The sequence below is a fragment of the Bubalus kerabau genome, chromosome X (genome assembly GCF_029407905.1).
Source record: "Bubalus kerabau isolate K-KA32 ecotype Philippines breed swamp buffalo chromosome X, PCC_UOA_SB_1v2, whole genome shotgun sequence".
In the NCBI taxonomy this organism is placed as follows: Eukaryota; Metazoa; Chordata; class Mammalia; order Artiodactyla; family Bovidae; genus Bubalus; species Bubalus kerabau.
In genome coordinates this window covers 3,786,114-3,930,292 of record NC_073647.1, presented here as the reverse complement: position 1 = coordinate 3,930,292, position 144,179 = coordinate 3,786,114, and the positions used below count along the sequence as shown (strand labels likewise).

The 144,179-nt window shown below is 38.4% G+C and overlaps 1 protein-coding gene and 1 long non-coding RNA gene across 3 annotated transcripts; one reads left to right on the top strand and one right to left on the bottom strand.

The window, feature by feature from the left end:
* Positions 1-24,223: 24,223 nt before the first annotated feature.
* WDR44 (WD repeat domain 44) lies at positions 24,224-115,382 on the bottom strand. Its single transcript, XM_055565656.1, has 20 exons — positions 114,889-115,382; positions 86,417-86,450; positions 79,163-79,237; positions 69,922-70,558; positions 69,029-69,159; positions 67,133-67,228; positions 63,368-63,504; positions 61,703-61,786; positions 56,828-56,934; positions 55,709-55,860; positions 53,279-53,417; positions 51,669-51,733; positions 37,882-37,995; positions 33,894-34,016; positions 31,387-31,578; positions 31,077-31,178; positions 30,745-30,860; positions 29,519-29,646; positions 28,986-29,120; positions 24,224-25,263 (listed from the first exon to the last, which is right to left on the bottom strand). Exons 1-20 carry the CDS (start codon positions 114,963-114,965, stop codon positions 25,169-25,171), a joined length of 2,739 nt encoding a protein of 912 aa, XP_055421631.1. The 5' UTR covers positions 114,966-115,382; the 3' UTR covers positions 24,224-25,168.
* A 173-nt stretch (positions 115,383-115,555) lies between these two features.
* LOC129639389 (uncharacterized) lies at positions 115,556-121,253 on the top strand. 2 transcript variants are annotated; one of them, XR_008708376.1, is made up of 4 exons: positions 115,556-116,087; positions 117,203-117,341; positions 119,930-120,016; positions 120,528-121,253. It is a non-coding gene; the product is annotated as an uncharacterized LOC129639389 (long non-coding RNA). The 2 variants fall into 2 exon arrangements; XR_008708375.1 differs by lacking the exon at positions 120,528-121,253 and having other exon boundaries at positions 119,930-120,366.
* The last annotated feature ends 22,926 nt before the right edge of the window (positions 121,254-144,179 follow it).

Genomic DNA, 144,179 nt, shown 5'->3' with positions numbered 1-144,179 from the left:
CTTTTCTACTTCAAAAAAAAAAAAAGAAAGAAAGAAAGAAAAAATTTGCCAACTTGAGGTTGCTCTGGGTCATCCGCTTATTTTCCCCCCTACTTTTAAAATACTTTTCCATTTGTTACACAATGAATAAGAATTGCTTTTGTAACCATAAAAAGAAGTCTTTTCTCTAAACTTATTGGACAACCTATACCCCACCAGGCAGGCTCATGTCCATTGTGCAAACACACTGGATGATTTCTTTTGGGGCAAGGACTGTGCAGGCATAGGATTTTAGAGAGACATCTCAAGGCAGGGAGTGGGGGCAGAAATGCAAAAGTGCTCACTGCTTCTCTCAATACCATTCACTACAGAGCTTCTGGAAAAATACTCCAAGTGCCTTGCAGTAATAGCTCACTTTTGTTGATTCTAACTGTTTGGTTTTTACATGCTTAGGATTTGTTTCTGGTATCCCTTTTGGGGAACGCCTCCTGTATAAGGTGGCAAAGTCTAGCCAGGCAGATCTAGAGATTATAATTTGATGAACAGCTCCAGCATAAGGATGAAGAGGCCTGTTTCTCAGACACAGGTGAGCCTACGAAAGAGGGGGCCAGGGTGGAGAAGGGGTCGTATGCAAAGCAACAAAATGCGTCTTCTCAAGTACCCATTTGACTGTGTGTTGTGCCCTGTTCAGTCGCTCAGTCGTGTCCAACTCTTTGCGACCCCATGGACTGTAGCTCACCAGGCTCCTCTGTCCATGGGATTTCCCAGGCAAGAATACTGGAGTGTGTTGCCATGCCTTCCTCCAGGGTCCATTTGGCTAGCTCAGGAGTAATTTTAAATAGTATTTTTATATGACAACAAACTTAAATATATTATGGAGCTAAAAGCAAAAAATGCCTGGATTTTTAAAGTAAAACCCAAGACTTCAATGAAATCTTATGCTCACAGCATTTATATGCCCCTGCACAGAACATCTCTGTGCTTAAAGCCCTCAGGTGGGGTTTAACTGAGAATAAGGCCCATTTTATTTAACAACTCCAGATTTATTCAATGTGACTAAGTACATGCTTGGTAATCATTTCTTTTTTCCCCTCAAAGCTTGTGCAAGTTTTTCCTCCTTTGCTTACTTGGTTTATGTCTTGGAGTATTTGCACAAAACTGGCTAATGTGTTATTTCTGTTCAACTTCATCTGAATCCAGTGTCCTCAGAGGGACGTTCCTTATCAAAGCTTCCAGATATATTCCGTGATTGCAGAGTCAGCCCTGAAGTCCAGCTTGTAGGTTCCTCTTTTAGAATCTCTTAAACAAACCATTGTCCTTTTGTAATAGTTTCTTCCAAGTCTTAACAGAGATCTCTGTTTTCTCAAGTGATCGCAGGACATTTTTGACTGAACTGTGAAACACTCTGATATTCTAGAAAGAGAAATGGGTCATGTAAAACCTCTAATGGAACACACAGAGATCCATTTATTCATCTATTATTTCAATGACACTTATTAAGCATCTACTATGTACTAGGTACTGTTCTAGATGCTGGAGTTTCAACGATGAGCCAAATTTGACACCATCTTACCCAGAGCAAGAGAGAGACCTGAGTTAAATAAGCACAAATACATGGATACTTATCATAAGAATAAATAAACAGGCCTTCTCAGCCACCTCAACTCTGTTCTGGCGTGTGAACAAGGATGTCTAGAATACTGGCTCATTATTCTCATCTCTCCCACCTCCTTATTATAGAATTATACATCCGCACCCTTTGCCATGCAACTTTGCAGTGCATTCCACCCAGTAGAGTAGATGGAGTATATTTCTTCATTGTATCTACTTTGGGTTTGCGCATGTGACCTACTTTGATCAAGGGTTCTATTTGGCCCATATTTGTGGGCCAAAGTCATAGTGTATCAGTTCTGAGCAGAGATTTTACCATCTTACAGAAAAACTGGAATGAACATTTTGGCCAACCCAATACTTTTGCTTCTGTCTTGTACTCTTGCCAGCCACTAAAAGATGACTGTCTACAGGTAGCTGCTCCTCTTTGGCTTGGATCCTGAATGGACAAGCAGACCGCAGAGGCCAGGCTAGTCAGTCCCAGTAGACCAAAACCAGCCTACAGAACCATGAACAAGAGATAAAGATTTGTTGTTGTATCTGGAATTTGAAGGGTTGTTATTGTAGCAAAATCTGACAGGTCATCAGGTTATGGATAGTTATTTGAGTACCTATTATATGCGAGGCTCTGGGTTAGGGGTTGGCTTTAAGTGGTTAACAAACCCACACACTCTTCTCATGAAAATCACAGATTACCCCTTTTGTTTGGCTGCCATATTTTTTCTCATTATTTTTTATTTTCTCTTTAAAGTGGGTCCAGTAAAATATGCTAAAAATATGTCTGAAACCTCAATATTACTGATCTGGTCTTGAGTCTCTACCTTCCACTAACCCCTCAACTTAATTGGGCTCCTAGAATGGAGGTATTACCATCACATTTTCATTTCCAATGACATGGAAAATCTGTCTCCCTTGGGGAAAAAAGGTTTCCTTGCCAGTGTCTGGGAATTGAAAAAGATTGGAAACTACTCTTATTTTAAAATTCTGTCTTAAGTTATGAAAATCTTTCCAGTAATTTAGTGCCTTTAAAGTGTTTTGTAGATGTAAGCAGAGTATGCCTTATGGCCTGGCTGTTTTCTATCTAAAAGCACGCAAGGTAGAGGTCTCCTAAGCTTAGCTCTGTGAGGAGAGATTCATCAATCACAAAGCTTGGATAGAACTGATAGGGCCCCTGCTAAAAAATGACAAATTCATTTAAAATTTACAGCAAAGGGGGGATTCCTGGTGGTCCAGCTTTTAGGACTCCATGCTTCCACTGCAGAGGGCTCAGCTTTGACCCCCTGGTCGGGGAACTAAGATCCCACAAGCAAAGGATACCCAAAGTGTTATTTACATCATCTTATTTAACCTTCCTGACACTCATAGGGTTTAAGTCTTCATTGAAGGCATTACTGAGCACCTGCTATGTGCCAGATATTATTCCAGACCCTTCTGGGCATATCATTAAACAAAATAGATAACAATCCCTGATTTCAGGGGCAATGAGGGAAGACAGAAAAGAAACTATTATGATATTAAATAAATAAATAATATTCTTCAGTTTGGTTTCAGTTCAGTCACTCAGTCATGTCTGACTCTTTGCAACCCCATGAACTGCAACATGCCGGCCTCCCTGTCCATCACCAACTCCCGGAGTTCACCCAAACTCATGTCCATTGAGTCAGTGATGCCATCCAACCATCTCATCCTCTGTCGTCCCCTTCTGCTCCTGCCCCCAATCCCTCCTAGCCTTTTCCAATGAGTCACCTTTTCGCATGAGGTGGCCAAAGTATTGGAGTTTCAGCATCAACATCAGTCCTTCCAATGAACACCCAGGACTGATCTCCTTTACAATGGACTGGTTGGATCTCCTTGCAGTCCAAGGGACTCTCAAGAGTCTTCTCCAGCACCACAGTTCAAAAGCATCAATTCTTCTGCACTCAGCTTTCTTCACAGTCCAACTCTCACATCCATACCTGACTACTGGAAAAACCATAGCCTTGACTAGACAGATCTTTGTTGGAAAAGTAATGTCTCTGCTTTTTAATATGGTGTCTAGGTTGGTCATAACTTTCCTTCTAAGGAGTAAGCGTCTTTTAATTTCATGGCTGCAATCACCATCTGCAGTGATTTTGGAGCCCAGAAAAATAAAGTCAGCCACTGTTTCCACTGTTTCCCCATCTATTTGCCATGAAGTGATGGGACCAGAGGTGAGAGAAGGTAAGAGAAACCCAAGTAAGCGGTAGGTGTTGCGAGAGGCATCAGAGGGCAGACACACAAACCATAATTACAGAAAACTAGTCAATCTAATCACACTAGGACCACAGCCTTGTCTAACTCAATGAAACTAAGCCATGCCACGTGGGGCCACCCAAGACAGGCGGGTCATGGTGGAGAGGTCTGACAGAATGTGGTCCACTGGAGAAGGGAATGGCAAACCACTTCAGTATTCTTGCCTTGAGAACCCTAACAGTATGAAAAGGCAAAATTATAGGATACTGAAAGAGGAACTCCCCAGGTCGGTAGGTGCCCAATATGCTACTGGAGATCAGTGGAGAAATAACTCCAGAAAGAATGAAGGGATGGAGCCAAAGCAAAAACAATACCCAGTTGTGGATGTGACTGGTGATAGAAGCAAGGTCCAATGCTGTAAAGAGCAATATTGCATAGGAACCTGGAATGTCAGGTCCATGAATCAAGGCAAATTGGAAGTGGTCAAACAAGAGATGGCAAGAGTGGATGTCAACATTCTAGGAATCAGCAAACTAAAATGGACTGGAATGGGTGAATTTAACTCAGATAACCATTATATCTACTACTGTGGGCAGGAATCCCTTAGAAGAAATGGAGTAGCCATCATGGTCAACAAAAGAGTCTGAAATGCAGTACTCAAAAACTACAGAATGATCTCTGTTCGTTTCCAAGGCAAACCATTCAATATCACAGTAATCCAAGTCTGCCCCAACAAGTAACTCTGAAGAAGCTGAAGTTGAATGGTTCTATGAAGACTTCCAAGACATTTTAGAACTAACACCTAAAAAAGATGTCCTTTTCGTTATAGGGGACTGGAATGCAAAAGTAGGAAGTCAAGAAACACCTGGGGTAACAGGTAAATTTGACCTTGGAATATGGAATGAAGCAGGGCAAAGGCTAATAGAGTTTTGCCAAGAGAACGCACTGGTCATAGCAAACACCCTCTTCCAACAACACAAGAGAAGACTCTACACATGGACATCACCAGATGGTCAACACTGAAATCAGATTGATTATATGCTTTGCAGCCAAAGATGGAGAAGCTCTAAACAGTAAGCAAAAACAAGACTGGGAGCTGACTGTGGCTCAGATCATGAACTCCTTATTGTCAAATTCAGACTTAAATTGACGAAAGTAGGGAAAACCACTAGACCATTCAGGTATGACCTAAATCAAATCCCTTATGCTTATACAGTGGAAGTGAGAAGTAGATTTAAGGGACTAAATCTGATAGAGTGGTGATGAACTATGCAATGAGGTTCATGACATTGTAAAGGAGACAGGAATCAAGACCATCCCCATGGAAAAGAAATGCAAAAAATCAAAATGGCTATCTGGGGAAGCCTTACAAATAGCTGTGAAAAGAAGAAAAGTGAAAAGCAAAGGAGAAAAGGAAAGATATAAGCATCTGAATGCAGAATTCCAAAGAACAGCAAGGAGAGATAAGAAAGCCTTCCTCAGTGATCAATGCAAAGAAATAGAGGATAACAACAGAATGGGAAAGACTAGAGATCTCTTCAAGAAAATTAGAGATACCAAGGGAACATTTCATGCAAAGATGGGCTCGATAAAGGACAGAAATGGTAGGAACCTAACAGAAGCAGAAGATATTAAGAAGAGGTGGCAAGAATACACAGAAGAACTATACAAAAAAGATCTTCATGACCTAGATAATCACGATGGTATGATCACTCACCTAGAGCCAGACATCCTGGAATGTGAAGTCAAGTGGGCCTTAGAAAGCATCACTACGAACAAAGCTAGTGGAGGTGATGGAATTCCAGTTGAGCTATTTCAAATACTGAAAGATGATGCTGTGAAAGTGCTGCACTCAATATGCCAGCAAATTTGGAGAACTCAGTAGTGGCTACAGGACTGGAAAAGGTCAGTTTTCATTCTAATCCCAAAGAAAGGCAATGCCAAAGAATGCTCAAACTACCACACAATTGCACTCATCTCACACACTAGTAAAGTAATGCTCAAAAGTCTCCAAGCCAGGCTTCAGCAATACGTGAACCATGAATTTCCAGATGTTCAAGCTGGTTTTAGAAAAGGCAGAGGAACTAGAGATCAAATTGCCAAAATCCACTGGATCATGGAAAAAGGAAGAGAGTTCCAGAAAAACATCTATTTCTTCTTTATTGACTATGCCAAAGCCTTTGACTGTGTGGATCACAATAAACTGTGGAAAATTCTGAAAGAGATGGGAATACCAGACCACCTGACCTGCCTCTTGAGAAACCTGTATGCAGGTCAGGAAGCAACAGTTAGAACTGGACATGGAACAACAGACTGGTTCCAAATAGGAAAAGGAGTATGTCAAGGCTGTATATTGTCACCCTGCTTATTTAACTTAGATGCAGAATACATCATGAGAAACACTGGGCTGGAAGAAGCACAAGCTAGAATCAAGAATGCCGGGAGAAATATCAATAACCTCAGATATGCAGATGACACCACCCTTATGGCAGAAAGTGAAGAGGAACTAAAAAGCTTCTTGATGAAAGTAAAAGAGGAGAGTGAAAAAGTTGGCTTAAAGCTCAACATTCAGAAAACGAAGGTCATGGCATCTGGTCCCATCACTTCATGGGAAATAGATGGGGAAACAGTGGAAACAGTTTCAGGCTTTATTTTTGGGGGCTCCAAAGTCCCTGCAGATGGTGCTTGCAGCCATGAGATTAAAAGACACTTACTCCTTGGAAGGATTAGTTATGACCAACCTAGATAGCATATTCAAAAGCGGAGACATTACTTTGCCAACTAAGGTCCGTCTAGTCAAGGCTATGGTTTTTCCAGTGGTTTTTATGGATGAGAGTTGGACTGTGAAAAAAGCTGAGCACCGAAGAATTGATGCTTTTGAACTGTGGTGTTGGAGAAGACTCTTGAGTGTCCCTTGGACTGCAAGGAGATCCAGCCAGTCTATTCTAAAGGAGTTCAGTCCTGGGTGTTCTTTGGAAGGACTGATGCTAAAGCTGAAACTCCAGTACTTTGGCCACCTCATGCGAAGAGTTGACTCATTGGAAAAGACTGATGCTGGGAGGGATTGGGGGCAGGAGAAGAAGGGGACGACAGAGGATGAGATGGTTGGATGGTATCACCAACTCAATGGACATGAGTCTGAGTGAACTCCGGGAGTTGGTGATGGACAGGGAGGCCTGGTGTGCTGCAATTCATGGGGTCGCAAAGATTCGGACACGACTGAGCGACTGAACTGAACTGAACTGATGGTACCAGATGCCATGATCTTAGTTTTTTGAAAGTTGAGCTTTAAGCCAACTTTTTCACTCTCCTCTTTCACTTTCATCAAGAGGCTTTTTAGTTCTTCCTCACTTTCTGCCATAAGGGTGGTGTCATCTGCATATCTGAGGTTATTGATATTTCTCCCGGCATTCTTGATTCTAGCTTGTGCTTCTTCCAGCCCAGTGTTTCTCATGATGTATTCTGCATCTAAGTTAAATAAGCAGGGTGACAATATACAGCCTTGACATACTCCTTTTCCTATTTGGAACCAGTCTGTTGTTCCATGTCCAGTTCTAACTGTTGATTCCTGACCTGCATACAGGTTTCTCAAGAGGCAGGTCAGGTGGTCTGGTATTTCCATCTCTTTCAGAATTTTCCACAGTTTATTGTGATCCACACAGTCAAAGGCTTTGGCATAGTCAATAAAGAAGAAATAGATGTTTTTCTGGAACTCTCTTGCTTTTTGATGATCCAGTGGATTTTGGCAATTTGATCTCTGGTTTCTCTGCCTTTTCTAAAACCAGCTTGAACATCTGGAAGTTCACGATTCACATATTGCTGAAGCCTGGCTTGGAGACTTTTGAGCATTACTTTACTAGCGTGTGAGATGAGTACAATTGTGTGGTAGTTTGAGCATTCCTTGGCATTGCCTTTCTTTGGGATTGGAATGAAAACTGACCTTTTCCAGTTCTGTGGCCACTGCTGAGTTCTCCAAATTTGCTGGCATATTGAGTGCAGCACTTTCACAGCATCATCTTTCAGGATTTGAAATAGCTCAACTGGAATTCCATCACCTCCACTAGCTTTGTTCGTAGTGATGCTTTCTAAGGCCCACTTGACTTCACATTCTAGGATGTCTGGCTCTAGGTCAGTGATCACATCATCGTGATTATCTGGGTCATGAAGATCTTTTTTGTACAGTTCTTCTGCGTATTTGCCACCTCTTCTTGATATCTTCTGCTTCTGTTAGGTCCCTACCATTTCTGTCCTTTATTGAGCCCATCTTTGCAAGAAATGTTCCCTTGGTATCTCTAATTTTCTTGAAGAGATCTCTAGTCTTTCCCATTCTAGGATATCACAATTACCATGTAAAAGGAAAAATATGACTAAGTTACGATTATCTTCTTTGGGAATGAGTTGCTAGTATCAGACGTGGGTTCAAATCTCAGCCCTACCACTTAATAACTAGGTGATCTTGGGCAAGTTATTTAACTTCTTGGAGACTTAGTTTTCTCATCTATACAGGCAGGGTAAAACCTCTCCTGGAATACTGTTTTGAGGACTGAGATAACGCAGGTACAGTACTTCCCACTTTGACCCATGGTAAGCAACAAGGATTGGTAGCTGCCCCTGTTGAGAAGTCATGTATGTTGCCTGAGATCTGAAGGGCATGATCAGGATTTGCAACCGTAGTTTTTAAGCTTGTAAACTGAGAAATCTCAAAATTACAGAAAAGTTGCAAGAATGGTACAGAGAATACCTCTGATCACTGTTATAACACATGCTCTCTCTGTGTATACACATTCATTTTTTCTGAATTGAGAATGTCACATAATTTATAACCGATTGAAAGTGTCAGTTGCTCAGTCATGTCCAACTCTTTGCGACCCCCTGGATTGTAGCCCTCAGGCTCCTCTGACCATGGGACTCTCCCGGCAAGAATACTGTAGTGGGGTGCCATTCCCTTCTCCAGGGATATCTTCCGACCCACGGTCTGAACCCAGGTATGCCGCATTGCAAGCAGATTATTTACTTTCTGAGCCACCAGGGAGGTTTATGACCAATTACTTCTAAATATTTCAGCATCTATTTCATAAGAATAGGGATATTCTTTTATATGACCACAGTATAGTTATCAACTTCAGTAAATTTAATATTGATACAATTTTATGTGATCTGCCATCTTATTCCAATTTTGTCAATTGACCAATAATGTCCTTTATAGCATGATCCTCCCATACAGGGTCCAGTCTAAGATCATGTATATATTTAATGGTCATGTCTCTTTAATCTCTTTAATCTGGAGATATTTCCATAGACTTTGTCTTTTATGATATTGATATTCTCAAGGAGTACAGTCCTCGCTCTCCTCTTTATTTTTTCAATAGAATGTTCCTTATTTGAGGTTTGTTTGACATTCAGCTTTGACATTCTCAACTGAGATACTACAGAGGCAATGCTGGGTCCTTCTCAGGGTGTCACATCTGAAGACACCCTGGTGATGTTAATTTTATCACTTGGGCAAGATGTTATTCAATTTCCTCACTGTATAGTTGTTGTTTTTTTTTTACTATGCAATTAACAAGCAATTTGTGGGGTAATACTTTAAGACCATGCAACTATCCTACTGCTAATCAAAGTCATTGATGACTCTGACCAATACTTAACATAATGTTGATTTTCCAACTCAAGTACTTCTTTTGCCTTCACCATTGCATACTCTAAACAAGATCCCTTCACGTTCCTCCATTTATATGTGTATGTTGTGTTTCTATCTATTATTGGTATGGACTCATGGCTTTCTGTTTTTTCAGGGTTTCATATTTCATTACCGTATTTATTTTGCTTCTCAATTTGTCAGAGATTTGGCCTATGGCCCTTTCAAGCTGGTTCCTGTTCTTGTGACATACCCCCATCATTTATTTTGAGCATTTCCTTAATTTCTGGAATAACAGCATGTTCCAGGACCATCTTGTGCCTACCTTGTCTAGCCCTGAAATCAACCATCTAAGTTCTGTGTAATAAGATCTTTTGATTCTAGCCTGGGGCTCTTTCTGTCACACCACAGCTAGTTCAGCCCTGCAAAGACCATGGCTACATTTGGGGGATTTGCATGGAAAGGCACATCTCTGGGGTACAGGATAATTCCTGGGGAGTTATGGGAAACAAAGCTAATTACAAAGTTGTCCAGAGTGTAGAATTTTTGGTGGTAAGCAAATGGAAATCAATGAAGGTTTCTAATCAAAATTCTTGATTGGAAATCCCAGTAAAAAGAATGGGGAAGGAGTGAGCTTTAAGACTGATTTAGTAAAGACTGAATTTCTTAGCTGGGGATAGGCAGTATGAACAAGGCAAGTATATACTTGATTTCCTTATATTGAATAAAAAGAAAATTATGTAAATTACTTCTCAAAATTTCTTCGTGTAATATAGGAGCACAATCGCTAAGAGAAATGAAAGCAGCAGAAATTCCAGTTTCATTTTTGTCCATGTAACATGTTCCTTCTGCCAATTTTTTTTTTTTTTTTTAGCACCATCTCCTTTCTCTGGCTTCCCTCTAGTGGAAGTGAACTGAAATTACACAACGGCCTAAAACCACTTATATGTAGAGTACATCATGAGAAACTCTGGGCTGTAAGAAGCACAAGCTGGAATCAAGATTGCCGGGAGAAATATCAATAACCTCAGATATGCAGATGACACCACCCTTATGGCAGAAAGTGAAGAGGAACTAAAAAGCCTCTTGATGAAAGTGAAAGAGGAGAGTGAAAAAGTTGGCTTAAAGCTCAACATTCAGAAAACGAAGATCATGGCATCTGGTCCCATCACTTCATGGGTAATAGATGGGGAAACAGTGTCAGACTTTATAGTTGTGGGCTCCAAAATCCCTGCAGATGGTGCTTGCAGCCATGAAATTAAAAGACGCTTACTCCTTGGAAGGAAAGTTATGACCAACCTAGATAGCATATTCAAAAGCAGAGACAATACTTTGCCAACAAAAGTCTGTCTAGTCAAGGCTATGGTTTTTCCAGTAGCCATGTACGGATGTGAGAGTTGGACTGTGAACAAAGCTGAGCGCCGAAGAATTGATGCTTTTGAACTGTGGTGTTGGAGAAGACTCTTGAGAGTCCCTGGGACTGCAAGGAGATCCAACCAGTCTATTCTAAAGGAGATCAGTCCAGCGTGTTCTTTGGAAGGACTGATGCTAAAGCTGAAACTCCAGTACTTTGGCCACCTCATGTGAAGAGTTGACTCATTGGAAAAGACTCTGATGCTGGGAGGGATTGGGGGCAGGAGGAAAAGGGGAAGACAGAGGATGAGATGGCTGGATGGCATCACCGACTCGATGGATATGGGTTTGGGTGAACTCCCGGAGTTGGTGATGGACAGGGAGGCCTGGCGTGCTGCAATTCATGGGGTCACAAAGAGTCGGACACGACTGAGCGACTGTACTGAACTGAAAGGGAAAATACACTGATGTTTAAACCAACTAAGAGAAATAGGTGAGATCACCAGTTAGAGCAGGAAGGACTTGAAATATCTTTGTGTTCCGTCCTTTATTCTGCAGGTAGGGATAATGAAGCCCAGGGAGGGGGGAAGCTACTTGTCCAAAGTCAGAAAGCTAATGAAAAAGTCAGAATACAAGCTGTTCCTGGAACACACCATCATTTCAAAGAAATCCTTGACAACTTTCCTATTACAAAGAGCCCATTTGGATGTAGAAGAGTTTACTTAAATTTTGTAATACTTTGCCATCCAATATATATTTTTCAGAACTTCATTTTTAAGAACTATAGGGGAGAAATCAGTAGTTATTCCATTATACTAAACACCCCAACCCATTCTCAATTTTATGTTTTTTATTTTTAATGTTTATTTATTTGGCTGCCCCAGGTCTTAGCTGTGACATGTGGGATCTAGTTCCCTGATCAGGGATCGAACCTATGTCCCCTGCATTACAAGCTGGATTCTCAACCACTGGACCACCAGGGAAATCTCTCAATTTCCCATTTTTTAAATAGTAGCTTTTAAAAGATATATTTTATAAACCATAGGATTCATACCATAACTACTTGACAGCTACCATCATACTTTCAAATACATGTAGACAAGCTCTTCTTTAACAGTTGAAAATTATTTATTATTCCCTTTTCTCCTTGAATATATAGTTCTGTTCCTCTTCTCCAAGATTTTTATCCTAATATATTTTCATTCTTGGAAATGTTTATATTGATCATCCTTCCATACTTCTTTGCAGCAATATACAGATACATATGTTAAACATATTTTTCATTTCACGTGACCAAGATGCTCTAAATATTACTTTTCTTCTTAATTGAGTTAGCCTTACATTTATATTGCTGTAAGGCTCGATGAAAATAAATGCAACAATTTTAATCAGTTATTAAACACTAGTACATTTTGATTGGAAATAGAGCTCTAAATAAGGTGTATGAGGCGATTTTCTATTAGTTCATATTTCTGTGGCTGACTAGTTCTTACTGCTAAAACAACACAGGGTTCAGCTTCACTTTCTTCCTATTTTCCTTTCCATTTATATACCTAAGCACTGAAGAAGATTATTCACAAATTTAAGTAGATGAGAATTTTGTTATAATGTTGCCATTCAATTCTTTGAACCCTTTTCAAGTATATTAAAAAATACCGATCTATTATCAGTGATTTTTTAATGGTTAGCTGACAGGTATTCATACAATTTTGTTGGAAGCAAAGAGTTCGAAACCAACACTAACCCATTATTGTAGTCACTCGTGTCCTCAGCCCCAATAATAGTATTTTGAATTGTCCCTCTCTTTGTCTCTATGGCGGTTTTTACACCCTGGGGCCATTCCTTAGGGTAAGTTTTGAGATGGGTGAGAAGTATGGTTTTTTATTGATCTGCCAAGGGAGATACAGGTGATCATGAATGGGGGAGGCAGGAAAGGAGATTCTTCAGGTTGCTTCTTTCTCAGGCAGATGGATTTTAGGAAATCTGAGGACATATGAAAATGGAGGGTTTGGAAATTGATTCCTACAAAACTACCTTTGCCTACAAAACTATTTATGCCTTGGAAAGTCTTCATGTACCCTCAGGGTTATGTGTACTTATCTGTAACAGCTGCTCCAACCAAGGAGTTCTAAAATGTTAGTGCTTATCAGAATTGATGGTGAGTTTGTAAATATGCAAATTCTGGAGCCAGATTCCCTTTGATCCCGATTCAGGAAACCTGGGGAGGCCTGGACTCTGCATTCTAAGCACACATCCTTCCCTTTCCTCATCTAAGGCAAGTTGTGCCTGATAGAGTGTAAGGTGCAGAGGACAGTTTTTGCCCATGGGCTGCAGCATATACACATACCCTCATTTTCTTAGCTCAGGCTCTAGGGCAAGCCTCTGAATGAAGCTAAAGTAGCTGCCTCGTGGGTTCCGTTTGGTCACACAGGCCCCACAAGAGTGAATAAATCAATAGCAATTCATGGATGTTGGTTACTGACAAAATTAATCTCCATACAGCCTTGCTCCCTCCCTTCCCCCCACCTCCTACTTGCTCCTGCCTCACTGGGCAGATGGTAGGTTTTCTTAAGATTGGTCATGCGCCATGATTAATCCATAGGAAAAAGGAGGGTGGTGCATCTTTCAGGAATAGTTGCAGGCAGTGGTGTGCTGGTGCCAGCTTATAATACCTATGAGAGCTGATCATTAAATTTGCAAGCCATGTATTAGACAAAGGTCGGAATTGTCAAAGCTATGGTTTTTCCAGTAGTCATATATGGATGTGAGAGTTGAACCATAAAGAAAGCTGAGCACGAAGAATTGATGCTTTTGAATTGTGGTGTTGGAGAAGACTCTTGAGAGTCCCTTGGACTGCAAGGAGATCAAATCAGTCAATCCTAAAGGAAATCAGTCCTGAATATTCATTGGAAGGACTGATGCTGAAGCTGAAGCTCCAATACTTTGGCCACCTGATGTGAAGAGCTAACTCTTGTTAAAAGACCCTGATGCTGGGAAAGAGTGAAGGCTGGAGGAGAAGGGGACAACAGAGGATGAGATGGTTGGATAGCATCACTGACTTGATGGACATGAGTTCGAGCAAGCTCTGGGAGTTGGTGATGGACAGGGAGGCCTGGTGTGCTGCTGCAGTCCATGGGGTCCCAAACAGTCAGACACGACTGAGTGACTGAACTGAACTGATGTATTAGACAGTCATACTTAAAATTTAAATTACAAGATAAATTATAGTGAAGACAAAGGAAAGTACTCAAAAAGTCATCACTTCCTAATTATTTTCCTACCTTTTACTGTAAGTTTTTTTTTTTTTTTTTTGGTTGCCATGAGCCATGCAGGATCTTAGATCCCTGACCAGGGATTGAACCTGTGCCCCCTGCAATGAAAGTGAAGTCTTAATTGCTTGACCACCAGGGAAGTCCCCCTTTTACTATAATTTTTGATCTTAAGGTTATTTACATCTATTATAGCTGCATGGTAGGACTACTATATAAACGTGCACTGCTGCATATCCCTTCTCAAGTCCACACTAGGTGATGTCACACTGGTAGCTTGAAATCGACTATAGTGAGAGTATTGACATGGCAGAAATGGCAAATGCTACAAATGGAGGCTTTCTTTTAGAGAGCTGACTGTTGAAACATTTACCAGCATACCCACCACTGGTTGTTGGCCTTGGGAAAATCCATGGCCATACTTGACCGCCTCTTGACCTTGCCCAAGTGAGTTAGCTGCTTGAACATCTATTCCTAGCTCAGGGACTTTTAAAGTTGAGGGTGCAAAGCAGTCTCTTAGAAAGATGTGAAAAAAGATTCCTGCCTCTCGCCTACAAGAGGTGTGACCCAGGAGTGTGCATGGTTAACAAGCTCCCAGGTGCTTCTGAGGAAGGTGGACAAATCAGACATACTACAGTTTAAGTGCTGCCCAGTCAGACTGAAGGGAGAAGGCCTTGAAAAAGTAGAAACAAAATGTTCTGTTCTCGACATTAATGCTTGAGAGCAAAATGCTTTCATGTAATTGTTTACATTTATAAGATGAAAATAAATCCTTTCCCTAATAGAGATGCACAAAAGCTTGACTGACCAAATCCAGTCTCTAATGGATTATTCCTTTGATTTAGCAAATGCCCACATAAAAATACAGCCAGTGAAGTCACACATAATTTTCAATCTTTCTTCTACTACTGTAGCCTTTTTCACAGCGGGCAGCTCAAGTTGGATATTTGTTGAGCATCTCATACTTGTAAGGCCCTGTGATCAACTTTCAAATACATTCTAAGGGTCAGTTCATAATAATCGACCATGAAGTGGAATCATTCTCTTGTGTATCTGTTTCAACTTGGTTCCTGGAGGTTTTAAGGCTTTCTACCACACTCCACTCCCATTGCCATCGGGATCTGTTCTAGCCTTTGGTGTTTCTGCAGTCTGTCTGCACTCCCCCCACCTCATACTTAGGGATTTGCTCTTGCCACATACAGAACTTAATGAAGATCTTTGTTTTTTTACCTCATCCCAAACTTATCTTTTGGAAGGCACTCCTGATTATGGATTGTGAATTACCAAAAGCAAGATTCGATTTAAATTCTCTTTGATCATTATTATAATACTCAGGTTTTTTAGAAAGCAGGTTAGTTCTGGTTTGCTGTGCTTTAGCAAACACTTTGTTCTGTGGCTAACTTAGGTTAGTTTTGTGGTTCACTAAAATACATGTGAAATTTCTTTGGACATTCAGCAGATTGATATGGTTCCTTCTCGCTTTTTGGTTTCCTGTTTGGTCTGGTCCCAGGAGAGAAAAATTACTGCCATCTGCTCCAATATTCCTCCTCACTCTTCCTAGCTAGGGACAGTGAAAAATCTAAGGCCTTTTGTTTTCCTAGCAATTTTAAGTTATGCTTTTGGCCTTCTTATCCAGATAATGAATAATATGTACTGCAATATTTTATTTCTTAAAGTTTATTTAATTTTTTGGCTGTGGTGGGTCTTTGTTGCTGCATGCAGGCTTTCTCTAGTTGCAGTGAACAGGGGCTACTCTTCATTGCAACGCACGGCTTTCTCATTGCGGGGGCTTCTCTTGTTGTGGAGCACAGGCTCTAGGCACGTGGGCTTCCATAGTTGCAGCATGTTGGCTCAGTAGCTGCGGTGCTCAGGCTTTTAATTGCTCTGTGGTGTGTGGGATCTTCCTGGACCAGGGATGGAACCTGTGCCCTTGCATTGCAAGGCAGATTCATAACCACTGTACCACCAAGGAAGCCCCAGCACTGCAGTATTTTAAATGTTGAGTATCAGCTAGAGGAGACAATATTTACTGATTCAGCTGATGAATGTATTTGGAGGAAAAACATTAGGGGAAATGCTTCTCAATACACTGATTTAGGGCATGATCAGTTGTCATTAGAAATTCTAGGTGTAGAACTCAGTCAGACTGTGCCATTCTGGTGCCACAGGTCAGAAGTTCTAATGCCAACATGAACATAAAGACATTAACAACACAAAGCCACACCTATCCTGGCAGCTGGATGAGAGAGGTGATGGGCTTGGCTTTATTGAGGTTCCTAGTTGCCATATAATACAGCCAGCTCTTGGAGCAGTTGAATTTACTATAGTGAAGCTCTCAGGGATGCTCTGACTTGGAACCACTAGTGCCCCCTTCTGGTAGTTTTGGTTATTGTTAGTATTGGGCTGTGAGCCATCCATTTAGTCGTAAACGTGGTCCTACATTCCATATGGGGCTTCTCAGGTGGCGCTAGTGGTACAGAACCCACCTGCCAATGCAGGAGACCTAAGAGACATGGGTTTGATCCCTGGGTCAGGAAGATCCCTTGGAGGACGGCATGGCAATCCATTCCAGTGTTCTTGCCTGGAAAATCCCATGGACAGAGGAGCCTGGTGGGTTACAGTCCATAGGGTCACAGAGTTGGACATGACTGAATCGATTTAACACAACACTACATTCCATATTCCAGAAGTAAGTAACCTTGGTATGGCCTCTAACAGTGACGTAGCTTGGAATACCTTAGACAAAAACGTGAGGCCCATAGAGTTTGTTTTGGAGTCTTCTTATCTCCCATGTTTCCCTTTCTTCCTTCCTGGTACCTTCCAACATTTTCCAGAGCCCTATTTTTCTTTATTCACAACTATTAGTTAATGCCAAGTGATAAGGAAAATTAATTGGTATCACCTTAACTAATTATGGAGAAGGCAATGGCAACCCACTCCAGTACTCTTGCCTGGAGAATCCCATAGACGGAGGAGCCTGGTAGGCTGTAGTCCATGGGGTCGCTAGAGTCAGACACGACTGAGCGACTTCACTTTCACTTTTCACTTTCATGCATTGGAGAAGGAAATGGCAACCCACTCCAGTGTTCTTGCCTGGAGAATCCCAGGGATGGAGGAGCCTGGTAGGAGGCCGTCTATGGGGTCGCACAGAGTCGGACACAACTCTAAGCGACTTAGCAGCAGCAGCAGGGTAAAAAACCTTCAAGACCCAAACAAATGAAGCTATACTAAAGGAAGTAAACTAAAGGCAGAGGAGTTGATATACCTGGATGTGGTGACTGGCCTTGTAGACAGGTAGGGCAAGGTGAGCCAACTGTTACCCACCCTCCTTTCTCCTACTAGTCAATTCCATAACCAGGAATTCCACCTCCAGAAATGAGCTCCCTGAGTTGACTTCAACAGACTTTGCAGGTGACATAAACTGTGATTGCCTTGCATATCACGGGTTATCTAGCTATCTGCTGAGGAAACAAGAAAGTGAGAGAATTCTTAGCTATACTGCCTCTGAAGGAATGCTGACCAGGCACATGGACCACCAGAGTTAGAAGGAATCTTAATCTAAATATCCTCTTTTGTTAGGCTTTCAGAGAATTCCTTAGCTTTCCTGAAATCACAAGGCCACTAGAACCAAGGCTACAAACCCAGGCTCCCAATTCCTTTGCAGAAGATTTTTACAATCTATGATACTGCTTATCCTTAGAAGTTCATGCTTTATACTTCCATTTTAAGGATTTATCATCTTAAGTCAGTAATTAGAAATTCTGATAAAGATATTTGCCTCTATATCTTCTACTATTATTCATAGTAATAAAATACAGGTACACCCTCAGTATCCATACATTGCTTACATTGATAGAACATCTGATAGATATGATCAACATTTGATCCATATGATAGAACATTTATGCACCATGAAAAAATGTGGAAACTGCCCATGATGTGTAGTATGAATAGTATTCAAATTATCTTGTATAACTATATAAGCTCTTAAAAATATACATGCATAAAAATAAAGCTACATATTCTAAAATATTAATATCTGTTATCTCTGACTTACAGTATTATGGGTGATTATTTCTTAAACTTTTTGGTATAAGTCACGTTTTCTACAATGTGTAAGTATTAAAGTAAAATAAATATTTTAAATTACAAAGGATTTCTTATGAATTTGTGTCAGTTTATAGATAAGGTATGTAGCTACTAAAGCCTTTCTTCTACCTAAGCCTTGCTACTAGTCCCTGCCAGCAATCAACAAATATAACCCAACTCTGCCCCCACAAATGCTTCTTCAAGGATAGTATTTTACATGGAAATAATCCTTAAGTCATAGTTTCTCTATAACATTTTGTTAAATCCTCCTAAGATTTAGGTTTCCCACAAAATTCGAAGTTGAAAAATGTGTAACGGATCTGCCATTATTTATGCTCTACTGCTAATCTGAAGAGGCTTTATTAACAAATGGCTTCCCTGGTGGCTTAGTTGGTAAGGAATCCGCCTGCAATGCAGGAGACCCAGGTTCGATCCCTGGCTGTGGAAGATCTCCTGGAGAAGGAAATGACAACCCACCCCAGTATTCTTGCCTGGAAAAGCCCATGGACAGAGGAGCCCGGTGAGCTACAGTCTATGGGGTCGCAAACAGTTGGACATGACTTAGTGACTAAACCACCAATAGTGGAAAAAAGTTTCTATCATATTAATAAAGAGTGCTCTGATTGTGACCTTTGAAGGAAAAGGCCATACTTTATTATTTTTTATTCTTTACAGTACCTCAGAGTAGGAACTCAGAAAATATGCAATAAAATTACTGAAATCATAATTGTAACACCTTCATGAATTTCTGAGATCCAAAGCATATTAGACTCCCTCAAGGTCTTAACACAGATTAAGCACTGGATGTTTGCTGAATGAGTGCAACTCCAGTGGAGCAACAGGACAGACTGTAAAATTGCTTTAGGATAATGCTAAGCATCTGAAAGCAAGGCAGGGAGTTGTCTACAAAAGAATGCCATTGTTTATTTACTAAATAAGTATGGCTATCTATATCATCAAATCTTAATAGAGGAACAGATAGTATAGACGAATCTAATTTTAAAAGGTGATGTGAGTAGAGAAAAAAGGCACTGATCTAAGTAACTTTGAAAAATGGTGTTGTGACCAGATATTATGACATAAAAGACAAGGGACTTTATGTAAAAACTGTATTCTAGTTGGTAAAGGTGTTTCTCCTGGGGATATGGGTTAGCAGTTCTGAAACTGCTGAACATGTTATGTTGTGATTGAGTGAGTGAGTGAGTGAAGTTGCTCAGTTGTGTCCAACTCCTTGCGACCCCATAGACTATAGCCTACCAGGCTCCTCCGTCCATGGGATTTTCCAGGCAAGAGTACTGGAGTGGGGTGCCATTGCCTTCTCCATGTTGTGATTGAACAAATAAGTAAATGGATAGTGAATGGTGGGAACCAGGTGGCTCACTGTTGGAGAAAGAGGTTATTCATAAGCAAGAGGAGGAAACTAGAATAACCTATGCACTAATGGATCACTCAGAGACATCAGCAAGGATTCAAATCCAATTTAATATTGAGATACATAGAAAATTTTATAGATGTGGATATAAACAGAGATTTGTATGCATGCATATATTTCTTTGCTCTGTCAGCTGAGATGGCCTAAGAGAAACAACGCCCCAGTAGCAATGAGCACATCTATCACACAGATCTTCATTTTTAATACCAGTCTCTAATAAAAGGAACCTGGATAAGTGGTTGATTACAGAACTGGAAACGTATGAAATGAACCTGGAGCATGTTAGGAGTGACATAAAGAAAGGAAGTGCCCAAAAAAAAAAAAAAAAGTCAAAGGGACATAGAAACCAACTTGAAATAACAAGTTGAAAGACAAAATAATGCAGCGTTGGACTACAACTCAAAGTATAAAATAATTACCTGTAAGTCCAAGCTGATACAAACAAATGGTTGAATAAATAAATAAGGGAGAAGAGACCTATCTCCTGTACTAAACAATTCCAAGTTAAGTTATACAGATACTTGCTTCTCAAGGAGGTGGGCCTTAACTCTTCCCTACCCCATGAGTTTGGGCTGTCCTTAGTGATTCACTTCCAAAGAACAGATTTATGGAAAGTGAGAAAAAAGTAACTTTGTAGTAGAGAAACCTGACAAACACTCCTCAGCCAAGTGATAAGTCATTCTGGTACTATATATGCTTGATGTGATGTAATGAAAGAACAATCCACCTCCATGAGCTTCCTCCCTAGAGGCTACAGCCTACTGAATCATGAGAAAAATACCAGACAAACCCAACTGAGGAACATTGAACAAAATACTTAACGAGTACTCCTCAAAACTGCTGAAGTCGTCAAAAGCATGGGAAGCATGAGAGAATATCATGGCTAAGAAGAGCCAAAGGAGACCTGACAACCACATGTAATGTCACATCCTGGATGGGATTCCTGAACAGAAAAAGGACATTAGGTAAAAACTAGTGAAATCCAAATAAAGCGTGGAGTTAATAGTAATGTACCAGTGTTGGTTCCTTAATGTGAAAAATGTGCCACTGTAATGTCAGATGATAACCACAGGGGAAGTTGGTGCAGGGGATATGTGAACTATGCAAACTTTTCTGAAAAATATACAACTATTCTAAAATAAAGTTTATTTAAATTAAGGAAGCACAATATGTCTAAATGAAAGGTATTCTGGACTGGATCTTGGAATTGAAAAAGGACACTAGTGAAAAACTGGTGCAATATGAATAAAGCTTGGAGTTTACTTAATAGTATTGCAGCAGTGTGGATTTTAGTTTTGATGAATGTACCATGGTAATGTAAGATACTATCATTAAGGGAAACTGCGTAATAAGTACATGGGAACGCTGTATTTCCTTTGGAACTTTTCTGTAAATCTAGTTATTCCAAAATAAAATTTAAAAAATGTAGTGCCGAGTAGCTGGACATACAAGCCAGCTCAATCTGCTTGGGCCAGCCTAGATAACCTGTAATCTACATGATGACATTTGATTTGTTGGGGAATCCGCAGTGGATCCCTCCCCTCTTCTCCACACCACCCTTCGCACTGGCCCTGCTGTATCAACCTGAATGTATCTCATGTGCATGGATCTACACCAGTCATGTGGTTGTGGTTAACGGGGGGAACCTGGGCTCCCCAAGACTAGATGACTTACATCTAGCGAACAAAAGAAAATAGAATGGACCAAGCTTCAGAACTGAAAGGAACAGGACAGCAGTGGTGGGGAGGAGTCTGATAATCAGGAGTTAGTTTGAAACAGAAGACAGGTAAGATTTTGGGGGAAATAGACAACGATTTTAGGCTGGGAGGAGGGGGGCCAGAGACCAGTGAAAATGTTGCCTTGGTTAGGTACTGCATTTTTTTCTGCCTTACCTCTGGCTTACTCATAAGGTCTTTTTTTATTCATGTTATCTTTGCTACTTGTAATATTAGATGAACAAAGACTGGCCTGAAAGTCAAGTGGCTGTCATGAGTTACTAGGAAGCCAAAAAAAAAACAAAAAACAAAAAAAACAGAGATTGGAAATAGGATGAGAAGGGGCATTCCTAGGGCTACAGCCACAAGACAGTTCCAAGTCTCTTGCTTGTTTCTATGGCCACCTTCTTCATCAGACTGTGAGCTCTTCTGGCACACGGATGCTGTTTTATTCTTCTCTAGTCCCAGCAATGGTCTGTACATATATGTTCAATAAACATATGCTAATGCAGAAGTAAGGCATGAAGCTAGAAACTAGTGAAACTGGGCATGATTTTCTTTTGAAAACGAGACAGCAAAAGAGACACTGATGTATAGAACAGTCTTATGGACTCTGTTGGAGAGGGAGAGGGTGGAAAGATTTGGGAGAATGGCATTGAAACATGTGTAATATCATGTATGAAACGAGTTGCCAGTCCAGGTTCGATGCACGATACTGGATGCTTGGGGCTGGTGCACTGGGACGACCCAGAGGGATGGTGTGGGGAGGGAGGAGGGAGGAGGGTTCAGGATGGGGAGCGTATGTATACATGTGGTGGATTCGTTTTGATGTTTGGCAAAACTAATACAGTGTTTCAGGTTTAAAAATAAAATAAAATTAAAAAAAAAAGAAAAAGAAAACTTATGAGGAAATATTAAATCCCAAACATATTTTTATCCTGAATCCCCATAATAAAGACTTTAAAAATTCCGAAAATTTGATTTTTTCATATCAGTAAGGAGAGCCGGCTCTCAAAATCTGAAATTGGAATTTGGGGAATGGATATATTAATGTTATACATGTATTTCAAAGAATAAAAAGCAACTGTTTAGCTGTATCATGTGAAAGACCAGAGAAAATGGCATGCTAAATTATGTTGAGTCATTCATATTTTAATTCCAATTAATGTAAACAAGATGAAAGCAAGGGAAGGCTTGTTATGACTCTCCAAACAGTTTTTAATGAAATGTGGCTTTAAACTTATTTAGGCAGCCACACTAACTGTGATGAAATTTTCACCAGAGAAAGGGAAAATAAGAAAATATGGTTACTTTTTTCAAAAGCTAGGTTTATTCACTTTAATAGACTGTTTGTTGCCCTAAGATAAGATTGTGCTTGACTTTTTTTTAAGTATTAAAATGTTCTCTCTTTTATGATGGTGGCTCAGTGGTAAAGAATCCACCTGCCAAGCAGGAGATGCAGGTTCAATCCCTGGGTAGGGAAGATCCACTGGAGAAGGAAATGGCAACCCACTGAGTATTCCTGCCTGGAAAATTTCATGGACAGAAGAGCCTGGCAGGTTACATTCCACTGGGTCACAAGTCAGACATGACTTAGCAACTAAACAACAAATAGATGGAAGTTTTTTAAAGTGTTGAGTTGACAAAAAAGGGCTGGTGCCCTATGTCAATCCTTAAAATACTATTCATCCATGAAATATCAGTACCTGAAAAGTGCTTCTACATCCTCTCCTCCCTTTTTGTTTTTTTTTTGGTCTAGAAGTGTACTGAGGGATTCGGGAAATGCAGTGAGAAATGTATGTCTATTGAGTACTAACCAGGTACCAAGTTTTACATATACATGATTTTCACTAAATCCTTACAATTTCAGTGAGATATTCTCATATTACAGATAAGGACATGGAAATTAATATAAAACAACATGCCCAAGGAAGGTGCTAACAGAGGAAACCAAATCTAAGTTTATCTAATTCTAGAATCTGTGCTCCTTCCTATAATACCACAGCACTTAATATAGTGAGTTTCTAATACAGTTCATTTTAGGGGAAAATACTGTTCAATTTTTCTTTACATACATCTTGATGCTACCTTTTCAAACTCACTTTCTGACTTGTAACTTTGCAGTATATTTATATAATGATAAACCAACATTTTAAAAACTAAATTTAGAAGTATCAGTACTGTTCTCTTACGCTTGCATCCCAACTATTTTGCCTTTGCCTTTTTGTTCAAGAAACCACATAAAACCCATCAGGAAATATTCATATGGCAACACCCCGATTATATGCAGTTGAAACATCCAGCACCACAGCAAGACTACAAGGCATCAGGCAGAAGTCAGTGAAAGCCAAGCAGCCTCAGAGAGTTAAAGACACTGAGTTCTCTGAGACACTAGACCAATTCCACTGCCATCCAGACCTTGAGACTAAGAAAGAGCCTGGTTAGAAAGCCAATGGCATAACAACTTGATCTGTCAGACAGAATACAGGAAAGTGAGCAGAGAGGTGGGGGATAGTGAGGGAGGTGGGAGGAGAGGAAGGAGAAAGCATGTCGCTGGCAAGAGGAAGAAAGCAGCATAGAAATAAAACCAAGGTAAACAATACGGAATGAACTAGAAAATCCGGGACACTCAAGACTATGCTGATTAATACGGATATGATCATGTCTCCTCAGCTTCTCACTTACATACTGAAAACAACTGCAGTAAAGAACGTATAAGCATAGAGATGAACTGCTAGCAGTGTTCATTTTAGAACTAGAATTAAAAACTACTTTTCTTAAAGGTATGTAGCTAATACATTATAATTTAGGGGTCCAAAATGTGATCTCTGCTTGCTAAAAATCAAATTATAAAACAAGACTTTTATTTTCTTACATTTCTCAAGTTACTGAAGTCATTGGAAAATAAAGTCACATGTTTAACAACTTTTGGCCACCAACTTTTAATAATACATATTTAATTTTCAGAAACATATGCTAACCATCAACAACATTATCAGGGTTCCAACCCCAGATGTTATTTCATTGGTACATCATATCAGTATTTACAAAGGTTTCCAAATTTAACAGCACAAAACAAAACAGCTTAATTTTTAAAACTACAATGCTTTAAAAAAATGTAAACAGTTCATTTTTACATTATTGTAAAAAAGAAGACTCACTCCTTAATGCGGCTTAATTTTTTTTAAGTGAGCAAAGCCTGGTGCTCATGGATAAAGAATGAAAAGAATTCTTTACATAGAAACATTGTGCTCCAGTGTGGCAAAAAAAAAAATTATATATACACATACAAAGAAAAGAATCTTAAGTCCACAATTTAGACCACACACACAAAAAAATCATCCCCAAATTGAGAAATGTATAAAAACCATTTACACATGGTTGTTGACCTACTGAAAACAATAACTCAGTCAAAAGATACCACTTCTCTTAAAAATGAAATTTTGTGCAAAAGAAATTATTTAAGCTAGAAACAAGACACTCCTCCTCAATAAGAGGCCAAAAGAGCCACTGAAATAATTTAACTCTGTTAGATTTAGTGCATGTAACCAAAAGGCACACACATGTGATTAATATATTAATATATTTTCATGCAGAAATCTGTGCATGTTCACAATTATATAACAAAAACACAAACGTAAAAAAAGGTAAAGCCTAATGTTTGGCAATGTTATTCTAGCTACATTCCTTTTAGTCTATCAGTCCAGGGTTTACTAGATCATTAACATTGCCTCTCAAAAAATATATTATATTTGAACAACTTCCAATAAAAATAAAAAAAAAGGATGTTAACCTGAAACACTATGATTTTTTTTCAGTCCTGGTACATACAGAAACTTACTGATATGCTTATTTTAAATGTCATTTCAAATTAAGATAAATTTTTCCTTTTGTTAATAAACACTTTGATTGCTCCAGTGAAGTCAGCAGAGAGAAGAACTTCTGTGTTGTCTGTCTTCATAATACCTTAAAAGCATAAAAAAAAGTTTTTTATTGATTTAAAAGGAATATGAAGCCTGCTGCCACAAGCTTGTCACATGCCCATGACCCTCCACCTCTGGGGTGGGAAGAACCTCTCCCTGCCTTTTCAGTCTATTTCTTGGCTTGCTCCCATAATCCTTTCATCCTCCTGTATCTCTCCTCTCTGAGGCTCAATTCCACTTTACCTTGTCTTAGGTGCTCTTTTCCTGGCATAGGGAGATTATGGTCCCTTTGGGGCCTGGATGCCTGGATTTAGTCCCAGGCAGCCAAGGCCTCTAAATTGTCTAATTCTTCATTTCATGGCAAGAGTGTGTGTGTGTGTGTTAGTCACTTAGTCATGTCCGACTCTTTGCGACCTGATGGACTACAGCTCACCAGGCTCCTCTGTCCATGGGATTCTCCAGGCAAGAAGAATACTAGAATAGGTTGCTGTGCCTTCCTCCAGGGGAATCTTCCTGACCCAGGGTTTGAACCTGGGTCTCCTGCATTGCAGGCAGATTCTTTACTGTCTGGGCCATCAGAGAAGCCCTCACAGCAAGAGGCTAGTATATTATTCAGCCCCAGGACTGGAATGTTGGCAAGATGGGATCAGCTGGGCAAGTCTTTTGCTAACAGGGCTCACTAATGAGGTTGACAGTAAGGTTTACTGTACAGCAGACATACTAGAACTGCCATGAAATGAAGTATACATGATTGCTCTGTGAATGCTGACAACACCTTTTGCCTTTCCAGTCCATACTGAAGAACTATGTAGCTAAGCTGAATGGCAAAAATGCTTACCTCTTATGTTTGCTGGTAAAAACATTTAACAAACAAAATTCAGCGTTAACGATTATGCACAGGCAAAAATCGTAGACTTAAGAAGTGCTGATTTGTAAGGACGCAGATAATCCAAACTTTAAATGGCAAGTTGTGTACAGGATAAGTTAGACAAAATGGTTTCACTTAGATTTGCTAAAAACATATGCTAAGCCTTTGAATATTCCTAATACACTTTTCGTTTGTCTCAAAGTACCATCATGCAGCAGAAGCAGCAGCAAACTGACAGATATCAGAGAGGCTGGAGAATAAAAGAAGTCATCATATATATAAATATGAAAATGCTTTATAAGATACTGTATAATGAAGACGATAATATCTATTACACGCCAGGCGTTTTGCTAGATGCATGTCTTATCTTTAATTCTTATCACAACCTTGTTTCTTTTTTTGGTTTTCAGCTGTATCTTTTTAAAAATTGAAGTATAGTTGATTTACAATATTGTGTTAGTTTCAGCTGTACAGAAAAGTGATTGAGACATGCATATACTTGGAGGTACATAAATATTTACATGAGCTTCCCACATGGTGCTAGTGGTACAGGACCCGCTTGCCAGTGCAGGTAGATGTAAGAGACATGGGTTCGACCCCTGGGTTGGGAAGATCCCCTGTAAGAAGGTATGGCAACCTACACCAGTATTCTTGCCCAGAAAACCCCACGGACAGAGAAGCCTGGCGGGGTGCAGTCCATAGAGTCGTACAGAGTCTGACACAACTGAAATGACTGAGCATGCACGCACATATATGTACATATATATTTTTTCCATTATAGGTTGTTATAAGATATTGAATATAGTTCCCTGTGCTATATAGTAAATCCTTGTTATTTATCTATTTTATATATGGTAGTGTGCATCTGTTAGTCCCATACTCATAATTTCTCCCTCTCCTCTTCCTTTTTGGTAACTGTAAGTTTGTTTTCTATGTCTGTGAGTCTGTTTCTGTTTTGTAAGTTCATTGGTACTATTTTTTAGATTTCATATATAAATGACATCATACTTATCTTTGTCTGACTCACTTCACTTAATATAATCGTTAGGTCCATCCATGTTGCTGCAAGTGGCATTATTTCATTCTTTTTAATGGGTGAGTAATATTCCTGTGTGTGTGTGTGTGTACTGTACTTTTGATTTGCATTTCTCTAATAATTAGTGATGAGTCGACTGGGGTCGCAAAGAGTCAGACATGACTGAGCAACTGAACTGAACTGAACTGAATAATTAGTGATAGGGAACATCTTTTCATGTGCCTGTTGGTCATCTGTATTCTTCTTTGAAGAAATGTCATTTAGGTCTTCTGCCCATATCAAAACCTTATCAATGAGGTATTATCACCATTTTAAACATGAAGAAAATGGAAGCTTAAATAGTCAAATATGTCAGGAATAAAGAGGAGGGCAATCAGATATACTTTATGATCTCATACCCTGGGTTTGAGAGTATTCTTAGAATATACCTACACAGGTAGAAAACAGCAAACACAAATCTGAGTATGATTCAAAGTTGTGCCTCTTTAAAAAGGACCCAGCGAAGTAGTAACTGAACAATGTTAATACGGTGTGGTTTTGAGAAGTTTAAAAAAAGCACTTTCCATTTTTCCTCAAATAGTTTTAAAAGCTAGAACTTTCTGTGCAATGTGTGGGGGAAATGTACAGAGTGCAAAAAGGAATCACTGGACAAAAAAAAAGAAAAAGCCCAACCAAACAACTTAATTTAGAAGACAGAAACAGGATTTGACTGTGAGGGAAAAAAATGAAAAGAAATATTTCCAAACAGGCATTTAGTAAAGGTATAATAACTCTGAGTTGGTTTATTTTTAAATCATGTAAATGAAAGAAGTGCTAGACTGAAGCTTGTCTTTGGTATCAAAATTTTGCTTCACAGACAGAAGAAATAGTGTATTTAGTGCAGTGTAGAGTGCAAACAATACCACAAGGGAAACTGCTTGAGATTAAATAAACATGCTTGAGAACTTTTAAATATTCAAATAATTTTAGAAGCACTCTTGGTACACTGTATGCATTGCTGTGTCTTTATAACACTCTTCAAGACCTGGTGTAGTCTCTAAAGTGAGAAAACGCATTTACTAAAATATTCTGCAATCGATTATAACAATACAAACCGTTTTTGTTAACAATTGGTCCAAATTCACATGGCTCTACCTTGTTCTTAAGAATTAACAGGAAAATCATTTTTATATAATTGGCACTCACTACTACTTGATGGTTTCTTTTCACTTCTTAATCTCAGCATTTTATATAACTGAAAGTACTATTTGTTATTAAAGCCTTAGGACAGGCTTAAAGATATTGGGTTGGCCAAAAACTTCATTCAGGTTTTTCCATTGGCTGTTAGGGAAAAACTCAGACAAACTTTTTGGTCAACCCAAGAGCTATCTATGAGAAACTTTAAATTTGTGGCAAGAGAAAAGAATATTGCTTTCATTTTGGTTTAACTCACTTATTCAGTAATTCTTTATTAAGCATCTACCATATGCAGGCAAGCACTGGGCTAGGCACTGGCACTACAACAATAAATAAAACACATAAAATCTGTGTCCTCACAGAGATGATACTGTAGTAGAAGAGAAAGGTGATATATTGTGTATATATTTATGTCTTGTTTGCATTTCTCTAAAGAGAACAACTGTTCATAAAAAAATCACAACTTTTCAAAATTTTCGCTTTTAATTCCCAGGTGAATTTAAGAGAAGTAAAACCTCCAAGAATTATGTTACCAAAACTTTTAGAAATGAATATCTGTCAACCATTATGTTGTATACAAGAAATATTCTTCATATTCATGAAGACCTCATAATACTCTTAGATCAATGAAGCTACTAAAGGCTGATCAGAGAGCATGAAGGACAAATAAAACACAGGTACCTACCAGAGGGCATGGTTTCCAACACTTCGGCATCTTCACCTTTTTCATTTCCTTCTGATTTTTCAGATTGCACATCCAAAGACAACATCAAACTTGGGTTTGGAGCAAAGATAGCTGATGTAACAACTGCATTATGTGCTGTAAAAAAAAATCAACTTTAGGATAACTAATAAGCTTGATTCTAAACATCAAGAGAAAAAGTGTAATACGCAAAAAATATAATAGTGTATGTTATATACAAATATCTTTAGAAATGAACAGATAAGAAGTAACTCAGAACTATTTAAAACTCAAAAATATTTTCTTAAAAAAAAATACCCAAAACCACATACAAGTTCTGAGATTCCATGACTTCTCAAATTTTACACAAGTATAAGTTCTTCCTTGGTATAGAAAAGTCAAACAAAGCCAATACAAACTGAAAGCAGTTAAAACTGCCAAACTCTCTCTCTGAAATAATGCCTATACAAATTTACTTTTATCTTCATTTTAACTTTATTTATTTAAAAGACACACCAAACTGGACATTTACTTACCTTTAATACCTTCCCAAAAGTCATTACGATCTCTCCTGACTGAAGTAAACTTGCTTAAGTCATGGTAAGTACTCCAGATATAAACATACTTATCTTCTGAGCCACTAACAAGGTAATTAAAATCATGGCTAAATTTAGGGAAGAAAGAAAAAGAATCAAAGTTGTGGGGCTTTTTAGGGGTCTCTCTCTATCAGAGCTTCCTAGTTTGAAACACCTAAGAAAACATCCAAGAGAACTTGCTGAAATACAGACTCCTAGCCTCACTTCAGAGGCCCTGAACATGTAGGGTTGACATGGGTAGCCACTGGCATTCATACGTTCATCAAAGTTCTAGGTAACTGCTGCTGGGTTAACCCACATTGGGAGGAATGCCTGTTGTTGCTGCTTTGTCTCTAAGTCATGTACGACCCTTTGTGACACCAGGCCTGCCAGGCTCCTCTGTCCATGGGATTTCCCCAGGCAAGAATACTGGAGTGGGTTGCCATTTCCTTCCCCACGGGATCTTCCCCACCCAGGGATGGAACCTGTGTCTCCTGCATTGCAGGCAGATCCTATACCACTGAGCCACCAGGGAAGCCCTCAGGAGGAATGAATGTCCACTTAAGAGATAAAAGAGAGAAGCTGAATACTTTACTAATTAAATTACTGGGTAATTACTGGGTAGTTCAAGAAAAACGGAGAACTGGTAAGAAAAGGACTTAAATAGGAAATAAAGAGGGCTATAAAGAAAGAAGAGGTAAGTATTTCAGGAGAGCCTGTAGACCCTAAATTAAGAGTTCAAATAATAATGACATGTAAAGGTGTATACAGGACATTGTACCTTAGAGTCTCAAAATGCTTTATTAGTTTCTGTACTTAAAAGGCCAAGGGTGAGTGGTGGTGGGATAAATCTCCTCTTACAAAAGCACAAAGTACAAAAGCACAAATTCTGGAGCTAGGAGTCTTCTAATCCTGGCTCTGATATTACCAGTGTCACTTAAGGCAAATTACTTAATTTTCTGGATGTTGCTTCTTCATCAGCAAAGGAGGAGCAATTCTAACTCTACCAAACAGGTGGATAAGGTAAGTTCTGTATGATTGATAATATGAGATACCAGTTGTAAAAACCCAAAGTGACTAATACCACTATACATAAACATATAAACATAAGGTATAGATCAATGGAAAAGTGGGAGTAGGGGAGAAATATTCTGATCTCTATGGGGAATTCCTCATTGCTAATTTACCTGAAACTTGCTTTGATCTGGCTGCTGCTGTTGACATAACCCTTATACTTCATGGACAGCGACAAATCTCTAAGATCATATAGTCTGATTCTGGAGTCATTTGAGGTTACCAGTATCTAAAAACAAATCAAAGGAAAAGTTAAAAATACCACCATTTAATCTGTGTTAAGGTACAACCAAAAAAGGGTGTTACACAAATATAGAATATACCTCAACACTAGAAAAAGCAATATTCCGTAAGAAAGGAAATATATTCTTAGCCAAGATATGAAGAACTTACTTTCAGGAGTCTATATATAGTGTGGAGAGAGATGGTTTTGAACACTTAGTACCTTGTTTTCTCCAGGTAAAGGCTCAATGCCAGTAATTTTTCTTCCAACCTTGTTGCGCCCTCTGGTAGATCGGACATGTATCTGTGTGTGGTATTTCAAATGCTAAAAAGAAACCACAATTTAAAAAGATCAGAATTAGAACCTCAAAGATCATCTGAGCCAATTCACAGACAAACATGGTATTAATATTATTTGTTCCAATTTACACATAAGGCAGTTAAAGCCCAGGGAGGATACACCAACTTATTCCAAACCACAAAAGGGTCTTCTAAGTATTCAAGTATGTAATTTATACAAGATAGTCATTTACCTCTGTATCATAGAAAATACACCTGCCGTCATATGTTCCAATCACTGCATATTTGCCATTCTGACAGAAATTTGCAGCTGTGATCAATTTTGTTTGACCATCTACTTCATTCCACAAAGCCACTTTTTTGTCAGGTATGTTCCAAAGGCGGAGCTTTCCATCCAACGACCCACTTAGAAAATACCTGTCATCCTAAAAAGGTGGCAAAAGAGGAAGCTTTCATTTTACGACATGAAGAAAAACTAATCAGCAAATCAATACATCAAGTCTATAAGGAATAAATGTTAAAATATGTATGATTTTATTTTAAAAGTATTAAAGTAAGCATTATTTTATTCATTAAAAATAACAATTAGAAACCTCAATATTCATTTTTGAGAAATGAGGTTCTAATCATTCTATCATATCATTAAACTGCTTTTCCCAAAGAATAGATGTTAACAGACAATGGAGAAAATATCATGTAGAAGTGTTCTGTGATTAAATAAGTTTGAGAAATTCTGGGTTCTCTGTTAATGCGCGTTCTGAATCTTTAATCACCGCCTTTCTGCAGGGGGTTGGCAGGGGGTCAGGTAGGGACACCTAGCAGGGCTAGCACCTTCAAGGAATGTCTGGAGACATTTCTGATTGTCACAAAATAGGGGGTGGGCGCTACTGACATCTAGTGGGTAGAGACCAGAAATGCTGTTAAACATACTACACTGCACAAGACAGCCTTCCCTCTCTCTATAAAGAATTATCCAACCCAAAATGCCATTAGTGCCAAGGTTTAGAAACCTTGTTCTAAATTAAACCAGGCCTATCAAAAAGTTGCTCTAATTTTTGGTAACATAAGAATTAAAGATAAAATAATTAGGATGCCAAAACATGAAACAGATTTTCTTTTCCACTCAAGATTTATTATTCTTACCTACTTCTGAAGCCTGTCAAGGATAACCTTCATAGAATAAGTATCTTTACGGATATGGTATAGTAGGCTCAACTCAATGTATACCAGTAGAAGTGTTGAACAAGTAAAAATACTTTATCTTGGTCTTTAAATTCAGAATTTTATTTATATGAGTATCTCTATTTTGCTATTTCTTTTATAACCCTGCTTCCTTCCAGGTTACATTATTTGATAGAGTCATATTTCCAAGGAAAATGTCAACATCACTCCATTCTTCCCTAGCCCCTCTCATAAACTCTCCAAGTAAGTAGAAGTTTTAGAAATAAGGCTTTTCAGTTTCTAAAATAAAACCAAATAAAGGTATAGGAAAATTGCTGACTAAACAGAAACCTTAATGATAAAGTACTACATGGATAACTATCAGCTTCTAATACCCCTCTCTTTCCACTCTGATACATTATAGTTAAAATAGATGTGGGGGATTTTGTTCACAGTTGCTGACAGGGGTAAATCCATTCTTCTGCTGCATCCTTAGGTGACAGGATGGGGGTATTTTTCAGAAAGAAGCCTCAAGAGCTTGATGGTCAAACTGATATGGTGTTAACACAGATTAAACATCTTTAATTTTCAAAAGTTCTTAATCAAGTACTTTATTAATGCCTATGTTATAAGCCTGCCCAGGGAGGGAAATTATATTGAAAGACAAAAGTCATTCTTCTTTCTTAATCTGAGGAAAGAGAGAAAGAAATGTGAATATAATTGAAAGTCTCCATTAAAAAGACAATGGGTATTAACATATAGAGATGAGGACATGATTGGAAATGTAATCATATACACTAACACAGGGGAGGGAAAGTCAACGAAGGTCAGCTCAAGCCTTCCACTTATTTCAACCTAGCTGGTGAAGCAGCACCAACATATGGCATCCCTTGTCCTTACAGCTGCAAAGAACTAAAGCTTCTCTAGCCTTATGCGTTTAGTGGATCTATCTTACAAGGGCATCAGATAGGTCTGGAGTCCATGATAGTAGACATTTCTCCTTTAGTTGAAATCATACAAAATTCCTTCTGGAGGAAAGATATTATAGGATTTTCTACACTGAAAATGAGTAAGAGGAGATCTCAAGATTAACAATGTTTTCAGACATGAAACAGGAATTCAGTCTATCTTGTAATGAATTTTTGTTTTTGCCACTTTCAACCTTTTCTTTGTCTCTTCCCTTCCTGACTCTCTTACAACTATTCCTGCCTATATGCTTCCCTTTCTTATTTACCTGCTGTCTTTTCGTCTTCCACCACCTCCAACCTCTTTCCTCTTTAATAGGATATTTATTTATACCCTGTAGGTTTTATTAAAGACTTGGGATGACTTTTCGCTAGTGGGATGATTTTTTACTAGTATATTGATATTTAGACTATAATATTTCCAGCTCTTCTAATGCAGATTAGTATAATATTTAGTTCCTTTCTTATTTCTAAAGCAGAATGAAACATTAAATTAAGTTGCTGTAAACTATACGGCTATTAATAGTTTTTTTTCCTGTAGTCCAGATATCCCCTAGAGAAACTTGGTTCCCTCACCTTCCTCATAGTATAACAAAAAACATTTTAACACTTACTCTTGGATGGAAAGCTATGGCAGTGACAAAATCTATATGCTGAAAACAGCAAAGGCATTCTCTTCTGGAAATGTGCCATAATCTGACTGTTTTATCCATTGAAGAAGAAAGCAGAAAGTAGTTCTATGGAGAAATTGACATTGATTATTTTATCATCATATAAAAAATATTTACACCATAAAAGTGAACTTTTAGTTTTAGTACCTCAATAGTTTTGTTATTATTACTGTTATATGCAGCATCAGACAGCACAAAAAGATATCCAATTCACTTGGACAATCCCATTTTTTCCCCAAATAGTTAAATACCATATTTCTTTGATTCTAAGACTTTTTCAATTACATATTCTGAAATGAGGATGAATCTTATGACTTCTATTGAAAGAAATTTGCAAGATGCCAAGAGAGGACAAGGGTGTGCCTTAGTCGTTGGAGTCTGCACCTACTGGAAGTTTGCATCACTTTGGTTATATTCACATTGATAATACCAGTGAATTTTAACTTACATGAGTTCCCTAACTGTCACTTAACATGCCTTCAAAAAGATCACCGTCCAAAGCAGCATGGAAATGAAAAGTTATTGTGCACCTGTCACACCTCAGGCAAGAAAATTAGAGAATAGAAATTGTCAAATGTCTCAGAATTTTCAAAGCTGGAAGAGGGTAGTGTAACTGACTTAGGCATTATGATGCCTCATCACCAGAAACCAAACATCTATTTGTCCAAAGCTTCCAGCTGGCAGAAGCTCTTTAATTTCTAAACACAAACCTATTTAAGGGAAGAACTATGAGTTATGCTGAACAAGGAAACTCAAATGAAATCTTAGTATTCTTTGGCATGAGTAAAGGTGCTAAACAAATTGAAATAATATTTACTGAGTACCTACAATATGCTAAACATTGCTCTCAGCACTATACAGCAATCCTATGAGGCATGTACATTATTATCTGCTTTTGCAAATGAGAACACTGGGGTAGAGAGGTTAAATAATTTGTCTAAGACTATATAGCTTGTCAGTGGCAGAGCTGCAATTTGAACCCAGGTAGTCTGGCTCTAGGTCAGGCTCTAACCACTATACTACTGTGCAGAGTGCTTATGAAAAATGAGATGCTTCGTTATTTGCTTAAAGTAATAAAGACTATTTAATCTTTGACTGTAAAAAGACTAAGCACAAATATGGATTCAGATATGTTACTATACTGATACATATATGCTATCTGGGCCAGTGGTAAAAAAAAAAGTATATTTTATGTGGTATACTATTTTAAAATCAAGATATATCTTACAACTAAAAATACAACTTTGACAAGTTAAAAAAAGAGAAAAGAAAAAAATCTAAAAACCCCAGAACAAAAATAAAACCAAAATAATAGAAAAAATAGAATTTTGAAAGATTTACAATAACTTTTGAAACATCTAATAACAATTCTTTTTATTTTCAAGGTCCACTCAGTTCCATAAGTTTTGAAGAGTATATACAGTTTGCTTTATATTTCCTTATATTTAATTAATTAAATATAAATAATTATATTTAATACACTTATATTTAACAAGTGTATAAAAACTAAATCTATGGTCTGCTGTTCATTAAAACTGAATTTATTCAATTCTTCCAACAGTCCATTGGTTTAAGTATACAAAAGAAAAACTAAGACATCCCTAAAAGTGAAGATGTCGAAGATGTGTTAAGACTGGTTCTATTATGCTAAGAGATTTTTGTTCAATAAATACTTATTAACTAAACAAAATTAAATAGTTTTCTTGAACTAAGCATGGTCTTATGAGTCAGAAAAATTAGATTCAGATCTAGGTTCTACCCATAACTAGTTTTGTGATCTGGGATGGGTCAGAGGCCCAGTCTTCTAATCCACAATATGAAATAGCATCCACCTCATAACATTAACAAGGTAAATGTTAAAAAAAAAAAAAAAAAAAAAAAGGAACTAACAAGGTAATTCTTGCTACCTGGCACAAAATAAATTTTCAACAAACAGAAAACCCCCTATAAATATCAACTGTGCTAGATACTGAAAGAAACAACAGTAAAGAAAGTCAGACCCCTACTCTTGAGGGGCTTAGAATCTCATTGTCAATAAGACCTAGAAATGTACATACATAAATAGTTAAGTAAAAAGAAAGTTTAAGGGAAGAGCACACAGACAGATGAAGGCCTTAAGAACAAAACTGAGGTTTTCTGGAGAAGAAATTCTGCCTTAAGACTCCAGTATGACACCTGCTGCGCTTTCAAAGCCTGCCCTACAGATTTTAAACTTGCTTGGCCCCACAACCATGTGAGCCAATTCCTTAAAATAAACCTCCTGATGTATATATTTCCTCTTGGTTCTGTTACTCTGGAGAACCCTGACTGATACAGTGGTCAATGGAGAATTAATTTCTTCAGTTAGTTTTACATTTCACAAAAAATACTGGCTTGCTTTAAGACAGTAAAATGAGTGCAGGGTTCACAATTAGGTGCTTTGTACTTCTTATTATAGATGAATACGATGATCAGATTTAAGGATACTTTAAACTTCCATCTTCTGACAACACAGATTTCATACACGGTAGGGTGAAGGGGGAACAAAGGTACAACTGGGGCTCAATTTAGAATTAGACTACCAGGTGAGGCCCAAGCTTGTTACAGGAGGTTAGAGAAAGATGTTATGAAATACACCCATAATATCTAAACAAATATGATAGGAGTAGCAATTCATAAGTGGAGTGACTCAAAGCTGGAGCTCAGGGAAGCCTGACTCGCTAGTATGTGTGCATGCTCAGTCATGTCCAACTCTTTGGAAGTCCACCAGGCTCCTCCGTCCATGAGATTTTCCAGGCAAGAATACTAGAGCGGGTTGCCCTTCTCTTCTCCAGGGGATCTTCCTGACTCAGGGACTGAACCCACATCTCTTGAATTGGCAGTCAGATTCTTCATCACTAAGCCACCTGGGAATCTGACTTGCCAATACATACCAGTGATATCTTTGTGATACGTGAAGTTCTGACATAGTTAAAATATATGGGCATTACCAGTATCCTTGCTAGTATTTTGCTAACTCGGATGACTTTTCTCAATTTAAGGCTTTTAAATATTACTTTCCCCCACAAATTCTTATTATATATTAGATTCTGATTACTGACAAATTTTAATACAAAGAAAGTATATTGAATAATGCAAAAATTCCAAAAACGGCTTCATGTTTCAGATCTCTTAAAAGAAATTTAAAATATCTCTTAAAATTTTTGCAAACTTCTAAGATATTTGATTGGTGGCAAAATAGCCCCCTACTCCTAAAATAATCTTGCTCTAAGGAAAAAAAATGGAGAAGGCAATGGCACCCCACTCCAGTACTCTTGCCTGGAGAATCCCATGGACAGAGGAGCCTGGTGGGCTGCAGTCCATGGCGTCGCTAAGAGTTGGAGATGACTGAGTGACTGAACTCTTTTCACTTTCATGCACTGGAGAAGGAAATGGCAACCCACTCCAGTGTTCTTGCCTGGAGAATCCCAGGGATGGGAGAGCCTGGTGGGCTGCCGTCTCTGGGGTCGCACAGAGTCGGACACGACTGAAGAGACTTAGCAGCAATGAAAAAAAAGCATAAAATGAAGATCTGTAGAATATAATTGTTAAACCTAAATTAATAATGTCATGAAGGTAGCAGACTAGCTCCAACACAGTCTTGATTGGCTAGGTCAGACTTCATCTTTGTAGTTGAAGTCATATGCATTTTGCTGAGGATAGTTATTTTGCAAAATTACTTTATAAAAGAAGCAAGAAGTATATAGACAGATCCAGATAGAAGCTGTTAAGTAATATAAACATTTTCTTATGAGCCTAATCTATCATTTCTCTTTTTTAATTTCAATTAATTTGTAACTCCCACAAATTAGCTACAGCATTAGGACTTGATGGTGACAATCATACAAATAAAACATTTGTTCTTATCCTAAAAAGTTATATAGAATACAAAATTCAAATAAGAATTTCTTACTTTAGACCAGGAAAGATCAAGCAGATCAGCAGTATGTCCTTTATATTTGCAAAACGGCCGTTGTCGAAATGGTGCATTTTTATCATCAGGGTCTTCGTCAGTTCCACTGCATACCTATTTAGACATGAAAACAAATGTTAAAACTAGAAAAACAAAAGCTTCATACTCTTTCCTCCCTATTTGTTTTCTCTTTGTTTTGTATGATGTGTAACTGAAATTTTGACCCACTAAAACCCAACTCCTCTTTATGTTGAATCTACTACTTATTACTTCCTCACCTCCTTGTCCTAATAAACCAGGATCATCCTTAAAAACATTGTGCTATTGCAATCTTTCCCTCTCTAACAAAGCTCCCACTTTTTTTTTTTTAGCATCTGTTCCTTTAGGAGAGATGGGAGCAAACACCAGGGGATGATCATGGGCTCAATAAAGGACAGAAATGGTAGGGACCTAACAGAAGCAGAAGATATCAAGAAGAGGTGGCAAGAATACACAGAAGAACTGTACAAAAAAGATCTTCATGACCCAGATAATCACGATGGTGTGATCACTCACCTAGAGCCAGACATCCTGGAACGTGAAGTCAAGTGGGCCTTAGCATCACTATGAACAAAGCTAGTGGAGGTGATGGAATTCCAGTTGAGCTATTTCAAATCCTGAAAGACGATGCTGTGAAAGTGCTGCACTCAACATGCCAGCAAATTTGGAAAACTCAGCTGTGGCCACAGGACTGGAAAAGGTCAGTTTTCATTCCAATCCCAAAGAAAGGCAGTGCCAAAGAATGCTGAAACTACAGCACAATTGCACTCATCTCACACGCTAGTAAAGTGATGCTTAAAATTCTCCAAGCCAGGCTTCAGCAATACGTGAACCGTGAACTTCCAGATGTTCAAGCTGGTTTTAGAAAAGGCAGACGAACCAGAGATCAAATTGCCAACATCCGCTGGATCATCAAAAAAGCAAGAGAGTTTCAGAAAAACATCTATTTCTGCTTTATTGACTATGCCAAAGCCTTTGACTGTGTGGATCACAATAAACTGTGGAAAACTCTGAAAGAGATGGGAATCCCAGACCACTTGAACTGCCTCTTGAGAAACCTATATGCAGGTCAGGAAGCAACAGTTAGAACTGGACATGGAACCACAGACTGGTTCCAAATAGGAAAAGGAGTACGTCAAGGCTGTATATTGTCACCCTATTTAAATTTAACTTATATGCAGAGTACATCATGAGAAACGCTGGGCTGGATGAAGCACAAGCTAGAATCAAGATTGCCGGGAGAAATATCAATAACCTCAGATATGCAGATGACACCACCTTTATGGCAGAAAGTGAAGAAGAACTAAAGAGCCTTTTGATGAAAGTGAAAGAGGAGAGTGAATAAGTTGGCTTTAAAGCTCAACACTCAGAAAACTAAGATCATGGCATCCGGTCCCATCACTTCATGGCAAATAGATGGGGAAACAGTAGAAACAGTGGCTGACTTAATTTTTGGGGGCTCTAAAATCACTGCAGATGGTGACTGCAGCCATGAAATTAAAAGATGCTTACTCCTTGGAAGCAAAGTTATGACCAACCTAGACAACATATTAAAAAGCAGAGACATTACTTTGTCAACAAAGGTCCATCTAGTCACAGCTATGGTTTTTCCAGTGATCATGTATGGATGTGAGAGTTGGACTATAAAGAAAGCTGAACACTGAAGAATTGATGCTTTTGAACTGTGGTGTTGGAGAAGACTCTTGAGAGTCCCTTGGACTGCAAGGAGTTCCAACCAGTCCATCCTACAGGAGATCAGTCCTGGGTGTTCACTAGAAGGACTGATGTTGAAGCTGAAACTCCAATACTTTGGCCACCTGATGTGAAGAGCTGAGTCATTGGAAAAGACCCTGATGCTGGGAAAGATTGAGGGCAGGAGGAGAAGGGGACGGCAGAGGATAAGATGGTTGGATGGCATCATCAACTCAATGGACATGGGTTTGGGTGGACTCCGGGAGTTGGTGAGGGACAGGGAGGCCTGGCGTGCTGCAGTTTATTTGGTTGTAAAGAGTCGGACATGACTGAGCAACTGAACTGATCATGATTGGTTTAAGCTAATTAAAATGAGCTCACTCTCTTTTTCACCGATGATTGGTTTAGGCGTAAGCATATGCTAGAATTTTCATCAATAAAACATGAGGGCAGGTTGTTTGCAGATGAGGAGATAGGGAGGCTTCTAGAAAGATTTCCTCACTCTTAAAAAGGAGTATTCTAAAGGGACCTTCCTCTTTTCTGCCTCTGAACACTGCTGTCTGTATGTGACAGTAAGTCACCAAGACAGTAGCAGTCATCTTACTACCATGAGGGGACCAAGTTAAAGAGAACAACAGATAATGAACAGCAAAGCAGGAGGATGGAAGGACTTTGTTTCTCTGATGACGTAACTGAGCTGCTGAATTAACTAACTCTGGAGCTGCCTTACTTCCAGACTGGCTGCCTTATTGTTTAAGACACTTTCAGTTGAATGTCTGTTATTTGAAGTCAAAGCATCCTGACAGGTAGAGGTGGGTAGAAAATAATGCCATGCATGTTTGCCATGCATTTAGTTTACAATATGCTTTTGTATTCATTATCTGAGTGAATCCCAACAACTCTGTGAGGTAGGTATTACCATTATGAAGATGAAGAAATTAACAAAAAAATTGAGGCTCAAAGAGGTCAAAATAATATATTAAAAGTCACACAACCACCTGTAAACAGCAGAACCAAAGCATGTAACTGTAAGTCCAGAGGTTGGTCCTCGTATGTTTTAGAGGATGTTGCTTGAGCAAAAATACAGGTTAGCTAAGACTTGTAAGGGAAGGGTAGGTAGGATAATGAGGAGGGAGAAAACTTGTATGCAAAAAAGTAGGGGATTAGGACAGAAAGGTACTTTGAGACCAGATCATAAAGACCCCTGGATTTGCAGTTTAAAATTTCAGACATTCTAAGGATATGGAGAGCCAAGACAAGTTTCTGAAAAGAAAAAAATAACATGATCTTACTGGGACTTTAGAAAGAGAATGCTGGGTAATAACATAAAAGGTGGTTTGGAAAGAGAGTTGGGGTAGGAAGAGCAGTCAGTAAGTTTAAGAGTAATGAGGGCTTAAATAGGACGGCGGCCATGAGGACAGAAAGAAACTACTCCTGCTAGCTGTTAACAATTTTACAGGTTATAAAAACATCCTCACATCCACTGTGGAGGGAGACCAACAATATCAATGCCCTGACCCTTTGCCAAACACTCCTAATGCTGGATGACTACAGCTACTTCCTCTAATTTTACTGTCAGATTAGTGAGCACCATGGGAAGACACAAAACAAAACAGGCTTCTTGCCCTGTTACATCAAATTCAACTTTATGTTTAATAATCCTTTTCATTTAACTAACTCCTTAGTGTATTGCCCCTAGCCATGATTCCAGGTCTCTTTTTTTCTCCTTAAACATCCATTTTCTTTCATGTATATCTGAATCACTTTGCTGTATACCTGAACCTATCACAACATTGTTAATCAACTATACTCCAATATAAAGTTAAAAAAACATCCATTTTCTTTCCCTTGTATTCTACATATTTTTAAAATACTTCATGTATTTTTGATTATAAAGTAATACATACTCAGTATAGACAAATCAGAAAGCATAGAAAGTAGAAAAACTAAGTTGGCCATCTTCAATCTTTCATTTTTTAAAAATATAATTGCAATCATATTGTACACATGACTTGGGCTTCCCTGTTGGCTCAGTGATAAAGAACCTTCCTGCAAATCCAGGAGACGTGGGTTTGATCCCTGGGTCAGAAAGATCCCCTGGAGAAGGAAATGGCAACCCACTCCCATATTCTTACCTGGGAAATCCCATGGACAGAGGCGCCTTGGTGGGCTGAAGTCCATGGGGTCCCAAGAGAGTTGGACAAGACTGAGCAACTAAACAACATGTGGTTCAGTATTTTCCTTTTATTTTACATGAGCACCTTCCATATTTCACTCTTTGGAAACACCTACTAGTTGCATATGGATGTACCATAATTTAATCATTTCCAATTTGTTGGTAATTTAGACATTTTCAATTTTTTGCGAAATAAACAGCAAATCAACAAACGTCCTGGAACATGAATCTTTATCCCCATTTTATTATTTGTTTATCCTAAAAGAAGTTTCAAAAGGCTTAAACCGGAGATTTGTGTAGTATCTTCTGTAGTCTTAACGTGTACATGTGTGTTAGTCGCTCAGTTGTGTATAATTTTTTGCAACCCCATGGACTGTAGCCTGCCAGGTTCCTCTGTCCACGGAATTCTCCAGGCAAGAATACTGGAGTGGGATGCCATTTCCTTCTCCACAAAAACTGGGTGCCTGGGCCCCTGCTGGGGACCTCCTCCTGTAATCCTAATAAAATCAGGTAAATTTACTGAAGAAAATTTTAGAAATACAGAGAAATATAAAGAATCAAATAAAAATGACCTAAAACCCCATCACTTAGAGGTAACTACTAGTTATAATTTATAAATTTTAAAATCTATAAATATTTATAGATATTTTTAGTCAAGATTGGGATAATATATCTAACTTTTCATTCTGCTTTTTTCACTATACATTTAGGATATTTTTTAATGGCATTAAATAATCTTTGAAAAGAATTTAAGGACTGCAACATAATAATCTATTACACTGTATAGATTATACCACAGTTTTTATTTTCCAACCATAAAAATTTCATTTGTTGAAATTTTAGCTATTCTGAAAACAAAAATCCTTTTACTTAAATCTTTGGGCATATATGATTATTTCTTTATGATATATTTTAAAGGCAGAATTACCAAATGAAATCTTATATATTTTATCTATATCTCTCTGAATAGATACATATATGTAGAGAGATATTTTTCTCTCTTTGTAAATATAATGTATATATTAAACCTTATTATGAATATTTCAAATATACACAGAAGTAGATAAAATAATATACAGTAAAATAAACTCCATGCATCCATCACCTTCTTTAATGATTATCAACATTTTATTCATCTTGTTTTATCAATCTTCCCACTTTTATGTATTTGCTTATTTTTGCTGGAGCAGTAAAAGTAAGATCTAAACATCATTTTATCAGTAAATATTCTATACATATCTCTAACTAACAATTTCTCTTTTAAATATAACTATCATTATATTATCATACCTAAAAATACCATTTGTATCATCTAATATCTAATTTATATCTAAACATCCTGATTATATAAAAATGTCATTTTAAAGTTAGATTGCTTTGAAAATTTGCTAACATTTTGATATTTATTAACACTTACTATATACCAGGTATGGTATATAACTTGAATGCCAAAATAAATATTTCAAATCTACGTATAATCTATTCTCAGTATTTAAGTCCGAATAAGCCTTTTAAAATATGTCAGACTATGTCATTCTCTGTTCAAAAACTCTCCATCGGCTTCTTTCTCAGAGTAAAAGCCAAAGTCCCTGCAGTGGCCTACATATTATGGCTGCCCCATCTATACCTCCATGACTTCATTTTCTACTACTTTTCTCTTGCTCACTGGCTCCAACTACCCAGGCCTCAATGCTATAATTACTGAACATACCAGAACTCCTGCCTTTTCACTGTTTCACATGCTGCTGTTCCCTCTACCTGGAATGTTCTTCTCCTCCACATAGCCAGATAGATGATCCCTCTCACCTCCTTCAAGTTTTCCTCAAATGACAACTTTTCAATGAAGCTTTGCTTGTCCACTGTATTTACCTCCCATCACCCCACTTTGTTTTATTTTTTTCCATGAAAACTTTCACCTTCTAATATATTACAAAATTTACTTGTTTTGTTTCTCTGTCTTCAACCACGAGAGTAAGTTTCATAAAAATAGATTTTTTGGTTTCTTTTATTCACTACTATATCCCCAGCCTTCATGGATCACAGCCTTGTCATGGAGAAGTGGCTTGCATAACTCAATGAAGCTCTGAGCCATGCTGTGCAGGGTCACCCAAGAAAGATGGGTCATAGTAGAGAGTTCTGACAAAATGTGGTCCACTGGAGGAGGGAATGGCAAACCACTCCAGTGTTCTTGGTGTGAGAACCCCATTAACATAAACAGTATGAAAAAATAGAAAGATATGACACCAAAAGATGAGTGCCTCCCCCCGCCCCCTGCAGGTCAGAAGGTGTCCAATATGTTACTGGGAATAGTGGAGAGCAATTACTGCTGCTGCTGGTGCTAAGTCGCTTCAGTCGTGTCTAACTCTGCGACCCCATAGACGGCAGCCCACCAGGCTCCCCCGTCCCTGGGATTCTCCAGGCAAGAACACTGGAGTGGGTTGCCATTTCCTTCTCCAATGCATGAAAGTGAAAAGTGAAAGTGAAGTCGCTCAGTCATGTCTGACTCTTCGCGACCCCATGGACTGCAGCCCACCATGCTCCTCCGTCCATGGGATTTTCCAGGCAAGAGTACTGGAGTAGGTTGCATTGCCTTCTCTGGGCAATTACTAATAGCTCCAGAAAGAAAGAAGTGGCTGGGCCAAAGTGGAAATGATGTTCAGTTGTCGATGTGCCTGGTGGTGAAAGTAAAGTTCAATGCTGTAAAGAAAAATAGTGTGTAAGAAGCTAGAATGTTAGGTTCATGAATCAAGGTAAATTGGATGTGATCAAGCAGGAGATAGCAAGAGTGAACATCAATATCTTAGTAATCAGTGAACAAAAGTGAATGGGAATGGGCCAATTTAATTCAGATGGCCATTACATCTGCTACTATAGGCAAAAATCCCATAGAAGAAATGGAGTAGCCATCATGGTCAACAAAGAGTTTGAGATGTAGTACTTGGGTGCAATCTCAAAAATGACAGAATGATCTCAGTTCATTTCTAAGGCAAACTACTCAACATCATAGGAATCCAAATCTATGCCCCAACCACTGATGTTGAAGAAGCTGAAGTTGACCAGTTCTATGAAGACCTACAAGCCCTTTTAGAACCAACATCTAAAAAAAAAAAAAAAAAAGTCCTTTTCATCATAGGGAATTGGAATGCAAAAGCAGGAAGTCAAGAGATACCTGGAGTAACAGCCAAGTTTGGCCTTGGCGTACAAAATGAAGCAGGGCAAAGGTTAACAGAACTTTGTCAAGAGAACACACCGGTCATAGCAAACATACTCTTCCAACAACACAAGAGACAACTCTACACATGGACATCACCAAATGGTCAATACTGAAAACAGACTGATTACATTCTTTACAGCCAAAGATGGAGACGCTCTACACAGTCAGCAAAAAGAAGATTTGGAGCTGACTGTGGCTCAGATCATGAGCTCCTTATTGCAAAATTCAGGCTTAATTGAAGAAATTAGGGAAAACCATTAGGCCATTCAGATATGACCTAAATCAAATCCCTAATGATTATATAGTGGAAGTGACAAACAGATTCAAGGGACTAGATCTGGTACACAGAGTGCCTAAACAACTATGAACAGAGGTTCATAACACTGTACAGTAGGCAGTGACCAAAACAAGCACCAAGAAAAAGAAATGCAAGTAGGTAAAGAGGTTGTCTGAGGAGGCTTTACAAATAGCTGGGAGGTGAAAGGCAAGGGAAAAAAGGAAAAATATACCCAACTGAATGAAGTACTCCAGAGAATATCAAGGAGAGATAACAGGCCTTCTTCAATAAAAGTACAAAAAAGTAGAGGAAAACAATAGAATGGGAAAGACTAGAGACCTCGTCAAGAAAACTGGAGATACCAAAGGAACATTTCATGCAAGGATGGGAAAATAAAGGACAGGAAATGTAAGGACCAAACAGAGGCAAAAGAGATAAAGAACAGGTGGCAAGAATACACAGAACTATACAAAAAAGGTCTTAAGGACCTGGATAACCATGATGGTGTGGGCACTCACCTAGAGCCAAACATCCTGGAGTGTGAAATCAAGGGGGCCTTAGGAAGCATTACTATGAACAAAGCTAGTGGAGGTGATGGCATTCCAGTTGAGTTATTTAAAATCCTAAAAGGTGATGCTGTTAAAAGTGTTGCATTCAAAATGCGAGCAAATTTGGAAAACTCAGCAATGGCCACAGGACTGGAAAAGGTCAGTTTTCATTCCAATCACAAAGAAGGACAGTGCCAAACTACCATACAGTTGTGCTCATTTCACATGCTACTAAGTTTATGCTCAAAATCCTTCAGCTAGGCTTCAACAGTATGTGACCCAAAACTTCCAGATGTACAAGCTGGGTTTAGAAAAGGCAGAGGAATCGAGATCAAATTGCCAACATTCACAGGATCACAGAGAAAGCAAGGGAGTTCCAGAAAAACATCTGCTTCATTGACTGTGTGAAAGCCTTTGACTGTGTAGATTACAACAAACTGGAAAATTCTTCAAGAGATGAGAATACCCCTTACCTGCCTCCTGAGAAACCTGTATTCAGGTCAAGAAGCAACAGTTAGAAGCAGACATGAACAACAGACTGGTTCCAAATTGGGAAAGGAGTAGGACAAGGCTGTATATTGTCACCCTGCTTAGTTAACTTATACGCACAGTACATCATGTGAAATGCCAGGCTGGATGAATCACAAGCTGGAATCAAGACTGCCGGGAGAAATATCAATAACTTCAGATATGAAGATAACACTACCCTTATGGCACAAAGTGAAGAGGAACTAAAGAGCCTCTTGATGAAGGTGAAAGAGGAGAGTGAAAAAGCTGGCTTTAAACTCAACATTAAAAAAACTAAGGTCATGGCATCTGGTCCCATCACTTCATGGCAAATAGAAGAGGTAAAAGTAGAAGCAGCAACACATTTTATTTTCTTGGGCTCCAACATCACTGAAGAAAGTGACAGCAGCCATGAAAGTGACAGCAGCCACACAAAGATGCTTGCTCCTTGGAAGGAAAGCTATGACAAACCTAGACAGCATATTAAAAAGCAGAGACATTACTTTGCCAGTAAAGGTCCATATAGTCAAAGCCGTGGTTTTTCCAGTAGTCATGTAAAGATGTGAGAGTTGGACTGGAAAGAAGGCTGAGCATCAAATAATTAATGCTTTTGAATTATGGTTTTAAGACTCTTGAGAGTCTCTTGGAAAGCAAGGAGAAGTGCCTAACACATTTTTGACATTTAATAATTGTTTGTTGACTGAACCAAATATAAACTACTGTGCATTTTTAATAAAATACTGCATGTGTACAATTTCACAAAAATTTCCTCTCACTTTCTTATAGTTAAGTCCTTTCATCCAAGTTTTAGACTCTAATGATTTTGAAGGGGATCAGAATGTCACCCCAAAACATGCCCCTTTGCCTAGGATTATTTTGAGCTGAAGGCAACTGAGAAGAAACAGAGACAAGAAAAAACATCTGCCCTCCTCCCTTCTACTTGAAAGCAGAGCATAAAATGCCCTTTGTGAATGTGTCTCCCCCTCACCTCTCCCTTACCAGGAAGGAGAGAATCAATCTTATCTGCCTAAACAGAATCTTAGTAAATAACCATTACCTTCCATTAGTTTCCCCAACAGATTTACCTTCTCACAATTTACTGCCCCTAAAAGCCTAAACTCCTTTTTCTTTATCTTGTCACTTTTCCACTAACTTTGCTCTTTGTTAAAATGATATATAAGCTCCTGTGTATAACAGCTTTTTGGGGTCTTCACTCTTTCCCTAGGAAGGCCTCCATATGCATACATAATAAACTGTCTCTCCTCTTAATCTGTCTTTTGTCAGATTATTTCATAGATCCAAGCCACAGAACATAAGATAGTAGAGGAAACTTTTTCCTCCCCTACAATCTATTCTCAAAAATTCTAAGCAGAAATTAAATGCTATAACACCCATATTGGTATTCCACTAATCAAGCACACCAAACATAAATAGATTTATCCAAGAAAAACATTAATTTTTAGGCAAACATCATACTTACAACTTCTAGTGTCAAGAAGAAATGTTACATGACTGTAGCATAGTGGAGCAAACTAAACACACCCCTCTTCCTTTCTTCCTTATGTTTACTGAGCTACTTTCGGAAATCAATAGAAACAGAGTATAAGAGCCAGAATTCTAGGCATGGCATGACCAATGAGTAGGTGAATGATGTTGGGTATGTCACTCTGTATGCCCAACTGTACAATAAGTGCTTTTATGGACTCTATTTTGCATGGATGCTAAGAAGGCAAGAGTCTATAAGAGATGTAAGTCTATATCTCAAAAGAGATAAAATATAAGATATCACTATCATGAGGAAAAAGAAAAAAGAACACATATATAAGGGAAATAAACTCAACCGTGCTTACTGTGCCTCACTGCAGCAAGTAATAGGCTCAAAGATAATACTAGATATCAAACTCCAAAGGCATAGAGGCTTCATTTAACTGTCTCCATACAGAATGACAGACATGAAAGGAACCCCAAAGAATCTTTTCCTGAAAATAACAGATATAAATGATACTCAACTACTCCAGAAAAAAGAGTTGAGTACTTCAGGGCATCAGTACTTTTTGGGTCAAAGAACTACTATGTTCATTTCCCATCCCCCGCCCCCTACAACCCAGCTGCACCGCACAGCATGTGGGATCTTAGTTACCCAACCAGGGACTGAACCCTTTGTTTCCTACAGTGGAAGTGTGGCATCCCAACCACTGGACTGCCAGGAAAGTCCCTATGCTCCTCATTTAATAGGTCTTCTACTCAAACAATGTTGGGAGTTACTTAGGGGTTTGGGGCGGGGGGTAGGAATGGAAGTAGTTAATAATCTGTAAGTAGCATTGTTAAAATAAGATAATATAAGATGGTACAAATAGTCCCTGTTTTTAATAGTAATCAAGACCTGGAAACTCTACTGTGAATTAAATTAATAAAAGCAAATCCTTTTCCCCTAAAGCAAAGTAGTTAAAATTTTAACCACTACATTAGTTAGTGAAGGCTTTATGGAGGAAATGGGCCTTGAAGAACAGGCAAGTTTAAAGTAGAAAAAAAGGGAGATTGCAGGCATCCAGATAAGGGAATAGGAATGAATGAAAGGTATAGAAGTGGTAATTTAACACTGATTTAGGCCTGCCGCAGTCAGGCATGGGGTTAGGTTCAAGGATACTAAGATCTGTGATACACAGATTTTTGCCTTCAATCGGTTCTGAGCCTAGCCAGAGGGACAAACTGCCAAGGAAGACACAGTAAGTAATATCAATGTCAAAGTACATATGACATACTATCAGAACACAAGTGAGGAACAATTTTGCTTGCATGACTCAGGGAAAATAATAAGAGAAGATATGATATTTAGGCTGAATCTTGAAGGATAAGTAGGGCTTTGCTCTGTAAGGAAAGGGGATAGGAAGGGAATTCCTGGCAAAGCAAACCACATGAATGAAGACATGAAAGTGAGTGTTTAGGGTACAGACCTACACCTAGCCTAGCAAGTAGGATGCAGAGGTACTAGGAAATTAGTACTGAGTTAAAAAGGTAAGAAGAGGTAATATCAGGAAGGATGGTGACAAGGAGCCACTAGACGATTTAAAATCACAAAATGATAGTAAGGTCTAGAATTCCCTGATGGTCCAGTGCTTAGGATTCCTTGCTTCCAAAGCAGGGGCCACAGGTTCCATTCGCAAGCCTTGTGGTGTGGCAAAAAAAAAAAAAAAAATCTAGTGGCAGTAGAGACCAGAGACAGAAAACCCAATTAGGAGGCTACAGCAAACATCTAAATAAGTATCAAGGGTCAAGATGATGTGAGTGATGAGGTGACAGACTCCATGGGCATAGGAAGAGGTAGATTGGATAGAATTTTTAACTAATTTGACCTGTGAGTAAGATAGAAAAAGTAATAGAGTGTTTCTAACTGAGTTAAAAAGGTAACTTATGGATGTTGATGCCATTAAAGATGGCTCAAAAGAGCAGAAGCAGGGTTGTGGGTAGATAATAATAAAAAACATTTTCATGAATGATCATTAATATCTAACCAGCTGCTCAAGTCAGACACATGGGAATCATCCTATGCTACTCATTTTTTGCCCCAGGTAGTGAGTTATCAATTCTTTCTTTTATATTTCTCAAATTCAGCTCCTCTTTATGGTTTCTAGACTCATTGCTATCATAATCTACCATAATTGAAGTACTCATTTACTTATGAAGTTGAAAGCCTCTTAAATAGTCTCCCTGTCTCTAGCCTGGAACCTCCATCCAATCTGTCTTTTACACTGCTACCAGAATGCTCTTTCCAAAACAAAAATCTAAACATTTTAACTCAGCTTCTGCTCTAAACTCCTCAAAGTCCATCCTTCTCCAGTACCTTGAGGATAAAGTTCATGCCTTGGTTTAACATAAAAAGCCACTTAAAATCCCAATCCTGTCTACCTTTCCTATAACTCCCACACATGCAGCCTTTGGTCCAGCCAGGCAGTACCTTTAACATGCCATGCTGTTTCAGCCTCCATGCTTTTGCACTTGCTATCTGCTCTGATACTCCCCTTCCTTCCTTGTCTTACTCCTCGTTCAAAAGCCTCCAGGGAGCTTTTCCTGATACCTTGATTCATAAGGCTAACTTGTATATTTGTGTAGTATCTTCGATCGAGTATTACCATCAAATACTATAACTGCAGGGATATCTATTTCACTAGTCAGCAAGATCCCTGAGGCCACAAAATAAGTCTCCTTTGATTTTGCTGAATCTAGCAGTGTGTGGAACATGTAACAGATACTCAAAACTGATGTGCTTAAAGAACATGTAGGTGGAGAGAGCCTTTATATATTGTTATGTGAAAAGGGCAGCATGCACAATAAGATTTCATTGTTGTTTAAAAAACATAAAGCTCTTGAAAGAAAACAAGAATTTTAGAGCCAAAGCCAGTTCAGGATTGGCGGCAGTGAGTGAATATCTTAATTGAGAACGGACAAAGGACAAAACTCAGGAGAAACAGCAATACTTAAGGGGGTGGAAGAGGAAGAGACAGCAGGGGTATAGGAAGAGAACAAGGAAGAACAGAACCATGGAAAGCTGAGGGGAGAATGTTTAGAGTAGGGAAAAATTAGTGTCAAATACCATAGAGCTAATGAAATCCCAGGAAAATACTACTGAGCAGGTGAACATTTTAGGTTCTCTGTATTTACATAATCTTTGCCTCACTCAACACATAAGCACCACAGGGGACAGCTTAGAATATTTTGCATTCTGCTTTTTAGGTTTAAAACTGGTTATATTTAATTTTCCAGCTCTGAGACCAAATGAAAATCATTAAGATATTTTAAACTATCTGACACTGGGATAAAGCATTTACTAAACCAAGAAGATGGAAAAATTAAGATATTTCAGTATCTTTTTTTCTTTTCTTAGTTATTTCTTATTCAGGTATCCGTTACTTTTATCATTTTAAAAATATCTAGGGACTTCCCTGGTGGGCCAGTGTCTAAGACACTGTGCTTCCACTGAAGGGGGAACAGGTTCAATCCCTGGTCAGGGAACTAAGATCTCACATGCTGTGTGGTGTGGGCAAAAAATAGGAGAAAATTTTTAAATAAAGTATCTCACATGGATTTGAGGAGAGGGAATTTCTTTTGTTTAGATTTATATTAGTATGGTAGCTTGAGTAATATTAGATACTGTCTGACAACCTTTAACCATCACAATTTTTCATTTACTAATTCTAACAGAAGGAATTCTCATTTCTAATGCATCTCAATTTTAACTACTTTCATGAATCTGTAATATCTGATAAACAATGTTACTTTATGATTAAAAAAAAATCATAGCATGTAACAACAGTAACCATAAAATAATGAACATACCCCTGTATCTGTATCAGATTTTGATGAATTTAGACTTTCCTGAGAAGGTGATGGGGACACACGTCCTAAAACGACATAGTAATTGTAAAAAGGCATGTATGTATATACAACTGTATATACACACACACAGAAAACATCAATCACAAATAATAACACAGTAACACCTAATTAAAAGTCATAGAATGCATCATTCTAGAAAAATGTATTTTTCTAAACAAGCAAAGCATTAACTCTTAGGCACCAAAGTATTTGTTTTTATTATTTTTATATAGAATCTTTATAAATTGGCTTAACCACATGTCCAATTTAATAAAATATTGTTATATCCTCATTATTCATTGTGAAGACATTCTTGTCAATCAGAACAATTAGCAAGATGAACAATAAAGGGGTAAAAAGTGTCTGGGCTGGGTTAAATCTCAATTGTTGTTGTTGTTGTTGCTAAGTCGCTTCAGTTGTGTCTGACTCTGTGCGACCCCATAGACGGAAGCCCATCAGGCTGGGCTGGTGCCTGGGATTCTCCAGGCAAGAACACTGGAGTGGGTTGCCATTTCCTTCTCCAATGCATGAAAGTGAAAAGTGAAAGTGAAGTCGCTCAGTCGTGTCTGACTCTTTGCGACCGCATGGACTGCGGCCTACCAGGCTCCTCCGTCCACAGGATTTTCCAGGCAAGAAATCTCAATGGCCACTGAAAATAGTCTTTCTGCTCTAGGCAGGGCAATAAAAGAAATCTATAATAAACAGCTTTACTTTCTGTCAACTCATTATGATCTCAAACTATGTCGTTATAACATATTGCAAACAACCTCATGGGGCTACTAAAGTATATGGGTCCCGCTGGCCAGTTTAGTGGCTCTCCCTAGATTTCTATGTTCCTCAAATTACTACTGCAACTATATTCTATACTCCTGCCCATGGTCACCTCTATTCTTCTTTCTCTCATATCTTAGCTTCATGTATTCAGCCTTGGATGATTGGATAGCAAGAGGTTTGTGGTGAAAATGTACTGCAGTTAAGTAACGACAATAATTACAAGAAAAGAATCCTATACACTTAAAGCTCCTAAAACATCAATTCTAAACACTTTGCTGATAACATAATTCAGAAATATTTTACATAGTTGTAATCGTGTGTACACACATCATATTCTGGGATTTCTCTTTTCCATTTAACCTAGTTTCATATACTCTTTGATGTATTGACAAATCACATTTACTTTCCATGGCTTATGTTTCCTTAATCATTCTTTACTTATTAGAGGTATGTATTATTCTCATTCTTTTTCTAGATTAATCACACATTTCCTTTTAACCTAGGATAGACCTGAAAGTTACCAGGGGAAACCAAACAACCTTGTCCTCAATAGTTCATGAATTTAACTCTGCAGTATACCTGATAAGAGATAAAGTCAAAAACTTTGTGGTAGTTTTTTCCACTGGGTTTAGATGCTTTTTGCTGTTGACTTCTGTCTTATTTTTAGGTTTGTGGCTTATATGGAAAATAGTGGTTGCTGCAAATGATTGCCAGATAAGAGGGCATTATTATACCTAAAATGTAAAAATGCCAGATGTCTCTGGATTTTTTAAACCCCGCCAATAAAGGAAAAATACCTTCTGTATTGTATTTCATTCGCATATTGTTGAAATAGTCAAAAGCATTTTTTAAAGCCCATATTCTCACTACATTGTCTTGTCCAGCAGAGGCAAGTAATCTGCCACAGTGAGAAAATTTCATGGTCCACACAGCTCCCTGTGAAAACAAAGGAAGGTTCAAAGTTCAAAAGCTGAGCCATTATTTTTCAGCCAAAAAAACCCCTTATAAGTTGTATGCCAAATGATACATAAAGTCCCTGAATATGAACAATTTCCATTCCAAAAGTGCCTTCATAAATCCAATTTGTTCTTAAGTCCAACAAAGTTAGCTTAGGTATACCCAACTAACACAATCGGCTATATAATACTGTACTGTAATAGATTTATGACACTTTTCAAACAAATAATATACAAACACAAAAAATTAAGACAACATTTTTAATCTTACAGTACAGTACCTTGAAAAGTACAGTAGTACCACCTATATCACCACTGCTTTTATACTTGCTTCCAGACATCCTGGACTTGAAATAAGGATACTGTACTACCGTACTCTATACAGTACTGTAAAGTACACAAAAGCACAACCACCTGAAGAGGATGCACACATGTGACCATGTATGCCAGACACGTGAACTAGCTTACATGATTGTACATGCGAACGCAGATTCGCATCTTTGAAAGTTAGCAGGTTGAAGGTTTGTATATAGGGGACTTATTGTATACTAAAATAATGCTCACATTACTAGCTCCATTTAAAGCTAACAGTCCAGTGGTGCTATAATACCACAAAAGGGGCCTTTAGAAGACGGGGGAAAGACAGCTGAGCTACAGTTTTCTATAATGTAAACTAACATCTTCAAGACCCATATATTGTCCACATATTAATGGAAATGGGAAATCTGAGGTGGCCAGAAACCTTCACTGCAAAAGTACAAAGCCTAGTCTGGGGTCTTAGTCTCCTAGCTGAACATGACAGCAAGTGGAATAGCAGGGGGCACAGCCCTGAGAATAGCAATAACAACTCCTGACAAGGGCTGAGGGAAGAATAAGGTGCACCTTAGCAGTAACCCTCACAGCACTGGGCATTTGGAAGTGTTGGAATGGTGTGGTCTCATTCTGTTTTTCTCCCCAGAAAAAAGTTTTGTAGCATATTGCTAAAATTCTCAGACAGACAGTACTGAAAAGAGTGGGGAGGTATTTGGGGAAAGCAATAAAGAACGTGAATCCTTAAATTGGAAAGGCCAAATCCCAAATAATCTTATAACCACTATTAAATTGATAACATACATCTATGCAGATCAAAAAGATCATCCAAGTTAGAGGTAACAGTTTATTTAATGGAATATTCATTTCCACAAAATTCCCACAAAAATGTTAAGAAATTTGTCATTTGGAACTTATTGCCATGAGATTTTAACTTAAAACTAGAAATACTGAAAAAGACTCAATACAGTACAAGGAAATTCATCAGATTCCCTAAGGAACTTACTATAAACAACTCAAGCTTTTTAAAAACTTTTATTTTATTAAAGTGTAGCTGATTTACAATGCTCTGTTAATTTCTGCCATACAGCAAGCACAGTGTTTCAGTTGTAAATATAATACATATTCTTTTTCATACTCTTTTCCATTATAGTTTATCACAGGATATTGAATATAGTTCCCTATGCTCTACAACTCAAACGTTTTATGTGTAGATTATAAGTACCAAAGTAAATTCAAATCTGGTTGCCACCTGATATGTATAAGCCAACTTTTAGATTTAAAAATGTAAATAAATAAGTAGATACCCTGGTCAAAGACCCACAGCATCACTTACCCAGTTCTGAGTTTATTACACTCTTCCCTGTGTTTCTAGCATTTTCAGGGGGTAACTGTGATGTACTTTGTGAACTTGACATCTACTTTGGTACATTTTAAGACAACGTGTACCTCTATCTCTCTCTTTGCTCTTTCACTTCACAAAATATACCGAGCTTCTGAAATATTTGTATAAATTATTTAAAATATACGAGGGAACATTTTAAACATTGTTCAAAGTGACAGATCACCCTTAATTGCTTTTAAGTTTGGTACCTTTCTTTGGTAAAAGAAAGTTTACACAGCTTTCTTAATGATACAGGCCTAGAGTTTACTTATAAGTCACTTCTTGAACAACAATTCAGAGATGGACTCTGCATTACTTATTCATTAAATCATATTAATATCAATTCACTCTTCAGGCTCAGGATAGCAAAATTATATATATATAAGAAGACATCAGCTTTATAGAAGTCAAATTATTTCTCTCAACGAAAACAGAATCAATCCTTAAAAATAAAAAGGTTGGCGGATTCATTTTGATATTTGGCAAAACTAATACAATTATGTAAAATTTAAAAATAAAATAAAATTTAAAAAATAATAATAATAAAAAAAATAAAAAAAAATAAAAAGGTTGCTTACCATATGTTCACCACTAAGATCTTGTACCACTTTGATCTGATCAAAATCGTAAGGTCCTTTGAAGCCATGTGCTGCTTTGAATTTAACTGGTCTTGTGTATGGCATTCCTTCATCATCACTTGATGAAGGATCATCTTGATCAGTATGAAAAACTGAATAGAAAAGCAATAGAAAGCATCACTAGCTAATGTAGATATTGCTACAATCATATTTTCATACCTACTGCTTACCAAGAAGATTCATTAATTGGAAAAGCAAAATCTGTCTACTACTAAATAGCATATTGGTTTAGCAGCATGGAGTCTGGTAGTACCAGACTGCCTGGGTCCAAATTCAGCTCTGTCATTATCTATGTGACTATGGGCAAGGTATTTGACCTTTCTGTGCCTCAGTTTTCCTATCTATAAAATGGGATAATAATGGTATCCCTGCTGTATTCAGTCATGGGGGTTTCCCTGGTGGCTCAGTGGTAAAGAAGCTGCCTGCAATGCAGGAGACATGGGTTCAATCCCTGGGTCGGGAAGATCCCCTGGAGAAGGAAATGGCAATACATTGCAGTATTCTTGCCTGGGAAAACCCATGGACAGAGGAGCCTGGTGGGCAACAGTCCAGAGTCACAAAGAATCAGATATGACTTAGTGACTAAACAACAACAATAATGGTACTTACTTCATAGACTTTTTAAGAGGAGTAAATGAGCTAATACAGGTGAAAGTGCTGAGAGTAGTGTTTGGCACAGAATAAATACCATGTAACAAATCAATACAGTTATAACAAGGGCACAGGAAGTTAAGGTGCAGAAATTCAGAAAATCTACCTAATTTTGAGAATATTTATAAACACTAGTCTTACAAAATTTACAACTGATTATTGAACAAACACCTCTTCCAAGTTGCTGCAGTCACAAAATATGTACAAATTCGTGTTTAAGATAAATAAATTTTTCTTTCCACTCATAAAATTGATAGTGAGAGTAATATGATTTATTGAAATGCTAAGATAAAAGCTATAAAGATTTATTACTTTCAATAAAATAGAATGTTTATTATAAACTACAGGCTAAACTTAAATGACTACAAATCAATTAAATATTCAGTTGAAGGGTTCTATTTCCCTTACCTTCGTCTCTAACACTTTTAACTTTATTTACAGCACGTTCACCATATTCCTCAGCAAGGTGCTTCGCTCTCTTTACTGATTTTCCTAGGAACTTCTTTAGTTGAGTCCTTACCAAAAATGTAAAAAAAAACCCAACCCAGATTACTTCTTATTAACTCAAAAGTTCAACAATTCACAGATAATCTCATGAGCTGTGACTGGTAAAGAGTATCATTTTGAAATAATTCCTTTTTTATATAAATAGTAGGTGTTTAACACCCCAAATCCCTTGTTCTATGGAATAAATATACTCAAATCAATATGGCTACAAAGGAAATACAGGCAGTCCCCCCAATGACAGTATCATATCCTCTACAGCATTATCATGTCACTAGAGGAAAACATAGGTAGAACACTCTTTGGCATAAATTGCAGCACTATCTTTTTGGAGCTAACTCCTGGAGTAATGAAAATAAAAACAAAACAAAAAAAAATGGGATCTAATTAAACTTAAAAGCTTCTGCACAGCAAAGGAAATCATAAACAAAACAAAAGACAACCCACAGAATGGGAGAAAATATTTGCAAATGAAGTGACCAGCAAGGGACTAATCTCCAAAATATAAAAAACAGCTCCTGCCAGCTGAATATCAAAAAAACAAAAACAAAACAATCCAATTAAAAATGAGCAGAAGATCTAAATAGACATTTCTCCAAAGAAGACATATATATGGCAAAAAAGCAGACAGAAAGATGCTCAACATCCTTAATTATTAGAGAAATACAAATCAAAAATACAACAAGGCATCACCTCACATCAGCCAGAATGGTCATCATCAGAAAGTCTACAAACAATAAGTGCTGGAGAGGGTAGGGCAAAAAGGGAACCCTCCCACATGTTGGTGGGAATTTAAATTGGTAAAACCACTATGGAGAACAGTATGGAGATTCTTTAAAAAAATAAAAAAAGAACTACCATATGGTCCAGCAATCCCACTCCTCTGGGCATATATCTGGAGAAAAGCACACTTTAAAAAGATACATGCACCTCCAATGTACATTACTCACAATAGCCAAGACATGGAAGCAACCTAAATGTCCATCAACAAAGGAATGAATAAAGACAATGAGGTACATATATACAATGGAATATTACTCAGCCATAAAAAAGAATGAAATGAGATTTGTAGCAACATGGATGGACCTAGAGGTTATCATAAATAAGTGAAGTAAGTCAAACACAAATATCATATGTTATCACTTACATGTGGAATCTAAAAAAACCATACAAATGAACTTATTTACAAAACAGAAACATACTCACAGACTTTGAAAACAAACTTACAGTTACCAAAGGGGAAAGGTGGAGGGGAGGAGATAAATTAGGAGTTTGGGATTGACATATACATACTACTATATATAAAACAGATAATCAACAAGAATCTACTGTATAGCACAGGAAACCCTATTCAATATTCTCTAATAACTTATATGGGAAAGGAATCTGAAAAAGAATGGATATATGCACATGCATAACTGAATCACTTTGCTGTACACCAGTTAAGCTAACATGATATTGTAAGTCAACTATACTCCAATATAAAATAAAAATTAAATAAAGTTATTATAAAATAGTGGCTATATTCCCCATGCTGTACAATATATCCTTGTAGCTTATTTTATACAGAGCAGTGTGTATATCTTAATCCCCTACCCCTATCTTGCCTCTCCCTTCTTCCTTCTCCCCACTGGTAACCACTAGTTTATATCTGTGATACAGAGATTAAATACATATAGAGATTAAAAACAGATAAACCATTTTTAAAATCACAATAAGGTCTCTGCTATTTATAACTGAAGTTATATTTTTCTGGTTAACTATAGGTTTACTACTACTATAAGCAAGAAAGCAGATATTTTAGCCATTTTGTATGACACCATCTCTAAAATACATACATTTGTGCCTTCTTCAATGGCACTTAATGCTCAAAAATTTCTTTAATAAACAGGGTCAGTTACCATCTTTACTATTCTTTAATACACCAAGGCTTCTCAAATGATTCCAAGTGGGCCATAATAATGGTTCCCCTCTCAGCCTTCAAGGCAATAGGGTAGGGCCCAGAGAAAGCAGAACCCTGGGTCAGTCTCTTCTGGCCATCAGCTGCCTCATCAGCTTACCCCAGGATTCAGTGCAAATAATACCATGCTCTGAACATCATGATGTGAGAAGAAGTTGAAAGCACTGCCGTGTGGAATGGCTGAGCAATGAGTCCTTTTTATCATTTTCCTCATTCTTCTCTTGCAATCAGAGTATTCTCTGACATTCTTATGTGCTAACTTATATTTGTCATGGTCTGATGCTTCTATTTTGCTCTGAGATTAAATATCAGATGACCAGACTTTTTAAAATTATGTAAGAAGTAAGTATAAAGGTTTTCAATAAACCTGAGGAGCTTTTCTTTTTAAAAAATAATGAGCTTTACTGCATGGAGCATTCTCTTTCCTAGAGGTCTATATGTCTCCTGAATAATTCTAATTATACGGTCCTTAATAGTTGCCACTGCTAGACAGCCAAGGTTCAGATGCCTGAGGTGTTATCATATACCTCCACTGTGGGCATACCTTTTCTAAAAAAATCTCAAAGCTTTCTTTGCTATACTTTCCACATGAGGAAAAGATCAGACTTGAGTGGAGAACTCACTTTGGCCTTAGACTAAATTATTGCCAATTAAAGGACTTCCAGATATGCAAGCTAGATTAAGAAAAGGCAAAGGAACCAGAGATCAAATTGCCAATATCCACTGGATCATAGAAAAAGCAAGGGGAAAACACCTATTTCTGATTCACTGATGACACTAAAGCCTTTGACTGTGTATCACAACAAATTGTCGGAAATTCTTGAAGAGACTGGAATACCACACCACCTTACCTGTCTCCTGAGAAACCTACATGCAGATCAAATGCAACAGTTAGAACTGGACATGGAACAATAGACAGTTCAAAATTGGGAAACGAGTAGGTCAAGGCTGTATATTATCACCCTGTTTATTTAACTTGCATGCAGAGTAGTACATCATGAAAAATGCCTGCCAGGCTGGATGAATCACAAGCTGGAATCAAAATTGTGAGGAGAAATATCAATAATCTCAGATATGCAGATGACACCACCCTAATGGCAGAAAGCGAAGAAGAACTAAAGAGCCTCTTGATGAAGGTGAAAGAAGAGAGTGAAAAAGCTGGCTTTAAATTCAACATTCAAAAAACGAAAATCGCGGCATCCAGTCCTATCACTTCATGACAAATAGATGGGGACACAATGGAAACAATGACAGACTTTATTTTCTTGGGCTCCAAAAATCACTGCAGACAGTGACTGCAGCCATGAAATTATAAGACGCTTGCTCCTTGGAAGAAAAGCTGTGACAAACCTAGACAGCGTATTCAAAAGCAGAGACATCAAAGGTCTGACAAAGGTCTGTATAGTCACAGCTATGGTTTTTCCAGTAGTCGTGTATGGATGTGAGAGTTGGACCATACCGAAGGCTGAGCATCAAAGAATTGTGGCTTTTGAATTGTAGTGCTGGAGAAGACTCTTGAGAGTCCCTTGGACAGCAAGGAGATCAAATCAGTCAATCCTAAAGGAAATCAGTGCTGAATACTTATTGGAAGGACTGATGCTGACCACCACGCATTTGAAAAGACCCTGATGCTGGGAATGACTGAGGGCAGAAGAAGGGTGTGACAGAAGATGAGATGGTTGGATGGCATCATTGTCTCAATGGACATGAATTTGAGCAAACTCTGGGAGATAGTGAAGCACAGGTAAGCCTGACATGCTGCAGTCCATGGGGTCGCAAAGAGTCAGATACAACTGAGTGACTGAACAACAAGGGACTTGTGTATAATCAAGGAAATCCTACATGTCTACCACTGTGCTACATTTTTATACAGGAAAACAGAATGGTATGATCAAAATCCTTTTGCAACGTATTGTTGTTCAGTCATTCAGTCACGTCTGACTCTTTGTGACCCCACGGACTGCAGCATGCCAGGCTTCCCTGTCCTTCACCATCTCCTGGAGCTTGCTTAATCTCATGTCCACTGAGTAGGTGATGCCATCCAACCATCTCATCCTCTGTTGTCCCCTTCTCTTGCCTTCAATCTTTCCCAGCATCAGGGTCTTTTCAAATGAGTCAGTTCTTTGCATCAGGTGGCCAAAGTACTGCAGCTTCAGCATTAGTCCTTTCAATGAATATTTAGGATTGATTTCCTTTACAATTGACTGGTTTGATCTCCTTGCAGTCCAAAGGACTCTCAAGAATCTTCTTCAACACCACAGTTCAAAAGCATCGATTCTTATGGTCTAGTTGTTTAACATGTATTTATTTTATTTTTTAAATCAGAAAACAATTTAAGATAATATAAATAGCAAATGTATGGTATATAGACTACAGCTGTCATTGAAATTGAGAACAGGAAAATCTATTATGAACTGGAGTGGTCAGGAAGAGTGTCATGTAGTTGAGTTTAGAAAGACAAATAGGATTTGGAGAGATGATGTGAAATGGAAAAGCAACTTCAAGAACAATTCATGTTCTTCTACCAACACTTCTGGTACCTATCTATCATCAGAAAAATAATACAAGCATGAAGCAAAATGTATTGATAATTTACTGTATGTCAGATGCTATAAAAATGACCAAGACAGCCTCAAGGAACTCATAATCCATTGCCTGAGGGCAGGGAGTGGTGGTGGTAGATGGACAAACAAACTGGCCAGAGCATAGATTTAAAACAGTATGAAAGTTATCATACATAAAACACACACACACACACACACACACACACACACACACAGTAATAGAAGCCTGAAATGAAGAAATTGGATGTAACTCACGTTTTCTGTTTTAACCGTCCACCATCAGTATCTGTTTGTTGAGACTGTAACTTCTCTTCGTCGTCCGACTGTGCTGCATCATTACTACAAGAAGAAGTCATTTTAAAAGAAGCCATTTCTCAAAACTTCTCAAAAATCTCTATGTATACTTTCTATACAATTAACTAATCAGTGTTAAGAAAAAAAATGTTTACAGGCTTTATGTAAGTTTAATTTAAATGACCCTGAGAATTAAAAGACTTGAAAGATGGTACAATGCATAAAACATAAACAAATGCAATTCAGGAATTTATGAAAAAACTAACACAAAAAAGGCATTGTGCTGGGTAAAACATGCTATGCAGAAATGACAAATTAACTTGTAAATATCTCCCTCCTTACTTATCAGGCACATCATGTGAAAGCTTTGGTTTCAAAGAAATTATTTCTTGGGTCTACATATTTCTCACAGTAAAGTCAATCATTTCACTCTAAAGACTGTCTGACCCTAAAAAGACAATACAATTATGTATAAAATTTCTGATCCTTAAAGCTAGGTTTCAGAAGATCAGGTATTTATCCCACATGGCTTTTTAGCCTCTTATGTTTTAATATTGTCTCTAGAATAATATAAATCATTTTAAAAGAAGACAAACCAAATACTATGATATTTAAGATATACCATGGAATCCAGTCCCATTACTTCATGGCAAATAGATGGGGAAACAGTGGAAACAGTGGCTGACTTTATTTTTGGGGGTTCCAAAATCACTGAAGATGGTGACTGCAGCCATGAAACTAAAAGACACTTACTCCTTGGAAGGAAAGTTATGACCAACCTAGATAGCACTTTGCCCCATAGCCTTGACTAGACGGACCTTTGTTGGCAAAGTAATGTCTCTGCTTTTGAATATGCTATCTGCTGCCGCTAAGTCACTTCAGTCGTGTCCGACTCTGTGCATCCCCATAGACGGCAGCCCACCAGGCTCCCCCATCCCTCGGTCCTAAGTGTTCAATGTTGAAGCTGAAACTCCAATACTTTGGCCACCTCATGCGAAGAGCTGACTCATTTGAAAAGACCCTGATGCTGGGAAAGACTGAAGTCAGGAGAAGGGGACTACAGAGAATGAGATGGTTGGATGGTATCACTGACTCAATGGACATGAGTTTGGGTAAACTCTGGGAGTTGGTGATGGACAGGGAGGCCTGGCATGCTGCGGTCCATGGGGTCGTAAAGAGTCAGACACAACTGAATGACTGAACTGAAATGAACTAAGATATATATTTCCCCCCAAGTAACTGCACAGTTATAAGAGAGAACAAAGTTAAATGAAGAAAATGTGATACACACAGGAATATTATTCAGCCATAAAAAGGAAGGAAATCCAGCCATTTGTGACAATATGGATAGACCTTGGGAACATTAAACTAAATGAAATAAATCAGACAGAAAAAGACAAATACTTTATGATATCACTTAAATGTGGAATCTTAAAAAAGAACTTGTTTTCAAAAAGAGGGCACAAAGTTTAAGAATATATACATTAATTGACTCTATTTTAATTCTAACTTTAAAAAAAGAACACTGAATGAAACCAAATTAGGGACTCTCACAATGCAAAAACAGAACTCTTCACCACTTTGAATGAAATACTACAAATGATGAATAGTAACATTAGGCCATACCTTACATATTCCTTAGTCCTTCTCATGATGTGTAGAGTGAGAGGATTAATACCCGTTGGCAGTTTCTCTTCTGCAAGACTCAAAGGTATTTCTTCTCCAGTATCTAGGTTTTTAATCATTACACTGGCTAAAATTTCCTGAAGTAAAAAATAACACCAAGAGTACCTATAATTTAATTACCTTTTTGAGTCCACAAAATCCTAAAAAATTTAAGCTAAGAACTTTCTAGATACATTCAGTACTGTATGCAATAATTTTGTAAACATTTTTAGTGAGATACAATTCCCACACCACATAATGTACACATTTAATATATAATTCAACAGTTTTTAGTACACTCACAGAGTTGTACAACTACCACCATTATCTAAGTTTAGAACATTTCTGCCTCCCTCAAGAGAAACCCCTATATCCATTAGCTGTCATACCTTATTCCCTTTTCCTCCCAGTTCCTGGCAACCACTAATTTACTTTTTTCCTCTATGTAATTGCCTATTCTGGGCATTTCATATAAATTATATTATAGTATGTAGTCTTTTGTGATTGGCTTCTTTCACTTAGCATCATGCTTTCAAGGTTCATTTGTGTTATGGCATGTATCAGAAGCTCATTCTTTTTAATTGCCAAAATATAGTCCACATGGATGGATATACTATATTTTATTATCTATTTATCAGACATTTGTATTGTTTCCACACTTTAGCTAGTTATGAACACCTATGTACATTTTTTGTGTGGACATGTTTTCATTTCACTTTGCTGTATACACAGGAGTGGTATTGCTGAGTCATGGTAACTCAGTTCAGTTCAGTCCAATTCAGTCGCTCAGTCATGTCTGACTCTTTGCAACCCCATGAATCGCAGCACGCCAGGGCTCCCTGTTCACCACCAACTCCCGGAGTTCACTCAAACTCACATCCATTGAGTCGGTGATGTCATCCAGGCATCTCATCCTCGGACGTCCCCTTTTCCTCCTGCCCCCAATCCCTCCCAGCATCAGAGTCTTTTCCAATGAGTCAACTCTTTGCATGAGGTGGCCAAAGTACTGGAGTTTCAGCTTTAGTATCATTCCTTCCAAAGAACACCCAGGGCTGATCTCCTTTAGAATGGACTGGATGGATCTCCTTGCAGTCCAAGGGACCCTCAAGAGTCTTCACCAACACCACAGTTCAAAAGCATCAATTCTTCAGCGCTCAGCTTTCTTCACAGTCCAACTCTCACAGCCACACATGACCACTGGAAAAACCACAGCCTTGACTAGACGGACCTTTGTTGGCAAAGTTATGTCTCTGCTTTTGAATATGCTATCTAGGTTGGTCATAACTTTCCTTCCAAGAAGTAAGCGTCTTTTCATTTCATGGCTGCAGTCACCATCTGCAAGGATTTTGGAGCCCCCAAAAATAAAGTCTGACACTGTTTCCACTGTTTCCCCATCTATTTCCCATGAAGTGATGGGACCAGATGCCATGATCTTAGTTTTTTGAATGTTGAGCTTTAAGCCAACTTTTTCACTCTCCTCTTTCACTTTCATCAAGAGGCGTTTTAGTTCCTCTTCACTTTCTGCCATAAGGGTGGTGTCATCTGCATATCTGAGGTTATTGATATTTCTCCTGGCAATCTTGATTCCAGCTTGTGTTTCTTCCAGCCCAGCGTTTCTCATGATGTACTCTGCATAGAAGTTAAATAAACAGGGTGACAATATACAGCCTTGATGAACTCCTTTTCCTATTTGGAACCAGTCTATTGTTCCATGTCCAGTTCTAACTGTTGCTTCCTGACCTGCATATAGGTTTCTCAAGAGGCAGGTCAGGTGGTCTGGTATTCCCATCTCTTTCAGAATTTTCCACAGTTTATTGTGACCCACACAGTCAAAGGCTTTGGCATAGTCAATAAAGCAGAAGTAGATGTTTCTCTGGAACTCTGTTGTTTTTTCCATGATTCAGTGGATGTTGGCAATTTGATCTCTGGCTCCTCTGCCTTTTCTAAAACCAGCTTGAACATCTGGAAGTTCAAGGTTTATGTATTGCTGAAGCCTGGCTTGGAGAATTTTGAGCATTACTTTCCTAGCATGTGAGATGAGTGCAATTGTGCGGTAGGTAGTTTGAGCATTCTTTGGCATTGCCTTTCTTTGGGATTGGAATGAAAACTGACCTTTTCCAGTCCCGTGGCCACTGCTGAGTTTTCCAAATTTGCTGGCATATTGAGTGCAGCACACTTTCACAGCATCATCTTTCCGGATTTGAAATAGCTCAACTGGAATTCCATCACCTCCACTAGCTTTGTTTGTAGTGATGCTTTCTAAGGCCCACTTGACTTCCCATTCCAGGATGTCTGGCTCTAGGTGAGTGATCATACCATCGTGATTGTCTGGGTCGTGAAGATTTTGTCTAGTTCCTCTGTGTATTCTTGCCACATCTTCTTAGTATCTTCTGCTTCTGCTAGGTCCATACCATTTCTGTCCTTTATCGAGCCCATCTCTGCATGAAATATTCCCTTGGAATCTCTAATTTTCTTGAAGAGATCTCTAGTCTTTCCCATTCTGTTGTTTTCCTCTATTTCTTTGCATTGATCACTGAGGAAGGCTTCTTATCTGTTCTTGCTATTCTTTGGAACTCTGCATTCAGATGCTTATGTCTTTTCTTTTCTCCTTTGCTTTTCACTTCTCTTCTTTTCACAGCTGTTTGTAAGGTCTCCCCAGACAGCCATTTTGCTTTTTTGCATTTCTTTTCCATGGGGATGGTCTTGATCCCTGTCTCCTGTACAATGTCATGAACCTCTGTCCATAGTTCATCAGGCACTCTATCTATCAGATCTAGTCCCTTAAATCTATTTGTATCTAATATTAAACATGGTAACTCAATGTTTAATATTTTGAGGAACTACAAAACTGTTTTCTAAGATACAATAATTTTTTTTAAATGTATTGTTTAGAAGAAACAAAAACTAAGATTTTGCTTCAAAGTTTCATTCTGAATAAATTAGCCAACCAATATATACTAAATTGTAAGTTAAGAATCAAGCATTGAGCTTGTATATACTGTACATCATCTAACATGTATAAAGACACATGTCTATAATATCAAGTTCCTTTTAAGCCCACTTCCTATGAAACATAGGCCTTGGCTTTCAATACATTTATTCTACCATATAATTGTGTGAGGAGAAGGCAATGGCACCCCACTCCAGTACTCTTGCCTGGAAAATCCCATGGATGGAGGAGCCTGGTAGGCTGCAGTCCATGGGGTTGCTAAGAGTCAGACACAACTGAGCAACTTCACTTTCACTTTTTACTTGCATGCATTGGAGAAGGAAATGGCAACCCACTCCAGTGTTCTTGCCTGCAGAATCCCAGGGACGGGGGAGCCTGGTGGGCTGCCGTCTAGGGGGTCGCACAGAGTCGGACACGACTGAAGTGACTTAGCATAGCATAGCACAGCATAATTGTGTGAAAGGGCAAGTTTAAGTCAGAGTTAAACTTCCAGCACATTAAAAAAACAAAAACTAAGACAATCTTCAATTTTCATTTTTTCTTTTACAATATGATTTTTTACCTAATAGCAATAAACTTATTTTTTGATCATAGTAAAATATATATAATACAAATTTATCATTATAACTCCTTTTAATTGTATAGTTCAGTGGCATCAACTACATTTACATTGCCGTGCAACCACCATCACCATTCATCTCTGGAATTTTTTCATCTTCTCACTATGACCTTTATATTTTATATTTTCAAGAACAAACAAAAAAATTTAATTATACCTCATCAGTAAGCTCTCTCCCAGAGTTGGATCTAGGTCTCTGAGGGCCCATCACTTCACCGGCTATTGTCTGCCCATCAGGTGCTTTTCCATTTTCCTGAAATTTTAATTTTATAAACAGAAAGTAGACTGAGTCAGTTTTTATAAATATTCAATTATTCATTACCACACACAGTTCTAAAGAATTCCATAATACAGATAATGGAGCCTACTGAAAATTTAAATGGAACATTCCATTTCAGTCTTTTATTATTCCCATCATGCTAAAAAATATTAGGTACCAAAAGTGTTGCTGCTCATGAAATAATGTCTGAGTAGTCTTGAAAGCAAATAAATGTTCTATTTGAACTTGGTCCAAAATCAGTCCTCTGCTAGTAAAATTTGTCATTAATCAGGACTATACACATGGATGTCTTGAGGGCAGGGGTTGGCAAACTTCTTCCTGTACAGCCAGATAGTAAAGATTTTAAGCGTTTTGCTTCACACATAGTGTCTGTTGCATATTCTTTTTTTTTTAAAAAAAAACAATGCTTTAAAAGTACAAAGACCATTTTTAGCTTGAGGACCCTATAAAATCAGGCCACTATTGACCTCTGCTCTAAGGCTATGAAAAGACCATTGTATCTTTTTGTGTGTACGTGTGATTTGAATTTTATTGCAAGTTCAGTGGCCACAGAATCCTTGATTTTTAAAAAAAATAAAAATTTTTATTTTATATTGAAGTATAGTTGATTAACAATGTTGTGTCAGTTTCAGGTGTATAGCAAAGTGATTCAGTTATACATATACACATAGCTCTTCTTTTTCAAGTTCTTTTCTCATTTAGGTTATTACAGAATATTGAGCAGAGTTCCCGGTGCTATACAATAGGTCCTTGTTGATTATCTATTTTAAATATGGTAGTGTGTATACGTCAATTCCAAACTCTCAATCTACCTCACCTACTCTTTTCCCCCACCTCTGGTTATCATAAGTTCAATTCTCTAAGTCTGTTTCTGTTCTGTAAATAAATTCATCTGTATAACTTTTTAAGATTCTGCATATAAGCAATATCATATGATAATTGTCTTTCTCTATTTGACTTACTTCACTTAGTATGATAATATCTTCCAGTCTGCCAACCTGCCCCATCAGAGCTTCCACATAAGTAACCCTTGAATCCCAGAATTTGGCAGAGGTAGAAATTCATGTTATCAAGTTCTTTCTATATTGCCTCATATATGGATGTATAGTCTACTGTATGAAGGTTTTTTTTTCATGATTAGGAAAAGGAAATTATAAAAAAATAAAAGTTCCCAATCTGACCACTATGTGTGCGTGTGTGTATTAAGTCGCTTCAGTTGTGTATGACTCTTTGCGACCCTACAGTCCTCTGTTCATGGGATTCTCCAGACAAGAATACTGTAGTGGGTTGCCATACCCTCCTCCAAGAGATCTTTCTGACCTAGGGATAGAAGCCTCATCCCTTATGTCTCCTGCATTGGCAGGCAGGTTCTTCACCCCTAGCACCACCTGGGAAGTCCTTTGACCATTATAAGTCAGGTAAATGAAGATGGTAGTTGGTATTTTTAATAAATACTACATATAGCAGCATCTGTCACTTTTTGAACACACATACCAGGTACCTGGCATACTTTAGCTCATTTCAATCTTGCAAGAAACCTTCAAGGAAGGTTTTCCCCAAATTTTATCAATGAGCCATTTCAGACTCAGATGTTAAATAGGTTGCTAGAATCAGTCCGCTACTTAGTAGCAGAGCTGGACAAGGGATATGGTAGCCAGGTTTTGGAGACAAGGAAATATTTGGCCTGGAGAAGAAAGAAGGTTCAACAATCAACAAACCAGTTAGTTGCAGAAAGTTGAAAGCCTGTATCAAATATAACATATATTCACCAACCTGGGCAGTAACTATTTTATCTCCACTGGTAGCACTTGCCAAATCAAGAGAAGGCTGAGAATCTTTGACTGTACTCTCTGAAGCCATGTTTGTAGTTAGGAGAGTATCAGATGTAATATTCTCTTTGGGAACTGCAAAAATAATAATATAATAATAACAACAACAACCAATACTTATATGACCTTATTCATAGCTTAAAAGTGCTCAAATCTTTATCTGATTCTTAGAACAATTCTACAAGAAAAGTGGTTTCATTACTCTCTTTTTATATAAGGGGAAACCAGGGTTCAAGTAAGTTATTTAAATTCCTCAAGGCTATACACCTTATACATGAAGAGATCTGGGGCTTGAATTCAAATCCTAAGTCCAAATCCTATGTTCTTTTTACTGTGCCACTCTGGCTCTCCAATGGTAACAGATTTGAAAGTCTGCTGAAATGTTTAATTACAATAATGTAACAATACCAATGTAAACATTTAGGCTTTCTGTTACTAAAATACATTTTATAACTTGGTCATCAATGTGGTTACTGCTGCTGCTGCTAAGTCGCTTCAGTCGTGTCCGACTCTGTGCGACCCCATAGATAGAAGCCCACCAGGCTTCCCTGTCCCTGGGATTCTCCACACAAGAACACTGGAGTGGGTTGCCATTTCCTTCTCCAATGCATGAAAGTGAAAAGTGAAATTGAAGTCGCTCAGTCATGCCCAACTCTTAGCGACCCCAGGGACTGTAGCCCACCAGGCTCCTCCGTCCATGGGAGTTTCCAGGCAAGAGTACTGGAGTGGGTTACCATTGCCTAAATACAGCATAAATTGAAAAAAAAAAATCAGAAAGGTCAAGTTTCAACTCCCCAAACTCCCCACAAAGATAGTTATTTCTCAATTAATACTTACCATCTAGATCAGGTGTCTTAAGAGCCTCAAACTCCAATTCACTCTTCTTTTTTCTTGGTGGTGGAGCAGGTCGAGATGGAGGTGGGGGCCTAGGAGGTGGGAAGTTAGCTGGAGGGGGTGGGCGTGCTGGAACAGGCTTCTTTGTACTAGCTACTATATCAGGTTCTGGAGTAAGCTGTCTTGGCGGTTTGGCAGGTGCAACTTCTTCCACTACAGCAAAATCTTTCGTAGATAAGGAGTGTGAGGATGCAGATTCTAGAACATCACTTTCTTTGACTTCTACTTCTTCCTTGTTCAACACTTCTGTTACAGTTTCAGGCACATTAAGCTGTGCAGTTGAACTTATTTCAGTTAACTTTGTGGTTTCATCTACTGGCTTCTCACATGTGTCATCAGAAGGAAAACACTGTTTTGATTCTAATTCAGTTTCTTCAGATACATCCTGACTCTCTGCCTTCTGGGAATCTTCCTGCAGTACTTGATCTATGGTTAACAGTCCAGGTATATTGCTAAGATCTGTTCCAGCTGTGACAGGACTGGCAGTAGCCTGATCAGACTGTCCTTTTCCTTTGGAACCCAAAGAATCATCTTCAAGCTGTATTACTTTCTGACTCTCCTCAATAATACTTTCAATAATCTGATGAAAGGTTAAAAAGCAGAATTTAGAAAGATGGTAACGATAACCCTGTATGCGAGACAGCAAGACACACAGATGTATAGAACAGTCTTTTGGACTCTGTGGGAGAGGGAGGGGGGGATGATTTGGGAGAATGGCATTGAAACATGTATAATATCATATAAGAAATGAATCGCCAGTCTAGGTTCAATGCAGGATACAGGAAGCTTGGGGCTGGTGCACTGGGATGACCCAGAGGGATGGTATGAGGAGGGAGGTGGGAGGGGGGTTCAGGATTGGGAACACGTGTACATCCGTGGCAGATTCATGTTGATGTATGGCAAAACCAATACAATATTGTAAAGTAAAAAATAAAAATAAATAAAATAAAATACAAAAAAAACACAGTGAAATGATTTTCAAGAACATAGTATTAGTTAATCATTTATATTTTACTATGTGCCAGGCAATGTTCTTAACACTTTATGTGTTTTAATCTTTATAACAACCTTATAAGACAGCACTCTTACTATCATCAGTATACAAATGAGGGAACTAAGTCAGAGAGATTTATTCAAGGTTACAAAGCTAGTAAGTGATGAAACTGGTATAAATGTAGGGAGCTTGGTTCCAAAAACTGTACTCTTAATAAGGAATCTGTGTTAGTCCGTGTAATCACAAAAATTCAATCAATCCTGTAAAAAAAAAAGTTTAAACCTAAATTTATATTCAGATGTTTCATGTCATAGTTTATTTACATATTTATGCCAAGTTAGTTGCAGTAATAGCCTGCTGGTTTGAGTCTAGTTAACAAAGCTATGAGAATGAAAACCACCTTGTACAAGAATTTAAGCTGTTTAGCTCTGAACTCAGGCCTGAACATGAAAAGCTAGTAGATCCAGAGAGATAAAGTTCTTAAACAGGCTACATCTAACGCCCTGCTCTGCAAAGAGATGTCAGGAGCATCAACAGTTCAAATACCCAGCTCATCTTGCCTTTTTCCCCTTTTATGTCTTATCTATAGTTGAAAAATACAGGCAGGCATTCTGTTACTTCTACCAATATTTAGAAGAAAATATATTTTCTACTCAGTCCTGTCATCATTAACACATTAAATCTCCCAGTCCACTCACTTATCTTTCTACCACAGAGCCATAAATGACTTCTGCTTTCTCAATTCTTTGGCTCCAGAAAATTAACAGAATGTCTCATGAAACTATGCTGATGTGATTTACTACAAATTTGTGCCAGGTTGAACTGGATAGTATGTCATTCAATAATATTCATCCCTGATTTTGCAGCATATTCTATATATTTTTTTGTCAATCTTCAAATTTTTATCCTAGATCTACCTTACTTTCACCAGAGAAATATTAACTAGACTCCATCTAATTTGTGAATTAGGTAGTTACTGAGCACTGAGTCCTTTAGCAGTAATGGAAGCCAGATTATAGTAGGTTCAAGAAGGAATAAGAGGTGAAGGGCATCACGGGTGGTCTAGTGGTTAGGAGTCTGCCTGCCAATGCAGGGGACGCGGGGTTCAGTCCCTGGCCTGGGAGGATCCCATATGCCGTGGAGCAGGTGGGCCTGTGCAGTGCACCACAACTACTGAGCTCACATGCCACAGCCACTGAAGTCCATGCGCCCTAGAGGTTGTGCTCCACAACAAGAGAAGCAACCGCAACGCGCATATAATGAAGAGTAGTTCCCGATCGTCACAACTAGAGAAAGCCAGTGTGCAGCGACAAAGATCCAGCACAACCAAAAACAAATAAATAAATCTTTTAAAAAAGAGGTACAGGGACAGCCAGTACAGTCTATGTTCTCAAAAACCTTGGCTACACATGGAAGAGGGTTCAAGAAAGTGCTCCAGCATTTTTATAAGCTGAAGGGAAGGTGCAAAAGGAAAGGAAGATAAGTTCTGGAGAAGAGGGTCTGCTGTGTATTAGATCCAGTACACACATTTTCTATTCAATCTTTATACAGCTTTTGTGAGGTAACTAGATTATCTCCCTTCTACAAAAGCAGCCCCACCCATCAGCAGAAAATTGGATTAAAGATTTATTGAGCATGTCCCTGTCCATCAGAGCAAGACAGCCAGTCTCTCCCATCAGGAAGCTTGCACAACCCTCTTATGCTCATCCATCAGAAGGCAGACAGAAGAAGCAAAAACTACAATTTCACAGCCTCCAGAACAAAAACAATCACAGAAAGCTAACCAAAATGATCACATGGATCATAGCCTTGTGTAATTCAATGAAGCTCTGGGCCATGTAGTGCAGGACACCCGAGACGGATGAGTCATGGTGAAGAGTTCTGACAAAGCGTGGTCCACTAGAAAAGGGAACGGCAAACCAGTTCAGTATCCTTGCCTCGAGAACCTCATGAATGGTATGAAGAGGCAAAAAGATATGACACTGAAAGATGAGCCCCTCATCATCAGGTCAGTGTCTAATATGCTACTGGATAAGAATAGAGAAATAGCTGCAGAAAGAATAAAGAGGCTGAGCCAAAGCAGAAATGATGCCAGTTGTGGATGTGTTGTGGTGAAAGTTATAGATTGATGTTGTAAGGAACAATATTGCACAGGAATCTGGAATGTTAGATCCATGAATCAAGGTAAATTGGACATGGTCAAGCAGGAGATGGTAAGAGTAAACATCAACATTTTAGGAATCAGTGAACTAAAATGGACAGGAATGGGAGAATTTAACTCAGATGACCATTATATCTACTACTGTGGGCAAGAATCCCTTAAAAGAAATGGTGTAGCCCTCATAGTCAACAGAAGAGTCCAAAATGCAGTACTTAGGTGCAATCTCAAAAATGACAGAATGATCTCTGTTTGTTTCCAAGGCAAATCATCCAACATGACAGTAATCCAAGCCTATGTCCCAACCACTAATGCTGAAGAAGCTGATGATGAACTGTTCTATGATGACCTATAAGACCTAGAAATAACACCAAAAAAAAGATGTCCTTATTATCATAGGGGATAGGAATGCAAAAGTCAAGAGATACTTGGAGTAATAGTCAAGTTTGGCCTTGGAGTACAAAATGAAGTAGGGCAAAGGTTAACAGAGTTTGTCAAGCAAACACATTGGTCATAATGAACACCCTTTTCCAACAACACAAGAGATGACTCTATACATGGACATCACCAGATGGTCAATACTAAAATCAGATTGATTATATAATCTTTGCAGTCAAAGATGGAAAACTCTATAAGCAAAAATAAGACCTGGAGCTGACTGCAGCTCAGATCATGAGGCGCTTATTGCAAAATTCAGGCTTAAATTGAAGAAAGTAGGGAAAACCATTAAACCATTCAGGTATGACCTAAATCACATCCCTTATGATTATACAGTGGAAGTGACTAATAGACTCAAGGGATTAGATTTGGTAGACAGAGTGCCTGAAGAACTATGGATGGAGGTTAGTAACACTGTATAGGAAATGGTGACCAAAACCATCCCAAAGAAAAAGAAATGCAAGAAAATAAAAATGGTTGTCTGAGGAGGTCTTACAAATAGCTGAGAAAAGAAGGGAAGCAAAAGGCAAAGGAGAAAGGGAAAGATATAACCAACTGAATGCAGAGTTCTAGAGAACAGCAAGGAGAGATAACAAAGCCTTCTTAAGTGAACAATGCAAAGAAACAGAGGAAATCAACAGAATGGGAAAGACTAGAGTTCTCATCAAGAAAATTGGAGATACCAAGGAAACATTTCATGTAAAGATTGGCACAATAAAGGACAGAAACAGCAAGGACCTAACAGAACAAGAGACTGAGAAGAAGTGGCAATAATACACAGAACTGTACAAAAAGGGTTTTAGTAACCCGTATAACTACAAAGGTGTCACTCACCTAGAGCCAGACATCCTATAGTGTGAAGCCAAGTGGGGCTTAGGAAGCATCACTGCGAACAAAGTTAGTGACTGTGATGGAATTCCAGCTGAGCTATTTCAAATCCTAAAAGATGATGCTGTTAAAGTGCGGCACTCAACATGTCAGCAAATTTGGAAAACTCATCAATGGCCACAGGACTGGAAAAGGTGTTTTCATTCTAATCCCAAAGAAAGGCAATGCCAAAGAATGTTCAAACTACTGCACAATTGCACTCATTCCACATGTTAGCAAGGTAATGTTCAAAATCCTTAAACAGTATGTGAACCAAGAAATCTCAGATGTATGAGATGGATTTAGAAAAGGCAGAGGAACCAGAGATCCAACTGCCAACATCCACTGGATCATAGAAAAAGCAAGGGAATTCCACCCAGAAAAACATCTACTTCTGCTTTATTGACTGTGGTAAAGCCTTTGACTGTGTGGGTCACAGCAAACTGTGGAAAATTCTGAAAGAGATGGGAATACCAGATCACCTTACCCGCCTCCTGAGAAACCTGTATGCAGGCCAAGAAGCGACAGTTAGAACCGGACATGGAACAACACACTGGTTCAAAATTTAGAAAGGAGTAGGACAAGGCTGTATATTGTCACCCTGCTTATTTAACTTATATGCAGAGTACATCATGTGAAATGACAGGTTGGATGAATCACAAGCTGCAATCAAGACTGTCAGGAGAAATATCAACAACCTCAGATATGCAGATGATACTACTCAAATGGCAGAAAGTGAAGTGGAACTAAAGAGCCTTTTGATGAGGGTGAAAGAGAGTGAAAAAGCTGGCTTAAAATACAACATTCAAAAACTAAGATCATGGCATCTGGTCCCATCACTTTATGGCAAATAGATGGGGGAAAAGTGGAAACAGTGGCAGATTTTATTTTCTTAGGCTCCAAAATCACAGTGGATGGTGACTGCAGCCATGAAATTAAAAGACACTTGCTCCTTGGAAGAAAAGCTATGACAGACCTAGACAGAGACTTCCTTTTGCTGACAAAGTTCTACACAGTCAAAGCTATGGTTTTCCAGTAGTCATGTAGGGATGTGAGAATTGGACCATTTATGGCTGACTGTGGAAGAATTGATGCTTTCAAACTGTGGTGTTGGAGATGACTCTGGAGAGTCCCTTGGACTGTTGGGAGATCAAACCAGTCAATCCTAAAGGAAATCAACCCTGAGCACTCACTGGAGGACTGATGCTGAAGCTGAAGCTCCAATACTTTGGTCACTTGATGTGAAGAGCCAACTCACTGGAAAAGACCCTGATGCTGAGAAAGATTGAGGGCAGGAAGAGAAGGGGGCAACAGATGAGATGGTTGAATGGTATCACTCAATGGACTCAATACACTCAATGGATATGAGTTTGAGCAAATTACAGGACATAGTGAAAGACAGTGAAGCCTGGTGTACTGCAGTTCATGGGGTTGAAAAGAGATGCACATGACTCAGCAACTGAATAACAACCATACAAAAGCAGGAATCTGAGACAGAGGCATTAAGAATTTTGCCCAAGGTCCCACAGCTAGTAAACTACAAAGTCAAAACTGAAATCCAGGTTTTTCTCCAAAAGTCCAGTGTTCTTTATACCATTCTGCTTTGGACAGGAAAAAAAAGAATACTAAATTCTCAGGAATTACATGAAAAAGAGGTAAAAGATGAAAATTTGCAGTGAGGGAAATTTGAGATGATGGAAAGGAGTGAATTTAGGCTTCTTAGCCTCTGATGGGCTTCCCTGGTGGCTCAGCAGTAAATAATCTACCTGCAATGCAGGAGCCGCCAGTTCTATCCCCGGGTCGGGAAGATCCCCTGGAGCAGGGCATGGCAATCCACACCAGTATTCTTGCCTGGAGGATCCCCATGGGCAGAGGAGCCTGGTCGGCTAAAGTGCATAGGGTCGCAAAGAGTCAGACATGACTGAAACAACTTAGCACAGCACAGCCTCTGACACTTACAAGCAATGGAAAGCAAGGTTATCTGCTAAAAGTGTGCAGACCCAAGTGGGCACCGTGAGATGAGGTGAATGTAAAGGTTTCAAATGATAACTATGCAAAGTGAAAAGGCCTACGCCATCAGAGGGGTTAAAAAAAGGTTGAAAGTCTTAAGCCTTCCCTCAGCCCTTACCTGAAGACAATCTCTTCCTCTTCTGAACTCCTATCAGTCTTACTGTTCATTATAATATGAACTAGAATATAATAAATGCAGAGTAGTACATGAGCTAACTCTGTATAAAATATTTTCTCTACACCTGGAAAGCAAAGCCCATGTTTTCTACCTCTTGATATGCTCCCATAGCACCTATTTACAGTACCTAGCTCTGTTTTTTTTCCCCCTGGGTTTCAGGAGGCAGAAAACAGGGAATGAACAAAAGAACAGTGAGAATCAAAACTTTGTTTCCTATCACCTTCCTGCTTCGAAAAACTCATTCCTTTCACAGCAACTGTAAAATAAAAACCAGATGTTTTAGCATGACATAAGAGGCATTCCCATAATCTGGCCCTAAATTTGGTTTCTAGACTCATCGTCAAACATTCCACACATTCCTCATCTCCACGCCTTTGTTTATGCCTCTCCTCTTCCATCTCTGCCTGCCCAAATCTTATCCATCCATCAAGAACCAGTTCAGATGCTACTTCCTCCTTCCCCATTCCTATCCTCAAGCAGAAAGTAAAGTCTCTCTTGTTTTCCTGTAATAGTTTGAGAGTTTATGTGAATACTTATTACATTCAGTTTTGTGTTGATCCAATTTATTCTACTAAAATGTAAGTTACTGAGGACAGGGATTGTGTCCTGATCCAGCACATAACTCCATACCCTGTATCATTAATGTTGGATACTTAATTTACCTGAATGGCCTAGAACTTAAAAACTAATACCTAGAGTCTTAAGACTCACTCTATAGCCCTGTGTGCGTGCATCATCAGTCAGTTGTGTCTGACTCTTCACAGCCCCACGGACTGTAGCCTGCCAGGTTCCTCTGTTCATGGAACTCCCCAGGTAAGAATTATTGGAGCAGGTTGCTATTTCTTCCTCCAGGGGATCTTCCCAACTCAGGAATCAAACCCACATCTCCTGCATTGGCAGGCAGATTCTTTACTACTGAACCAACTGGGAAGCCCTATTGCCCCATAGTGTTTACTATTTTTTCAGCTTCTAAACTCTCCTTAAAACACCACTTTTGAGGGTGGTGGTAGTGGTTTAGTTGCTAAGCTGTGTCCGACTCTTGTGACCCCATGGACTATAGCTTTTGAGGGTGGGGGGCTACTAACTATACTTAGTTATAGTCACTCAGTCGTGTTGTGTCTGACCCTTTGCAATCTTGTGGACTGTAGCCCACCAGACTCCTGCCCATGGGGATTCTCCATGCAAGAATACTGGAGTGGGTTGCCATTTCCTTCTCCAGGGCATCTTCCAAACTCAGGAATCAAACTTGCATCTCCTGCACTGGCATGCAGATTTTTTACCACGGAGCCACCTGGAAAGCCCTATTGCCCCCATAGTGTTCACTATTTTTTTCAGCTTTTAAACTCTCCTTAAAAAGTCACTTTTGGGGGTGGGGGGCTACTAACTATACTTAGTTATAGTCACTCAGTTGTGTTGTATCTGACTCTTTGCAACTCCATGAACTGTAGCCCACCAGGCTTCTCTGTCCATGGAATTCTCCAGGCAAGAATACTGGAGTGGCTTGCCCTACCCTGCTCCAGGAGATCGTCCCGATCCAGGGATCGAACCCAGGTCTCCTGCATTGCAGGCAGATTCTTTACTGCTGAGCCACCAGGGAAGCCCAAAGGAAAATGTAGGATCAATATTAAAATTTGTAGTCCATTAATTTTCTAAATTCCATAAGGGTACAACAATGAATCTTCAGGGGTGATGATTGTGCCCAGTACCATTCCCCTAGACATTTGGTGATGTCTGGAGACATTTTTGGTTGCCAAGATGGGGTAGGGGTGGGTGGGGGTTGGGATCTGACATCCAATGAGTTAAAGCCAGGAATGCTGCTAAACATTCTAATATGTACAGAACAGTCTCCCTTTCCCTCCACAACAAACAATTATTCATCCCAAAGGGCTGCTGTTGAGAAACTCTGGGGTAGATGCGTCATCTCATTGGTCTCTGGAAATCCACTGGCTAGAACAGTGCCTGGGGCACAGAAAACACTCAAAACTTATACAAATGAATGAACACAAACCATTCTTTCTCCTTGGTTTTTATCCCAATACTGTTAACAACCCATTGTCAACATTTTAATCTTATGCTCAGTCTCTTTTAGTAAATCAACCTCTGAAGGTTCGTATCATCAATTCCTTAAAAAGTATCAAATGTACTACTAAAGTAATGACTTCTTGTAACCTCTAACTCCTCAAGACATTAGGAGTTAAAAGCTGCACTAAGCTTTTCAATACCTTTACCTCTTGTTACTAACCTCAAGAGTAGCTATGGCTTACTCTAACAAAAATACAAGTATGAAAAACAAAAATACATTATAAAACATTTTTCAAAATACTGATTCAAAGATAAATTACCAATTAGTTGGATTACAAAATGACTTCTAAAAAGTCTAATGTGCTTTAAATCAAATTCAACAGATTCAAGGAACATTTACTGAACATCCAGCACGTACAGGGTACTATGCTAAAATAATATAAAAAAATTTCCACTTTAAATATACCATATAAATATGACATCTGCTAAATTAATACTGACATTTTATCTTACCAACCTTTTTAGATACATCTTGTTTCAGTTCTTGTACAGTGGACTCATTTCCAATTTTGTATGCAGAGTTCTCTGTTTCCTATTTTCAAAAGAAAAGAACAAACCAAATGATGACATCTCTTTTTAAAACTCTGTTTAAAATGGGTACAAATTAGAAATTATAGCATTAATAAATCAAAGGCCCATAAAGGGCTTAGACGTTTGGGTACTGATAGATTCCCAGAGATTTTATGCCAATTGGGACAATTTAGTTTTCATAAGAAGGTTACCAATCAGCAATTTTCTATTTTTCTAATGTAATAGGCTATTTTCTTTTAAAGTGTACCTAACTTTTTAACATTAAAAAACTGTACAGGAATATAAGAACTACTAAGTACTTTTGCAGCGCAAAAAGGTTACAAATTTAAGCAACGGGTTGAATCAGAATTGTTATTTTTCCCAAAGTATTGCTCCATAAATATGGAAAATGTGGCAAACCATATTCAGAGAGTTGTTTTCTTGGAAACTCTATATGCTTCAGATAAAAGGAATCAAAAGTTAACTGGTATTAAATGAAGTTCCCAAAACAGTAACAGATGAAGAAAATTAAACCCACCAAAAATACATATATATCTACGTATACATTCATATACACATACGTACATATATATATATATTTGGGAGGTTAAAGAAGGTAGAAATGGATCCTGCATTTCTGCTGGAAAAAATTTGGGTAAAATAAGACAATCATACATTTGCAAATTGTAACACAGTATTCTTTTCCATCTTAAATTTTCTTTACATTTATAGAAGTGCAGGAATTTAAATGCTACTACTGACACTGAGAAAAAAATTTTCATAATTCTTGGTGTCCATCACAGAGTTTGTCAGAAAGTCACTATATAACCATTTTTAACTGACCTAAGATATATAAGGATATATGTACATATTAAGGTAGCAATCACACAAGTATCAGGATAGGCTCTGATAATCTCTCTACTCCAGAGATTATTATACTGCTAAAGATTTAACGTGCTAGATATATTTCTGTAGGACTGTGGGACTTCCAATATCTTCAAGCTGAAAACTTGTTTCATTGAATTTCTCCCAGCATTTGGGAAATACTACCAATCTTATATAGATTATTCTAGAGAAAAGTTGTTTCAGGGGATTTGAAGTATTAGATAAAATCTAAACTCTACCATAGTCTATGAGCACCTAATATGACTTGGCTCCTGCCTGCATTTTTCACATTCAACATTCAGAAAACTATGATCATGGCATCTGGTCCCATCACTTCATGGCAAATAGATGCGGAAACAGTGACAGACTTTATTTTGGGGGGGGCTCCAAAATCCCTGCAGATGGTGACTGCAGCCATGAAATTAAAAGACGCTTGCTCCTTGGAAGAAAAGTTATGACCAACCTAGACAGCATATTAAAAAGCAGAGACACTACTTTGCCAACAAAGGTCCATCTAGTCAAAGCTTTGGTTTTTCCAGTGGTCATGTATGGATGGCTTCCCTGGTGGCTCACCTGGTAAAGAATCCATCTGCAATGTGGGAGCCTTGGGTTCAATCCCTGGGTTAGGAAAGGTCCCCTAGAGAAAGGAACGGCTGCCCACCCCAGTATTCTGGCCTGGAGAATTTCATGGACTATTCCATGAGATCACAAAGAGTCGGACACAGCTGAGTGACTTTCACTTTCATGTATGGATGTGAGAGTTGGACTGTGAAGAAAGCTGAGCACCGAAGAATTGATGCTTTTGAACTGTGGTGTTGGAGAAGACTCTTGAGAGTCCCTTAGACTGCAAGGACATCCAACCAGTCCATCCTAAAGGAAATCAGTCCTGAACATTCATTGGAAGGACTGATGCTGAAGCTGAAACTCCAATACTTTGGCCACCTGATGAGAAGAACTAACTCATCTGAAAAGACCCTGATGCTGGGAAAGATTGAAGGAGGGAGGAGAAGGGGATGACAGAGGATGAGATGGTTGGATGACATCACCGACTCGATGGACATGAGTTTGAATAAGCTCCAGGAGTTGGTGATGGACAGGGAAGCCTGGCGTACTGCAGTCCATGGGGTCGTAAAGAGTAGGACAAGACTGAGTGACTGAATTGAACTGAACTGCATCTTTCACATCTATATTGATCGCCTCCCTTTCCCATCATAATCCCAGAATTATACTTTGGCCAACTGGATGGTTCCTTACCATCCTTAGTGTTATAGCGCAAGCGTTATTATATTATATTCACTGACCACTTTAAAATAGCCATGGTGACAGGATGAAAGCGAATTCTTAAAAGCTGATGATCGTTAAGAACAGTTCATGCGTATTAGAGAAACACCTTCAACTGTCCTACAAATTAACTGCATGCATGCATGTGTGCCAAGTCCCTTCAGTCGTGTCTGACTCTTTGTGACCCCCTGAACTGTAGTCAGTCAGGCTCCTCTGTCCATGGGATTCCCCAGGCAAGAACACTGGAGTGGGTTGCCATGTCCTCTTCCAATTACCTTCTAATAACTGTTCATTATTAGTAGGGAAATCAGAAGCACTGTACTACCTTAATTCCACAGATATTTTCCCTAAGTTAACCTAAGAAAAATACATACCAATAATTCCTGTACCTCAATTTAATTTGATTTAATTAAGTACTTACAAAGATCACAAACCAAAACTGCCAAGCAGTGATTAGGCTTCTATTTTATTTGGCTTTAAAAAAACTCTCTTAGACTTTGAACTTTTGAAAGATATCAACTCCTATAAGGTAAACTACTGCTAAGTCCTAGTTTTAAGGAGTGATACTGTACCTATCAGATGATCTGATCTCTAAAGAGGTTAACTAGATTTCTTAGTAAAATCTGATTTAGTATATAGTCATCTATGAGTCTCTCCTTAGTAAGGTCTAATGTCCAGGCCCTTCCCCCAGCACTTCAATCAGGCTGAGGACAAAGCAATGGAAGCCAAGCATGTGCCTGCAGACAACCAACATCAACTTAGCTAGACTTGAGACAGTCCTCAGTTATTACCTTCTTTTGGAGATGGGCTGCCCCATTACAGAAGCACAGTACCAACTAAATCCTGGTTCCCACCATCAGGCCATTTCTCTAACTCCTACCTATCAGAACCTAAGAAACATGTTTTCTTAAAAGGTATGGTTTTTCTATTCAATTTCCAGCAATTCACACCATTGTTTCCCTCCATCTATACTGGATATTAAAGAGCCATTTGTACCCTCCTAGTATTCAGTTGTAAGATTTGAGCTTTTTAATTTTAAAAAGCTCACCACCAAAGGACCTAGTTTCACAAACCATTTGTACAAAGGTGATCTATACTCAAAGAAATCTTCATTATTATCTACTAAAGAACATTAAGCTAAAAATGTTAGTTACTAAAAAATTCAGGTCACTTCTGTTTTAGTAGTGAGGAAGGGGAAGTTATTAACTGTGACTAAAGTGAAATTTTAAAAAATGCTTGAGAGATGAGCTTGCTATTCTTTTTTCAGAGGAGAGAAAAAAAAAAAAACTCAGGAAACTCAAATAGTTGTCATATGCATCCATACATTCCTATCAATCCCATCTCTCCATCAGAGTCTTTTGCTTTAAAATTTTAAAGCCCAGATTTAAAAAAAAATGTTATTTATTTTTAATTGGAGGATAATTGCTTTATAATGTTGTGTTGGTCTCCGCCATACATCAACATAATGAATCAGCCATAGGTATACATATGTCCCTTCCCTCTTGAACCTTCCTCTCCATCTCACCCCTCTAGGTTGTCACAGAGCACCAGTTTGAGCTTCCTGAGTCAAACAGCAAATCCCCACTGGCTATCTATTTCACACATGGTAGTGTCTATGTTTCCATGCTACTCTTTCAGTTCTTCCCACCCTCTCCTTCCCCCTCCATGTCGACAAGTCTGTTCTCTATGTCTGTGTCTCCACTGCTGCCCTGCAAGTAGGCTCATTAGTAACATCTTTCTAGATTTCACATACATGCCTTAATGTACAATATTTGTTTTTCTCTTTCTGAATTCCTTCACTCTGTATAAATAGGCTCTAGGTTCATCCAACTCATTAGAACTGACTCAAATGTGTTCCTTTTTATGGCTAAGGAATATTCCATTATATATATATATATATATATATATATATATACCACAGCTTATCTATTCATATGTCGATGGATATCTAGGTTGCTTCCATGTCCTAGCTATTGTAAATAGAGATGTAGTGAACACTGGGATACATATGTCTTTTTCAATTATGATTTTCTCAGGGTATATGCCCAGTAGTGGGATTGTTGGGTCATAAGGCAGTTTTATTCCTAGTTTTCAAAGGAATCTCCATACTGTCTTTCATAGTGTAAAGGCCAGATTTCTTAACCTGACATTCAAGACTCATGGAAATATGGCCCCAATTTATTTTTCCAACATTCCACCACTGAAATGTTTACATTGGTCACACCAGTCTTTCAACACTCCCATCAAATTCTCTCCTTTGCATACTATTTAGTTCTTACTATTCAGTTCAGTTCAGTCACTCAGTCGTGTCCGACACTTTGTGACCCCATGAATTGCAGCATGCCAGGCCTCCCTGTCCATCATCAACTCTCGGAGTTCACTCAAACTCACGTCCATCCAGTCGATGATGCCATCCAGCCATCTCATCCTCTGTCGTCCCCTTTTCCTCCTGCCCCCAATCCCTCCCAGCATCAGAGTCTTTTCCAATGAGTCAACTCTTCGCATGAGGTGGCCAAAGTACTGGAGTTTCAGTTTTAGCATCATTCCTTCCAAAGAACACCCAGGACTGATCTCCTTTAGAATGGACTGGTTGGATCTCCTGGCAGTCCAAGGGACTCTCAAGAGTCTTCTCCAACACCACAGTTCAAAAGCATCAATTCTTCGGCACTCAGCTTTCTTCACAGTCCAACTCTCACATCCATAAAAACCACTGGAAAAACCATAGCCTTGACTAGATGGACCTTTGTTGGCAAAGTAATGTCTCTGCTTTTGAATATGCTATCTAGGTTGGTGATACTTTCCTTCCAAGGAGTAAGTGTCTTTTAATTTCATGGCTGTGCCTAACATATAATGCTTTCCCATTTTTTCTCTATCTACCTATATAAATATCTCCCAATTTTCAAAGCCTAACACAAGTTCTATCTCCTCCCAAAAACTTTTCTCTGCTATTCCAGGTAACACTGCCCTCACCATTGCTCTACCTTCCCATTCCTCCTCCAAACTCCTTGTAGTACTTAAGATCTATTCCAGTCTACAAATATCAATACCTCATCTATCATCCCTTCTTATATATAGCTCTCTTCTGTGAGCTTGTAAGTCATCAAAAGCCGGGACTATATCAAACTTTTCTTTAGATTGCTTAAGATATCAACAGATATGCTGTTATACACAATAAGCACTCAATAACCCATGTACATCCACATCATAGAATATTACTTAACAACAAAAAGGAATAAACCATTGATACAGGCAACAACTTGGATGGATCAACTGAGCCAATCTCAAAAGGTTACATACTATATGATTCAATTTTTAGGACATTCTCAAATGACAAAATTATAGAGATGGAAAACAGATTAGTGGCTGTCTGGGATTAGGGATGATTGTGGGGGAGGTGGTGGGTATGACTTTATAAAGGAAGATCTCTGTGGTGATAAAATCTCATCTTGATTGTGGTGGTGGTTACACAAATATACACAAGTAATAAACTGACACAGAACTATATACTTATACTATACATCAGTATAAATTCTTGGTTTTGATATTATACTATAATTAAGACATAACCACTGGGAAAAATAGGTGAAGGATAAACAGGACTTCTCTGTACTATCTTTGCAGCTTTCTGTGACTCTATAATTATTTCAATATAAAAAGTAAAAAAAAGAAACAAATATCTAACTTCATCTTTATTTACTAAATATGTACATTTTCTACCTAATTTTATTCAAGCTAAGGACAATCTATAATTACTGAGATAAAATAAATTCCCAAATAAATATCCCTATTTGTGATAACCTAAAAATATCTTAAGATCTAAGTGGCTTTTAAAATCTACAAGCATAACCAGCAACAGTCTGTGGATAGGGGACTGGGAGGTGGAGGGTGAGGAATGGGAGGGAAGCTACAATTTCAACCATCTTCTTTTTGCACTGAGTGAACTTTAACCATGTCCATGTATTATTTTTTAAATGGTTTTATTAAATAGCTAATATAAAAGGATTTTTATAACATATAATGACTAAAGAATTATGATATAACCTTTCTTAAGTACTCAGTTTAATAAAAAGAAGTCTTATTATTAGCTTTCAAGTCTCCTGTATATCCTTCTCCATTTCCATTACATTCTTTCCCCCCTCAGAGATGACTGATATCCTAAACTTTGTGTTTATCATTCCTTGCTGTTCTTTAATTTTATTCTGCTTGTATTTCTAAACAATATATGCTTTAATTTTGCATGTTTTGAGACTTAATATAAATGGAATCTTACTGCACATATTTTTCTGTGACTTGTTTCCCCCCCACCTCGACACCATGGTGCTGAAATTCATCCATGTTATTGTATATAACTAATTCATTCATAACCACTGTATAGAATATTCCATATGAATATCCCATAATTTATCAAAGATATCAGTATCCAATGTATATAAATAGAAGGCAGAGACACTGGAACTGAAAAAAAATTATAGCATGTTTGAGATTATACATACATATGTACAGACATACACACGAACACTACCATATACAAACATGTACATACAGTATATATTCTATTTGATGTAAATAGTTCTGTTTGGTGATATTCCTGTATTTAAAATGGTTCTCATTGGCATAATTTCTCAGTATCAAATTTCTTTGCTTGAATATAAGGCTAGGATTGATTTTTATATGTGGTTATGATACCAAATACATGTGCCCATAATAAACATACAAGTGTTTTGGTTACTTTATAAAATATACACACGCACAAATACAAGTGTTCCTTTATTCTAAAAATTATAAACCAAATAAAAATGGGTAGAAATCTACAAAAGACTTACAGTCCCTTCCTTATAGTACAGTATTTAACTAGGTATTTCTAGAATACTTAATCACACCTCAAGTAAGATACAATGATAATATTACTTAGCAAAAAATAAGTAATAGAAAGCAAAAGCAAAAAATGAGGAATTACATAAAAAAGAGAAAAATGAATGAAAAGTGTATGCGATTTGTAGAAATACACTTATGACTTTCACAAAGCACAACTTACCTTTAATGCTGAAATCTCAACTTTTCCTGGATACCTGTTCAGAAATAAAAGCAAGAAGGTGTTGAACAGTGGCTATGAGAAGGGAAATCCTTCTATACACTCATTAAAGGCAAGCCCATATTTTTAAAAACATTTATATATTTTGTCATTTAGAAAACTCTTCTATACATACCAGAAGATGTAGAAAACATAAAAAAGTAAAGAAGAAAATTAAAGTGACCCATAGTCTTACCACCAAGAGATCTGAGTTTGTATCTTTTGTCTTCCTAGACATATAACACTATAATTAGCATTAATATGAATATAATTTTGTTCTCTTCCACAAATTTCTTTAGAAGTGGAAATGCAGCTCAAAAGTATACAGGCTTTTCAATGTTTGGAGAAACTCTCAAATTGCTCTCTAGAACGGTTATGCCAATTTACTCTCCCATTACTCTACATCTCTGTTTCTTAATAACCTTGACAAAAATGAGTGCTATTTTTAAATATTTAGAAAATTCAATAGGCAAAAGTATTCACTGCTGTCTTAATTTGTGCTTCTTCGATTTATAGTGACGTGAAGTCAAGTGAAAGTCACTCAGTTATGTCCTATTCTTTGCGACCCCACGGACTATACAGCCCATGGAATTCTCCAGGCCAGAATACTGGAGTGGGTAGACTTTCCCTTCTCCAGGGGATCTTTCCAACCCAGGGATCAAACCCAGGTTTCCCGCATTGCAGGCGGATTCTTTACCAGCTGAGCCACAAAGGGAAGCCCAATGGATGAAGTTTCATATGCATTAGACATTTACGTTACTTTTAAAGAGAGAACACCCATTTTTGTTCATAGCTCTTTTTTGTTTGTTTTTTACTACAACAAAACTCTATTCTTAAATACAGGCTACTTTAGATATGATAATTTTAAAAAGTAACTTTTCACCAATTATTTTCACCCCCCATATTTTTCTTCAAATAGGAACAATTTGATACCTGCTTCAAAACATGAAACAGTGACATACCCTTACAGCTGCTTATTATATTTCAGGGTTACACACTAAGAAACTTTTAAATCATAAATATTAATAAGCCATTTCTAAATTTTTTAAATGCAGCAATCACAGATGATACACTTTTATGTAGAAAGGTGCCTTCAAGATCTATCTAGCCATAGAGCCTCTTTTTATAGGTAAAGAAACTGAGGAGCTAAGAGACTAAATGGCTTTCTCCAATGTCACATATTTAGTTAGGGGCAGAATCAAGAGAAGCATCAAGTCCTACTACCAAGCTTCTCATGTGCCAAATTGAGTAATCTTTGACCTCTAATCAAAAGTGTGATTAAAAAGTTACTTTTGCCACTCAATAGAAAATCAACCCATTATTCAACGAACATTTATGAAACACTTACTATCTATCAGAGACTAAGGGTAGGAAAATGATTAAGACACAATCCTAGTTTAGGGGTTTTTTAAAGCTTGTTTTAAAAAAAAAAAAGTAGCTGTATAAAATAGTGCCTGCCCACTTAACTGCAGAGCCTGGACAATATAATTTCATCTTAATAAAGGATAATTTCCAGGAACAAAAATTTTTTTATCCCCAATTACCTGTTTTCCCTGGCAAACATATACTGCTCTGTAACAAAATCCTGTTTATCCAGAGGTGATTAGGACCAAGGCTATTCCAATTTTTAAATAAGGAATCAAGATTCTACACAAAGAATGTGCAAAATAATACAAGTGCAATCAAATCAGTAACAAAAGGTTAAAAAGCAAAAACAAAAAACCTTGAAGAGGCTCAAATTCCCATGTAGTACATATTCTGAATTCCAACCAAGAAGAAAATCACCTACCACAGCGGTACAGAGACAAGAGGAAGTAAGATTTTTTCAAAAAACTTAAGCCCCATATGAGGTAGAGAAGGAAAGAAAAAGAAAATCTGCCTTCCTCATAACTTCCACTTTGAGAAATCTGATCAGGTTTTTTAGCTGTCAAAAAAAAAAAAAAAAAAACAGAATAGGGCACCACATTTTTCTCTCTTGTATGTAACTGGTTTCATAAAGAGCTCTAAGTTATAGATCAGTTGTTGACATACAAGGAAACAGTTCTGATTGGTTCTGGTGGAGCTTTACATATAACTACATACAAACTATAAAAAGTAATTTATTACTTCCTTTTGAAAGCCAAGGGAATGTAGTGAAAAGAACATGTGCAGATAGATGTTGCTTGAATATTGTTTCTGCCGTTTACCTTATGTGTGATCTTGATCAATTCATTTAATTTCTCCAGGCCTCAATCTCCTCCTTTGGAAAAGGGGTAAAACCATCTACACTTCATAGGATTAAGTGAGAGAGCACATGGGGCACACACAATAAGCTGTAGTTTCTTTCCTCAGCAGCTTTGAATTGCTCCATTGAAACTCACAAATAATGAGTGTCACCAAGTTTCTCCAAGGGACTTTGGCAGTCTGTCAGTAGTGAGCAGCCTGAGACCAATTTCTGGATTCAGAAAAGACACCCTACAGCCCATAAAGCTCCAGCCTATTTAACAACAGGGAACATGAAAAACACCAGATTATACTGAGCTGGGGATTAAATGGGATCCTGCTTGCATTTTGTGATGTCATTAAACAAAAAACTAATAAGAAAAGCCACTCATGTTTGAAACATAATATAAATATTAAAAGGTTGCTAAGGTTTTGGTAGGTAGTAAAATACTTTGTAGCTTCTTCCAGTCTGATTAAGCCTGAATTTGTCTTTAACAGGTAGTCTGTAAAACCAGATTTTTTTGTGATAAATTTTTTCATCCATTTATTAGCACCTAGTAAAACCTGAAAGCATATTTATAATTTGCAAAGTTAGTTAAAATGATGTGTATCATGTGCCAAAATGTGGAAACAACAATTCATTTCACCATAAGAAACAGTAAATCATTATTTAGTATTCCCACATGAAAAATTCTTAATAGGGGCCTTGTAATAACAATTACACAATGGCCATCAGTTATTAAGCATGTGCCAAAAACTGTGCTAAGACTTGATTGCTTTAGCTTCTTTAGTCCTCACAACTTTCCAATGAGGTATATTACCTTCCCTATTTTACACAAAAAACCCTGAAGCTTGGGTCAGATGGGGTAACTGCACTGCTAGTAAATAACTGGGCTAGAATTTGACCCTAGGCAGTCTGACTCTAGGGTCCACTCTCTCAACTACATGGCAATGTTGCCTTTTTTCTGTGTAAAGCCTTAAAAGATGACAGTTATGAGAATATTCTAAGCAGTGCTGCGAATGAACACCAAAGCAAAGGTAATTAGCGTTGCTTCTTGGGTTGAACTAAACTAATTAAGTCAAAGGCTTGAATCCTGATCTGCCTTTAACAACTACAATTAACATCTAATTGATTTGGCACTGCTAGGAAATGAAATAATGAAATGTTCCATATAGAAAACTGCCAGAGAAATGAAGCTTCTCTTTTCAGTGCCAAACTTCTGAAAGTGTTTTAATTATTTCTGAATTTCAAATTTCAAAAGCAGCTTGTAAATAAGTACATTATAGGCTAAGCCTTGCCATTTCAGTAATCTTGCCCTTGAAAATACCTTCTTAAAGGATATACATTTTTCCCTTTGCTACTGATTCAGAATAATTATGCTCAAATACTACACTATATTTTAATACAGTAATGCCCTCCAGGGACTGTAAGGCACAGAGGATTTATGTGCCTTCACACTACAGGACCCTAGGCTACCACGCTTGGAATGTCCGGGTTTTATAGCTTTACATCTCCCTCCTCAATGGAAGTGGTCACTTTATACAGTTGGCCATGTGCCTGCCTTTAAAAGCTCTCCTCCCCCTCCCTTTCTATCTTTTGCTTTTAGTCTGGGAAACCGGGTTTTTAAAAATGGAATTGTAGGGTAAAGAAAGAATCCAGATATTATGAGGATTTCCCTAGACAACCATTCAACTGTTATCTGTAACTCAAGTCTATACATTCAAAGTAGAGATAATATTATACTATTTCAGAGTGATTATGTGCCTAAAGACAATTTATTCATGTTCGAGTTTGGGGACAGGAGAAATAAGGGACTAGATCAAGAAAATTTAGTTCTACTCTTGGCTTTCCCAACCAACTAGCTGCAAGACCTTTAAGTAAGGGTTTTCAGAGTTCTGTAATTTTAGGAAAGTTTATTTTGAGACCCTTCATTAGTTTGGGAGTGAAGATGTAATTTTTATACCATGATTAATGATCTAAATTTTATACCCTCTGACTTTCCTTAAATTTGAGATACATCATAGAAAACATGAACATAATCCAGCACACACACACAAACATCCAGAAACGTCTGGTAAATACTCTGATACATCTAGTTAACTAGAAAAATACTCCTTCAAACTTTTCTGTAGATACTAAATATTAGATTCCTCCTGTTTAAAGGTTAAGGTTAGTAATTATTCCCATAAAAATTCCCAATTTTCCCATAAAAAAGTAAATAAAGTAATTTTTATTACACCCCATACATGTGAGAAATCTTTAAGAAAACCGAAGTAACAGGTAGATATATTTAAATATTGGTAGTTTACCACACATTTAAACAAAACTTTTAGAAACCAAAATGAGAACTTCAAAAGTTCAGTTTTCATTTCAAAAGTTTTTACTATAGGTTATTTTTAAATCAAATATTTTTGACGCATTTAAATATATGATTAACAAAGCTTCATTGAAATAAGAAATGTGCTTCTTACAAAGCTGAACAAAAATATGACTTTAATGGGCGAAACTACCTTCATCACCTAATAGCATAAAAAGAATCTTCCAACATATTCTTACTAATTACAAATGCAGTAAATCTTTGATTTTGCAGCATAGTTTCTGAAATTAAAGACAATGTCTATCAATGGTACTATTAAACATGAAAACAAACAATTTCTGAAACAGCTTCAAAACAGAGTCTAAGTTAAAAAAATATTGGTATTCTACTAAACAAACAAACAACAGCAACAAAAAAAACCCACATGGCTTACAGATCAAATACTAATTTTTCGTGTAGCCTACACTCAGGTTTTGAATATAAAAGCAATTTTAAGGTTAGCATTTCAGCAAGTTATAATACAGATAGAATATTTTAATTCATTATATCCTATTTTCTGTAAAAAGTTAATTTCATGCACTCACTACATTGAGTTTATACTAACAAACCTCATGTTTGAATATAAATCAATGTGTGACAGATGCTTTCTCCCATTCCTATCCACTTAGCATTTTAATTCTAGAGTTTTCCTTTTGCAGCTAGGGTATTTGTGTTCAGTACCAAACAGTAAGGATGTAACAGAAGCAGAAGAGATTAAGAGGTAAAAGAATACACAGAAGAACTACACAAAAAAGGTCTTAATGACCGGGATAACTACGATGGTGTGGTTACTCACCTAGAGACAGAGATCTGGAGTGTGAAGTCAAGTGGCCCTTACAAAGCATTACTATGAACAAAGCTGGTGGAGGTGATAGAATTCCAGCTGAATTATTTAAAATCCTAATAGATGACACTGTTGAAGTGCTGCACTCAATATGTCAGCAAATTTGGAAAGCTCAGCAGTGGGCACAGAACTGGAAAAGGTCAGTTTTTCATCCAATCCCAAAGAAGGGAAATGCCAAAGAATGTTCAAACTACCCTACAATTGCGTTCATTTCACATGCTAGTAAGGTTATGCTCAAAATCCTTCAAGCTAGGCTTCCGCAGTACGTGAACTGAGAACTTCTGTACAAGCTGGATTTAGAAAAGGCAGAGAAACCAGAGATCAAATTGCCAACACCTGTTGGATCATAAAGTAAGGCAATTCCAGAAAAACATCTACTTCTGCTTCATTGACTACTCTCAAGACTTTGACTGTGTGGATCACAACAAACTGTAAAATTCTTAGAGAGATAGGAATAGCAGACCACCTTATCTGTCTCCAGAGAAATCTGTATGCAGGTCAAGAAGCCACAGTTAGAACTGGACATGGAACAACATATTGCGTCCAAATCGGGGAAGGAGTACATCAAGGCTGTTTATTGTCACCTGCTTATTTAACTTGTATGCAGAGAACATCATGCAAAATGCGGGGCTGGATGAAGCTCAAGCTGGAATCAAGATTTCGGGAGAAATATCAATAACCTCAGATATGCAAATGATACCGCTTTAATGGGAGAAAGGGAAGAGGAACTAAAGAGCCTCTTGAGGGCAAAAGAAGAAGGTGAAAAAGCTGGCTTAAAACTCAACATTTAAAAAACTAAGATCATTGGCATCCAGTCCCATCACTTCAGTGATGGAAAGCAGTGACAAGTTTTATTTTCTTGGGCTCCAAAATCACTGGAGATGGTGACTGCAGCCATGAAATTAAAAAACACTTGCTCCTTGGAAGGAAAGTTATGACAAACCTAGACTGCATATTAAGAGTAGAGACATTACTTTGCCAACAAAGGTCCACATAGTCAATGCTGTGGTTTTTCCAGTAGTCATATATGGATGTGAGAGTTGGACCATAAAGAAGGCTGAGTGCCAAAGAATTGATGCTTTCAAATTATGGTGTTGTAGAAGATTCTTGAAGAGTCCCTTGGACTTCAAGGAGATCAACCAGTCAATAATAAAGGAAATCAGTCCGGAATATTCATTGGAAGGATTGATGTTGAAGCTCCAATACTTTGGTCACCGGATACAAAGAGCTGACTAATTGGAAAAGACCCTGATGCTGGGAAGAATTGAAGGCAAAAGAAGGGGGTAGCAGAGGATGAGATGGTTAGATAGCATCACCAAATCAGTGGACATGAATCTGAGCAAACTCCAAGAGGAGCCTGGCGTACTGCAGTCCACAGGGTTGCAAAGAGCTGGAAATGACTTAGCAACTGAACCACCACCACCAATGCAGTTTAGTATCTACACAACATTATTTTTAAAATGTTACACAGCATCAAAACATTGCTCTGGTCATTTTGCAGAGCAGTATAGGAATTAATTTTTCTTTTATTAACTCTGACCTGATCCAGTGATAACTTTCAGACACCTTAGGTAAAATTTTACTAGAATAATAAGGTCATTACTTCCAAAGGTAGGTGCTAATCACTGGGATTTGGATCTGACGACAATAATTACAACTTATCTAAAAGCTGTTCACTAAGTTTCCATAAAAAGCTAAATGTCAAATCCTTTCAATAATACTGCATTCAATTCAAAATATGCAAGCAATGCAATATTTATTTATAACTCTCTTAGCTTGATTTTGTTGTTTTTGAGTCGCTAAGTTGTGTCCTAATCTTTGCAACCCAATGGACTGTACCCCCCAGGTTCCTCTGTTTATGGGATTTCCCAGGCAAGGATACTGGAGCGGGTTGCCATTTTCTTCTCTGGAGGATTTTCCCGACTCAGGGATTGAACCCATGTCTCCTGCATTGGCAGGTGGATTCCTTACCACTGAGCCACCTGGGAAGCCTGAGCTTGATTTTGCAACTTGCTAATAAACCTGACTCTCTAATTTACTAATGTTGAGAACAGTGGGCTTCCCTCAGAGCTCAGTTGGTAAAGAATCCGCCTGCAATGCAGGAGACCCTGGTTCATATTCATTCACTTAATAGAAACAAAATCAATCCAACAGAAAATGCAGAGGCTACTTTTAAGGGATTTTGATACAACATAACTGAGTTTTCTGTCCCAGGTGTTAAAAGTGAGCATACTACCTATAGATACTACCTGGTGTTAAAAAGAAATTTACAGTAATTCTTTTCAAAGTCCTAAAAGGATTTTTTTTTAGATCAGTAAGAAGGTAAGAATATTTATTTTTTCAGTGTTTGAAGGAAGACTCATTTAGACCACTGTCTCAATGTGAGGAAAACAAGGCTGAAGAAGGTTAAATTAATACCTTCATCCAACATTTACCTACTGCTTACCTCGTACCAGCACAGTGCTAGGCACTGGTTGGAAAGTAGTGAACATGGCAGACAAGGTCACGCTCTCCTGCTGCTGCTGCTGCTGCTGCTGTCGCTTCAGTAGCGTCTGACCCTCAGTGACCCCATGGACTGCAGCCTACCAGGCTCCTCTGTCCATGGGATTTTCCAGGCAAGAGTACTGGAGTGGGGTGCCATTGCCTTCTCCCACACTCTCCTAGAGCTACACTAAGATGAGGGTCTGATTAGGTCTAGGACCCAGGTCTCTTACTGATTTGAACAACACATGCAGCCTGTCAGTTTACCCCACAAAGTCTAAAATCCCTTCCTACTTTCACACGGGCAGGTAGCCAGTCAAGTGAAACTGGCCATTTATTAAAGTCTTAATTATCTAGGAGTGCCACCACAAATTCTCCAGTGAAGATTTGGGGGTTCCCAAAGACTGAAAGGGCACCATGACACCAATCTCAAAGTAGAAAGGCTGTAAGTTTAGCCACTTAGTAAAAGAACATGAACTGGAATCAGGATACCTGAGTTTTAGTTGTGAATCTGCCAGTAACAATGTATGTGAACATAAAAATTATTTTGGGGCAGTTTTTTCAACCTTTAGTTATAGCTATTTCAAGCATGTACAAAACTGGGATAATATTATGAACCCACATGTATAAAATGTTGACCATGGTCAATAGTGATCAATATCAATATGCCTCCCTCCACTCCCTGGCCATATTATTTTGAAGCAAATCTCATAAATTATTTAATCTTTACCCATAAAAATTTCAGTATGTATCTAAAATATAATTATAACACTATTATCAAATTTAGCAATTCCTTATTATATACAGTAAACATTCAGGTTTCCCAGATAGTCTCAAACTTTTTCTTACAGTTGGTCCATTTCAATCAATATCCAAATAAGCTTCATGTGCCATAATCAGTTGATATGTCTCTTTCAATCAGTAGGTTTCCTTTCATTTTTTTATTTCTTGAAGTTCATGTATCGAGGAACTAGGCTGTTCATCCTAAAGATGATTTTTTTTTCGGGCAGTGAAACTATTGTGTACGATACTATAATGATGGCTACATGCTATTATGCAGTTATCCAAAACCATAGAACCTGTAACGCCAAAAGTGAACCCTAAGGGAAACTTTGGACTTTAGGTGATTATGCTGTGTCAATGGAGGTTCAGCAGTCGTAACAATGTACCACTCTGGCGAGGGCATGTTGATAATGGGGGAGACTATACATGTGTTGGGGGAAGCGTGTGTGGGAAATCTCTGTACCTTCCTCTCAGTTTTGCTGTGAATCTAAAACAGCTCTTTAAATAAGTCTTAAACAAACAAAAACACTAGGTTGTTCACCCTGCAGAATTTCTCATTGTCTGAATTTTGTTGACTGCATCTCCATGGCGATATGTCATAAGGAATATTTTAAAGGAGAACATGCAGAAGAGATTGGAGGGATGGAATGGACACACACCCAAGGAAAAGTACAAAAACCTATAAGAACAGTATCAGAAAGACTGTTGCTCAGAATGTGAGAAGATTTAAAAAATACCAGAGACAGTTTTTCATTATTTTAATTTATATTAACAAGAATAACAAAAATAAACTGCAGTCTGCTTATACGTGGATAAATTATATAATGTAATAGGCTGGGCTTCCCTGGTGATTCAGACGGTAAAGAATCCGCCTGCCAATGCAGGAGATGCGGGTTTGACCCCTGGGTCAAGAAGATTCCCTGGCGAAGGAAATGGCAGCCCACTCCAGTATTCTTGCCTGGAGAATCCCATGGACAGAGGAGTCTGGCAGGCTATCAAATCAGACACGATTTGACTGAATGTACATATGTGAAAGATATATCGATTCTTTTTCTTTCCAATTAAGATTGCTGATAGTCAAACCAGAAAGGGAAAAATAAATTATAGGATGAGGAAATCGAATTCCAAAGCACTCAAAGAGATAAAAATACCTGGCTACTCTAAATGAGTTCAGTTCTTCTATCCCAGACAAATTATATCCTAGCAAAAGCTGAGAATTTATGGAGTTCAATCTCTAAAACTTCTGACGAATCAGAGTATGGAAGAGGATATTAGGAAAAACTTTGGTGGTCAACACTGGAAAGCAGGTAGTGCTACAAACTAGAAACAAATTCACTTGATGTCAATGTCAAGCAAAATTCTTAAACACATGATGAAATAAATGGTTTAAGGGCCTTAGGTGTAGGGAAAAGATACTCTTATTTAAGAATAAGCATTTGCAGAAAGCCAAACATGCAAAATTAATTTTCTTTTTTGATAGGGTTACTGGCCTAGAACATAAAGAGCATACTGTACACACAAAAAAATCTGGATATTTTTTATAAAAATTTGTACTAAATTTTATAATTCTCTCAAGATATCCTTTTAGACAACAAAGGGATGTAGGCTAGAATACACTTAGGTGGGTTTGTAACATAACTCAAGGTGTGCTGATTAATGGATCAATGAAAAACCATAAGGAAATATTAATTTTTCTTGTGCTCTATCTTACTTGATGTTCTATTCACTTGATGTTCTTAATGTCTTAAATGAAGAAACCGATGGCCTATCTACCAAATTTACAGATGGCACAAAGTTGGAGGGCTTAGGGAGTATACTAGCTGACAGTATCCAAAAATGTATTTCAACAGGTCAGAACCACTGGCCAAATCTTAACAGAATGTAATGTAGTAGGGATAAATGCAAAATGCATGACTGGGGAGATGTGATTTAACAAATCACATGAAAACACTCAGGTACTTTTGTTGATTGCTCAGAGTAAAGGCTGTGATATGACTGCTGAAAGAGTCATAAAAGACTGCTATGACTTCAGCATATGACTGCTGAAAGAGCTAGTGTGATCTTAGGCTGAACTGCATGCATTCTAAGTCACTTCAGTTCTGTCTGACTCTTTGCGACCCCATGGACTGTAGCCCTCCAGGTTCCTCTGTCCATGGGATTTTCAGGCAAGAATATTGGAGTGGGTTGCCATTTCCTTCTCCAGGGTATCTTCCTGACCCAGGGATTGAACCTGTGTCTCTTATGTCTCCTGTATTGGCAGGCATAACAAAACTATTATGTCCTGAACAAGGCGGGGGGTAAATTCTACTCTACTTCCCACTAATAACAACACACTGTATTATATCACGTGTCATTGGGATACCATATTTTACAAGAAACATAAAATGGAACATATCCAAAAGAGAAATCAATTTGGTGAATGTTTCAGAAACTGAGTAGGATGATATAAAGTACTAAGGACGGCTAATCCAGAGAAGATAAGACAGAAACGACTGCCTCTTGACTTTTTTGACTTTGGTTTTATTTTGGAAAGTATAAGCAGTGAAACTTTGCATTTGGCTAATTTTCTTAATTAGTCTGTCTTAATTTAACTTTTAAACTGTTATTCTATATTTGATATGTACAAGAGTAAAATGTAGCATGTACATGTAATTATGAAGCACAACAAATAAACTAAACTGACTCACTAGGTTACCTGAGAGTGAGAACAGCATCAAGATCAGAGCAGCTACTGCGTGCCGTATTTTGATGCCTTTGTCTTAGAGGGAACCACTAGCCCAGATCTGACTTACTGTTCCCTTACTTATTTTTAAAATGCCATGTATCTCTGAACAATATACTAAGTTTTGTTATTTCTGAGGTCTGTTTTTAGGAATGCACTTACAAAGAAAAAAAGAGCTGGACTCTTAAAATTAACATTGCAAAAATCCTGGTATTCATGCCAGAGTAAATAAAGGCGACCCTTATCACTACATACTCACTTGTACTTAAGTCTCACAACTGTGCCCATACCTACTAGTCTCCTGCTTCTCCTCCACCTAGGGTTGCCACATTTAGCAATGATAAATATAGGCAGCTCAGTTAAATTCCAGTTTAAGTATGTTTATCTGAAATTGGGGTTTAACTGGGAGGCCTGTATTTTATCTGGCAACTCTACCCTATCCCTAAATTAATTAGGTGGACAATTAATTCTATGATCTGTTCATCTGTGATACAGGAACAAAGTGGGAGGATTTGTATGGCCAATGTCATTGTATAAATATTAATCTAAGTATTAAACAGCATTTACTGACTGGGGAAAAAAATAGAACATCTGTGAATTTAGTCAAAGCTTTTCCAGATAATGCATTCAGTAGACCTAACCAAATGCAAATATTGTATATACACTATTATATACATTTTTCAAAAACACTCTGTGAAGAATAGGAAGGTGTATTATTAACAGCTTCATTATTTTGACATATCAAATCCCTCAAAAAAACCAAGATGGCTACTGTAACAAACTGATAAATCTCTTGATATGTAAATTGACTTATAACCATTATTTATAAAGATATATCATTTGAAACTGTCCTCATGTTAAAAATGAACTTAATCTATATAGGTCAAATAAAGATCAGCAGTCAACTTTCTGGATAAATATCAATTAAAATTATGTTGTCATTAAAAAGGGATTAGGTTACTGTATTTACAAAGTCATAGGGGCTTCCCTGGCGGCTCAGATGGTAAAGCATTGTGGGAGACCCTAGTTCAATACCTGGGTCGGGAAGATCCCCTGGAGACGGAAACGGCACCCCACTCCAGCACTCTTGCCTGGAAAATCCCATGGATGGAGGAGCCTGATAGGCTACAGTCCATGGGGTTGCAAAGAGTCGGATACAACTGAGCGACTTCACTTTCACTTTATAAAGGGGATATTAGAAATATTTCAGATACTTTTCAATATTTTTTGATCAAGAAAACTAATGAACCTTCTACGGTATGAGGTAGAACCTGCTTTTCAATTCTGTCTCAACATCTTCCCACAACCTGAAGCACAAATAGCTCCTATATTTGAATGCCAATCAATACAAGTGTGCATTAAGAACACATATAGATTAGATTCCTCAAATAGAAGCCAGTTGCATTCCCTTCCCTGTCTTACTGCAAAATCCACATTTTGAAATCAGGTATAGACATGGCTGACTACTGCAGGAGTCTAACTTATATTTCACAGCTTCAGCAAGTGGTTTCTCTCTAGGCAATCACCGGATCACCTTTTCCAACTTTTAAACTCAAATATTCATCACTCATGCGCTAAGGCTTTAGGATAATTGGTGCTTAAAAGTCCACTTTAAAAAAGAACATTGAATTTCTGTAATTTCAAAGAGGCAGATCCCATAAACCATTCTACCTCTAGTTTCTCACCCTTTAGCTATAGACAGATCCTTCTGCCTTCGGGGTTTGGTGTTTCTCTTACCTCTTACCTGAGAGTTATCTGAAAACAAAACAAAACAAAACAAAACAAAACAAAACTTGTAAGCCTTCTGAGAATAGGGTGGAAGGAATGTGCAGACTAAACCTGACACCTGCTTCAGAGTCAACTAAATAACTAGGAACTCAAAGACCCACTACACAAAATGTAAGAATTTAACATTTAACATCCCTATTTCTAGACTTCTGGATGAAATTGGGCAACACAGAAAAATGGTTTAACAAGGTCTTTTTTTCTTTTTCTGTCAGTAAAAGGACTCATTATTTTAGGTTCTGAGGAAAAAAAGTAGTTGGCTCTGAAGAAGCCTTTTGCCAGGTTGCAAAATTCCTGACAGACTCTTAAGGAGGTTAAAAAGAGTAATGACACAGAAGGAAGGAGTATAGAGTGAGTCAGTGAGAATAAAGCTGGTGGCTTGGCAAACACTTTTCTTATAAGAAGGTGACTACCAAAAAAAAAAAAAAAAAAAAGAAGGTGACTACCAAGGTCTTAGTGGAGAATTGCCCCATAGCTTGATTTTGTTTTTATCCACCTTTTTTTGCCTTTGCCATTGGGAAAATATAAAAGTAGGATGAGCTTAAGCAGTACATCAACGAACTGAATCAAACAGAGCAAAGAACAGCTCACCTGCGCAAAGGTTTGGGATTCTAAGGTCCTTGAGGTGAAAAGGAGATAAGCATAGATAAGGCCCTAGCTAGCCATTAAAATAAGCAGGTAATTAAAGGGTTTTGATTTCCAAAGCCCAGCAAGCTGAAATACGAAGATCTGATGGCAAACTAAGACCAACACAAAAGTGCTCAGTCTAAACTAGTAATCAGAAAGGTTCTGGTGCTCACAAAACACTGACATGAGGATTTCTTCCCACTTAGACCAGGCAAGAGAAAAACAAAAACAAAGCAAAAATCAAAATCAAAAACAAAACCAAACCTCAAGTTGAACAAGAACAGTTCAAATTTAGAGAATAATATACTGGGTTTTATTTTTTTTTTAACCTTGCTCTAAGTGCATAGTTTTTAAAAATTTGTTCACTGGAATTAAAATGTATACACTGATGCATATACATCATTAAATAAATGTATTTATTAATTAGTTACATTCTTATGGCAAGTTTTACTAGATTATATGCTAAGCATAAAAGTCCCCATAGAAGGAGGTTTCCCTTGATACATGGTAATTTTGGCTTATTAACAAGATTAATAAAAAATGGAGAATATACTTAAGACAGTTATCTAACAGGGAATTAACCAAATCCTCAAGATGTGAATTAATACTTTTAATATTCTTTGAAGTGCCATTTTAAAGTACTATGAAAGTCAAGAAGCAGAATGTGTCTAAAATACCTAATGACTATTTTATCACTGATATTAACAGAAATAGATGGTGAGAAAGTTTGGCACAATGGTTCTATGTTTTCTGAAAGTGGATTTTGTGGCAACATTTGTAAGTGATCTATAATGAAATCAAAGGAAACTTTATAATGAAATATAATTCCAGCCATTTATAAAGTAATTACAAACCTGAAGTGGACCTTAAGCAACTAAATATTGTCTAAAACGACAAGCTGATTTTTCAAAACTGATACATGTAATTCATGTAGTTTTATGTCATATTTCTGAAAAAGCAGCTTCATAATCTATTTATTGATAAAATAACAGAATAATCACTTCTCTAGGCCTGCTCAAGAATTCTAAACTAAAAACATTCTACCCTGCACATTTACAACCATTCAATAAATACTCACATTCAAACAGTAACTCCAGGGTAGGGCAGCTATATCAACGTTCTAAACTGTCAAACTGAGTTAGATAAAAGTCACATCTATTAATGATTTAAAATAATTTCTAGAAAATTGCAACAGAAACAGATGGCTAAATTTACGACTGTCTGGAAAAGTCAATACTAATGCAATCGTGCTAAATCACTTTGTAACTTTCTTAGAAAGTAAACAAGATTTTTGTCTACAGGCCACTTTACAGAAGCTTTATCAAGTTAATGTACTAATATGATTTTTAAGTTATCTAAAACATTCATTGGTGTACTAATCTTAAAAATTAAATGCCAGTAACTTCTAAGGTCACCTCACATAAAAGTTAAGAGCACTAAAGAAACTGTCACAACTCCCCTTTTCAAAAAATGTAACTAAATCAATTATATTATCAATGAACTGATTATTCAGACTTTGAGATTATTTTTCTCCTTCTGAGTTCACTGCTGCTAAGTCACTTCAGTCGTGTTGGACTCTGTGCGACCCCATAGCCCGCAGCCCACCAGGCTCCCCCATCCCTGGGATTCTCCAGGCAAGAACACTGGAGTGGGTTGCCATTTCTGCTTATCACCAAAGATTGGCAGAGGAACAAAAAAAAAGTCAAACTAAATCACACACAAAACATTACTATTATCTCTGATAAAAGATTTGATGGGAAAGGAAGTTGTAAACTAACGACTGAACTGAGGGCTTGGTGTAACTGGTAACATTTAATTATTCATATTTTCCCTAAATATTATGAATAATAGAAAACGACATATTTCAGTAATTAAGCATTTTAGTTTATAAATTCTACTTTTACGATTTATCTGAATTTCTACTTCTGCATTCTTTAATGAAGGTGTATTTAAAACTTGATCAGATCAGATCAGATCAGTCACTCAGTCATGTTCGACTCTTTGCGACCCCATGAATCACAGCACGCCAGGCCTCCCTGTCCATCACCAACTCCTGGAGTTCACCCAGACTCACATCCATCGAGTCAGTGATGCCATCCAGCCATCTCATCCTCTGTCGTACCCTTCTGCTCCTGCCCCCAATCCCTCCCAGCATCAGTCTTTTCCAATGAGTCAACTCTTTGCATGAGGTGGCCAAAGTATTGGAGTTTCAGCTTTAGCATCATTAATCCAAAGAAATCCCAGGGCTGATCTCCTTCAGAATGGACTGGATGGATCTCCTTGCAGTCCAAGGGACTCTCAAGAGTCTTCTCCAACACCACAGTTGAAAAGCATCAATTCTTCGGTGCTCAGTGTTCTTCACAGTCCAACTCTCACATCCATACATGACCACAGAAAAAACCACAGCCTTGACTAGACGAACCTTTGTTGGCAAAGTGATGTCTCTGCTTTTGAATATGCTATCTAGGTTGGTCATAACTTTTCTTCCAAGGAGTAAGCGTCTTTTAATTTCATGGCTGCAGTCATCATCTGCAGTGATTTTGGAGTCCAGAAAAATAAAGTCTGACACTGTTTCCACTGTTTCCTCATCTATGTCCCATGAAGTGATGGGACCAGATGCCATGATCTTCATTTTCTGAATGTTGAGCTTTAAGCCAACTTTTTCACTCTCCACTTTCACTTTCATCAAGAGGCTTTTTAGTTCCTCTTCACTTTCTGCCATAAGGATGGTGTCATCTGCATATCTGAGGTTATTGATATTTCTCCTGGCAATCTTGATTCCAGCTTGTGTTTCTTCCAGTTCAGTGTTTCTCATGATGTACTCTGCATAGAAGTTAAATAAACAGGGTGACAATATACAGCCTTGACATACTCCTTTTCCTATTTGGAACCAGTCTGCTTTTCCATGTCCAGTTCTAACTGTTGCTTCCTGACCTGCATACAAATTTCTCAAGAGGCAGATCAGGTGGTCTGGTATTCCCATCTCTTTCAGAATTTTCCACAGTTGATTGTGATCCACACGGTCAAAGGCTTTGGCATAGTCAATAAAGCAGAAATAGATGCTTTTCTAGAACTCTCTTGCTTTTTCGATGATCCAGCGGATGTTGGCAATTTGATCTCTGGTTCCTCTGCCTTTTCTAAAACCAACTTGAACATCAGGAAGTTCACGGTTCACGTATTGCTGAAGCCTGGCTTGGAGAATTTTGAGCATTACTTTACTAGCATGTGAGATGAGTGCAATTGTGCGGTAGTTTGAGCGTTCTTTGGCATTGCCTTTCTTTGGGATTGGAATGAAAACTGACCTTTTCCAGTCCTGTGGCCACTGCTGAGTTTTCCAAATTTGCTGGCATATTGAGTGCAGCACTTTCACAGCATCGTCTTTCAGGATTTGGAATAGCTCAATTGGAATTCTATCACCTCCACTAGCTTTGTTCGTAGTGATGCTTTCTAAGGCCCACTTGACTTCACATTCCAGGATGTCTGGCTCTAGGTCAGTGATCACACCATCGTGATTATCTGGGTCATGAAGCTCTTTTTTGTACAGTTCTTCTGTGTATTCTTGTCATCTCTTCTTAATATCTTCTGCTTCTGTTAGGTCCATACCATTTCTGTCGTTTATCGAGCCCATCTTTGCATGAAATGTTCCTTTGGTATCTCTGATTTTCTTGAAGTGATCTCTAGTTTTTCCCATTCTGTTGTTGTCCCCTATTTCTTTGCATTGATTGCTGAAGAAGGCTTTCTTATCTCTTCTTGCTATTCTTTGGAACTCTGCATTCAGATGCTTATATCTTTCCTTTTCTCCTTTGCTTTTCGCTTCTCTTCTTTTCACAGCTATTTGTAAGGTCTCCCCAGACAGCCATTTTGCTTTTTTGCATTTCTTTTCCATGGGGATGGTCTTGATCCCTGTCTCCTGTACAGTGTCACGAACCTCCATCCATAGTTCATCAGGCACTCTATCTATCAGATCTAGGCCCTTAAATCTATTTCTCACTTACACTGTATAATCATAAGGGATTTGATTTAGGTCATACCTGAATGGTCTAGTGGTTTTCCCTACTTTCTTCAATTTTAGTCTGAATTTGGCAATAAGGACCACAGTCAGCTCCTGGTCTTGTTTTTGCTGACTGTATAGAGCTTCTCCATCTTTGGCTGCAAAGAATATAATCAATCTGATTTCGGTGTTGAGCATCTGGTTATGTCCATGTATAGTAAAACTTGATAAAATATTCTAGAAAAATCTCAAATTACCTAGAATGCTTACTTATATAAAACAATCGTAGGCCAAGTTTATTATTAAAAATATTACTCATCCTTATTTCCACCTTAAATACTAATTATTGAGAATATATTTTTCTAATTAGCTACTGGAATGCATTTTTCCCATTAATTTGATAGCCAAAATGGTTGACCAGCTGGAAAATATTAAAAACCACCACATGCATTCATTGTGACTGCTAGAAAACACCTCTGAAGAGGAAGGGGGGGCAGGGAGAAACATTGTGTTTCCAATTAGTGACTTGTAGCTAAAAATATGAACCAGAGTTATACTGCAAAAAAAAAAAAGGAAAAAAAATGTGGTCTAAACAACTAACAACAACCTACAAAACAATTACAGAAAAGAAAAATCTGGGATCAAGACTTTTTGATGAAGCACAGAAGTCCAAATCAGCAGTGTCTCACATCTTGAGGAGTTTTCCCTTAGAATATAGAAAGAACAAAGAATATACCCTTTGAAATGTAGTAGCAGTGTCTGGGATTCCAGCTTTTTCAGGAGCAAGGTCATTTTCTGACCTAGCTACCATAGCATAATCAATTTCTTTAAAGCATAAAAAGAAAAGCAGTTAAAATACTGCTTTTTGTTGTTTTCAAGAGTGAATTATACATATCCAACTGGCAGGAGAGTCAGCCTCATCATTTTAATAATTCACATTTAAAACATATCATCAAAAAATGTTTATAGCTTAGAAAAGTGAAGTGGGAGGGACCTAATGTTTTACATCTTCATTCAAAATCATCATCTAAGTATCACAAACTAGTGAAATTCCACTTTTGCTAGCTGATCCCTGTTCACCCTGAGCTGTTTATTTGCAAAATTAGCATAACTGTCCTGTCTCACAAAAATTGTCCTATCTTACAGAACTGCAGGATAGTCAGAAGAGATAATGTAAATAAAAATACTTTGAAAATTAATGTCCAACATTAATCATTACCATTCTTTGCATGTTTAACAACATGCAGGACTATAATACTTCTTTCTTTTTGGGAATACATTCAATCCTGGGTGGGGGGGGGAAGTTGGTAACAAGAAATCGATATGATTGCAGGATAACTGACAACACTTCCGAAGGCTTCACTGTTAACACAATATTTACTGAATACAGAATGTACCCAAGTTACAAAGGTCCTATAAATCTAAACCACCGTCTTTGCCTCAGTCCCCTCCATTTCTTCCCTTCACTCTTATAGGAACCAGTGTTTACAGGAATGGGAAGTGCGAGTGAAGATCTCAGAGAAACCAGGAAGTTCAAAAGTACTGCTAGAAGAAATTGTGAAAGGAAGTGGAAAACCACAGAGCATCCCCATTTCCACCTAGGATAGGTGATGCTTTTGAACTGTGGTGTTGGAGAAGACTCTTGAGAGTCCCTTGGACTGCAAGGAGAACAAACCAGTCAATCCTAAGGAAATCAGTCCTGAATATTCACGGGAAGGACTGATGCTGAAGCTCCAATACTTTGGCCACCCGATACGAAGAGCCACCTCATTGGAAAAGATCCTGATGCTGGGAAAGAATGAGGGCAGGAGGAGAAGGGGATGACAAAGGATGAGATGGTTGGATGCCATCACCGACTCGATGGACATGAGTTTGAACAAGCTCTGGGAGATGGTGAAGGACAGGGAAGCCTGGTGTTCTGCAGTCCATGGGGTCACAAAGAGTCAGACATAAATGAGCGACTGAACAACAACAACAACACATCAACTGCAGACATCTCTCTACCCAGGAAAATAAGGCAAAGGTTAAAAGTTAACAAACAGGAGCTTTGACCTGGGATAAAATAGGTATAGCAAAGTTCACTTAAAGGAAAAAATACTGATCTTGGTACCTAGCTTTAATCTCTAAAGCCAATCCAATAAAGATAAAATGCCAATTGCATAATACTGACAAACCCACTCACTTTCACTCACAAAGGTACTAGTTTTATCAAGCTACCTATTCCTTCTGCTCACCTATCTTCCACTAATCCAATGCTCCACTCTACCTGTGACACTAACCAATCCCACTTACCAATGCATCTGCTATATCCAATTTAACTAATCTTTCCCTTATTCATCCCCAAAGACCCACCCATTCATTATATTTCATCCACCACTGTTTCTTCTCACTTGTTAAGGAAGAATAAATTATTACACCAGGGAATCTCTGTACTAATGACCTTGAGGTAAGCTAGGAAGGAGAAAGCTGGGGGTGAATGGGGTGGATCTGGGGCTGAGAAGAAATGTTCAAACCACCTGTCATTTGGGTAGATAAGCATATTTTAAAAGAGTGATTTTTTTTAAAAACCACACAAATTGTTAATAGTACTGCTAATAACTAGAACCCTAACAACAGACTGGTTCCAAATAGGAAAAGGAGTATGACAAGGCTGTATATTGTCACCCTGCTTATTTAACTTCTATGCAGAGTTCATCATGAGAAATGCTGGGATGGAAGAAAAACAAGCTGGAATCAAGATTGCTGGGAGAAATATCAATAACCTCAGATATGCAGATGACACCACCCTTATGGCAGAAAGTGAAGAGGAACTAAAAAGCCTCTTGATGAAAGTGAAAGAAGAGAGTGAAAAAGTTGGTTTAAAGCTCAACATTCAGAAAATGAAGATCATGGCATCTGGTCCCATCACTTCATGGGAAATAGATGGGGAAACAGTGTCAGACTTTATATTTTTGGGCTCCAAAATCACTGCAGATGGTGACTGCAGCCATGAAATTAAAAGATGCTTACTCCTTGGAAGGAAAGTTATGACCAACCTAGATAGCATATTCAAAAGCAGAGACATTACTTTGCCAACAAAGGTCCGTCTAGTCAAGGCTATGGTTTTTCCTGTGGTCGTGTATGGCTCCGAGAGTTGGACTGTGAAGAAGGCTGAGTGCCGAAGAATTGATGCTTTTGAACTGTGGTGTTGGAGAAGACTCTTGAGAGTCCCTTGGAATGCAAGGAGATCCAACCAGTCCATTCTAAAGGAGATCAGTCCTGGGTGTTCTTTGGAAGGAATGATGCTAAAGCTGAAACTCCAATACTTTGGCCACCTCATGCAAAGAGTTGACTCATTGGAAAAGACTCTGATGCTGGGTGGGATCGAGGGCAGGAGGAGAAGGGGACGACAGAGGATGAGATGGCTGGATGGCATCACCGACTTGATGGACATGAGTTTGGGTGGACTCCGGGAGTTGGTGATGGACAGGGAGGCCTGGCGTGCTGCAATTCATGGGGTTGCAAAGAGTCAGACACGACTGAGTGACTCAACTGAACTGAATAACTAGAAAAATAATTTCCTCAGTCTCCCAATTTAAACAAAGACATTCAAAAACATATTTAAAAGAGAACTATAGATATTAAGTTCATCCATGGCTAGTCTTTGCAGTTCAAGATTGATGCCAGAAAGAACACTTTTACCTCTTCTCTTGAGCCTACTTAGTAACCAGGATGCCTGCTTCTGAGAAAATGGGTTTGAATACAGCTCTACATTCTATTTATTGGTTCTCTAAAGAGTTTGACCTGTGGTTCATAAGAATGCTCATGGTTCAATGAGTTTGTACTGGAACAGTCTATTACAATTAGTAGTGGTCAAGTACATTTTATACAGGTATGGCTTCCTCTGTATAGGCTGCCTATTGGAAAACATTAAAGTTTCCTGTCAGTACTTTCCAAAATTTTTATGGTTCATCCTAGGCCTTAAAAAAAATTCTTATCCTCCCCTCCACCTTTATTTAAAAAAATTTTAGGGATTAGGGTTCTATGGATAAAGTAAAACCTTTTCTGCTCTGTAGCCTATTTGTGCAATTAAAATAAAGTTCTCCTTGGGGCATCATCAGAATTTAGTAACCAGAGCTTTGAATAGGATAAACCAATCTTAAAATGCTTTAAACTCTTAAACCATTCAAATGATTTAAAAATAAAAATTCAAGCCAGGAAATTTTAATTTAATCATTTCACAAACTCACAAGCTTACTACATAATATTCTAATTCAGAAAGATAAACATTTCTTGAAAGGTACACAAAATATCTTAAGAGAAATTTTACTCTGATTTTTAAAAACACATTACTTCAAAACAAATACAATATTGTAAAGTTAAAAAAATAAATAAAATAAAATAAACAAGAAAAGAAAAAAAAAACACATTACTTATGTTATTGTTATATATTGAAACACATGCCAAAATTGGCTAAAGCATTAAAAGATTAACCACCTCAGTTAAACTCAAAGATTAATTAGGCATATTTAGAAAGATTAATCAGGCATATATTTATTACTACACCATATAATATTAACAAGCATGAGCACCAAAAACAAACATTAACACAAACATTATATAAACTACTATATGACCTATCAGTTTATATATCCTAAATATTTCTTCAACATTCTTATTTTTAGCAAGACAAACACGTTTGTAACTTAACTATTTTAGTTATTTGAATTCTGAGATTTTTATGAGATTTTAAAAAATAGAACATAATAAACATCCGTACAACTATTCAATCTTTACATTTCTTTTCCCATTTATCAAAGGCTGCAAAAGAAAGATAAACTTTCCTATTCAACTTCTAAACTGTTTTCCCGAATTAGAATGAAAAGTCCAAACATTCTTTCTGCTATCTACAGAAATAATTTTTGGTAGAAGCCAGATTATTTATTTGTGAGTTGATGAATCAAGGTACTTTTAAGTTACTTCAGCTAGCTGGTGATGACATAGAGTCTAAAATCATATTTGTATATATTTCTTAAATGGTAACTCAATCTTGAAATTTATTCTAGCTGATATGACACATGGATGGCCATTGGATGCCAGTGATGTAATGCATTCAATCTTCAAGACAATGACTAACAATGGAACTGATAAAATTAGCATGAGAGAAATATTACCTAAACATGTTCCTGTTAAATTCTGTATGTTTAAAATGTTTGGAGACAAAAAGGTTTTGTGAACTTAAAACCAATTGACCCTAATGGAATGCCAAGCTAAAACTGTCAGACAGCTGCAGCTGGTAATAAAATGCTAAGATCTGAAGGGCTTTAGCAGAACCTGATTATATAGTAATCCTAGTATCTGAGCAGGCAAAAGAGCTAGAAAAATAACTGATAGGCTGGTTGCTATAGTAACCAAGATAAATTTGTATAGGACTGGGGAAAAACATTGGGGTTGCCATCAGGTATGAGGCCCACATTATGTCTTATGCAGTTTTTCCACAATTTTGAATCATGAGATGACAGACTAATACAAAGGCTGCTCAGTCTGAAATAAGAGAACAGATAAGATTCCACTCTGAAGAGTAAGGAAAGCACCCAATTAAAGGTTTAGCTTGTTAGCAGAAGAATATCTGACAGCAAGGGTGGAACAAACCTTGTGAAAGTTTGTAGAAATTAGCTTAGCTATGGGTAGAAAACAAAAATGTAGGTTAATTAGCAATTCAAGTTAAATATCAGTAGGGCATCATAAAGTACCTACAATTTTTATTACTTTAAATTAATTCTTATAGACCATTAATCTCTCACAGAAAGGGTTGTTTAATTCACAGTATAGGTGTGTATCTAAAACAATACGAAATACTGTGATTCATCTGATCTCAGTTATCCATGTCCCAGTAAGCAGTCTGAGAACCTGGTCTCTCTCTCTTGGCTTCAGGGGCTACCTTCACCACCTACTCCATCACCACCACCACCCTGTCCTCCACCTACATACTCCAGGAAGTAATTACCAGAATTGCAGGCAGAGTTTGAGGAGGAAACAAACAGCCTCTTCAAGGTTCTTGCCTGGCAAATTCACCTGACTTTGTCAAAATCTAAACAATGAACTGAAAAGAACACAAGGACTGTCATGTACTGTGAAGGTTATGCAGGTCTCAAATAAAAACAATTAGAAGTTACTTTTTGTTCTGTAGGACCATCACTGAACTGTCAACATCCTAAAACTATCTAGGTTTTTAACATTTTTAAAGATCATATTTTATCTACCCTATTTTTTGAAGTAGGTTACCCCAAGAACAGAATAAAGTTTTCAGTTTTAAGAGTTTGTACAGATTCAAATTGAGTCCTCAAACTGCAGTACTGCTTTGGACTGTCCTACTTCCATGAGTCACCAAACTGACAGTTGGAGGCCACTAAATTTAGAGCTTGAAATTACTAATTAATATGCAAAAGGTCCCCTCCCACCTCTACATGATGTTACATGGTGTGATAAAAAAGCATATGTAAATATATTTCTATCAATCAACAAAGCCAATGGCAATCAAATATAATCCATAATTCATCTATACCCATGAACAGCCATTTTTAATAAGGTTGTTAAATAACAGCTTATTTTTAATAGGGCTCTTAAATAACCCATATCACACAAATAATTTTTAATTGAAATGCATCAATTTTCAATTCAGAGAGAAATGTTTCTGATGTCCAAGTGAAAAACAGTTTTCAACAAAGGCAGTTAGGCAACTTTTTATTTTTTAGACCAAACAACTCTTTGGGACAGTTTGATCTCAGTTCTTATGACTTAAAAATCAAGATTTGGGTTATTACTCCAATCTAAAATAATAGACTGCAATTGACACTAAACTAACAAAACAAATAACCATCCCTGTTCTTATATTAGCTGTTCTGTCACCGTTTTTTCATCCAGACTTGGAGAAAATTAGTGGGCAAAAGTGGGGATCCTAGAACATTCCATGTCCTCTGACAGCAAGACATGAAAGAAACAGAATCATGGTAGATGTAGTTGACTATCTCAGGAGTCCTGCTAACAGAGTATGTGCCAGAAACCTACAGCAGGGATAACTGCCAATACTTTCCTTCCTTCTACAGACAAGGCATCATGGTATAAATGAGGAATCAGGAGACTTGGGTTCTAGTTCTGAGTTTGCCGCTAATCAGCAATGTGTCACTTCCCCTCTCTGAGCATAGTTTCTCTTTCAGTTACATGGAAGGGCTGGGCCAAATGATCTTCTGTCCCTTCCTACTCTAAAAATTTTACCATTTCTTCCAATAAAAAAAATGAAGAATGCTCAAAACATCACGTTTGTTTTTACAACATGTTCTCAGTGCCAGCCTTTAGTATGTGTATGCATAATCCACACAAAATAGCACAAACATTCATTTCACATATAATTTACCCAGTAAATATCTAATTTCAAATCTACAGGTCTTAAATCATGTACCAAATACCATCAAGTCTGTTAAAACTCTCCTCAAATTAAAGATGAGGAAATGAAATGACTCATAGTCCAGGGCTTTTTTGTACTATACCAAATTTCCTCCTCCCTTTCCTGCTTTATCAAAAGATAGCATGATAGCAGAAGATAATTCTAGATAGTGAAACTGATCTGGATTCAAGTCCTAACTTTGCCATTAGTTTGCTGTGTCACCTCGGACAAGTCACTTTCCTTTCTCGGGGCTTTGGCTTTCACATTTTACATGAAGGAGTTAAACTAGATGTCCCTTTCAGTTGTAACATGCTATAATCTTATAACAGCCCTATCTGACAAAACAAAATACACATTCTTGAAAGAGAAAGTGGGTATTTCTAGTCAAGAGAACTGAAGTTTGGGCTACTAGTTTTAAATATATGCATCAGTTCAACTTAGCAAGTTGGTCCTAAAGCATTTGACTCAAGTATCTCTTGGAGGAAATTACCTTGAATACACACACACACACACACACACACACACACAGCACACACCCAGTATGGGGTAGCTATGATGTACTAGAAAAAAATACTGGAGTAGGAGTCCAAAGAACTGGTTTCAAATCCCAGCTGTCACTTAGAAGCTGTGTCCCCTAGGCCAATTTATTAACCTCTCTGAGCCTAAGGTTCTTCATTAAAATGGAGAAAAGAATAAGGAAATCTGACCTAAAATATCAATCAAAATAAATCGTTGTAACTGTGATGTACACTGCAAAGCTGGACAAGTGGAGATGATCTCCCACTGTGGAAAAGTAGCTGCATTCAAATCAAGTCTTCCTATAAAAAACTGGACTGGTTTTTAACTTTATTAACTCTGATTTAGGAGAATAACAAAGCTGAAGACACCATTGGAAGGGGAAAAGAAGAAAGAAATCAGCTTTAGGAAATGGATTGTTTATCTGGATTCTGCTAATTAACAAAACATGAGATAACTCTCAACAGCCTATTCAGTTTACTACAATCTGGTGAAATGTTCTGTGTACTCTAGAACATGCAATGCAAGGAACATTTCTTAAAGTGCCCAAACCGGGTCGGTTAACCTCTTAGAGTGCATATGGTGTAAATCTCTGAGTGTGTCTCAAGGGAGAGAAGGTACTTCTAATAACCGATATCTGATGATACCATATGTTTTCACAAATCAAGATTTCTCACTCATTTCTAGGTTGTCAGTTACCCAGCCAAGTTTCCTCACAGTACCTTATGCAAATAACAAAAACTGTCACAAAGGACAGAGGAAATGTTAATAATGCCAACCTTGTGCAGTCCTCTCAGTACTGCTAGTTCTTTTCAGATTAAATTCTCCAGTAGAGTTTAATTTCCTTCGAAATCCCCTCAGTAATGCAGGATGGAACCTTGAAATTCATAGACTGACAGTAGTTTTACCCATAGAGCTCAACATCCTCAATATTTGGGCAGGTTAGAGTTAAAATCAGAAGGCTGGGTCCTAAGAGATGTTTTTACTTTTCACCTAGCATATCAAAGGATCAAAATGCTTGAGAAGTTTATTATTCCAGGAGGGAAGAAGTGACTAGCAATTCTATCAAAATGACTCATTCAGTTTAGATAAGTTAAATAACTCCAAGTTGTGCATACTTCCTCCCAAAGTAAGCACCCTGTGAAGTTAAATTTGCTAATTACAAGAAAGGAAGGAGAAGGGAATGAACACTGGAGTTCTTTCTGCCAGGTACTGGATTACTAGGCAGTTTACACAGGTTCTGATGTAGCTGTTATTCAAAATTAAATGTTACATTCATTGAAAAGAAACAATACTCATACAGCCCTAAATTTATTAAATCATATGATTACTTTAAGGGGAATACCAGGAAGACAAAATTTAATTTCAGAGGACTCCTATATACTTGGAAATCCAAGTGAATTTTCTATCCTCTACCATCTAGCTGTGAATTTGTTTCATATATTGAACTTAAAGGAGATTCAATGCCATCTCAAGATTGGCCATTGCCACCTTCAATCCCATACTAGTGATTTGAAGGTTAGTGGAAACACACTCATTAACGACCTACCAACGTACATTTTCTCTGCTTTTGTTGCTGTAACTTTTGGGGTACATATTATATATAATACCTATTCAGTTTTAGAACGACTTCTAGAATGTACAGATAATAGTAATTTGCATTAAGGTATTTCTTCCAAGGGTAAGCTTGCAAATTGAAGGCAGCTAACTTTTGGAAGCATATTAGTGACTTTTACAGTAACATGACAAATTTTACCCATTTTCAAGTTCTCATAGCACGAAAATGTATTTCACTGCCTCTAGTGCCACACAAGACCAGTAGAAGAGTTCGGTGAACTCGCTTTAAACATTATTCCAACTGGGAAGAGTCGGGAGTGGGTTAGTAGAAGTCCCAGGCAAAGCGAAGCCTTCCAACTACTGTAGTTCCTACTCAGAATCTCCCTATTAATCACCACTAAAACATTTTGCAGAATTAGATAAAGAGCACCAAGCTGTGGCTCTCCTTCCAACCACAGATTACTCAGCACTTGTTTGTATCGCTGTAGTCGGTTGTACACATTTCTGTACGGCAACTCTTTTAAGACCGCAGTCTCGCTAATGGTAAAGGACCTCGTCTTCGATTTCCTCTGCCTCATGGCAAGGTGGTATTTTAATAAAACACCGCGGATCTAGAGTACATCAGCTAGAGGACTTTCCTAAGTAAACACCCAGTCTTCCCCCTCCCCGCGCTCCGCTCCTTTTCTTTTTGTGCAACCAAAAGAGGACTGCAAATAGGGAGTAGAGACACCTCTGAATCGGATAGGTAAGTTAGCGGCAAAAGAAGAAGAAAAAAAACAACCGTCAGTGCAATTCCTGTTACCGCTCCTTTAATCTATGGCCCCCAAGGCCAAAACGGATGTTTCAAGGTAAGCTCTGAAACCCTCAAATACACATCTCCGGCTCTCGAGCTCGTAAACTGTCCCACCTCGCAGAAAGCTGGACAAGAGAAAGAGGCTCCGAGAGAAGCCCGGGGGCCGTTTACCAGGGCCAAGAGGGGGGTTTGTCCGAGGTGGGCGATTGCCCTCCCCGGAACTCACTCTGAAGTAGCCGAGGGAGACGGAGAGGGGCTGCGGCGGCGGGACCTGGAAGGGGTGTAGGGGGTACGGCACAGGGGAAGCCAGGAGACGGGGACGCCTGGCTTCTGGGCCAGGGCTCCGGTTACTTACCCGATAGGGTCGCCGCCCTCCAGGTGCACATCTTCAGGGGCATCAAAGAATTCCTCCGTGTCGCTTTCCGACGCCATTTATAGGACACACCCGGGGGTGAGGGGGCCGGCGCCGCCTGGAGGGAGGGTGACTCTCGTCTCCTCCTCGTCGTCTTCCACCCCGGCGAACCGTGGGGAGGTGGGTCCCGGAGAGGATGAGGAGGGAGCAGACGATCTGAAGAGAGGAGCTGGACAGGGGGCCGCCGGCAACTGCCGGACTGAGGCAATAACCAGCAGAGCGGCCGTCTGAGGAGGCGGCGGTGGATCCAGGGACTGTTGCTGCCGCCGCTCCCGGCGATAGGTGTGTGAAAAGAGCGAAAGAGGCGGTGGCTCTCCTCAGTGGGGGAGGGCGGGTGCGCGGACGACAGCAGCTCCAATATCTCCCGCAGCGGCAATTACAGCTGCTGGGAGAGCTAGTTGCCCGCAAAACACGGACGCGCACCTACCCTCGCGAGATTTCGGGAGGGGCCGGTGGGGCGTGGGCGGAGCGAAGAGGAGGCGGGGGCGGTTCCTGAGAGGCAGAGCTCAGATTTCTTGTACTCGAGAAGCCTATCAAAACGGCGCAAGCGCCGTTGAGGGCGTTCGGTGAGGGCCGGAAGTAGTGGGGAAGGGTGGGGATGAGTGTTCTGAGGGGAGGAGTCTAGAGCCTACGCCTGAGCGGCGCTGTCCCCCGACTTTGTGGGAGCGCGCCTGATGTAGGTGGGGTCCGGCAGAGTGTCCCATTCACTAACTCTGCAGTTCTAAAGAGAGGCATTTTTAGACGGGTGATTTGGAGTCGGCTTTTTTTCTTATGAGGAAATGGTGTCGGGATAAGTTGGCATTGTGGTTTAAATTTTCGTCGATTTAATTTATCCAAGCCCAGATTCCCAAACCCTAGGGAGTAGGCGGGTCCACCTCCTCTAGCGTTATGGGGCATAACCTGTGCTATTTAGTACAAGATCTCTAATTGAGATCTCTAGATAGGATCCTGCCGGCCAGAGGGTGGGGTCCAGGAGAGATAGTGGGGAGTGTGCCAGTTCAATGGAGTAATGATGGATTTGTTGCTGGAGCTGAGCCACTGTAGGGCCTCCGGTTACTTTCTCTTTACAGATACCTATTGTTGCCCACACTTAACGGGAGAGAAATTCTTACATACTGGTCAAGATGTGCATCAGTCAAATGGTAAATATATTGAGCAGATTCCGTTGCAAGGCTAAGAGCTTGTAACTTAATTCTGATCCTCGACTACCCAGTGTCCAGTGATGAGAATAGAAAGGTGCTTATAAAAGACCAAGATGTTCTTTGTTAACGCATCATTGACCATCAAAGTGATAATGCTGACTTTATATATAATCGGGAAGCACATTTATTTTTCCAACTGCCGAGACAGGAAGGCACTCAGAGCTGTTTGCACTACAATTGTTGCTCAAGATGGCGGCAAAAAGCAACTGGGACCGCGGGCACGGCCTCAGAGAGGCTGGAATGGGATTCTAGATTCCTACGTGGAAAGCAACCAGGAAAAGATCTGGGGTTGTCTGGCGAGTTTGTGTAAAACCGAATGCCATATACTATGTATTCTTTAACACCCTAGGGAGTTGAGGGAACATGCTGCATAATCAAATAGGGTAATATTTCTTGCACCAAACCTTATGATTATTCATAAGGGGTAGATAAACACCAGTAAGTAGCCACCTTCAGTTCAAGTCAGCTACTACTGTCAGATAAGTTTAGGTTAGACTAAATTGACTGTCAAATAAGTCACTAAAAATAGAAAACAAAAATGTTTGGCTTCCAGAACTTTTTGTATTTAAGAAGTGCACATAAGAGATTTGTGGACCCAATTATTAGCTTTTATGTGTTTTAAACATGCTAATTTTCTAGGTTTAAAATATATATCTCAAAGTACAAACTTTATTTTGTTGCTCACTATAAGGGGCTTTCCCAGGATGGTAAAGAACCCGCCTGCCAATGCAGGAGACCCAGAGTTCAATCCCAGAGTCAGGAAGATCCCTTGGAAGAGGGCATGGCAACTCACTCCAGTATTATTGCCTGGAGAATCCCATGGACAGACGAGCCTTGTGGGCTACAGTCCATAGGGCTGCACAGAGTTGGACATGACTGAAGCAACTTAGCATACAATCAGGAAAGATATGCTTTTTTCCCTTATGGATTATGGAAAGATATAAGTAAATAAACTACCTGAATTTATTTTCTTCCTAGCTATGCAGCCCCAGCTATGTAATAGTTAATTTACATTTGCCTTAAAAATTAAAACTTGATGTCATGTTCTGTTCTAGGTGCTGAGCATAATTCAAAGATGAAGACAATTTACTTCCTGTTTCCCAGGAGCTCACAATCTAGCAATGGAGGAAAATACAGTCTCCTAAGTTGGTGTTTTTTCCATTATTTCATACCACCTCTCTTGGACCTTTTAAGGTATCTTAAACATTATGTTTAGAAAAAGCTGAAATGAAATAGGAATGATAATCCAATAACATTTTTAGAGCTGTTCAAGTTATCTATTTAAATGCTTCTATCAATTTTATGAGAAAGTGAATTTCTGGAAACATCAAAACACATGTGTACCACCTATGATCATTTTTAAAGATGTCAAAAGATGTATTTGTTTTGCGTTAAACATCTGTTCTTGAGTTTTAAGGCAGCAGATTTTAGGCTTAGTCCAAGGCTGTGGTTTTAAAATTTTTCTCCTTATTAGAAATGAAACTCTTTAATCAAACCTGATTTCATACAAGGGTCCACATATCATAAAAATAAAAACTATTATAGTTGAAGCAGGGATAATTCAGGTTCCTGCCTGCTTGGCTTTCCTTGACTCTCAAGAGACTGCTGCAAGGCTCCATTAAAAAAAAAAGTGAAAACTATTGGCCCAAAGCAGGTGTTGGCAAATTATGGTACCGGAACTCTGGACAAATCTGTCCTGCTGTCTGTTTTTGTAAAGAAGGTTTTATTGGAACATAACCAGCCGTACTTGTTTATATATTGTTTATGTCTGCTTTCAGAGCAGAGTTGAGTGGCTCATTTCCAATGACTATAAAAACTACACAGTTCTAAGGCTGATGGGTTTAAGGAAACTTTTTATGTTTCCTTATCTGCATAGCATAAACCCCGCTTAGGGATTTCAAGCGCTAAAGTCACAGCCAGTGTATGAAATAACTTGTCTGTGGTGTGGAATACTGGCTCTCGCCTCTTGTCAAGAATAATACAAAATGGCAGTATCTTTGGGGCCAATTTTGCTCCAACCCCAAGAGTAATCACCTAGAACATCAGTGATAAAACTGTAATGCATGTAGGCCTTTGCATAAACAAGAGCTAAAGTGATAACCCAGGGAAAAACTTTTTTATGTACAAGGTTAGGTGATTTGAGCTATAATATTTACATGAAAAGATTTAATATTGCAATCACCGTGAGAGTTTTTATGGATTTTAAAGTAGCAGAATCCATGGGAAAAATCATTCTGAAAATGGCCAAAACTTGTCAGGGCCAAGATTAAATTCTGTAATCATCAACTTTCAATCATCTGTTTGAAAAGTCAGTTGTGTTACAGATAATAATAGTAAAACCTAAAAAACTTTTGACTTTGAATTTTTATGCCTTTTTCAGGTCCATTCTACCTTCTTTTTTAAACGTCTTTATTGAATTTGTTACAATATTGCTTCTGTTTCATGTTTTTTGACTGTGAAGCATGTGGAATCTTAGCTCCCCAAACAGGTATTGAACCCACACCCCCTGCATTGACAGGTGAAGTCTTAATGCCACTGGACCACCAAGGAAGTCCCCACCTTCTTAATGATGGTTTATGTTAATATTAAAATGAATTTTCAATCTCTGAGCACACAAGAACTGAAAGTAGAGAAAGAGTCTAGAAATGTGTCAAGAGACACAGAGAAGCCAGCCTGGAACTTAAAATGTGTTACTGATGTGTAATGAAATATTTTTTAGCCATATATTACTATTCAGGACCCTGGAAGAAAGCTAACTGGAATTATGTTAAACCAAAAAAGGGAATTTATTCACTTACATAGTTAAGTACAGACTGCTCTAACACTTGTCTGTTCCTTTGTGACTAATGTATTAGAGAACAATTTAAGTGTAAGATGAATTTTGCATTTTCTTATGTGCAGTTTTGTCAGCCAGAAACATTAGGTGAAAACAGAAAACTAAACCCAGATGAATCAAGTTGCAGAGGAGTACATAAAATACACATAGACCTCAGCCATCTACCAGTTGCCTCACTTCTGTGTATGTTTTGAGTCATACATCCACACCTAGTGTTGCAGCTTTCCACCTGATTTCAGATAACTGTCCATCTGTCACCTCGCAGTAACTCATAACTTGCAACCCTTCTGATACCCATTTCCTCAAGCAAGCTTCAGGTCTTTTTCAAACTAAAGCACCATGTTTATTGTAGTATTTTTGTATTTTGTAACCAGTTAGCGTGTAAAACTGTGCTACCATTTTCATTAAGTTCATACCTTTTTTGTATATGTGTCAGTGACAAAGTTTTTAAATCTTGTACTCCTAGTCCCATTTCCCCCATAAGCCCTGTGATTTTTACTGAACAACTTTGCATAGTGCAGTAATTTTGGGGAAAGCCTATGTTGTATTATAGCAACACTGACTGTAGTCCAGATGAAGTAGCTTCAGGCATAGTGGGATCCAGAGTCTAAGAGATCTCAAAACTTTCTCTTTCATCTTTGCTTATCTTTGCTTCTTTTGTGCTTAGACTTCAATTTTCCTATCACAGACAGATTCCTTTTTGTTGTCAGCAAAGCTGACTGTAGGCAATTGGTTTATACTGTCTTAATAATTCTCAATCCTAAAGGAAGTAAGACTCTCTCTCTCTCCTAGTGTTGATATATTAAATCTCAGGGTCTATGTTGATTGGTCTTAGGAAACCCTTGTAGCTAAGGGAATAGAGACTCTGAATTTTCAGGCATGGGTCAACTGATTCCCTGCCACACACCACGTAGGGAGAGACTACTCTGATCATCTTTCTTACTAGGACCACGTGGAGTATGCAATGGATGTTTTTTCCAAGAAAGGGTTACTAGCAGACAAGAACAATGTGCTAACCACCAGTCGTTAAGGGGTAAGTCTCTAAATTCATTGACGTGACAGGAGCTGATAATGTGTTAAATGAAAACAGATGTTATGAAATAATTGCATGAAGAATAATTCCATTTATGAAAATTATTTATCTATGTATCTATATGTGTATATAAGCGAAGAGACTTCTGGAAGAGTGTTCCCAAATGATTAATGGTGATTGTCTTTGGTTGTTGATTAAAATAATAATGAAATTTATGGTTATTTGTACCTTTCTAAAATGACTCAGTTTTCTACAATGAATATGTGTTACTGTGTAAACGAGGGGAAAATATTAAAAGAAAATATATAACCAATTATATACAAGGTAGACTTACACATGAAATGAAAATCTGAGATTCATTTCCAATATAAGGTATTACATGTGTCACACTTAGCTTCTGGAACAGTTTAATAAGTGCCACTAAGAAAATGAACTTGGAAAAAATACCCACAAAGAAAATCTTGGAATGTAATTATTCTACTGGTAAAAATTCATGTTTTCTACACTGCAGGCCTGACAAAGAGAATGGTAATGATAATTTCTAAAGCAACTGTGAAATGATGCACTGATGTGGAGCTTCTAGAAGCAAAGTATAATGTTAGAGGTTCACTTCTAAATAATATGGACTAAGAAAAATTTTGTTTTTCAAAACAGTAAGTAGTAATATATGACCTAATCTAAAGAGAGAGAAGCTAAGACATATGAACTTTATGCTTCAAAAATTCACTCCAGGTCAAAATCTGAGGAAGAGATCTTTTATTTTTCTTTCATGGAAGAAAAAGAATATATACATTCATACATATATATGTTATTTTTTAATTGGTGAAATAATCTGGTGGCAAACATTTACATGGGAGAATGGCATTGAAACATGTAAAATATCATGTATGAAATGAGTTGCCAGTCCAGGTTCGATGCACGATACTGGATGCTTGGGGCTGGTGCACTGGGACGACCCAGAGGGATGGAATGGGGAGGGAGGAAGGAGGAGGGTTCAGGATACACATGTATACCTGTGGCGGATTCATTTTGATATTTGGCAAAACTAATACAGTTATGTAAAGTCTAAAAATAAAATAAAATTGAAAAAAAAAAAGAATACCCCTCAGTGGTTCCCATCCATTTCCCACTGCCACACTCTACAAATTATAATGGATGACATTCTCATGAATGACAAACCAAATTTTTATAATACCTAAAACATTTTTCAGAGAAGTAAAGCCTTACAAAAACTGTATTTGTCACAACTATTAATGTGTATGAGATATAGTTACTATAAGCACAGATAAGATAAAACTCATGTTACATGAAATTTGCCTACTTTTACTAATGTTTCCCCCACCCAAAATGGCATTTTGGAATAGAAATCAATAAAAGACTTATTATAGGAAAAAAAAAAAAAAGAAATATCAGTCAGGCTAATGTGCGCACGTGTGTGTGTGTGTGCATATACAGTTTAATCGAGTTTACTATCTTATAGCAAATGAGCCATGTTAATGAGACAAGTGTCTAAAATAGTAATATTGCTCCAAAAATTAAAGCAACTGGTTGATATTTCTTTTTTTCCCATTTTTATGGTATTTATCTAAATAGAAACATCCCAACATTGGGGTTTATGGTAGGCAGAATTTTAAGCTAGACCTCCAAGACTGCCTCACTCCGTCTATACACACGTCTTCTCCCAGTTATTTAATTCAGTGCTAATCCATCTGCTGTTGTGATGGCATTGTGCAGATGTAATTAAAGTTCCAAATCAGTTGACTTTAAGATAGAGGGATGATACTTGTGAATCTGACCTAATCACATGAGCCCCTTGAAAGCAGAGTTTTCTCTAACTAGTGGGAAAAGAAAGTCAGAGAAATACTCTCTGGCAGGCTTGGGAAGAAAGCAAACATCTAGGGAAAAAAAAAAAGAAAGAAAGCAAACATCATACTGTGTGCTGACTTTGGGGGCCAAGACATGTGAAATGTGGCCTCTAGGAATCAAGAGTAGCTCCCTGCTGCTAGTAAGGAAATGGGGACCTCAGTCCTCTGGCTGCAGGGGTATGAATTCTGCTGATAACCTGAATGGGGTGGGAAGAGGACCTCAAACTCCATATGAGAAAGCAGCCTAGCTGACACCTTGATTTCAGCCATGCTTGACCCTGAGCAGAGAGCCTAGCCACACTGTACCCAGACTTCTGATTTACAGAACTATGAGCTAACAAATTTGTCTTTTTTTTTAGGCCATTCAGTTTGTGGTAATTTGTTATGAAACAGTAGAAAACTACTCCAGGATAAATATCCTTATCTTCCCTCTGCCGGTTGAGAACCACGAATCTAGGTAGGTCCTGGAAAAACAAGTGTAACACATCAGCAGGTGCTGTTTGCTCTCTGAAGTCCTTGAATGCACTTGGGAATAAATGTCACCCTGGAAATGAACGTTATGGTATGATGTAACAGAAGAAAAAACAGTGAGTTCAGAAAAAAGAAAAAGCTGTAACATGAATTTAAAATGTGAAAGAAGTACCTTGCTTCACATACACTCACACACACAGTACACCTAAAATTCAACCCCATTTGTAAATATTCTCTAGAACCTCAGCAGTCTTGCTGCCCATGTGATGTTAGGGACTGTCTGGTTCCCTTTCTTCTGTAGTCTTTAACCACTGAGTGAACCTGCTTGCTTTTAGAATTTAACCTTAGTTTCAATGTTAATCTTACTATTGACCTTCCAGTATTTTTATCTGGCTTTACTGTGGTTGCTTGATCATTCATTCATTCAGCAGAGGGCTTGCTATGTGCTAGGCATTGTATTATTAGTAGGTTAGCAGTAGTATAGTTTAGTCCTTCTGTGATGAGCTTTTCATCTCTGTCACCTAAACTTGAACTCTGACACATGTAACCCAGATAATCTGGGAATTGAGCTTCTAGTGGTCATTTCTCAGTCCCTGAATAATTAAATCCCTAGGTTTTCATTTATGGCTTTTGCCTATGTTCCTCATCTTTGAAGCCTAAACTTCTGGTTACCAGCCTTCTCCAGCCTGCCTTGACCACAATCTTCCAATATTCCCTAGCTAGTGCTAAGTTCAGAGAAGGCAATGGCAAGCCACTCCAGTACTCTTGCCTAGAAAATCCCATGGACAGAGGAGCCTGGTAGGCTACAGTCCATGGGGTCGCTACGAGTCAGACACGACTGAGCGACTTCACTTTCACTTTTCACTTTCACACAATGGAGAAGGAAATGGCAACCCACTCCAGTGTTCTTGCCTGGAGAATCCCAGGGATGGCAGAGCCTGGTGGGCTGCTGTCTATGGCATCGCACAGAGTCGGACATGACTGAAGCGACTTAGCAGCAGCAGCAGCTGTGCTAAGTTATGGGCTTGAAATCTTTTTGCCAGATCTGTTTTCCTACTTCAGTCATCCTATCCACCTGGGTCACATTGGCTGGCCGTTCTGGTTGGTCAATATCTCTTTAATCTTTAGACCCAGCCTGTCCATATACTTCTTTAAGTTGAGAAATAGTGGACATAATTTTAGGTTTTCAAAAGTTTAACAAAGTTTTATAACTAAAATGGCCATTTTGTCAAAAGTAGGCAATTTGTTTAAAAACTAATCATGGAGCTGATCTCGGTCTTGGACAAAAGTCTGAAAGTCATGATGTAAGTAGAGGGATGGGGGATGAAAAGGAAATAATCATTTGTTCTATACCAGTGATCTGGCTGGCATTTTACATGTTATCTCAGTGATTCAATTCTCTAACCTTTCCCCACTGTGTTGTTTTTTAAAAAAATTTTTATAGGAAGGGACCTGAAGCATGGTAGCAGGGTCAGAATTTGAACTTAGATGTACCTGGCCCTCAAATTTATGCTTTTCCTAGTATTCTGCATCAAAATGCAAACTTCTCTTTTTTTCTTTTGGCGATTGCAGAATGGTCACGCTAGGACTTAGGATTAACAGCGCTCACCTACCACTTCAGGCTCTGAAGGAAAGATCTGCGTTGACTATACGTAATCTTACTTCTGGTATTCTGAAAGATAAACCATTAGGCTTATTCAAGCAACTGTACTCAATTGCCTTTGCTCCTTTTGAAGGTGACATGAATGGACACTCTAATTGTGGTCTATCCAGGATTGTCATGTGGGCAAATGAAGGGTTGATATTAGCCTAGTAAGTTTAGTAGAGTGAGCAAGTTCATTAAGGGTGGCCTGAATGTAAAGACTTGTATATTTCACTAACTTTGGAAAATGCTTAGCCATTCTCTCTTTCTTATTATTTTTAATATTTCCTTCTAGGACTTCCATTAGATGCTTGTTGATCCTTTATATGTTGATAAAGACATATATCCTCCATATGTCTTTACCTGTCTTTCATATTTTCCCTTGTGTATGCTGCTGCTGCTGCTAAGTCGCTTCAGTCGTGTCTGACTCTGTGTGACCCCATAGACGGCAGCCCACTAGGCTCCTCTGTCCCTGGGATTCTCCAAGCAAGAATACTGGAGTGGGTTGCCATTTCCTTTTCCAATGCATGAAAGTGAAACGTGAAAGTGAAGTTGCTCGGTCATGCCCGACTCTTAGTGACCCCATGGACTGGAGCCTACCAAGCTCCTCCATCCATGGGATTTTCCAGGCAAGAGTACTGGAGTGGGGTGCCATCGCCTTCTCCTCCCTTGTGTATATTATGATATTTATTTGTGAACATGTGTTCCTTGGAACTTTTTCTTTGGAGACTGAGACCTGGGTTTAAAGTGAATTCTTCTAGAGGAGAGTTGCATTTGCTCCTACTAGTCACCCAGGAATATTGCCAATCCACAACTGTTTTAAGCTAAATTTCTCATATGAGATGTTTTGGCCATAGATTTCTGGACCCATATGATTTCTGGACCCAGAGCTGCCTGGGATTATGATGTCTGAAGGGAATTTCTCTCTGTCTGTCTCTTATACTCAGAGCCAAAACCAGCACAAGCACCTATCTCTACTATCTGCCTCTGGGTGGTAGTTTTGCCCCCATTCATCCATTAAGAGCATCACCCTTTGGGAGTCTGACTATAAGCAGAGAAGGAAAGGGATGGAGTATGCCTGATCTAACTGCTAACCTTGCTTGCCTCCCAGGATTTGTCTTCTTTGTTCCTTGCACGTGCCTGGCCCTTTAAAACTACTAGGAACCAGTAGTGATCCAAAGGTAGATGCCATCTTCAGAGCTTCCTTTTTTATTCTGAATCAATGCTGACATATCCTTACTGGCTGTTATTTTCCCACTATCTCAACCATCAGCCCTGAATTTAAAAGAATATATTCTATCTATCATACCTGTCTATCATTATCTATCTGTCTATATATCTGTCTACTTATTTTAAGATGTGCTAAACTAGAGGTACTTCTTTGGCCATCTCTTTTGCCATATTACCTCAATTCAATTCTGTTCCACAGAAAGATGTTTGGATAGGTAGATTAAGATCTGTACAGTTATCATGGAGGCAGTCTTCCAGGCAAAAAGTAAAACTGATGATACAGAAGCTCTTCTTCTAGGTTTATATCAATTAGGCCATTGCTTAGTTGTGGTGGATGTGTTTTTACCAGATTTATTGTATCTTCAAAAAAATAAAGAAGTTTGAGGCCCTGGATCAGGTAATGTGATATAATTACTTCTACCAGCAGCAGATCCTAAAGCAGACACTTTCTGGACTAGAGAATTGTAGAACGTAGGTCAAAAATTGGGTAGGAGGTGAGACTCCTTTCTTTCCAGAAGAGCGTAAGGATAGCTAGTCTGCCTAGGAAGTGTGGAGATTCAATTTATTTGAAACTGAGCTACTTTCTTACTGAGGAGCCATAACCTTTGTCTAAGAAGGGGTCAGTCATTTCTTTGATTGGAATCTAAGTCTTCCTCTTTTGGGTATACATTGGTTAGTGAACAGCTATTCAGTGTCCATCATTTTGGTTGAGGGATGAATGTCAGTGAGGCTACTAACAGAAACCCATTTCCTCTGGTCATGTACCATATGTGGGAAACTCAGAGTCTAAGTCATATTTCATACCACCCTGGGAAAGACTCTGCTGCTGCTGCTGCTGCTAAGTCGCTTCAGTCATGTCCGACTCTGTGCAACCCTGTAGACGGCAGCCCACCAGGCTCCTGCGTCCATGGGATTCTCCAGGCAAGAGTACTGGAGTGGGTTGCCATTTCCTTCTCCAATGCATTAAAATGAAAAGTGAAAATGAAGTCGCTCAGTCGTGTCTGACTCTTAGCGACCCCACGGACTGCACCCTACCAGGCTCCTGCGTCCATGGGATTCTCCAGGCAAGAGTACTGGAGTGGGTTGCCATTGCTTTCTCCAGGGAAAGACTCTAGATCCCATCAATTTCTGAGGATGCCCATTGTAAATCTAAAAGTCATTCTGTGGACCAAAGGATAGAAGGGAAGAAGTGATTAAGTAGTAATACCCTGAGCTGATGCCACCCGAGGACTAAGAGTTGGGATGGTCATGGAGGGTGTTTATGGTGTTATAAAGGAAGAGTTTCATAGTGAGAAAAATAGGAGAATTTGTTTTCAGCTTAGATTCAAAACCATAAGTGGCTTTTCCAGCAAAATGTATTGAAAGTGCATCTCCTATTGTCTTACCTTGAAAAACACTGATTTAAAAAAAATAAGAGACTCCTACTATTCCAGAGAATATAGATGCAGAATGCTGTTTAGCCCAGTAATTCTCAACCTGAATTTACTATCCTGTCCACAAAAATGAGTCTTGTCAAAAGCTCAGCCATCTTGGATAGAGGGCACACATCAGTTGATTTTCATATATCCCCTTGCCTCCCCACTGCCTCTCTTTTGGAACAATCAGATTAGACATTTACTGAAAGTATTGCAAAATCTGGGACTTCACTGATGGCTCAGAGGTAAAGAATCTGCCTGCAATGCAGGAGATGCAGGAGATGCAGGTTCAATCCCTGGGTCGGGAAGATCCTCCAGAGGTGGAAATGGCAACTCACTCCGGGATTCTTTCCTGGAAAAAATCCCATGGGCAGAGGAGTTCATGGTGTTGCAGAGAGTAGGACATGACTGAGTGACTAAACACACACACATTGCCAATTCCAGTTAACTAATACACTAGGTAGTTAGCTGTTCACAGAACACGTTGGAAGAATGTAAAGCTTAACATAGAAATCGTTTAATTTTCCATACTTAGAGCAAGTACACATGATTCCTAAGAAGCACCCTGAAGCTAGAATTGGATCTCCCCGGTCAGTCAGCATGGGAAAATAACTTGGCAGATAGACAGTGATCCTTGGATCCTTGAAGGAAAATGTATACAATTCCTTAGAAAGGAGAATATGGAGATTGTTATCAAAACCTGCCATAGACACTTATAGTTTGTTTTATCTAAATATATGTAGTAAATAAACAAGCAGAGTGTATGTGTGTGTATTGTGTATGAATGAGTAGGTATATGGTTCTTGTTAGAGTTCAGTTCAGCTTCAGTTATTCTCAACAGATATTTTTGCTGTCTTCATAAAGCCCCAAGATAAAGAACTCTACATACTGTTATAGGTATATAACCTGATGACCATGGTCAAGATCGTAACACCTAGAGTAAAGAAAGCTGGAAATTCCCTGTGGTCCAGTGGTTAGGACTCTCTGTTTTTCACTGCCATTGGCATGGGTTCAATACCTGGTTAGGGAACTAAGATTCTGCAAGCTGTGTGGCGTGGCCAAAATAAAATATATAAATAAAGTAAGTAAGGAAAGTTGTGTAAGCAACATGTCTTACTGCAATGGTTTTCAAACTATATACTCTTCTAGGGAGCTGCTTAAAATATAGATCCTGGAACTTCATCCTAGGCCTATTGAATTCTGATTTCTGGGAAGCCCCTGAAATTAGCATTTTAAGAAGCTTCCCTCAGGTGACTGTGATGCAGGTAGTCCTTAGATAACACCTTAAACAAGATCTAGTTGAGGAAGTGTCACATTATATTTGCATATTTGGTCATCAGACTGAGTATTCTAGCCATAAACACTCAGAGACATCTATAGGAAAAAAATGCCTTCGTTCTTCAAAGTGACTGTGAAATTGAGGAAGGGAGGTCTGAAAGTGGGACTATTAAAGAAAGTATAAATGTAAGAATCTTAAGTATATGTAAATGTTTAATGGCAATTAGTGTGTGTAGGGCGGTACTTTTTTTAAAACAAAATTATTTTTGGCTGCGTTGGTTCTTCAGTGGGGTGCACAAGCTTCTCTTTCTAGTTGTGGCCCTAGAGTACATGGGCTCAGTAGTGGCTATGCTCAGGCTTAGTTGCCCTCTGTCATGTGGGATCTTAGTTCCCTGACCAGGGATGGAGCCTGTGTCCCCTACATTGCAAGGCGGATTCGCAACCACTGGACCACCAGAGAAATCCCCTGGGAGGTACTTTTGAAGATGTGTATTGTTCAAGCCTGAATGAGGGAAAGACTGAACTACAGGAAGGTAAGGAAATGGAACCTCACATAGTGGGTGGGTGATACCTAGGGGTAAACTTGTGAAAAACAAATCCAAAATCCAAAAGTGTATTTTTTGGAAAGAAAGAGAAGAGACGCAAAGTGTAGGATGGCCAGAGTCAAAAAGAAGCTCAAGAGCACTGGATACAGGATATATGATGAATGCCAGAAAGTACAGCAGCCGGGGAGAATCTGAAGAAAAGCAATAGAGAGAAATGGCAGACCACCCTGGGGACAGGGACCAGGAACAATGTGGGAGCAGGGCTTCTGTCACAAGCCGGGAGGAAGAGATAGAAAGAGGACATCCTGGGAGCAGCCAGAGGGAAGCTAACCAAGTGGGTGATGAGAAGTGGTCAGGAAGTTAATGCTGTTTCAAGCTGAAGTCAAAACTCATGTCTGTTGAAGGCCAGATAACAAAGGAATTTAACTCCTTAAAGACCAAAAAGGAAATTAAAGCTTATATTGTAATCTGGGTCTGGAAGGTGGAAGTAGGGAAAATTAATTAGAAAAACTAGACTTTGTGGTCAGGTCTAGGGAATGTTGTCACTCCCCTGTTTTATAGGGAGTATTAGCAGTGTTCTTACCTGGAGAATCCCAGGGACAGCAGAGCCTGGTGGGCTGCCGTCTATGGAGTCACACAGAGTCGGACACGACTGAAGTGACTTAGCAGCAGCAGCAGTGAATACTGGAAGGACCTACTTAGTGGTTCAACCTGTGCAAAGTTGAGCAACACTTTGTGAAAAAGTGTTAGTTGCTCAGTCATGTCCGACTCTTTGAGATCCCATGGACTATAGTCCACCAGGCTCCTCTGTCCATGATATTTCCCAGGCAAGAATATTGGAGTGAGTTGCCATTTCCTTCTCCAGGGGATCTTTCTGACAGAGGGATCAAACCTGTGTCTCTTACCTCTGCATTGGCAGGTGGGTTCTTTACCATCTGAGCCATCAAGGAAGCCTGAGCAATACTTTGCCATCACCACAAATGTAAATAACTTTTCCTCAAATTTTCCTCTCAATGCTTTAAATTTACTTGTGTCTGAAATAGACCAAGAGAGTTGGTCAGTAGAGAAAAAATGAGGAGCCCATTAGAGGCTGTCCAGATCCATTTCATCCTATCTGCAACCCCTATAAATCTTTAAGTTAAAAAACAAGATGCTTACCCTTTAAGTCCTGAAAATAGGAACAATATTTGCCATTTTTATTGTCAAACAGTCCTCCTTAGGGGCTTCCCAGGTGGCTCAGTGGTAAAGAACCTGCCTGCCAATGATGGAGATGTGGGAGACATCAATTCTTCAGTGCTTAGCTTTCTTTATGGTCCAACTCTCACATCCTAACATGACTACTGGAAAAACCATAGCTTTGATTAGATGGACCTTTGTTGGCAAAATAATGTCTCTGCTTTTTAATATGCTGTCTAGGTTGGTGATAGCTTTTCTTTCAAGGAGCAAGCATCTTTTAATTTCGTGGCTGCAGTCACCATCTGCAGTGATTTTGGGGCCCAAGAAAATAAATCGGTCACTGTTTCCATTGTTTCCCCATCTATTTGCCATGAAATGATGGGACTGGATGCCATGATCTTAGTTTTCTGAATGCTGAATTTTAAGCCAGCTTTTTCACTCTCCTCTTTCACTTTCATCAAAAGGCTCTTTAGTTCCTCTTCACTTTCTGCTGTAAAAGTGGTATCATCTGTATATCTGAGGTTATTGATATTTCTCCCGGCAATCTTGCTTCCAGCTTGTGCTTCATCCAGCCCGGCATTTTGCATGATATACTCTGCATATAAGTTAAATAAGCATGGTGACAATATACAGCCTTGATGTACTCCTTCCCTGATTTGGAACCAGTCTGTTGTTCCATGTCCAGTTCTAACTGTTGCTTCTTGACCTGCATACAGATTTCTCAGGAGGCAGGTCAGGTGGTCTGGTATTCCCGTTTCTTTAAGAATTTTCCACAGTTTGTTGTGATCCACACAGTCAAAGGCTTTAGCATAGTTAATGAAGCAGAAGTAGATGTTTTTCTGGAACTCTTTTGGTTTTTCTATGATCCAATGGATGTTGGCAATTTGATCTCTGGTTTCTCTGCCTTTTCTAAATCCAGCTTGAACATCTGAAAATTCTCGGTTCACATACTGCTGAAGCCTCGCTTGGAGAATTTCGAGCATCACTTTGCTAGCGTGTGAGGTGAGTGCAATTGTGTGGTAGTTTGAACATTCTTTGGCATTGCCTTTATTTGGGATTGGGATGAAAACTGACCTTTTCTAGTCCTGTGGCCACTGCTGAGTTTTCCAAATTTGCTGGCATATTGAGTGCCGCACTTTTAAGGCATCATCTTTTAAGATTTGAAATAGCTTAACTGAAATTCCATCACCTCCACTAGCTTTGTTTGTAGTGATGCTTCCTAAGGCCCACTTGACTTCACATTCCAGAATGGCTGGCTCTAGGTGAGTGATCACACCATCATGGTTATCTGGATGGTCATGAAGATCTTTTTTGTATAGTTCTTCTGTGTGTTCTTGCCACCTCTGCTTAATCTCTTCTGCTTCTATTAGGTCCTTACCTTTTCTGTCCTTTATTGTGCCCATCTTTGCATGAATTATTCCCTTGGTATCTCTAATTTTCTTGAAGAGATCTCTAGTCTTTCCCATTCTATTGTTTTCCTCTATTTTTTGCATTGATCACTTAGGAAGGCTTTCTATCTCTCCTTGCTAGTCTTTGAAACTCTGCATTTAGATGGGTATATCTTTCCTTCTCTCTTTTGCCTTTTGTTTCTCTTCTCAGCTATTTGTAAGGCCTCTTCAGACAACCATTTTGCCTTTTTGCATTTCTTTTTGTTGGAGACGGTCTTGGTCGCTGCCTCCTGTACAATGTCACAAATGTCTGTCCATAGTTCTTCAGGTGCTCTATCAGATCTAATCCCTTGAATCTATTTGTCACTTGCACTGTATAATCATAAGGGATTTGATTTAGGTAATACCTGAAAGGTCTAGTGGTTTTCCCGAGTTTCTTCAATTTAAGTATGAATTTTGCAATAAAGAGTTCATGATCTGAGCTACAATCAGCTCAACTCAGTTAGGCCTTCGCATTTCCTCATGGGCCAGAAATCTCCAAATTGTGTTTAGGCACTCGTAACCAGGATGAAGTTCCAAGTTGTTTGGTGTCTTCTTTATTGTGGAAGGACAACAACAGATGTCCTCTATTTCCATGGTCTCTTAGCTCTCTCTCCTAATCACAGAAATATCTTCAAGTTTTGGTGTTGGGCTGGATGAGCTGTCCTCAGGACTTTTTAGCTAAGCAGCTGTTGATAAGAATGTGATGGTGTAATGGAGGCATCTAGGGAAGCTGCTGTGGGGATAAATTGTCCTTGGTCATAGGATTGAGTTCTATCTAAAAAAGAAAATTTTAGGTGGCTTCATTGTACACTGTGTCTCCTACCAGGCTCTGGAATGCTGCTGCATGCCAGTAGTAAATGTATCCCCACAAAATAGGGCTAGCTGAAGTTATAAATAGCTTCTAAAGAGACTTAGTATTTCATCTATAATGTTTTTTTAATAATAAATTAGTTTAGGAAGCTAAAATTACCATAGGTATATCTTTGAGCAGATTAGTTGTTAGTGACAGTCATGTTCTTTTACACTGTTGCTGACAATGTTTAGTCTAAATCAGCAGTAGGATTTTTATGTTCTTTTTTGGGGGGGTGGGGAAGGGGGTGTTGTGTGGCATGCCAGATCTTAACTCCCCAATCAGGTATTAAACCTTTGCCCCCTGCAATGGAAGTGCAGAGTCTTAACTGCTGGACTGCCAGGGAAGCCCCAATTCCTATGTTCTTATAATGTAATACTTCCTCATATTTTTACAGAAGAGACTCATATGACACAAAAATATTAGTGGAAACTTGTGTTTTTATATCATTGGGAGGGTTTATTCACTTGTTCCTTCATTTCTTCTCCACAGGTACTAGGATTGTAAAATTGAATAAAACATAGCTTATTCCCTCAAAGACCTTAGAGTTTAGAAAGGAGGACAGATATACCTAAAACTGGTTGAAATACAGTGGAGTTTTAGAGATATGTGGTGGCAGTGGCTCTCAATCTCAGTACATGTCAGAATCACCAGACAAGCTTTGACAAATCCCGATGTCCAGGCAGTTCTAGAGTGACTGTCTTTCCCTGAAAAGAGAAAGAAACTCCATAGCTGAATTTTGAAAGATGAGTAGCTTACCAAGTTATAAAGAGGAGGAAGGACATGGTAGACAGGAAATACACAGATGGGGGAACTTCAAGATTGTAGACATCAGATCTTAGCATGGCTAGAAAACATGCTGAGAAAGATGTGTTTGGAGAAGTAGGCAAAGAGATAGATCTTAAAGGGCCCTAAAGAGATATTTATACTTTATTATGTATGGAGCTGCTGAAGGGTTTTAATCAGGGGACTGCCATGATCATGGTCAGCTTTGGGGTTTTGAAAGCTCATTCTGGTGGCAATGTTAAGGAAGGAGTAGACAACCCCAAACTGGGTCAGAGAGACCTGTTAGGAGGTTACTATACAAATCCAAATGAAAAATCCTATGGGTCTGGTCTAAGGCCATGGTAGTAGGGATAAAGTAGAAGAAATGGGGGCTTCCCTGGTTACTCAGTGGTAAAGACATTGTCTGCAATGCAGGAGACTCAGGTTCGATCCCTGGGCTGGGAAGATCCCCTGGCGGAGGAAATGGCAACCCAGTCCAGTATTCTTGCCTGGGAAATCCCATGAACAGAGGATCCTGGAAGGCTACAGTCCATGAGATTGTGAAGAGTTGGACACAACTTATCGACTAAAACAAAAGAAAACAAACAGAAGAAATGGTTGTGAGAAATATTTAGGAAGTAAATCAGTTTGGAGCTTGGAGGGGACACAGGGGAAAAGAAAGCATGGGATTATGGAGTTTCTCGTTATGTGTCTGGGAGAATCCATCTCCCAGAATAATGGAAATAAAAATAAACAAATGGGACCTACTTAAACTCAAAAGCTTTTGCACAGTAAAGGAAACAATAAACAAAATAAAAAGGCAGCCTACAGATTGGAAGAAAATACTTGCAAACGATGTGACCTATAAGGGATTAGTCTCCCAAATCTACAAACAGCTTATGATGCTTAACAGCATCAAAACAAACAACCCACTTAAAAAATGGGCAGAAGACCTGAATAGACATTTCTCCAAAGAGGACATACAGATGGCTAATAGGCACATGAAAAGATGTTCAATATCGCTAGTTATTAGAGAAATGCAAATCAAACTTACAATGAGATATCATCTCACACCAGTCAGAATGGCCATCATCAAAAAACCCACAAACAGTAAATGCTGGAGAGGGTGTGGAGAGAAGGGAACCCTCCTATGTTGTCGGTGGGAATGTAAATTGGCACAGGGACTATGGAGAACAGTATGGATGTTCTTGAAAAACCTAAAAATAGAGCTAACATATGACCCTGCGATCCCACTCTTGGGTATATATGCAGAGGGAAACATACCCCCAAAATATACAAGCACCTCCATGTTCATTGCAGCACTGTTTACAATACATGGAAGAAACATAAATGTCCATCAACAGAGGAGAGGATAAAGAAGACATGGTACATATGTACAATGGAATATTACTCAGCTATTAAAAAAAGAAATAGTGCCATTTGTGGCAACATGGATGGACCTAGAGAGTGTCATACTAAGTGAAGTTAAGTCAGAGAAAGAGAAATATCTATGACATCCCTTATATGTGGAATCTAAAAATAAATGATACAAATGAACTTACTTACAAAATAGAAACAGACTCACAGACTTAGAAAACTAACTTAAGGTTACCAGGGGGAAGGGATAGTTAGGGACTTTGGGAAGGTCATGTACACACTCAGTTCAGTTCAGTTCAATTCAGTCACTCAGTCGTGTCTGACTCTTTGAGACCCCATGAATCACAGCACGCCAGGCCTCCCTGTCCATCACCAACTCCCTGAGTTCACCCAAACTCATGTGCATCAAGTTGGTGATGCCATCCAGCCATCCCATCATCTGTTGTCCCCTTCTACCCCTGCCCCCAATCCCTCGCAGCATCAGAGTTGTTTCCAATGAGTCAACTCGTCACATGAGGTGGCCAAAGTATTGGAGTTTCAGCTTCAGCATCAGTCTTTCCAACGAACACCCAGGGCTGATCTCCTTTAGAATGGACTGGTTGGATCTCCTTGAGTCCAAGGGACTTGCAAGAGTCTTCTCCAGCACCACAGTTCAAAAGCATCAATTCTTTGGTGCTCAGCTTTCTTCACAGTCCAACTCTCACATCCATACATGACCACTGGAAAAACCATAGCCTTGACTAAACGGACCTTTGTTGGCAAAGTAATGTCTGTGCTTTTTAATCGGCTTTCTAGATTGGTCATAACTTTCCTTCCAAGGAGTAAGCGTCTTTTAATTTCATGGCTACAATCACCATCTGCAGTGATTTTGGAGCCCCGAAAAATAGAGTCTGACACTGTTTCCCCATCTATTACCCATGAAGTGATGGGACCAGATGCCATGATCTTCGTTTTCTGAATGTTGAGCTTTAAGTCAACTTTTTCACTCTCCTCTTTCACTTTCATCAAGAGGCTTTTTAGTTCCTCTTCACTTTCTGCCAGAAGGGTGGTGTCATCTGCATATCTGAGGTTATTGATATTTCTCCCGGCAATCTCGATTCCAGCTTGTGCTTCTTCCAGCCCAGCGTTTCTCATGATGGACGTTCGTGACATTGTACAGGAGACAGGGATCAAGACCATCCCCATGGAAAAGAAATGTACACACTGCTATATTTAAAATGGATAACCAACAAGGACTGACTGTATAGCACATGGAACTCTGCTCAATGTTATGTGCCAGCCTGGATGGGAGGAGGGTTTGGGAGAGAATGGATACAGGTATATATATGGCTGAGTCCCTTTGCTATTTACCTGAAACTACCACAACATTGTTAATTGGTTGTATCCCAACACAAAATAAAAAGTTTAAAGTTTGGGGAAAAAAAAAAGAAAAACATCATGGACAGGAACAGAAGTCAGAGGGGAAGTCAGTTTGGGGAGGCATGTGTTTTATTTTAGTGTTGAGTTGAATGTGAGGTGGTGAATAATCATGAAGAAATTGCAAGGCTGCACTTGAATACACAGGACTGGACATTTGAGAAGTGGTCAGAGCAAGTGATAGAAAGCTTAGATTCGTACTCATCAAAATGATAGGAACTGTGGGAGTAAATGGATCCTCTGAATTTTGACAGTTTTGTTTCTTCCTTCTTTCTTCCTTACCTTACCTGACGGCCCTCTAGTGACAACAAGCACATACTATACTGGATGCTTGGGGCTGGTGCACTGGGACGACCCAGAGGGATGGTACGGGGAGGGAGGAGGGAGGAGGGTTCAGGATGGGGAACACGTGTATACCTGTGGTGGATTCATGTTGATATATGGCAAAACCAATACAATGTTATAAAGTTAAAAAATAAAATAAAAATAAGAAAAAAAAGTGCCTCAACTCAGTTAATGTGATCATGATATGTATCTTCAGAACCCTGATTTGGTCAAAATATTACTGTGTTACTATTTCAATATGAATGTATGGCAGCACATCTATGCAGCAGGGGCCTCAGGTGTCTCAGATTGAGCCTAAAGATGTCATTTGTTGTAATTCTGGGAGATTCAAGAGGATTTGAAATTGCCCTCCCAGGAATCTAATTTCTATGAGGACTCAAGGAGGCTCCTGTCAAAGACTATTCCAAAACAGTGGATATCACATCAGAATCACCTAGGGAGCTTAAAAAAACATCCCTTTGCCTACGATGCATCTCAGACCAATTAATCAGAACCTCTGAGGGTGGAGCCTGACCAGGCATCAAACTTCCTCAGGTGATTCTTTGCACAGCCAAGATTGAGAACTGTAGCTCTAGAGGATGAGAGCATAGAGATACACAGGATTGAGTCAAGGATACTGACAAATGAAGCAGGGGAAGAGGGGTTCTGGGTACAACATGTTTCTATCAATCAAATTGCCCCTGGATTTAGCCCCCAGGGAGTTATACCCATGGCTATCCCTGGATTGCCATACATGAGACTAGGTCTAAAGAGCTGCAAAAGAGTAAAAGCTAAAATAACAGTGTCCTCTAAAACTCAGTAGGATAGTAAAAGCACAAGGGGTTACCAGCTTTGACAGCAACACTGGCAGTATTGGTTGTGGTGATTCATTCAGCAAAATTTTATTGAAAGCTATATTATGTGCTAGGTACTAGTCTAGGTGCTAAGGATACAGTGGCAAACAGGACTGACAAGGTCCTTTCTCTCTTGGATCATGGATTCTCATAGTTTTTTGGTGGAAATGAGCTAAAAAAAAAAAAAAAAAAAAAAAAAAAAAAACAAAACCAGTGTCAGATATTGAGAAATAGACTAACAAAAGAGGGTGCAGAATATTAAATGGAGTAATAGGATAGAGAATGAGTGGGCATTTGTATTGATAGGTCAGGGAAGGTTGCTCTCTGCAGAGGAGACATTTGAGGTAAAGTATGAATAACAAGGAGGAGGCAGCCACATAAAATGCAGGGGGATGAATATTCTAGGCACAGACAACAGCAGGTATAATGACTTGAAGGCTTTCAAGAAGCTTGGCATGTTTGAGGAACAGAAAGGAAGCCAGTTTTCAAAAAAAATTATTATTTTTTGACTGGTGTTTTCGTTGCTGTACACGGACTTTCTCTAGTTGCAGTGCTCGGGTTTCGCATTGTGGTGGCTTCTCTTATTGCAGAGCACAGGCTCTAGGGCGCATGGGCTTCAGTAGTTGCAGCACATGGGCTCAGTAGTTATGGCTTTAGAGCACAGGCTCAATAGTTGCGGGCTCAGTTGCTCTGTGGCATGTGGGATCTTCCCGGACTGGGGTTTGAAACTATGTCCCTTGCATTGTAAAGTGGATTCTTAACCACTGGACCACCATGGAAGCCCGGGAGGCTGGTTTGATTGAGGAGAGAGAAGCACAAGATGAGGTTCTAGAGGTCGTCAGGGATCAGATGATGTCCAGTGCAGTGAGTCATGGTTAAGAGTCTGAATTTTAATCTAAATGTGATGAAGAGTCACTGAATAGGTTTAAGCAGGGAAATGATAAGACCTAATTTATATTTTAAATGATCATTCTTATTGCTGTAGTGGAAAATGGATCATATTGATGTAAGAATAGAAACAGGGAAAGTACTTAAGGTGTTTGCAATAGCACAAGTATGGTGGTGGCTTGGGCCAGGGTGATAACAGTGGAAGGCATATTTGAGATAAGTTTTGGAGCTTGAATCTGTTAGACTTCTTCATAAATAGGATGTGGGGGTGAGGGAAAGAGAGCTATCCAGGAGATGGTGATGGTGGCAGCAGCAGTAGCAGAGGCACTGTTGAAGGCAGTAGCTCTGTTGGCAGTGGTACCTTCAGTGTCTCTGACAAACAGCATTGGCACCTTCAGCTCAGGCATCAGCTTACATGCCTTTCACAGGCATTGTTGAAATAGTAGCCACTCGTGGTGGTGAAAGGAACGGAGACATCATTACTGGAGGAAAATGGCAGGCACCACATGGCAGCAAGCGGATTCATTTACAGAGCATATGTGAGATAGCCTCTGGGGACTTAATGCCAGAAATATTTGGGAAAAATTTAAGAAGAGTTATTTTTAACTTCGGCAGAGCAGATGGGAGTGAAGTCAGAGATATACTATTTTGTGATTGTGCTTGTGAGCCCATATTATCCATAAGCTGATTTGACAGAAGTAATCTGGTTTATTTTAAGGGAAGTCCCAATCAAAGCTATACTAAATTAAACATTATCAAATATATTTTTTGTAAACAATTCCCCACCAACTATGCAAACATTAGCATTTTTATATTATACTTGTGCAAGAAATCTTCGGGTACATGCCGATAAAGATTCAAACAATACAGAAGTTAAATGTTATAATTGCTAATCTTTCTCCAGCTGCCACCCAGTTACATTATCCAACAAGAGGTGACCATAATGAACAGTTTAGTGGTTTCTTTCAAAATACTTTCTCTGCTTATATATATACACACATATGTATGCTTTTTGATATACTTTTATATACCATATGTAAATTGTTAAAAAGCATATAAAAAAGAATATATAAGCAGACAAAAACATATAGACAAAGGCATATATATGATATTTTAATATGTTATTTATTTATATATGTAAATACACTATATAGAGTTTTTGATAAATTAAATCATTGATCTGCATATCACTTTTTTGAAAATCTAACTAGAAACCAGAGGCATTTTTCTGTGTCAGTGAATCTTTTTTTTTCAACACATGCATATATTCCATCATATGATCCATTATGAGTATCTTGTGGTATGTTTAGTCTGTCTTCTATGGATGGAAATTTATTTTTATTTTTATATTTTTATTTTGTATACCTATGTGAGTGTGTCTGAAGACTAGGTCTCTAGAAGAGGGATTGCAGGGTTGAAAAATGCATTTAATATTTTGTTAGATGTATAACCAGATTGTCCTCTAAGAAGAATGTACATTCTCACCAATAGTATTTGAGAGGCTCTCTTCTTACACCCTCACCAACACTGGATATCTATCATAAATCTTTTTTATCTTTGCCAACAAAGTGGGTGAGAATTGGCATTTCATTATTGTTTAATTTGTTGTTTCTCCAATATTAGCAATATGAAATATTTTTCATCTGTTGAATATTTGCAGTTTTTTCTATGAGTTGTCTATTGACAACAGACAATTCTCACTGATTTGTAGGGACCCTTCATATATATTAAGTATTAATCCTTTTCTTACATAATAGAAAAACATCCTTCCTACTCTGTTACTTGTCTTTTAACTTTATGTTTCTTTTGTTGCACAGAAATTTAAAATTGTTTTATAATCAAACCTGTAAATCTTTTGAATTTGGGGTTTGGAGTCTTGCTAAGGAAGGCCCTCCCAATTGAAGATTATGTAAAAATATTCTACTGTATTTTATTTTACTACATAATTTTTCTTTTGTGTTTTCTTTCTTTTTTTCTATTTTATTATTACTTAAGTATTTCGAACTATTAAATACATATTATATATATGATGATAATTATATATATTACATTTTTAAAAAGCATAGGCATAACAATAAAATAAACCTCTTGAGAAACCTATATGCAGGTCAGGAAGCAACAGTTAGAACTAGACATGGAACAACAGACTGGTTCCAAATAGGAAAAGGAGTACATCAAGGCTGTATATTGTCACCCTGCTTTTTTAACTTATATACAGAGTACATCATGAGAAACGCTGGGCTGGAAGAAGCACAAGCTGGAATCAAGATTGCTGGGAGAAATATCAATAACCTCAGATATGCAGATGACACCACCCTTATGGCAGAAACTGAAGAGGAACTAAAAAAACCTCTTGATGAAAGTGAAAGAGGAGAGTGAAAAAGTTGGCTTAAAGCTCAACATTCAGAAAACGAAGATCATGGCATCTGGTCCCATCACTTCATGGGTAATAGATGGGGAAACAGTGGAAACAGTGTCAGACTTTATTTTTTGGGGCTCCAAAATCACTGCAGATGGTGATTGCAGCCATGAAATTAAAAGATGCTTACTCCTTGGAAGGAAAGTTATGACCAACCTAGATAGCATATTCAAAAGCAGAGACATTACTTTGCCAACAAAGGTCCGTCTAGTCAAGGCTATGGTTTTTCCAGTGGTTTTTATGGATGTGAGAGTTGGACTGTGAAGAAAGCTGAGTGCCGAAGAATTGATGCTTTTGAACTGTGGTGTTGGAGAAGACCAGTCCATTCTAAAGGAGATCAGTCCTGTGTGTTCATTGGAAGGACTGATGCTAAAGCTGAAACTCCAATACTTTGGCCACCTCATGCAAAGAGTTGACTCATTGGAAAAGACCCTGATGCTGGGAGGGATTGAGGGCAGAAGGAGAAGGGGACGACAGAGGATGAGATGGCTGGATGGCATCACTGACTCGATGGACGTGAGTCTGAGTGAACTCCGGGAGTTGGTGATGGACAGGGAGGCCTGGCATGCTGCGATTCATGGGGTCACAAAGAGCCAGACATGACTGAGCAACTGAACTGAACTGAACTGAGATATATGTCATCTGACTTAAGAATAGAACATCATCAATACCTTAGAAGGCCCCCGTGTGGATCCTCGTCACTTGTGTCCCCGTCCCTCACCACCAGAGATAATCACTATCTTGCTTTTTGTTTTAAACATTTGTTTTTTTTCTTTGTATATTAAACACATATGTGTAATGAATTTTGTTTAATTTTGAAAAATTGAGTAGTAAGCACTAATCTCACTGTATTAAGAATGGGCAATGTTGTCATTATTAAATAAAGTCTTTCATATGAAGTCTCTGGGGCATAGCCTGTCTTCAGCTTTCCTGAGAGTTTATAGGAATCCTTTCTAAGGGAATTCTTGGGCAAAATCTTATGTGAGTTGTGTTGTATTACACAATGGTGTGCTGGAACTAGCTTGTACCGGCTGATGATGACATTTTCAGGAAATTGGTCTTATGTTGGCAGCTTGAAATTGGCCCTAAGGAAAATATTTATATCATGAAAATTGACAGACTTTAAACTCAAGGCTTTTTCTTTGGATTAACAAATTTTTTGGAGAGCCAGCAAACCACTTGTCCTAAGAAACACAGGACTCACAACAGAAAGGGTATTTGGCAATGATAGAATAGTATGGATCTGGTTTTGAACATTCTGCAGAAAGATGACCAGAGGGAATGGGCTGGCCTATATTTTTAAAACTCACCATGGCTAATCTTCAGTTCTTAGGGTCAAAGCATTTAGACAATACTACAAAGCTACAGTATTCAAAACAGTGTATTATTTGCACAAAAACAGACATAGATCAATGAAACAGAATAGAGAGCCCAGAAATAAACCCACACACTTACTGTCAATTAATCTTTAACAAATGAGGCAAGAATATACAATGGGGAAAACACAGTCTCTTCAGCAAATGGTGTTGGGAAAGTTGGACAGCCACATGTAAACTAATGAAGTTAGAACACTCCCTCACACCATAAACAAAAATGAACTCAAAATGGCTTAAAGAATTCAATATAAGACATGACACCATAAAACTCCTAGAATAGGCGAAACATTCTCTGGCATAAGTCATAGCAATATTTTCTTAGTATCCCAAGTCAATAGAAATAAAAGCAAAAATAAACAATGGGACCTAGTCAAACTTTTCTAACACCATACACAAAAATAAACTCAAAATGGATTAAAGATCTAAACGTAAGACCAGAAACTATAAAACTCCTAGAGGAGAACATAGGCAAAACACTCTCTGACATGCATCACAGCAGGATCCTCTATGACCCACCTCCCAGAATATTGGAAATAAAAGCAAAAATAAACAAATGGGACCTAATTAACCTTAAAAGCTTCTGCACATCAAAGGAAACTATTAGCAAGGTGAAAAGACAGCCTTCAGAATGGGAGAAGATAATAGCAAATGAAGCAACTGACAAACAACTAATCTCGAGAATATACAAGCAACTCCTACAGCTCAACTCCAGAAAAATAAATGACCCAATCAAAAAATGGGCCAAAGAACTAAATAGACATTTCTCCAAAGAAGACATACAGATGGCTAACAAACACATGAAAAGATGCTCAACATCACTCATTATCAGAGAAATGCAAATCAAAACCACTATGAGGTACCATTTCACACCAGTCAGAATGGCTGCGATCCAAAAGTCTACAAGTAATAAATGCTGGAGAGGGTGTGGAGAAAAGGGAACCCTCTTACACTGTTGGTGGGAATGCAAACTAGTACAGCCACTATGGAGAACAGTGTGGAGATTCCTTAAAAAACTGGAAATAGACCTGCCTTATGATCCAGCAATCCCACTGCTGGGCATACACACTGAGGGAACCAGAAGGGAAAGAGACACATGTACCCCAATGTTCATCGCAGCACTGTTTATAATAGCCAGGACATGGAAGCAACCTAGATGTCCATCAGCAGATGAATGGATAAGAAAGCAATGGTACATATACACAATGGAGTATTATTCAGCCATTAAAAAGAATACATTTGAATCAGTTCTAATGAGGTGGATGAAACTGGAGCCTATTATACAGAGTGAAGTAAGCCAGAAAGAAAAACACCAATACAGTATACTAACGCATATATATGGAATTTAGAAAGATGGTAACAATAACCCTGTGTACGAGACAGCAAAAGAGACACTGATGTATAGAACAGTCTTATGGACTCTGTGGGAGAGGGAGAGGGTGGGAAGATTTGGGAGAATGGCATTGAAACATGTAAAATATCATGTATGAAATGAGTTGCCAGTCCAGGTTCGATGCATGATACTGGATGCTTGGGGCTGGTGCACTGGGAGGACCCAGAGGGATGGAATGGGGAGGGAGGAGGGAGGAGGGTTCAGGATGGGGAACACATGTATACCTGTGGCGGATTCATTTTGATATTTGGCAAAACTAATACAGTTATGTAAAGTTTAAAAATAAAATAAAATTTAAAAAAAATAAATAAAATAAAATTAAAAAAAAAAAAAAAGAAACTATCAAGACCAACAAAAGGAAATGACAACCCATGGACTGGGAGAAAACACTTGCAAACAATGCAACCAACAAGGGGTTAATTTTCCAAAATATACAAACAGCTCATACAACTCAATAACAGAAAACAGAACTACAATACCAGAAATCAAAGCTTCAATGAGTTATTACCTCACACTGGTCAGAATGGCCATCATTAAAAAGTCTACAAATAATAAATGCTGAAGAGGGTGTGGAGAAAAGGGTGGGAATGTACACTGTTGGTGGGAACGTAAATAGGTACAGCCACTGTGGAGAACAGGATCAGTTCAGTTCAGTTGCTCAATTGTGTCCGACACTTTGTAACCCCATGGACTGCACCATGCCAGGCTTCCCTGTCCATCACCAACTCTGGAGCTTACTCAAACTCATGTCCATTGAGTTGGTGATGCCATCCAACCATCTCATCCTCTGTCGTTGCCTTCTCCTCCCACCTTCAATCTTTCCCAGCATCAGGGTCTTTTCAGATGGGTCAGTTCTTCGTATCAGGTGGCCAAAGTATTGGAGTTTCAGCTTCAGCATCAGTCCTTCCAAAGAATATTCAGGACTGATTTCCTTTAGGATGGACTGGTTGGATCTCCTTGCTGTCCAAGGGACTCTCAAGAGTCTTCTCTAACACCACAGTAAAAAAGAATGAATTCTTTGGCACTCAACGTTCTTTATGGTCCAACTCTCACATCCATACATGACTACTGGAAAAACCATAGCTTTAACTAGATGGAACTTTGTTGGCAAAGTAATGTCTCTGCTTTTTAATATGCTGTCTAGGTTGGTCATAACTTTTCTTCCAATGAGTAAGTATCTTTTAATTTCATGGCTGCAGTCACCATCTGCAGTGATTTTGGAGCCCCCCAAAATAAAGCCTGTCACTGTTTCCATTGTTTCCCCATCTATTTCCCATGAAGTGATGGGACCAGATGCCATGATATTAGTTTTCTGAATGTTGAGTTCTAAACCAGCTTTTTCACTCTCCTCTTTCACTTTCATCAAAAGGTTCTTTAGTTCCTCTTCGCTTTCTGCTGTAAGAGTGGTGTCATCTGCATATCTCAGGTTATTTGTATTTCTCCCCGGCAATC

What these genes read in the sequence shown, in the direction of transcription:
- WDR44 (XM_055565656.1), bottom strand. Translation starts at nt 114,965, where the DNA reads ATGGCGTCGGAAAGCGACACGGAGGAATTCTTTGATGCCCCTGAAGAT. An exon ending in GAGGGCGGCGACCCTATCGG is followed by an intron (nt 86,451 to 114,888) that starts GTAAGTAACCGG and finishes ATTTCTGAACAG; the next exon opens with GTATCCAGGAAAAGTTGAGA. An exon ending in ATCTTAGTGGTGAACATATG is followed by an intron (nt 53,418 to 55,708) that starts GTAAGCAACCTT and finishes TTGTTTTCACAG; the next exon opens with GGAGCTGTGTGGACCATGAA.